The sequence below is a fragment of the Phycodurus eques genome, chromosome 11 (assembly GCF_024500275.1).
Source record: "Phycodurus eques isolate BA_2022a chromosome 11, UOR_Pequ_1.1, whole genome shotgun sequence".
Taxonomy (NCBI): domain Eukaryota; kingdom Metazoa; phylum Chordata; class Actinopteri; order Syngnathiformes; family Syngnathidae; genus Phycodurus; species Phycodurus eques.
The window spans coordinates 20,133,356-20,277,534 of record NC_084535.1 but is presented as its reverse complement, the minus strand read 5'-3'; the positions used below and the strand labels follow the sequence as shown (position 1 = coordinate 20,277,534).

General features: G+C 40.3%; 2 protein-coding genes across 7 annotated transcripts; both read right to left on the bottom strand.

Moving 5' to 3' along the window:
- Nucleotides 1-30,523: 30,523 nt before the first annotated feature.
- Nucleotides 30,524-52,301, bottom strand: LOC133409912 (rab11 family-interacting protein 2). Of its 3 annotated transcripts, none has more exons than XM_061690504.1 (7): nt 52,130-52,301; nt 50,074-50,616; nt 43,012-43,069; nt 42,672-42,918; nt 41,734-42,079; nt 40,966-41,038; nt 30,524-37,699 (listed from the first exon to the last, which is right to left on the bottom strand). In XM_061690504.1, the coding sequence occupies exons 2-7, from the start codon at nt 50,424-50,426 to the stop codon at nt 37,469-37,471; spliced, it is 1,308 nt and encodes a 435-aa protein (XP_061546488.1). In that variant the 5' UTR covers nt 50,427-50,616; nt 52,130-52,301; the 3' UTR covers nt 30,524-37,468. The 3 variants fall into 3 exon arrangements, with proteins under 3 accessions (XP_061546488.1, XP_061546487.1, XP_061546486.1); XM_061690503.1 differs by having other exon boundaries at nt 42,672-43,069; nt 50,074-50,451; nt 50,589-50,616; XM_061690502.1 differs by having other exon boundaries at nt 42,672-43,069.
- A 20,449-nt stretch (nt 52,302-72,750) lies between these two features.
- On the bottom strand, nt 72,751-143,426 carry fam204a (family with sequence similarity 204 member A). Of its 4 annotated transcripts, none has more exons than XM_061690884.1 (7): nt 143,135-143,426; nt 142,783-142,873; nt 140,788-140,812; nt 140,555-140,657; nt 139,084-139,173; nt 103,111-103,145; nt 72,751-72,768 (listed from the first exon to the last, which is right to left on the bottom strand). In XM_061690884.1, the coding sequence occupies exons 1-6, from the start codon at nt 143,324-143,326 to the stop codon at nt 103,116-103,118; spliced, it is 531 nt and encodes a 176-aa protein (XP_061546868.1). In that variant the 5' UTR covers nt 143,327-143,426; the 3' UTR covers nt 72,751-72,768; nt 103,111-103,115. The 4 variants fall into 4 exon arrangements, with proteins under 4 accessions (XP_061546868.1, XP_061546867.1, XP_061546865.1 ...); XM_061690883.1 differs by lacking the exon at nt 72,751-72,768 and adding an exon at nt 97,582-98,830; XM_061690881.1 differs by lacking the exons at nt 72,751-72,768; nt 103,111-103,145 and adding exons at nt 119,248-120,797; nt 120,933-121,103.
- Between the last annotated feature and the right edge of the window lie 753 nt (nt 143,427-144,179).

Genomic DNA, 144,179 nt, shown 5'->3' with positions numbered 1-144,179 from the left:
TAAATGAAACGCATATTGGCTGTCTAATTAGAATGATGGTTAACTAAAATATGAAAAGCATTTATTACGTCATTTAAAAAAAAAAAAGAAAACTTGTAATTTTTCACCTAAAAAAAAAAATAAAAAATAAAAAAATCAACATCAGACCATTGTTAAAGGCTCATCCCTCAAAGTCCCCAAAACTAAACAAACAATCCCTTAACATAAACTCTACTACACTTCCCAGCATGCCTCAGGGGGATAAGGTTTGGACCGCTTCTGTTCACAGTGCACAGTGACAGAGAGTGACACAAAAGAGGAAAGCCAGGGGGTGTGCAGGAGTGGTGGAGAGAGAGACGGACAAAAGAGAAGACATGGGCTTTGCACGGAGGACACGATAAAGCCAGTAGCATTATCGTCAGTGTGAAAGACGGGGGCCATACTTCAAACGGGATTTTCTCTCCATGACAGGATACTCCGCTGACGCAGAGCAAATAGCTCTCTGTAGCAGTATATAGCTTGAGGGCTCCTGGGCTTCTTTGGAAATGCAACAAACTACAATGCAATGATAGGATCTTGTGCAGACTGCTTGGCACCGACATTACGGATGAATAAATACAATGACATTGAAGAGACATAAAATCCATCAAATTACTTCTTTCAACACTTTACTATTTTTTTTAAGCATTAAAACAGAGTTAATGCATAACTATCAGCATTCACACTGATGTTTTTCTGCAACACAATTATACTTTAAGTGTAATGACATCAATATTTTCGGTGGATTTAATTCAATCAAAGAACCAAACTGGTGATTTGCTTGGAAAGCTTATTTGATTGTTTCCGAAGTATTGGAATTTTCCCTGAGAAGGTCAAAGGTAAGATTAGAGAGGAGCAAGTAGGGGAAAACAATGATGTCATGGCATTGCCGGAAGATCACAATACTTACTGAGGATCCAATCAGACTGCTTTGATATCATCCATTTTACTGCTAACCAGAGGGGATTTCAGGCTTAAACCTTTAGGGGTTACTCAGCTGCTTAAAGAAAATTAAAAATGGAATATGCTTCTTGCTAAAGTATGGTATTCAAACCTTTTCATCTCTGCAAACCTCTATTAAATTAGGAAAATGACAATGTAGCAAATTGCATAGGCCAACTTGGATATCCGTTTTACATTATTTTTCCTTCACTTCTGATTTCACAAATAGCTATCATATTTATTGATAAAAATAATAATCAAATAACTATTACTAAAAGTAAAACTGGTGACTGAGGCATCACTTTAGCTACAATAGTGAAGGTATTAGGCTTTACAAATATGACTCTTGCAAGTAACCCACAGGGTTCAATCAATTAGTCTGATTGTTATTACTTCTGTTGTTATTACGAATCTCAGCAGTTGGTCTGTTATGGTAACCCAAGATGCAGCCGAAAGTACTAATCCTTGCCCCTTCCCTAACCCTAACCTTTACTCTCTTAATCAACATCGTATTCTGAGCCAGTGGACAAAATATTACCATGTTATCTCTCGCAGCGGACAGTGAGAATTAGTCTTTACAGAAGTCATTTGTGTGTCTGCATACGTTGCTGTATGTGCAAAAGAGTGTGCATGAATGCATGGACAGTGAGGCAAAAATGTTGGTGTGTTTGTTTTATTACGCAGACTTCTTTGTTTGTTTTTCATCTGTTGTCTGACTTGAAAGGACTTCAAATAAATGATAGGAAGAAAAGCTTCCATTGCAGAGGAGTTACAGTGAGTGTAGTTCTGTCATTATAAATTCTGGTGTTACTGACAAACTATAGATTAGGTTCAGTCTTAGTTCTTGTAAAATGCAGCCTAATTTTGACGTAATAAAAAAACAATAGCCCATCCAGACAAGTTCATATTCTAGACTGACAGAAGTTGTTTTTTTCCCTTTTCTGATGTTCAATATTTAACCCATCTGCCCTTAATTCCTAGAGTGTCTACTGAGAAGTTTCCCCCAAAAGCAAATACAAACTGGACAGCAAGATAAAAGAAAAGCACGAAAACATAAAGGCAAGCAAACATCAGAGTGAGACAAAGATATTTCCTATGCAAAGCTTGCACACAATGTCATGTGTGATAGCACCGAATCCCGTCCAAGTCACACGCAGGGGGGGTTGGTAGAGGAGACAGAAACGAGGTCGGCTGCTTCCATCTTCCAATGATTCCCCCCCTCTCAGCTTTGATTCCGCTGATCCAGTATCTTGCCATATAGCAAGGGACACAAAGCAGATTTTAGCTTTGGGATAATCTCATTAAGAAACTCTAAACACCCCTTGTGGAGTGGTGGTCGTGGTGTGTGTGTGTGTGTGTGTGTGTGTGTGTGTGTTGGTATAGGGGGAGCAACTCAGTCTGCACCATGCCAGAGCCAGGCTCAGGGAGGCAGGTGTAATGTTACATAATTAGCCTCTAAACAGTAAAAAGGAGATTATTCCAAATGGCCTACTAGCCAGTGCATGCAGTGGACCTGGTCCCAGAAGACTCAACAGTCTGGTGAGGTGAGAAAACACCCTGGATACTGGTGATGTGGAGAAGGGAAAACAGGTTATCTGCGGCAAATGTGTAGTTTTCATCAAGATGACTTTGATGGCAAGAGGTTAAGAGAGAAGATTGATAACAAAAAATATTGCAAATTCCAATACTGAAATACAGCTTCCCCAAATGTGTCTACGTTCCTTTCCTTTTTAGTCAGAAACATGTAACATTTTAAGGCCAGGGTTTGTGCTCCCGCTGATATGTCTTGTCAACCACCAGCAGGGGCTCGACTGTTGCACAGAAAAAGTGAACACAAGAATTTATGGAGTTGGCCTGATCCATGGAGCCCACACCTCGTCACTCATAACCTCAGTCAAGGATTACCATTTCAGATTGTTGCCATATGTAGCACGGCGCACTACTCCGGGATCTGACAGTGATCAACTGCTAGCTATCACCAGAACGATCCAACAGGCTTTACTGTTAGGAGTTCAAACAATGAACAGATTCAAATGAGTGATTTCACATAGACGTACAGTAATTTGCCATCTTATCCACCCAAAAGTGCTTGGTGATGATCTCAAAGTGTGCGAGGTCAGAGGAGGTCAGGACAACACTGAAGCATCACCTCGCTCTTGCATAAAGTTGTATAACAAATGAGCGTGGGCTCTTTGAACCGGCTGACCACACAAGCTTGGAAGAGTCACTCGCAGCCCAACATGTGGCAGCAATAAGATGGCCCTGCCCTTCGAAAGACGTGGGAGACACCGCATTCCAGCGGAGCTCATTAAAGCTGAAAAACAAATCCAACAAACACTACCCTCAGGCTCAAACAAGCAACATGAAATATGCATAACAGGTCATGACAACTGATGCCTGCCACAACTGATGTTCAAATTCATTGATTCATTATTTCTCAACAATTAGATTGTATCATCCATCCATCCATCCATCCATTTTCTGAGCCGCTTCTCCTCGCTAGGGTCACGGGCGTGCTGGAGCCTATCCCAGCTATCATCGGGCAGGAGGCGGGGTAGACCCTGAACTGGTTGCCAGCCAATCGCAGGGCACATACAAACAAACAAGCATTCGCACTCACATTCACACCTACGGGCAATTTAGAGTTGTCAATTAACCTACCATGCATGTTTTTGGGATGTCGGTGGAAACTGGAGTGCCCGGAGAAAACCCACGCAGGCACGGGGAGAACATGCAAACTCCACACAGGCGGGGCCGGGGATTGAACCCCGGTCCTCAGAACTGTGAGGCATATTCTCTAACCAGTCCTCCACCGTGCCGCCTAGATTGTATCAATTGGAAAAATTACAAGACGGCCAATAACACATTGTTTTTAACTGGGAAAAAACATGTTTTGTCTATTAGATTACATGACAATGGCATTTTGTTACCTGATGATTCAAAAGACATTTGAAAACTGGTCTTAGAATTCAAATGTTTTGAATAATGGCACTGTTAGTAGTCTTGTCAGAACAAGCACATGCACATGTGTTAACACTGTAGGCATGAGTGAGTATGTCACAACCAAAACAACTCATGCAAATTATGCATATGTACAGACACAAATTAATTACATACTGTGGCATATGACAAATTCTAAAGAGACATATACACAGTGTGAACAAGCGTGTAGTGTCTTTGTAAAAAGGGATATCCCCAACTACAATATTTTCAGAACTCCAAGTGGAAATAAATTTCACATTTACAGTACTTATAGTCATTTAAAACGACTAAAAAAAAGTGTATGTATATTTTAAGTGCCATTGGAGTTGGCGTGTTTATAATACTATTAATTCCACCAGTCTGCCCAGTTACGTGTCGTGTGTTTAACATCCAGTAACTGTTTGAACTCTCCCTCATAGTATATTCACAGAACCAAACGCTTCACTTGTTTACTTACTGTTTAAAAAAAGTTGACATGTAAATCTGCTTGTGTACATAAAACCACAACACCAGACAGGGCCTCTACGAGGACTCCGAACGACTGCATTCACTTAAGATTGATAAGAACTCAAAGTCAATGCCCGATGGTGAGGCAGTTTTCTTGCTGTAGCAGACATCTGGCGTGATTATTTTGAGCTTTTGAGCTAATCCCCTCTAAATGTAAACTGGGAAAAATGTGCCAAATGGCTTTAGAGAATGAAATTTGGACTTGCGAAAGATTTAAATGAGTTTTATAGAAATGTTTGAGGCATTATTGGAAAACACAGTGAGACAATTGTAATTACTTTTCAGCCTGTCACATTTATAATCATTATCCCACATTTTAGACATGCCAATTTTTGACTCCTGTGAACCAATACAGCGACGGAGACACCACAACATACAGTACAGTGTTTCTTCCCATTTCCCATGTTTTGATGTGCTTTCATCTATGTTTACGGGCATTCGATGTTTGATATGCAGCTTTGTGACTGGAAATGCTTGAGTCGTGTGCATGCCATTCAGAGGTGGCCCACTAAGAGCTAATCTACTTGTCAGGGTTGACTGCCAAGCACATCAGCCCACACACTTCACAATATGACTTTATTCATACAGTAGATCTGGGACATTAACTGTCTCTGCCCACCAGAACACAACACTTACGCCCACCACTCGCACTGAAAGAAACCTGCATTATGAGCCTATGTGAGCAACAACAAACTGATGATTTACACCTCACACAACCTCCATCACCTCAACATGATAACTTCCACTCCTTTTCACACAACTGCACGTTGACTCCACTAGTTTGGCTTTATGTGAAAAATCTGAGCCCTTGTGTGGCTTTTCTTATTTCTTTTCAATAAGCCTACTGCCAACACTGCATTTGAACAAAGCACTTACACACGTCATTGAGTCTGGAGGTTGTATCATTAAAACTAAGGAGGCCTTGGGGTTTTGAAGTAAAGGAGAAATATCGTAAGGATGTAAAAAAAAATCTGAGTGTGAGCATTAAAAGAAGGTAATTAAATGAGTCAAAACACAAATTAGGTTTTTGATGAATCTGTTGAAAAATGCAGAAGCACTGTGGATGACCTGGAATCATCTTAAAGACTTAACTTCCTAATCTGGAAACAAGAGATTCATTTGATCAGATTTATCGGCTATTGTTCCACAAGCAAAGCCTTATTAAGTTTGAATAATAGTGCCTCATGGCCATTTCATAAATCTCCAATAGGGCAGTGACCACAGTTGCTGGCACTTCATAAATCAATATCAACAAAATTGAAACTCCACAAAACACATAATAGAGCAAATATGTCAAATATTGTTTCTTTAATTACAGAACTGGAGCACAGGTCAAAGAGCCGAGGCACTCACAAAAGCATCAAGTGTAACCTCTTGAACAATTATTTAGAGAGTTATGACTGCTTGATAAAGAAGAAAAGGCGACATCTGCAACTGATTAGTCTCACAAAAGTATAATGAATGGGAGGAGGGATGTCAAGTTTGCACACAAATTTATAGTTGGCTATTTCAAACTCAACTATTATGTTAAAGATTCATGTGTTGTGACAATACTTCAGAATCTAAACTGAGAAGCAAATTTTTTTGTCAAAATAAAGACTGAAGAGGAGAAAAACCTAGTCGTTCAAGTAAAACAATAAATAAGAGTGTACAATTAAGCCTTGAGAAGCATCACGGTATCGAAACTTGCTGCTATAGTCAAAGCTCTATCGGTATTCTAACAAAAATGTCCTGACACAGTTTACTGTTTGACAACATTGATAATACAAAATTGATTACAAACAAGTCACCGAAATTGAAAATAAACACCCGTACTCACCCCTCATTATTCTCGGGGACTTTAACAAAGCTAAACTCAACCACGAACTCCCTAAATACAGCACATCGACTGTCCTACCAGGGAAAATAACATTTTAGACCACTGCTATACTACGCTAAAAAACGCATACCGTGCTATACCTCGTGCCGCCCTGGGCTCGTCTGATCATTGCTTAATTCACTTCCTACCGACGTACAGGCAAGAAAATGCACGAAGCCTACAGTGGAAACAGTGAAAAAGTAGACCAATGAAGCAAAGATGGAACTTCAGAGCTGTTTAGACTGCATAGACTGGAGTGTCTTTGAAAATTCAGCTGGCAGCCTGGATGAATATACGGACACTGTCACATTCTATATCAGTTTCTGTGAAGAGGTTTGTGTACCAACAAAGTCATTTCGCACTTTCAATAACAACAAGCCGTGGTTCACTGCTAAACTTAAGCAGCTTCGCCAAGCTAAGGAGAACGCATATCAGAGCGGGGACAGGGCCCTGTATAACCGAGCTAGAAACCAGCTGACTAAAGAAATTAACATTGCAAAGAGGAACTATGCAGCAAAGTTGAAAAAACAGTTTAGCGCTAACGACTCTAAATCAGTCTGGCATGCATTACAATCGCTGACTAATTATAAGCAACGATCCCCCCAAGCTGAGAACAATAGCACACTAGCCAACGACTTGAATACCTTCTACTGCAGATTTGAAAAGGACACTTTCACACCCCACACCCACCCAGCCGCACCACCGACTTCTGCGTTAACCATCCGCGAACAGGATGTGAGACGCATCTTCAAACAACAAAAGATAAACAAAGCGGGAGGCCCAGACCATGAAGATCATCCTAGAACACCTCGACAGTGCAGGGACCTAGGCGAGGATCCTGTTCGTGGACTTCAGCTCAGCGTTCAACACCATCATCCCTAAACTCCTTTCATCAAAGCTTCTCCAGCTCAGCGTCTCACCTGCCATCTGCCAGTGGATTCAAAGCTTTCTGACGGACAGGACAAAGCAGGTGAGGCTGGGGGAGGCCACCTCATCCACATGCAGCATCAGCACTGGGGCGCCCCAAGGTTGTGTCCTCTCTCCGCTGCTCTTCTCTCTCTACACGAACGACTGCACCTCAGCACAACCGACTGTCAAACTCCTGAAGTTTGCAGATGACACCACTGTCATCGGCCTCATCAAGCACGGTGACGAGTCTGCATATCGACAGGAAGCGGAGCGGCTGGAGAAGTGGTGCGGCCGACACAATCTGGAGCTGAACACGCTCAAGACTGTAGAGATGATTGTGGACTTCAGGAGGCATCCTTCGCCAGAGCTGCCCCTCACGTTGTCCAGCTGTCTTGTGTCAACCGTCGAGACCTTCAATTTCCTGGGAATTAGTCTCTCAGGACTTGAAGTGGGCGACCAACATCAACTCCGTCCTCAAAAAGGCCCAGCAGAGGATGTACTTCCTGAGGCTTCTGAGAAAGCATGGCCTGCCACAGGACCTGCTGAGGCAGTTCTACACAGCGGTCATCGAATCAGTCCTGTGTTCTCCCATCACAGTCTCGTTTGGTGCTGGTACAAAAAAGGACAAACTCCGACTGCAACGGACAATCAAAACTGCTGAAAGGATTGTCGGTACCCCCCTACCCACCCTTGAGGACTTGCACGCTGCCAGAACTAAGACAAGAGCGTGCAAAATCCTCTCGGACCCTCCACATCCCGGTCACCAGCTCTTCCAGCTCCTTCCCTCAGGTAGGCGCTACCGATCAATGCAAACTAGAACTAGCAGACATCCCAACAGCTTCTTCCCTCTTGCAATCAAGTTCTTAAACACCTAACCTACAATTGCATTACAACATGCTGGCAATTTTTTGACTTGAGTTCATTGTCACATTTCTGTGGGGCCAATTATATATTACTCGTGCACTCACTGTAGTTGTCTCGCCACGCTGCACTATTTGCATATCTGTTGTTGACCAATACTGGCCGCTCATGCCAGAGTAGCATCTGCTCCATTTGCACACTGATTGAGGAGTATCTGCAACATTTGCACAATCAACATTGTCCAAGATTATCACGCTACTCGCTACTTTAAACAGCATACACTCCTTGAAGTCTCGGCGCCCTTTGCACATTGCACCGGACTCTTGCAATATTAGTCATTCAAACTTCTCTCAGTGCTAGAGGACTCTGCATCTTTTTGCACAATTATCAAAACAAAAACAAAAAACAGAAAAAATGTACCGGCATTACCAGATAACTAGCAACCCTTTACTGCTCAATGACTGTTTTTTTTTTTTTTTGTCAATGTCTTTATCTTTATGTCTCAAAAGTGTTCTCTGTCAATTGACTGCCTGTTGTCGTACTACAGCGGGTCCAACGACCAGAGACAAATTCCTTGTGTGTTTTTTTTTTGGACATACTTGGCAAATAAAGATGATTCTGGTTCTGATGCACTGCTGGGATGAACTCACCTGTGTGTTAATGGTTGTGTCTTCTTCTGCAAATATTTTACAGTAAAAACCAACACAAATATATTTTCCTCATAATAAATCTTTGTAATTCACTTTAATATGCACTTTATCTCTATACCTTACTGGTATTACTTCTGTCAAACATCTTAATTTCATGTGATGATGATGGCAATAATAGGTTGCCCATAAAGGCAAAAAGCAAACTACTAATTTCAAGGCATGAGCCAAGAATCAAACCCTCAACTGAGAGGCAGATGTGCCAACCACATGAGAAACTGTTCCGCCCCTGTATTGATCGATCACTTTCTGTGTATACAGGTACAGTGGGTACGGAAAGTATTCAGACCCCCTTAAATTTTTCACTCTTTGTTATATTGCAGCCATATGCTAAAATCATTTAAGTTCTTTTTTCCCCCTCAATGTACACACAGCACCCCATGTTGATAGAAAAAAATTCAGTTATTATTTTTTAATAAATCCGCAAAACTTTCAACAATTCCGTTTTTTTCTGTCAATATGGGGTGCTGTGTGTACATTAATGAGGGGGGGAAATTAACATAAATGATTTTAGCAAATTGCTGCAATTCACACAGAGTGAAACATTTACGGGGTCTGAATACTTTCCGTACCCACTATATATATGTATTGTACATAATGAAAAATATCATTTTCATTTTTAATAGTTTTACATGGTATTTATAATTTACAAAAACAAAAAGCCACCATTGTAAAACGTTACACAAGCATCTTAAAAAAAAATTACATTTAAAAAAAGCATTACATTATTTGGTTCATTATGAATTAGGTGACTATTATACATGACTACTGTACAACTGGAATAACATGCACTTCTTGTTTCCACATCTTCTTGTTTCCACATACTAATATTATGATGATTATTAGTATTACTTTAACTGCCAAATATTAGGAGCAGCTATGTTTGCTGTAGTACAGTTGAACACCACTGCAAACTACAACCAAAATAAAACATTGTTAAATGAATCACATTAATTTTTAGATTTCTAAAATTAATTCAAAACCTTTAAAAGTCACAGCCATTATTGTCTTTGAAAAAGGCAGAAGTTTTTTTGTGTATCCTGTATTGGACCTCATTAGATTGTGCAAGTGGTCAGTGAATGTTTGTGTTGTTTAATGTAAACATAACGTGTTTAGAGTGCAAGTAAGATGGTAAATGTTTTTAAGATTAAAGTGCAGGGGGTTCACAAATTCCCATGCACTTGACTGTGTGTAAAGCCTCCAGAGGAGCAATGGAGGGGCCGGCCTGTGTGTTGGATAGGAGACACGGTTGAAGGGGCATGCCTGTGTGCAAAATTTGAGAGCTCCACCTGAAACACTAAGTGTTTACTAAATTGATGGCGATGAAAATAAGAATCCTGGACACAAAAAAACACTTGTTTGAAGATTAATGTTGTTGAATGAGTCCTTGTGAGGACACATTGTCCCTTGGTCCTCACTTGAGACTAATGCTCACAGGACCCTGAACCAACATGGGACTGAACAGCACCAGTGGCCAAACGAAATTCTCCTTTACTCCATGTGAAATGGCCTGATACACATTTTCGATATACACTTAGTTTAAGAATAATATCACTTGCTAGTGCAATACAGTCTGTGTATTTGTGTCACATTTAGGCTCTAATATTCTCTGGGAGAATGAATATATTTGTTGACTAACAGCATGGATAAAACCCTTAAATATTCAACATATTTTAATCTGGTTTAATATTTCCACCCGTTTTATGCAAATTGCACTCTATTAGCATAATCCCATTTGAGAATACATCCTTTTAAAGTGAAAGATTATAACCTATTTTTTAAACACATAAATCAAACATATTGAAATGGTAATGTTTTAAAGTGCGTGTGCTATACAAAAAAGAAGTGCATTTACATACTTTTTTGCCATTAGTGACACAACATAACACGAAGATACAAGTCGAAGCTAAGACCCTTATGAAGGAAGACATCTTAAATGTCTTGGCAAATGTGAAGCATCCAGTTAAAGAATGTAGTAAAGTAGTATTTTTACAATAATTTTTTTGTGGTGTTTTGATGAACACATGACCCATACACATCTTAACTGCTTCTGTCGGTATCATGTTGTCAGTTAGCGATGCTAAGAGGAGAAGGTAAGACATTACATCCCAGCATTAAAGTGGAAACAGGGCCTGTAAAAGCTTCATTGAGATATTGAAGGGGATAAACATGTGAGAAAGGGCCATTATGCTGCTGCAGTGGTTAGGTGGGGGCTTCTATCTCTCTGTGTCCCTCTTTATGTCTTTCTTGAACTTGTAAGGAGTTCAGCAAGTTTGAACCTGCAGTCCAGACAGGCCTCTGGAATGTGACTGCGGCCACTCAAGCCTGTCTGACCTGCCACCGTACCGGCTCCATTTCACTGTGCTAACCTACCTACTCACTTACAATGGGACTTCAACTTTATCTCCCCTTGTAACACAACATTAACTGCCAAAGAGCTGGAAATGTATTATCAGCCCGCCCCAAAGCTTGGATTGCTTCCCTCATAAATAAGATCATTATACCAGTAGTAATCCCATTAAATAGATCATTTTGCAAATATCTAAATCCAATTAATAAAGCGTTTTCTGAGGGTGTGCAGCAAACACTGCCTTGTAGAAAGCTGACATTCTGTGACTCCACTTCTTTGTTACTCACTTCCTTTGTGGCAACGATGATATTAGGAAATCCAAGCTGTTCCTGAATCACTCTTCCAATTACTTTTTGGTGTTTCTGTTAAAACATAAAGGCTGAGTCACGATGAAAAGAGGCCATTTTAAAAAAATATAATTTATCTAAGGGTATCTTTACATGACACCAACCAAGTAAAAATAGTTTTTGTTTCACACATAAATGACAACAAGCCAAGTTGACAAATATTTGCAAAAACAATTGAATAAGAGTATTGGTGACGATCTCAAAAGTCTATGAGGTCAGAGTAATAAAGATATGGTACTCTAATATAAAATATAAGGACAGTAGTTAATAGTTGGCAATGTGACCTCGTAAAGAAACACTATGAGCCTGCATACCAATGTCATGTCCTTTAAGATCTTATTCAAAAGCATCTATTGAATACCCTTCTTTGGCGTTATGTACACTATGGCTTTAGAATTTAATGTACGTAAGTAATGAAACGCCGTTTTAAGTAAATGTACAGCATTAGATGTACTAATGCAACACTAGTGTTTTGGGACACTTGTTTTGTTTGGTTGTGATGTTCTAACACGCCCACACTGAAGACTTAACACATACTGGATATGCATGGACTCTGTTTTCAGACTACTGCATTTAGATGGAAACGATAACTGTCGCTTCAAAAACGTACACTTTGAAACTTGTTTTGAAATGTTTGCTTTTTCATGCTCCAGAACACTGTTGTCTTGTAAACATTGGACAAAATGACCATTTTCAGTTGAACTGCAAAATGTCCTTGTGGAATGCCCTTATGACGTTCTGTTATAAAATTCCCTGACTGGGTTCATCCACATAAGTATTGAAATGATTGTCAGATGGTTTGACAAATTAATCATTTATGGAGTTAATCCGAATGAATTTCCTAAATCATTACCATAACTCTTGCAGTGAAAGTGTCCTCTATGTGCCCTCCAACTTTAAAACGTGTGATAGCATTGACCATCTCACATTCTGTGGATTATTACTGTAATATTCAGAAAACCAAAACTTTTTAAGAAAAGCCTTGCACAAACAGCTCAACCATATGTAAATAAAAGACTTATTTAAACTTAAAATAATTCCTCTTATGTGCTAATGCGAAAAACAATAAAGGACAAGTTCGCAAGCTTTGTCCTAGTGGTTGTTACCTTGTTGGAAAGTACATGTGAAGGAAGTTTTCCAATCTGTTGATGCTTTTTAACAGCCAGCTGAAGCTGTTAAGGAAAACACTGTTGTGGTTAAATGCATTAAAAGAGAGCGCCTGCGGGTGATAACACTTGTCTACAGTCATCTCCAAATGAATGATCTACGGCCATTTAAATGGATGTTTATGGTACAAACTGAGAAAAGCCACAACGCTAACCATCCTCTTTGAATGTGATGCTTCACTCAGGCTCAGTCAATAACTACTGGATGATTTAGATGAAGTTTAATCCAGTTAAAATGACGGCATGCAGTAATACGGTAATGGGAACTATTAAACAAACACCCCTGAAGTTGAAAAATTAAAAATGTGACGAGTTCTTGGGGGAAAAAAAACAAAAATAAGACAAAGAAAAGAACATACAGGATTCCAGCGTCACCATGTGATGTCTCTTGTTATCAAAGTTGTTGTTTTTACATATTAAATATTATATTACATAGTAAAGTATTTTCTTTTTCTTCTTTTTTTAATCTTTTACACAATAATATTAACAAGTGAAATTTGTAATGTCAATTTCGGATGCTAATCGCATTCAAATTTCGCCTTACTCATTTTAATTCAATGACTTATAACACTTGTTAGTTAGAAGCATTTATTATGGCCATAAAACCCTGGAAGTAATCATTTCTGTTTGCATTATTACCTATAGAAATTGGGAATTTGGAACATTTCAAAATCTGAAATAACCTGTGGTCAATCCAGTGTCCGGGATCAGATTGTTTTGACCTTAGAGGTTCCACTTTACAGGTAATGCAGCTTGTACATGCACAGTTAAATGTATCAATTGAGTACCGGTAATTAATATTTACTTCAGGAGGAGAGACACGGATAAAATCTCCCCCTCTGTCAGTCTGTTTTGTCTGCATATTCTGTCTTTTTCTAATGAAGAGGAAGAAAGTGAGAATAGAGGAAAGAAAGATGTCAAGATTGAGGTTGGCCGCCCCCCTTGCAGGGTCAAACTCAAGGGGTTAATACCTGGTGTCTGACACTGCACATAAACTCTGCTGAGCTCATCACACTAATTAAACAGACACACATCCTCTCGGAGCTCCGATGGCCAATCGCTGCCAGCTAAAAAAGCACTCCATTCATGAAGGCTGGCAGGGTGTGCGTGCGGGGTGAGTTCGAGAAATGCTACCTGCGGTTCTTCAGTTTGATTAATACGAAGAACAATGGTGCTCTTGTGGTCCACTGAGCTCACTCCACTTGGTTCTGGTTGACCGCTTGAGGAGAGGGGACTGCATGTTTCAAACGCTACCCTTCGACAAACCACCACTGTGTTGAATGACTTGTCTATGACTGCTGCTTCCTCAGAAGGCTGATCTGGCTAAGCTAGTCTGGTTAAAAACACCCCAGACCACTTTTCAGGACAGATATTGGCAAAAAACAATACAAACATAGTGTTGTAAATGCTCTGAGCAGGAAATTGTTGTAATAATGAGAAATGTTTTTAGTAAAGGGACCAACACTAAATTCTTGTACTCGCTAAGAAGTACAGTTTGTTTCAGTTTTGTACATTAGACAATTTTCAGTTTCCAGAGTCAAAAGATGTGACGAAAACTACCCCAAAAAAACCTGACCCATACCCCCTTTTTGCCACCCTCCCAATGACGCTGTATGTACACGACCTAAAGCAACGGTGAGTAAGGCTAGACACATTACATCTCATTGATTGGTAGAAGACAAAGTGTGTCTTTTCACAATCAATCTATATTAGTCTTCAGCTACATGCCAAGAAAGTAGAACATATAATATTAGCGAATTGTTTTTTGTTTTCTGTGTCAGGTTCCTTTTTTGAATTACAGTAATTTATTGTATTTCACTGCAATGAAGTCACACTATTTTCATAGCTAAGCTGTAAGGAGACAAGCTATTCAGGGACTACTTAAGGTCAGCTGAACTGAACTACACCAACTGGTGGAAATGTGGTTAACGCCAGACAAATAATAGTCATGAGAAAACCCACCCCACACTCTTTTGTACTGCAATTGTGTCAGAGACAGTGGCTACTTTTATTAGGGATAGCAACAGTGCACCACCAAATCCCACATGGTTGCAGTTTTTCTTTTCCCCCATACATATGTATTTAATATTTAATACAAAGCAGTGGTTTGAATGTGAAATTAAAGTTTATAAATTGTAATAAACAAATGTAACATGACCAGGAAAGAGCAATCATGAAAATCTAGGAAATCTGTGAACATTTCATTTCGATTGTGAAGTTTTATTATAAATCACAAATATTTTGAGAGAAAGAGAGAGAGAGAGAGAGAGACAGACAGACAGACAGACAGACAGACAGACAGATGAAGAAGGCAGAGAGAATGCTGTAGTTTTGCTGGTATGTAACAGTGCCCCATCAATTTTTCCACTATTTAGAGAACTTCTTAGTCTAAATTCTATGACGTCATTAAAAATATTTTAATGTTTCGTCCATCTTCCCCAGGATTTCACACAGTTGCATGTTTGGGGAAGTTTTCATGTTTTAAGTTCTTTTGCAGTGGATTTTTAAAATGTATTTCTGTTGTTCATACATTTCATTTAATCGTGCAGACTATCGGTCTTTCCTACCCTTGAGTAGACAACTCACAGAAATCCACAAATTACCTCCAAGGGTTGAAGACATCAAGCCTGTGAGAGTGACAGCATAATATTATGTGTGTCAAAACTTAGGAGACATAATTAATTGCAGCACTCGCTGAACTCAGACATTTTTAGCTTTATCAACACTTGGCCAATATTCAATGCTTCAGGTTTATCAAAACACGGAGACAAATTGCGCCACCTGCACAAGTCACAGAAGGTTGACAACTCATCTCACTTGCAAATTATATGCATTCTAGCTTTCTATGAAGGCTTGCTAGCCAAGTCAAAACGTGATGGCTCTTCACGCAGCAATGTGATACTCTCAAAACAGTGGATACCGTCAAGAATATTGGAGGCAGGAAAAAGTGCATGTTGATGATATCCCATATGGCCAAGAGCAGCACGTCAAACACTACGAGCTGTTAGGAGAAGTGCCGCAGTTATCTGCGCTGAACATACATTTGAAAAACAAATCAAGCTGGCTCAAACCCCACCCGGGTAGATTATATAAAGCTTGATTTATATAATGTAAAGACAAGTATTTCCTTATAGATTTTATTATTTTTTTTTTTTAGTCAGTAGATTAGTAAAATATGTCTCTCTTTTCGAAAATTGTAGAGGAAATTATGATAAGGCCTATTACTTCTCCTAATGAAACACACTGCTTGTACTTAGTAACAAAAAGTTGTTGCATTTCAGGATTCATATCAGTTACTACTAATAATAACAACAATAACAAGACGACTACTAATAGGAAGATAGGTAAAAGGCAGACTAACCCCTGGTCAATAAAAAAACACAAATAAGCAGGAACCTCACACTCACATTCATACAATCAGTGAGTGGGAATTGAATCCATGCTACTTATCATTATTATGTATAATTAATAATTAATTAATTATTATTCGTTTGATTACATTAATAATAACAATTACCATCATCATCATCATTCTCATCGTAATCGTGATGGTAACCATAATCACATCCACAATCACAATAATAATAATAATAATAGGCGGCATGGTGGACGACTGGTTAGCACATCTGCCTCACAGTTCTGAGGACTGGGGTTCAAATCCTGGCCCTGCCTTTGTGGAGTGTGCATGTTCTCTCCGTGCCTGCGTGGGTGTTCTCCGGTCACTCCGGTTTCATCTCACATCCCAAAAAATGCGTGGTAGGTTGATTGAAGACTGAATTGCCCTTTGGTGTGAATGTGTGCGCGAATGGTTGTTTGTTTGTATATACCCGGCGATGGGCTGGCGACCAGTTCAGGGTGTACCCCGCCTCTCGCCCGAAGATAGCTGGGATAGGTTCCAGCACGCCCGTGACCCTTGTGAGGATAAAGTGGTACAGAAAATGGATGGATGGATGATAATAATAATATGTCCTACATTTTTATCAACAAAATCTGTCTGGAAACAATGTTTTATTTCCAATTAAATTTAAATGTGTAAATGTAACTACATAACAAGGCCATTACGTTTAATGAATTGGGGGGGGGGTTGTTGGCCCCCAGGAGCGTCACCCTCCTAAAATATTTCGTCGAGAGTGGTGTTTATGTGGTGGGGTGGGGGGGGGGGACATCCATGGGGATGGATGGGGGGTGGGGTTACTTATCAAAAGACCAATTTTAGGGGGGCTAAGACATAAATTTTGGACGAAGCACAAACAACCAAAACATTTTTAGGGGGACTTCAGGTCTTGCAACAGCATTGCTACACACAACAGCAAGATGACTAAAATAATACAGAGCTATTGAGGAAATGCAGTTTAAAAATGAAATCATACTAAGTGCATAGCAGTTATAAAGAGAAGAAGCCTGGCGCATAATAATATCCAGGAAGTTTAATAGCACAGGAACCATAACAGTTCCAAAAACGGTACAATGTGCTCATAGAAAAAGGTCAAAGAAAGTACAGTTTGTGCAATCCCACAAGTGTTTTCACTTATTCTGAGTGATTAGACCTCTGCTCGGACTGAAGATGGGACGTGAGGCATTACGTGAGATCACAGGGCAGGAACCAATAAGAATGATAAATGCATCATGAGACCCACATAAGCAGGTGCTGCAAAGGTGAGCCGCGAGGAAGCAACACACACTAATCATCCAAAATAAGTGAACTCCCGTCACGGTAGTGCAAAGCTTACATATTTGAACCATATATAGAAGTTATCGGTATTAAACATACTGTATAGCTCCATATATTAGAAGAATGGGAGTTAGTGCAGAGATACAAACAAAAGGGTACATACGAAGATACATAAATACTAGTTTAAGGTTAAGGGTGGTATTACAACTGTGTAAAACAGCAGCAAAAGTTTAACGGTACTAAAATAAAAAATAACAAATGCAGTTGCCACCAAACCTGCGTTGTTTGTATAATAAGAAGTTCAGGGGTGGCATGAACAAAAGTTCATGCGAAATTTCGGACTAGATTTATAAGCACAAAAACCTTTGGATTTCAAGCTTTTTGGTTACAAATGATTAATTTAAGTCTTCAAAATAGCATGGTGTTATTAAAAAACAACATTTTATTCTTTCTTGTTAGTGGATTTCTTTCAGTTCTGGTTAGAGACACCAAATGTTGCATGAAGGTCAGGTTGATTTGAACTAGAATGCACAAATATACACCATATATTCCCATCTAATGTACTATATATATATGCGTCACTTTCATATAATCTGATCAATAATGGTAAAGATATACCCCAATAAATTTCATTTTGAAAATCAATTAATAGTAGTGATATATTTGATTTTTTGGCAGTTGTTATCATTCAAGAGATTGTAAAGGAAAAATTTTTTTCGAACGTGATATTTTTTATGCCAAAATGTCTTAACCGTTTTGTGTCCCAAATGAATTTTCTTGGTTTGGTGTCCACCAACGGGTTCAGGGAATTGCCGCCACGACAGGCACCAACCACCTTACGGCCACAGCTCTGGTCGGCCGCCTCAGCAATGGAGGCGCGGAACATGGTCCACTCGGACTCGATGTCCCCCGTCTTTCCCGGAACATGAGCAAAGTTCTGTCAGAGGTGGGAGACGAAACTCCTTCTGACAGGGGATTCTGCCAGATGCTCCAAGCAGACCCTTACAATATGTTTGGGCCTGTCAGGTCAGACCGGTATGTTCACCCCCCATCGGAGCCAACTCACCACAAGGTGGTGATCAGTTGACAGCTCCACCCCTCTCTTCACCCGAGTGTCCAAGACATGCGGCCACAAGTCAGATGACGCGACCAGAAAGTCGATCATCAAACTGCGACCTGGGGTGTCCTGGTGCCAAGGGCACGTGTGGACACCCTTATGCTTGAACATGGTGTTCGTTATGGACAATCCGTGATTGTGGATGGATTGAGGTGAAACCGTGGTTTGTCTCGTCCCTCACGTAGGACCTGTTTGCCATGGGTGACCCTACCAGGGGCGTGAAGCCCCAGACAACTTAGCTCCTTGGATCATTGGGACACACAAACCCCTCCACCACGATAGGTTATTTTGCTAATTTTTGCTTAATAACTAACAAATGACAAATAACAATTTGGACCACTTCAATTCAAACGTTTGTTTTTTACATCAAGCTGTAATCACACAAAACAGGCATGCATGACCTTTGCAGTGGTTTAAAAGAAGAAGAAAAAAAACTCTCGGCCCTTGTAAGTCTGCCAACATGTCTGTGTCTCACTCATGTCCACCTCTTGCTTCTCTTACACCATCATCAATCACTGATGAAAACATGGACAATGCACATTTTAAAATCTAAAGTTGTCATTGGGGATTGCCATCTAACATTTGCAAACTAATATAGCTAGTTGTTGCAGTGCTGCATTGTCATTTTTTAAATGGTGCAAGAGGGCAAGAAATACTGTCGATGATAAATACCTGACAAAACAACATAGACTATCCCAATTCAAGTCAGTAACAGTTCTAATTTCTTTTAGACGACCAATCTGTCATGTGTTTTTGGCAGTGACTGTAATTGTAAACTGTCTATTGCCCTCATGCATGATGCACCAGAGAATGCAGCTGTGGAAAGGAGCACCATGAAACCCGCCACTCAAAGACACTGGCACACTTTGCTTGATCACAGCCCAAACATGTGAAACTCTCCACCCAAGCCTGGGTTTGTTTAGCTGCTGGCACCTAAAGGCTTCAGTTCTATGTATGCCAGCTGAGCTAAAGTGCGCCTGTAGGTACACATTGCAACATCACAACCTGCACCCATGCCCTCACCTTGTCTACCTTGGCACTTTCCGAGCTTGATGGAAACAAAAAAAATCTCACATTCCAAATGGCAAGTGAAGAGCCAGACAACATATTCATACATCTTAATTAGTAATAATGATGGCCAGTTGGTGCCAGCTGTCTGATGCCAGTGGTTGTGATGACAAGACAATCTTTCTGTTTACCTGCTACTGACATGAACATTTTTGAATAAAATAGACAAAGGGATCTTGTGGTTAGCTGTATTTCAAATACAGCTAAACCTCGAAATATAATCTTTTCCTGAGACACTTGACCCCGATTTGCTTGAATTTCACCCTTACAATAAAGTAAATATCAATCATTTCATCCAGACAGCAAACTTTAGCCATCATAAAACGTTTATCAACTGCGCAGAAATTGCTCAAGCTTAGTATAAAACTAAGTTTAGCTTATCCTCCCTAGGGTTTCGGGCGTGCTGGGGCCTATCCCAGCTATCTTTGGGCGAGAGGCAGGGTACATACACCCTGAACTGGTCGCCAGCCAATTACAGGGCACATATAAACAAACAACCATTCAAACTCACATTCACACTGACGGACAATTTAGAGTCTTCACTTGATCTACCACGCATGTTTTTGGGATGTGGGAGGAAACCGGAGTACCCAGAGAAAACCCACACAGGCGTGGGCAGAACATGCAAACTCCACACAGGCAAGGCCGGATTTGAACCCGGGTCCTCAGAACTGTGAGGCAGATGTGCTAACCGGTCGTCCACCCTGCCGCCAAGTTTAGTTTTTGTTCTTATAAAACATAAAAACAATAAAATGTGCTCTTAATCGAAGTAGTGGTCACAGTGTGGTGCGAGGATGACTGCTTATGATTGGAAGCTGAGTCATTAGTATTTCATCTTTGCCATCACTCATAGTCTTGTGTGGTGCTATTTGGAATTCCTTTTGAGTCATTAAAAGCAAAAGTAAAGTAAAAAACTCGGTAAACCTTAATTTTCTGGAAAAGTTGATTGACTCACAAAAAGATCCAGCAGGTGAGTCGTTTGACTTTTGACGGTTCTACTGGATTGGATATGAGAGCGAGCGGTCATTATCACATAGGAATCTTACAGTACTTACTGTAATATCTGAATTCACAGAGATTTATGCTAAACCTGCAATAAATGCAGATGACTGAGCTGGTGGTTCTTGTTGCTCTTACAGTTTTAATGTCTTAGATTAAAAGAGTCAAACTCATTTTCCTTGCGGGCCACTACGTACTTATGGTTACCGTCAGAGGGCCCTTATGACTGGAGAAACCAGATAAATGTAGAATTATCATTATATTACATGTCACATACTAGGGCACGCCCCCTTAAAGGTACACAACACACAAATGTAATCGACATGCAAACACCAAATGCATGAAAATGGTGACGAAAAAAACTTTGGGGGGGCATTTTGGGGGGCATCCCCGAGTCTTCACAGAGAGTTTTTTTTTTTAAATTATTTTAACATAAATTAAGCAATCTGGAAGACTTTGTAGAGTACAATAAGGCAAAATAAATTTTCTTCATCCATCCATCCATTTTCTGAGCCGCTTCTCCTCACTAGGGTCGCGGGCGTGCTGGAGCCTATCCCAGCTGTCATCGGGCAGGAGGCGGGGTACACCCTGAATTGGTTGCCAGCCAATCGCAGGGCACATACAAACAAACAACCATTTGCACTCGCAGTCACACCTACGGGAAATTTAGAGTCTCCAATTAATGCATGTTTTTGGGATGTGGGAGGAAACCGGAGTGCCCGGAGAAAACCCACGCAGGCACGGGGAGAACATCCAAACTCCACACAGGCGGGGCCGGGGATTGAACCCGGGTCCTCAGAATTGTGAGGCTGACGCTCTAACCAGTCGGCCACCGTGCCGCAATAAATTTTCTTCACGCAGAAAAAGATTTATTTACACCGCTGAAGTACATGTTGATGTACAAATTTAGGATTCAAATAAAATTTGCTTAATTTCTTTGCTTTTTTTTTTTGGCCTCCAACTTGAGCCAGGCCCATATCCACCTGCACCTGATGCCAGCTTGAAGCTGTGCCACATAAATAGCATCCTCCTCTTTAAGTGCTCTCATTCTGGAAAATAACTGACTACAGTCATTGTCTGTTTCACTTCATTTTTCACTATTACCAACTTCAAACGCTAATCCCAAATGCATCCTCCAGGAAAATATTAAATACAATATTTTGCTGTTTTTATTGGCCAATTCTGAATTTGAAGTTAGTTCATTCTGTGTTGAGACATAATCCCTAACATCGCTCCGTCGCGTAATACATTTAACATCCGTAAACTAATTAGATAAATGTAGCTGCGTTTCCTAATTAATACAAGATGTACTAGCGGATCAACTCTTGTCCCCGATGTTACGTGTGCTTCGCTGTTCCACTGGAACCACAACCAGGGCCACGACCCACAGCATATCACAGTCCCTTTGCTGTGACACTCATATTTAACTCGGGTGCTGTCCATTTCTTCTGATCATCCTTGAGATGGTTCTACACCTTCATTGGAGTCCAGCTGTGTTTTTAAGGGGGTCTGAATACTTCCTGTACCCACTGTGTGTATATGTATATGTATATATACACACACACACACACACTTGGATGGCACATTGAATTTTAAATCATAAATCATGGAAAATACTGGCAGACAAAAACTATTCAATTTATGCTAAAGGATTTATTTGGTTGAAAAAAAAAAGATCTCAAACCTGTGAAAAGTGATGACAAATAGCTAGACTTTCTGCCAAAATGAAAAAAAAAACAAATTTATTTTGCAAAAAAAAAAAAGCAAGCATGCCAAATTGTTCAACCATGCTTTAGGAAGTTACATGCAATCATGTGACATGCCAGATCTGTCACCGGGTCTTGAGTTTGACACCTATGTCATAGATCATTTAAAAAGGCTTGCCACAACATGGTGCAGGAGCTCTGCGTGATTCAAGGGCATGTACTGTATGTTTATATGCAAACATGTTAAGATCTGTCCGGAGCTGTTTGAGCTCATCACAACGAAACATACTTTATGGAGGTAATGAAAACAAGTCCCATGGATTTTTTCTTTTTCTTTCCGTGAAATAGGCTACAGACGACTTCGTGACGTCTGGATTTATGGCCTGGTAATTCCCCCTCTGTAGTAATTTGGCTGGTACATCTGCAAGCTTAGCAGCATTCCAGAAGAGCTCCTCTGTGCTGTTAAGTCAGGAGATGATTGATTGATTGATTATATTACTCTAGTTTTAGCATGGCTTTAGCAAGCTATTGCAGCAAGGTTTTAATGGGATCTATCCACTGCAAAGTAAACTGCACTTCACGTAAGCAGCTCGCAACCTGTCTGATGCTGATAGCCTGCTGATGACCAGAATGTTCAAACTTGGCAGAAAGAAAATCTATTTTATATACTGTACATTGTTACACTGGTGAAAATGAAACACCTTCGCTCAAACAAAAAAAGATTGTTACAGACTGTATAGTTCTATAGCAGTTAACTGTTAGATAGACTTAGGTTTCTGGAGTAAGTCTTTCTCACTGCTTTCAACTTACATTGAGTCCGACAGAGGTGCAGAAAGGATTTGCGTGTGTTAAGTTTTTCAGTTATGAACTGAATATGCACATGCTGCTCATAGCCTCCAGTGATGATGAGGTCAGTCTGGGATTTTGGTTATACTCAGACCGATAGCCTACTCCATAAAACAGTAAAAAATAAATAAAATAAAAAGTAAAAATGATACAAAAAACAATATATCACTTAATTTAGTACATAATGAATTATTCAAATTTCCTATTTAAAAATAAATTTTATTAATTCCTATTTATCTTAATGCTCAAATTTCTTTGCTCAAATGGTGGTTGTGGACTTTTCCCTTGACCTTCGGTTGTTCACTACTTTTCTAGATGTATTGTGGGATACAATGTGGGCACTTTAAAGGGCAGGGATTACCAATCTTTGAGAAACTAAGAACTACTTCTTGGACATGAATTAAGGCAAAGGTACATACACACTTCTGAATTGACAAATTAGCTCAAATTACCATTAATTATGTTATTATTGATTATGATATAAAACCTTGTGAAGACACCAATCATGTTACTAATTCCGCGCCAAAATTAGCAACAATGATTTAACACGGTCACACAGATGAATATCAATATGCAACACTTGCTTTCTAGAAATCTCTGCAAGCGTTTAAATTTATATTTTTCCCGCGGGCACCATGTTAGTCACAGACATGCAAACACCAAAGGCATGAAAAGGTGAGAAACAAAACCAAAAAGCCAAAACAGTTTTGGGGAGTTGTCTGGGGGCATCCCAGAGTCTTCACAGAGAGTTTTTTATTTTTATTTTAACATAAATTAAGCAATCTGGAAGATTGTAAAGAGTACAATAAGAAAAAAAAAATATAAAAATCTTCATGCAGAAAAACTTATTTACTCTGCTCAAGTACATGTTTGATGTAGAAATTTAAGATTAAAATGAAATTTTCATCATTTCTTTGCTTTTTTGTTCTGGACTCCGACTTGAGCGAGGCCCATCTCTACCTGCACCTGATACCTGCTTCACGCTGTGCCACATGAATAGCATCCTCCTCTTTAGGCACTCTCATTCTGGAAAAGAAGTGACTAAAATCATTGCCTGTTTCACTTCATTTTTCACTATTACCAACTTCAAAGGATAATCCCAAATGAATCTTCCAGGAAAATATTAAGTATAATATAATACAGTTTTTATTGGCCATTTCTGAATTTGAAGTTAGTTAATTCTGTGTTGTGAGATAATCCTTACTTACTCCGTTGCTTAATACATTTAACATTAACAACAGTAAACTAATTAGATAATTGTAGCTGCGTTTCCTAAAATGTACTAGCGGATCAACTCTTGTTGCCGATGTTACGTGTGCTCGGCGGTTCCACTTGGGACCCCAACCAGTGCCCGGACCCGCAGCACCTCAATGCGTAAATACAAAAGACCAACGCAACAAATGCCACACTGGCTGATCTGACGAGCAGAAATGTTGCTTAAACGTAAGAGTAGGAATCGAGGATGTCCGCCCCAGAGGTGGGTAGAGTAACCAAACATTGTCCTCAAGTAAGAGTACTGTTACTTGACAATAATGTGACTCAAGTAAATAGTAGTCTTCCAAAATATTAAGAGTAAAAAAAACACAGTGAAATTATTACTCAAGTACTGAGTAAATAGTGAGTTATTTCTCTCTTTCTTTTTTACCACAGCATGAACATCAATTAAAAAAAAAAATTACAAAATGAAATGTGAATGTACAAATTCTGATGTTGCTGTGTGTATGCAGTCAAAACTACAAAAAAAAAAAAACATCTGCAATTTTTGGGTTTTCTCAAGTTATAAGTGAGCTGAAATTTCCACGTTTGGGCAGATAGTGGCAGACAAATATTACAATACATGAAAGCTGTTGTTTTTGTTCGTCTAAATGTAAACGAGTAGCGCGCCATTGTCTTCATGGTAACGACGACCTTCCCAACATGGCCGCCACGTACGCACGACGATCAGCGGGGCAGGCTTATCTAGTGTGAATACCTATGACCGGGAAGCCCGATGGAAGACGTTGTCTGAGGTCATGTGACTGTCTTGTGCCGTTTGATTAGTGAACGAGACTTAAACGTCGCCAGCGCTTATATTGGATGACGCAAACAGTGCCCAAAGCGGAAGTCGAAGTCGGAGGCTCGCGCACAAAATAGTTGATAAATAAGCAATAATTGATAAATAAAAGTAGCGAGCGACATTTAGATCATAGTAAGGGGGTAAAAGTACCGTGACTTACTAACAGCAGAAGCGTTTTTTTTCTGGTCGTCAACTCCTGTGACTTCGAGCGCACAGGCGGAACCTCAGGCCGCATATTAGTCCGCCGCGGAGTAATATTCACAATGACATCTGTGTGTTGATGGTGGATGTGTGCAAGGCTCTAGCTTCCAGCGTTTAAAGAGTACGAACCGCCTATGACGTCGGCGACGGCGAGCCCGCCCCCCAAGGAAAAACTCATCGGATTTATACGATTTATGTAAATGGTCTATTTTGAGTTCAAAACGGCGAATTTCGCCTAAGGGCGACTGATATACATGTATGTAGTCATCCCTGGTATTCGGGATGACTATACTGACTCCAGATTAAAACAGCATTAAAAATTGGCAAACTATTTATATCGGGCACGACACACTACATAGGAAGTGATTCAGAACAAAACTGGTGAATTTTGGAATTTTGTTAGGTTTAAGCTACTGTAAAAATAAAAAACGTGTGAAATGTACAAAATACTGTAAAATCATCACTTACTAGAAAAATAGTGAAACAGTGTTGACTGTAATATTTTGTAAATTAACCATCCATCCATCCATCCATTTTCTGAGCCGCTTCTCCTCACTAAGGTCGCGGGCGTACTGGAGCCTATCCCAGCTGTCATCGGGCAGGGTACACCCTGAACTGGTTGCCAGCCAATCGCAGGGCACATAGAAACAAACAACCATTCGCACTCACAGTCATGCCTACGGGCAATTTAGAGTCTCCAATTTATGCATGTTTTTGGGATGTGGGAGGAAACCGGAGTACCCGGAGAAAACCCACGCAGGCACGGGGAGAACATGCAAACTCCACACAGGCGGGACCGGGGATTGAACCCGGCTCCTCAGAACTATGAGGCTGACGCTCTAACCAGTCGTCCACCGTGCCGCCTGTAAATTAACCATTCACATGTAAATTTTACAGTACAATACGTTAAAATAATCATATTTCTTTGTAAAATTTACAGATAACTGTAGTATAGACCTGGGCCCGACCGATATGTATTTTATTTGGCTGATGCCCATTCCAACATTTGGCAGAAAAAAATGCAGATGACTGATTAATCGGTCGATTAATTAAAAAAATATATAATTGGGAAAAGGTTTTTGGGTCCCCTATACCTGTACATCCTGATAACATTTTTCTCTAAATTTACAGGAAATTAATGGTAATTTTCTATTATCTGTTTTCCATTTGTTCATAAAATACATATTTTGTATAGAGCACACAATAAAATGCTTTTAAAAAAATAATATAACAATGAAATAAAACTCAAATATTCAGTTGCCACAAAAAAAATCCTGTGTAGCAACGCATTGTTTTTGTGATGAAAAAAAAAAAAAAAAAAAAAAAGAGAGAGAGAACAAGATAAATAATTTTCAAATTTTGTCCACCATGTAACCTGCAACCTGTAAAACACGATTTAGACCTTGGTTAAATTGGAACAACAACAAAATCTTCCAAATGCATGTGGGAAACTGTGTTATGGTCTGATGAAAGCATGGTTGAACTTTCTGGCCATGATTCCAAAAAGTATGTTTGGCTGAAACATAACACTGCCACACCAAAAGAACACCATATCAACAGTATAGCATGGTGCCGCTGGCAGCATCATGCTATGGTTTGGGGCCCTTGTTCTTCAGCTGGAATTTGGGCTTTAGTCAATGTGGAGGAAATTCTGAACAGTTCCAAATAGCAGTCAATGCTAGCAGAATCCTTCAAGCTTCTGCTAAAAATGTCAGGAAAATCTTGTATTTTTAAAACTTTATTTGGGGTTAATCGGGGGCAATTTCCATGGTGGCAGGTGTTTACCGACTCTCATTTACCATGAGTTTGAATGTGATTGGTGAATTCTGAACACAGCCACATCCCAGTTATGAGCGAGTGCACACTTGTACAACCACAGTATTTCAGTTATTTTCACTTCTCAAAAGATGTTTCCCCCCCCCCAATTGAGTAATAGGTAACATTAATAGTAGAAAAGGTGTTGAAATTATTTTAATATAATTTTTTTATATCACAAGAAGTTGGCATTTCAAAGGAGTCTGTAAAATTATATTCACTGTATATACTGTATGAGTTCCACATTTTAAATTGAAAAACCGGAGTAAATTTTGTTTACTACGGCACTGCAATTCATTGAAATGGACCTTTATACATAATTGATTTTCTTACCAGAAAGATGCACTGCTAATTTTATCACTGTGCTGAAAAATAATTACAAATCATACAAAAACTTTGACATTTACATTCTGGACCCTTATAATACAATTATTACCACAAAATGATTTTAGATTTTTTTTTTATGATCATCACTTGATCATAACCCTTAGCATCATATTACCCTCACTGAATGGCTGTGAGGAATCAAATGTTACTGCAAACTACAAGCACAATAATGAACATATAATTAAATAATTTTATGTTAGGCCCAATGACAACTGAGCATTATTATACAGGTATTTCTGAGTTTGTGAGACAGCTTTTGTGTTGGCTCTTATGTTGTCACCAGTCTATGGAGGTTTTGTGATCTAAATGAGTTGGGGCCTGTGTTTGGTGTTGAAACATTGTGTCTTTCCCCTAGTTGTCATCTGTCTTTGTTCACCTGATACCAGACACGTGGCAGCTATCAAAGAAACAATGCCTTCAACACAATAACAACATTAGGATCGGCAGCACGTTTGACATCTGATTTAACTCACGCACCAGCTGAGCTTTTTAGATGAGCCAACTATGCAACAAGAGTCCTACGTTGGACAACAGGGTGGAGTCTACACTCGGGGGAGTTGAAGGGGGTTAACCTTGACATCTGGCCCTCAGTCTATCCACCAAGTTCAGAGCAGCTGCCCATATAGGTCTCTCTTTCTCTTGAAACGCCTCATCCATCTGCTGAATTTCTCCACAAACAAGTTTCTCCATGACTGCTTGAGGCCATCCCATCCACAGACGCGTGCCGGGTGACACTGATCCTCCACTATGACGCCCATCCATATTTAAAAGGCGTGCAGGTGACCTGTGTGTGGCCCTCTGTGGCACATTCCGGCTCTCCTGCAGCCGCAGAACCTTACATTACACATTTGTGGACTATTTCCTCAAATTACAGCAATATGATATAATGCAAATGGACCTAACAGGCTTTAATTTAGGTGGCACTCCGGTGACACGTGTCAGCGCCGCACAAGCTGCCATGTTTGTAATCTGATCTGGTGTTGTATGTGTAAAGATGACAATGAGCACGCCAATTAGTTTATGAATACAACAAGTGACACCTCCATAAAGCCCAATTACAAACTTACTTGTGTCTTCCATGGCAGATGATAAGTTAACACACAGGATGAAAATTTAATCATGACTCGTGTTGGTAGTGAATTAGCTCTATGAGCACAGCTGCAACTACAGTTCGTTGATAATCCTTATTCTAAATCATCCAAACGGATTGTGGGAGTTTGCATTTGGCCTGGTTTCACAGGTAACCATTTTGTTACCGTTGCAGCTGGCAGATTAAAGAGGAACCAGGAATGGTTTGAATGGTGTGAGGGCTGGTTTAACCTGTAATGGGGAACAATGTTGTTTTTTTTTTTTTTTTTTTGCAACTAAACCTTTCACAGTCTTGATATACAAATGAGTGTGCCTTTTGAGCGATCTAGCAACTTACAATACCAGGCCTTAGCCACACAGTGATGGGAATTTCTCAATAAATTGAAGAGCTGCTTTAGGCAGGGAGAAAGAAAGTAAAACTCAACATACCGTATTTTCACGACCATAAGGCGCACCGTATTAAAAGGCGCAGTCTCAGTTACGGGGTCTATTTCTGTATTTAACACATACATAAGGCGCACCGTATTATTGGGCATGGTAAAACATACGCTATCTTAAAACATACATGCATGCTAAAACAATGTTTTTAAAAAGGCAGCGGGAGCAAAACTGAGTTCGGTTGTACTTTATTGAAGTATTTAATGTACTCACGTTATTTTTTGATCAATCCTTATCCACAAATCCATCAAAGTCCTCATCTTCTGTATCGAAATGAACAGCTGGGCAAGTTCTCCATCAAACACGCCAGGTTCCCTCTCGTCATTGTCGGAGTCAGTCTCGTTGCCGTGCGGCTCCTCAGAAATGATGCCGGCTTTCACGAAAGCTCGAACAACAGTGCAAGCAGACACGTTAGCCCAAGCATCCACAATCCATTCACAAATTGTGGCGTAACTCACCCGGCGCTGCCTCCTAGTCTTAGTAAAGCTGTGTTCACCATCTTTCAACCATCGCTCCCACGCAGCTCGCAACTTCACTTTGAACGCCCTGTTTACACCGATGTCCAGCGGTTGGAGTTCCTTCGTCAAGCCTCCCGGAATGATGGCAAGCTCTGAGTTATTGCACTCAGTCGAATGGTGACTGCAGAGACGCTTCTCCCAGCTCTTCTTTGCTCATTAATCCATTGCTCCAGTTGGTCTTCCAACTCGGGCTACCTCGCCTTCTTTCCGCGTTTTGTTTTTCTTTTTTTTCCCGTGGAAACTCAGCTTCGTCTTCTTGACTTTGCGAAGCTCGTTTTTCTGGTTCCTCCACTTGCAAACCATGGATTCGTTGATCTTGAATTCTCTCGCGGCTGCTCGATTCCCATATTCCTCCGCATAACTAATAGCTTTCAGTTTAAACTGTGCTTCGTAAGCGTGTCGCTTCGTATGTGACCTAAGGGGGTCCTTAGCCAAACCGATGCATATACCGGCACTATATACCTACTGGGGGCATATCTTTAGCCTCCTCTGTCACACGCACCCTTCCCCCTTTACGTCCGCATGCTGTCCTCAGTCACGTCCGACTTCCTCTATATAAGCAGCGCGTCGTCAGGAAATGCTCCCAGTCAGTCAAGCGGAGCGCTCATTAAAGTCACACAACAACATTTACAGATTTTGGAACTCGGTGCACACATAAGGCGTGCCGCAATATAAAGGTGCCCCATCCATTTTGGAGAAAATGTAATACGTTTAAGTACGCATTATGGTCGTGAAAATACGGCAATTAAAAGTTGATAATGGTTTAATTGCCAGTGGGAGGATAATGACTCTCCATAAAAATGAAAGGAGAGGTATGTAATATTTTTTTTACAAATATTACTAAGGTCTAAAATACTGTGCAGAATTGCACAATACACATTTCAAGTTTGGATTTAATGAATTGATTTTGTTTTTTATATTAAAAAAAATAACGAGTAGTGAGTCAGCATTATTTAGAGTGACTTTATTGAAAAGGACAATACAATTTTGTCTGTGCCTTTCAAACATCCAGAGTACCTTTGGAATTCAATTGCAGCGATAGTAATAGCGTTGCTTAAATTGGATTTTTTTTGCAATTGTTTAATCATAAAGAATGAGTAAGCATTCATTTGAAGTTCTTTTATAATTGGCACTTCACATAGAGTCACCATTTCTGAATTACTGTTGCCTAAACCTTATCACAATTGTGTTCCTAGATCACCCTGCTCCAGAAAAAGTCAATACAACCATGTTTCCAAACATGCTGGTTTAAAAACCTCAAGCTGGCCACTGAAGGCAAATATTAATGTAATATATGTCAGTTTTCCTCCAACCTTTCAGGAAGGTACACTTTACACACTGTCCAAGCAGGAGGGTTGTGTTCGAGCATATGAATCTACAGAAATATAACCCAAAAAAAATTTCAATTCAGAAGGTAAGTAAAAGAACATACAATGATTTAATAGTCTGTCAATTATACCTGAATGCATGTGAATGAATATTTCGGAAGACCAGGGACACATTCAGAAGCTAAACCTTTGAACCTCAGTGGCATGCTGGTCAACTTCCACTCATCGCAGTGTATAACTGTTGTTTCGTCAAACAAAGTCATACATTTCTTTTAAAACTGTGTAGAACTGTTAAAGCAGCACAAGAAGACTTCATGAAAATAATTCTCACCACTAGTTGTGCATCATGTTTCATCAGAACCTTTGCAATGTTTTATGGTGTGGGCTACAATCACCCACAACAATTTTACACATTAGTCAGACATGTTATGGCCATTTGTCTAATTGCTGTGGAGAATACTTGTGTGTTTTATAGTAAACATTACCTCCGAGCATATTTAGTGTTTTGCACATTCAACAAGCGGCATTGACAGGATGAAAAAAAAAACATGCAAAGAGACTGCTTAGAAGTATAATAATGATAGTCACCCCCTTTTCAGTGTTGTGCTAGAAAATGATTTTGAAAATGCTCTTCATTTTAGATTTGTGTATTGCAGTTTGACATCTACCAAAGAACCAAATTATATTAAAACATAAAGCAAATGTAGCAATCAGGCTAAAAGGCAAAAAATGACAAGCAAAATGAATTCATTCCAACACAATCACTTTCTTTCATGTGAACTAAATCCCCTTCAGGGTCCAAATGTGTTCAATGTTGAATGTATCTCATCCTTAGCATTCATATATCATCATTATGAGTAGAGCAGATAGATGCTGCGTGCCTTCACTCTGCAGGCACCTGGTGGGAATAAGCATAAATTACATGCTGTTGTCTCTAAGGCTGATAGGAATCTATTGATTTAGTTGGCTTGTCGGATCATCAACTATAAAATGTCAGAGTTGTAAAACTATTGAAATTCCAGAGAATTAATTTCATATCACAATTTGCCACTTTCAAGTTTAGCTTGAATGAAAAATAGGTGGGGAATTTTCTGCAATATGTTTTGCACTTGCAAATCCATAATAGATGCATTTTAAAAATTTTTAAAGCACAACAAAATGAGCAATAAGCCGACCAGAAAAGGGATGTGATAACAATGATTGAATGCAATTGAAATATTACAACTCCCAGGTAAGGTCCATTTTAATTTACTAACTATGCATATGCACTTCAGCAGTAGATAATTGTGTAACGAGAGCTCACACTAGAGCATACAAGAAGGCAATCAGTGAGTGGATTTTCCAGAATGGAAAACATATTCTTAACTACATTTTTCATAGTCTTCATCGTAAAATGAATTATCAGCTAAATCACAAAACTTCCTGCAAAGACACCTCAATTGTGTAAAAAAAAATAATAATTTACACGAAGCTCAATATTATTTGTTTGTCCAGTAATTGAGATGTGGAAGCCAAAATAAATGTATCTGAATGCAATAATTTTCTTTGGAACTACAAAATAATTGAAAGGCCAGTTAGGTTCAAGGACACTGTTGAGCTTTACATATAACACCATGTTGTATTCCGACTAAAATACATTCACTAACAAAAAAAAAATATATATATATATATTGGCTTTCTGTACAAAACCACACACAGTACATTCATGTAAAATAACTACTTTAAAGGCAGCAAAAAGTAATGTTGCTTGCCACAACAAATATTTTTGAAAAAACACTCCATCTCACCTGTGAATTTGGTATCATAAAGCGCAAAGGTGGAACACATATACCAGGAATGATACAATCAACAGGAGAAGGCGATTACAGTCACCAGATGTAACTTTGGGTGTAAGACTGCCATATTGCCAATAGAACACGTTTTAACACTGTACAGGACGCAGCTGCTTTTTCTCTCCAAGGAATAAAGAAATGTAAATTTAAAATGTGTGCATGAACCGTTTTCTTTTTTTTACCATTAAGCACAAATTACAGTGGAGGAAATATAGTGCTACCAGAAAGTATTCACACCCCTTCACTTTTTCCACATTTTACTGTTACAGACTTAATCTAAAGCTGATTTTAGTATAGTTTTCTTTTTTTTTTTTTTTTTTTTTTTTAAATCTACTTAAAATATCCCATAATGACAAAGTAAAAACATTTTCAGACAGTTGTGCAAATGTATTGAAAATGTAAACATTTAAACATAATAGGTACATAGGTATTCCCACCCTTGGCTTTATATTTTGTTGAAGCACCTTTGGCAGCAATCAAAGCCTCAAGTCTTCTTGGGTATGCCTCTATGAGATTGCCACACCTGTTTTGGGCCATTTCCTCTCATTCTTCTCTGCAGATCCTCTCAAGATCGGTCAGGTTGGATGGGCAGCGTCGGTGGACAGCCATTTTTAGAGGTCTTTCCAGAGATGTTTGATTGGATTCAAGTCCGGGCTCTGGCTGGGCAACTCAAGGACATTCACAGGCTGCTCCTGAAGCCACTCCTTTGTTATCTTGGTTGTGTGCTTTGGGTGATTGTCGTGTTGGAAGGTGAATCGACGCCCGAGTCTGAGTTCGAGAGCACTCTGGAGCAAGTTCTCTTGAAGAATCTCTCTATATTTGGCAGCTGTCATCTTACCCTCTATGCAGATTAGTCGCCCAGTTCCTGGAGCAGAAAAACAGCCCCACAGCATGCATGATGCTGCCACCACCATGCTTCACAGAGGGATGGTGTTAGCCAGGTGATGAGCAATGCCCCTTCTTCTCCAGATATGACACTTGCAATTCAGGCCAAAATGTTCTATTTTGGTTTCTTCAGACCAGAGAAAAAGGCACCTTAATATCCTTAAGGTGCCTTTTGGCAAACTACAAGCGGGCTGCCAAGTGACTTGTAGAGAGAAGTGGCTTTCGTCTGGCCACTCTACCATAAAGGCCTGATTGGTGCAGTGTGCTAGCAAAGGTCGACCTTCTGGATGGTTCTATCGCCGCAAGGCGCCGCCTTAGTGACCATAGGGTTCTTGTTCACCTCTCTGACCAAGGCCCTTCTTAACTGGTTACTCAGCTTGGGAAGGGTCATGGCTGTTCCAAACTTCGTCCAATCCCAAATAATCGACACAACAGTGCTTTTCGGGGACCTTCAATGCTGCTGAAATTCTTTTGTATCTTGCCCCAGATTTGTGCCTTGACACAATCCGGTCTCGGAGGTCTGCAGACAATTCCTTAGACTTCATTGCTTGATTTCTGCTCTGATATGCACTGCCAACTATGCAACCTATATAGACAGGTGTGTGCCATTCCAAATTATGTTCAATTAACTGCATTTACCACAGGTGGACTCCATTCAAGTTGTAGAAGCATCTCAAGGATGATGAGTGGAAATCAGATGCACCTGAGCTTAAATTTGAATGTCATAGCAAAAGGTGTGAATACTTATGTACCTATTATGTTTGAATGTTTACATCCATCCATTTACTGTACCGCTTATCCTCACTAGGGTCGCGGGCGTGCTAGAGCTTATCCCAGCTATCTTCGGGCGAGAGGCGGGGTACACCTTGAACTGGTCGCCAGCCAATCACAGTGAATGTTTACATTTTTTATAAATTTACAGAAATGTCTGAAAATATGTTTTTACTTTGTCATTATAGGATATTTTATGTCGATTTGTTTTTTTTAAAGAAAACTATACTCAAACCAGCTTTAGAATAAGTCTGTAACACAGCAAAATGTGGAAAACGTGAAGGGGTGTGACTACTTTCTGGTGGCACTGTAATTATTTGATCCCTCACTGATTTCATAAGTTTACCCACTGACAAAGACATGAACTGTATATAATTTTAATGTGTATTTTAACAGGGAGAGACAGAATATCAAAAAGAAAATCATATAAAACAAGACTCAAATTATTTTGCAATTCATTGAGGGGGGAAAACTATTTGACACCCTATCAAAACATTACTTGGTACTTGGTGGAGAACCCCTTGTTGGCAAGTACAGAGGTCAGATGTTTCTTGTAGTTGATAACCAGGTTTGCACACATCTCGGGAGGACCACTCCTCTTTGCGGATCCTCTCCAAATCCTTAATGTTCCAAGGCTGTGCCTTGGGAACACAACTCTTCAGCTCCCTCAACAGATTTTCTACGGGATTTAGGTCTGGAGACTGGCTAGGCCACTCCATGACCTTAATGTGCTTATTATTTAGTCACACTTTCATTTCCTTGGCTGTGTGCTTTGGGTCATTGTCGTGCTGGAAGCCCCGTCCACAACCCATTTTAAGTTTTCTGGCTGAGAGAAGGAGGTTGTCACCCAGTTTTCCATGGGACAAGGCTCCATCCATATTTCCCTCAATGCGGTGAAGTTGACCTGTCCTCTTTGCAGACAAACACCCCTAAAGCATAATGTTTCCACCTCCATGCTTGACAGTGGGGATGGTGTTCCTTGGGGTCATAGTCTGAATTCCTCTACCTCCAAACATGGAGAGTCAAACTGATTCCAAATAGATCGATTTTGGTCTCATCTGACAACATCACCTTCTTCCAATCATTCTCTGAATCATTCAGGTGTTCGTAGTCAAACTTCAGACAGGCTTGTACCTGTGCCTTCTTGAACAGAGGTACCTTACAGGCGCTGCAGGATTTTGGCCCATTACGGAGTAGTGTGTTACCAATGTTTTTCTTGGTGACTGTGGTCCCAGGTGTCCTGAGATCATTAACAAGCTCCTCCCGTGTAGTTCTGGGCTGATGCCGAACCTCTTTCATGATCGCTGATACCCCACGAGGTTAAGTCTTGCGAGGAGCCCTAGACTGAGGGACATTGACAGTCATTTTACGTTTATTAATTTTTTTTTATTTTTGCACCAGTAGTTGTTTCCTTCTCACCCAGCCTATTGCCAATTGTCTTGTAGCCTATTCCAGCCTTGTGCAGGTCAACAATCTTGTCCCTGATATTCCTGAGAAAGTTCTTAGGTCTTGCCCATGATGGAGAGGTCCGTGTCTGATTGATTGATTATTCTGTGGACAGGTGTCTTTATAAAGGTCACAAGTTGAGACGGGTATCTTTCATGCAGCTAACAGGTTTAGACTAGGAGTACTTTCTAAAAGTAAGAGGACTAGTCTGTGGGAGACAGAATTCTTTATTGTTGGAGCGGGATCAAATTCTTCACTCAATGAAATGCAAATACATTTTAATCTTTTATTAAATGTGATTTTCTGGATTTTCTTTTAGATATTTCACTGTTAACATTAACCTGCCATTAAAATTATAGACTGCTCATGTCTTTGGGATCAAATAAACATTTCCTCCACTGTAAATGTGGTTTATATTGTTGATGTTCATATTAGAAACAGCAGTGCGATTAAACAGCTTTCTTGCAGCTAACAAAATCAGAGTGTGATGACAACAGTGTCAGTTTACAATTTTTGTCTAATAATTTTGTGTTTACCAACTTTGCACGGAAGACACTGTTTGCGTTTGGACTCTACAGAGGATACAAAAACAAAGTGCTGCGATGTACTGTGGTACAGTGCATACAAAAATTATTTTAACAGATTAGGTTTCTACATTACTTCATCAATCCATAATACAAACCTTTTTATACCAGTGTTAGTACCACAAAAATCATGGGGAGGGTATTGGGATACAGTAGTAGCAGGATGACATCAAGTACCATACAAATACCTTAGTATTCAAAAATAACAGAGCTGTGACAGCGTCAATCAATACATACACCCCAGTACTTCGTATTGAAAGAGATGAAGGCCGGTAAATAGGTAACAAATCAAAATACTCCCCATTAACATTAAAAGTTGAGATAAACTGAAATATTCCATTAAATTCCAGCATAACATAAAGCAAGATCATTAAATTAGGATTATTGCACTTCTAAGTAAAAATAGAATTTCCGACTTATAACGTTCACCAATACCCTTAAATGATAGTCTTCACAATTAAACCAAAAGTAAGCACAATCTAGGGACTTAGATGAAAAATGGTGACTTTGCTGATTTAAAACACTAACAAGCAAGAGGAGAGACAATTTTAGGAAGCAGCTCTGGAATGAACAGCCTGACTAAATGTGGCAGGCTTAAGAATGTGTTAATTGTAAACGTGTGTTAGAAATTGCTTAATCACCATCACGTTCTAATAAACAGCATACGATTGCTTCTACAGCTTATACTAAACTCAAATTTGGCTTCTTTTTAACCTGAAGAGCTGGTAAGCACAAGATAGAAGCTGAGTCCAACAGACCACTGTTAACTCACAAGTGCAAACATTGAAACTGAATCAGAGCAGTGTTAAATAAGTGGATTTGATTAAAATGCACTGATAAGTTTGTTTAAGTACCTAAATAGCACAGTATCGGTCATTTTTAACAGTTTATGAATGGAAATATGTAATTGGGCAAAGGATGATAAGTGTTTAATGTCTATTAAAACTACAATTATAATGTATAATCATGAATTTTCCTCACACATCATTTATCGCACAATAGTGATGTGCAAACTAACTCCAGACTCTTCTCTATTGTAGTCTATTGTCTGTGCCTCTACTGTCTACTTTTTATTGAGTTTACCTGCCTTTTTCTTAGGCTCATAGGGTGTGCGGAGTATGCTTGGTGTTTCCTCCATGACTCGTACCAGCAGGTTATCTATGTAGTCCTCCAGCTCCCTGATGTGGGCGTCTTTCTTTTTCACCACTTCTTTCTGCTTGACGAGTTCCTGCACCACTTCCTCAAAGGACAAGTTTCTATAGGCTGCCATACTCCCCTGTAACACTTCCTGGACCTGGAAAACAGACAACAATAAAAGCTTGTAGTTCAACCCGGTCAGTTCTAATACCGTGAGCCTACTCTTTAAGTTCAAGGCAAATTCGATAAGTGTCATGTTTATCTTTTGCTGAGTGTTTCTAAAAATAGCGCTGTTACAGAGATTTAAAAGTGACACGTCAACTAATAAATAGTAGTGGTCCTGACCAACAAACCTTTAACATAGGACTGGGCAATTAATCAAAATTTCATTGTGATTTCGATTTTGGCTCGTCACGATCATAAAAACGTTATAATCAAAGAAAAACGATTAATGTGCTGCGGCGCAGGTTGTATATGCAAGTTCCGGCGTTATAAAGGCACCCTGAACGCACCGTGTGATCCTTGTAGCGAGAGTGTGACACATTTCTTCTGGCCCACCACATCGTTTTATGTGGCCCGCGAAAGCAAATCAAAATTGCGCATTGTGTTCTGGTGTAATACCATTGAGATATTTGCAAGCATTTTTTTTGTTACCAAGCCCACTTTCTTTCATTTATATGGGTTCACAGTCGTAGCGGCCCTCCGAGGCAAGTCATAACTACGATGAGGCCCGTGACAAAAATGGGTTTGACACCCCTGGTGTACAAGTTGTGTCAGAAAGGTTCCAGGACAGATGTTAAAGAGGTATATTCAAAACCCAAACTATACACATCGAGTTTTCCCTTTCAGTGTTGGCCAGATCAACCAGCAAGTCTACAAAGACAACCTGCGACGTCATTTGTTCTGTTTGCTGAAAGAGGCGAGAGTCCACCATGACAACACGCCTGCTCACTATGCCCTGAGCACTCTTCCTTGCCGAGAAGAACATCACAGTTCTGGAGTGAACTCCCAGCTCACCCAACCTGGCCTCGTATGATTGATTTTCTCTTTCCCAAGCTCAAGGGGGTCACCAAGGGGACCATTTTTCAATATGTGAACAACATCAAGAGGGCTGTGACGACGGCACTGCAAAGCGTCCCGATAGAATCTTTCCAGGATTGCATGAAGGTGTGGCAGAGATGACTTGGAAAGTGCGTTAGACTCCAGAGGGATTACGTCGAACGAGAAAACTAGTTTTGATTTTAAATATACCTATTGTGACACCACTCCTAGAAATTCATTATCTTCCCTCACCAAAACATAATTAATGGATATTAAAAGGATGTTGTAACTGACATTCTCTTGCCTCACACTTCTCAGCAGACGTAAAGACAATCCTTGCCACCCCACCCTCACCCGTTTGAGAACAATCTATTTAGGCACAGCACCATGGTCCTGTTTGGGAAGATCTCTTATGAGAACAAGAGCTGTAATCGTTTTTAATGAGGGAGCACTTTATCACTGTAATGCAGGGCACCCTCCCCCAAATCGATAGTGCAGCAAAGGGTGGACTCTGTTTAAAATACCAGAGTTATCATCCTGCACTCCCATGCCTCTATCATACGACCACTGCAGAGTAAAGACAATGCAGAATGGCTCGGAGTTGGACAGTTTGCCAGGTGTCTTATCACTTCATGAGCACAAAGGCTACTGAGGAGGAGGGGGACAGACCAAAATGAAAATTCTCAAAGATTTTGACTACTGAAGATTAAAAATGCATCTAATTAAAAGATACCACCCTTGGGCCAATTGAGACAGAATAGGAGAACTGACCGCCGTAAGGGAATAGCGGTTGGGTTCACATTAGGGCTGCACAATTAATCTAATTTTGATTGCGATCGTGATTATGGCTGCCACGATTAAATGAGCCTGATCGTCTGCAATTTTTTTTTACATTCAAAATGCGGGCACTGTTGCATATGAAAAGTGCTTCATTTGCAGCAGTGCCCACAACCTAGCCAATCAGCCACCAGGGGGGCGAACGCATGGTTAAGGGTTCATTAAGCTTCGGCACTGCGCTCCTGTGCCAACTTCAGAATAAAAGCCTAAAATGACACTGATGTCCGATGTAGAAATTTATTAAGCTTTTATTTTGAAGTTGGACCTATCCACGAGTACTATTTACAATCGTTGTAGTCAGTGCTTGCAGCCTAATGTTATTGCCTTCTATGCATTAACTGTATTTGCTTCCATTAAGTTGCAATTCGTGATTGCACTTTGTAACAGCATATTTATTAAGTTAGGCCTTGCTAAAGTTGAATTTTTTGGGGTACATTTATTTTTTTTATTTATTATCTACCATGTATTCTTATTTATAGAATCATTTTGAACTGAAAACTGTTACTTATTGTTGGTTTAAAAGTCGTGCAATAAAAATACAGATTTTTTTCCCTAACATGAAGAATAATCGTGATCAATAATTGTGATTACAATATGATCCAAAAAAAATATTTTGGCCATAATTGTGCAGCCCTGGTTCACATACAATGTACTGAGTCTCCATGCTTGTTCTCTCACATTGAAATGATGCTCAGTAGCTTTGTGGTAAAGGTCTGAATTTGACCAGGAACTTACAAAGTAATGATGACCATTTCTCTACGATCCACAGTTAAGGAGAAGATAAGGTGTATATTTGCCGTTCTCCAGTTGTGTCATTACTGTTTCTAATGAGCTTAGCTTTGAGAATTTAAAAGCTTCATCCTTTGAGATGTGTGTGTTATCCCCCCCACCCGTGCATGTGGTTAATTAGGGCCTTGAAGAGGAGGAAATGGGAGATGCCATTTCTGCAAGCTAGTTCAGCATGTGCAGGGGCACATGTGTGGATAATGACAGACCTCAACACTCGCACAGAAAGGTGACGAAAGTCATTATCAGCATCACGTCTCTCATTTAGGCATCCCTTGAGCTATTGTTCTGCTGTACAGTAGATACCAATTTTGCTGTGTAACGGATCACACATTTTAAAGATTCTGAAAACAGAGACATTAAATAAGATAATTAAGTGGACGTATTCGTTGAATATTAACAAACCTAAATAATTTATATTTATGTGCTTTTTCGCAACGGGAATGTTCATATACAAACCAAAGAATTTCACTAATCTAATGAATATTTCACAGTAAAGTACTTCACATTCAGAGGAGACAAGATGATGAGTGTGCAGCTGCTAATTAGTTGAATAGCATATCTGAATTTTTAGAGGCCACAGGGATCAATGTCACCAGCTGCTGCGTCAAATGAGACTTGAGACTTGTTCTCCATTACAAAGTGTCAAAATTTTACAAGTCCATTCTGGCACTTTCAGTTTATGTAAAAGTGACAACATGCAACAAAATTGTATGAAGAATCATGGTTTGACAGGCTAAGTTCTGCTCAGTGTCTCACATTTTTCATGGCATAGACGTCCCTGCTCCCTTGGCCCAGGGTGATGTCTTCATTTCCAGGTGGCTTTTTGTCACTGTAAAGCAATCAAACAGAAGGACAGGTCAGTAAATCATGCATACAATTGTCAGGCGGCTCTGAGGCACATTGACTTCCTGTGGAAATAATCAGGTTTAAATACTTGAGAAAAGAAAAAGGCCGCTGTGCTTAATGAACTACAGCTGTGCTGTTTGAAATACATGTAATTATGTACATTAAACCTGCCACAATGTATTAGTGCACCACATTATGACTGACCAATGAGATACCTGATGACAAAGACTGCATTTAAGATGATGGGCCTTTAAAGATAAGTGGTTAATTGGGCGGTCTATCACTTTAGAGGATCTCATTATGTTTGCTCAGAGGGCTCTGCTATCTAGCCAATGCTCTCTAAAGAGCCTCTAATGACACCTATTCTGATAAAGCACCATGTAGCCTCAGTGTTCCCAACTCTCTGTGGAAGCCAAGAAAAGACATAACAGATTCAAAGGAAACAAAAACACTTGACAACAAAATGAGACACATAAGAGAGTCCATGAGAGAAACTTTCTAAGGCTAATGAAAATACTGAAAACATCCTGTAGATTGGATGCGTTCAATCTGGGTTCCGTCTCATGGTCATGGGAAAGCAAGATCTCCATTTAGAGCTTGAACAAGGATTCATGAAAAACATGATAATGATAATGCGTAGTTGTGCTAGTACATCAAACATTATCAAGCTTTATGTACCTTACTTTGTAGTTGGAGCCGAAAGGGTTAGTGTGTACTTGTGAGTCGCCACTAAAAGGGTTGGGGGAGCGCAGGTCTCCAGAACTGCCCGAACGACCCCCATTGGTGGTCTTGCGTCCATCCTTCTTTCCAGTCATGCGTTCCAGTAGGCTGATCTTTTCTTTTTTCTCCTTGGGCTTGTCCCACAGCTGCCCTTGCTCCCCCTCAAATGGGTTGCGGTTGCGTGGGAGCGTGGCATACTTCTGTGGCAGGGTGTCACTGATATCAGTAAAAGGGTCACCGTGTGCCTCGTTGTCTTGGAGGCCTGGTACCTCACTCTGGGAACGCCTGTGAGGACCAGCTGTACCTGGACCCAAGAAGCAAAGTCATAGCAGGATGCATCAATGTTTATTGAATTTATGAGATTATCTAGGAGTCTTTGCTTGACTGCACTAAAGGGATGGTTCAATCAAGATTCTTCATGGCCAGTAAAAAGGATTATAAAATACTCTATTATTGATTTAGATACTGCTTAACCAACTCATTACTTTGTTAAATGGACATTATTGTAATGCACAGGTTGTAGACAATACTACTGTGTTGTAACTATCGTAGACTGGGCATTAAGTTACGCGACTGCATTTGAGTGTGCCCTCCGTCAATCCGAAACCGTTTTGATCTAAACATTTGGGAAATTATGTGTAAATATTTTTATATCAATGTATATATAACGTGTACATTCCTGTGGCTCTGCGATGTCTACTGACGTATACATATGACCACATCAACACATGGTAAAAAAAGAAAAATAATAATAATAAAGGCATTAAAAATAAGGTAGGTTATTAAACTACACTAAAGTTTATTTCCCCGTTATCCACGAAGGCTGTGAATCTGAATTCAATGTATAGTTCTTTTAAATTGCAAAACTTAAATAATGTCACAAAACATTAACTCACCACTTTCTTCTATGGAATTCATGGAGTCCGGTTTGGTTCGAAAGTGGGTCCCAATGAGATCTGACATGGAGTGGGCTGCAGAGAGTTTCTGGGCCCCAGAAAGTAGCGATCGCTTAGCCTTGGTTTCGGGCTGTGTTTGCGGTTCTGGGGCAGTTGGATGGTGGTTAGGACCAGAGTCACACGCTGCAGAGCGAGGTAGGATGGCTGAAGACGTGTCACTGTCGTGTTTGCGACCCTTCATTTTCACCTTAAGTTTAGAGAAAGGCGAGCGGGGCTTCTCTTTCATGGAGAGGTCAAACATACTGGCTGTCATATTGTTCCGCATAAACTGGATACTGACTTGTATGCGTCCTCTCTCCTTCTTCTTTTTTGATGGTTTGGACTGCAAGGTATACCAGCTAAAATGAAAATGGAGAAATCTTAAGATATTCAATGGGGCCATTTTTTTTGTTTTTTTTGTTTTTTAAAAAGGAACAGGATTTATCTCTGATGATTATCCATTTAAACAGAACTTAAGAATATGATACAAGGTTAATTTGAGCATACTAATCCAAAATCTTGACATCAATTCAGAGGCTCAAATCCTTTTGATTTTCAGAGAATATAATTTGTCATTCAAGAGAAACAAAAAATTTTTTTGTAAAACAGAATATAAGAAAGAGGATGTGCTTGAATAGGAGTATTTGAGGCTTCCTTTTGGGCTCCTATTCATTTAACCTCCCTGCGTTTTCAACTGGAAGTAATGGGATTTGTGCATTCAAAATAAAGTGGCATTTGCACAAATCTGGCCTTTGTTCAGAACTGCAAAGACGAGCAATGGGGACATTGAATCGCAGGGTGACCGACCATTTCATGCATGCTAATCAGTCATATCCTCTGTGTTATGAGGACTGTACAAAAGACAATTCAGGAAGCCACTATTTATAAACAGAGTACAAAAATTCCATCAGCTTTTGCCATCAATCAACAATACAACAGCACTTAAAGACAAAAGCACAAAACGTATCAAAAAATAAAAAATTAACAATAAATAGTTAAACTGTTTTTTATGCATTATTTTGTCTTTAATGAGATGGTAGAATCTATCACTGCAAACAATGTTGGTCCGGGCGTGAAAGAACTGCAGCTGTTGAGTGCTATTCTAAACCATCAAGCTCGTGGCCCGGTAGCCGAGTCATGAAGGGTCCATTTCCCAGGCTGCACGCCATGCTCGGTCAGATCAGCAGCCACAGCATGCCACTGCTATGGGGCCGGCACTGCAGCTTAAGTGTGTCTCAAGGCCAAGATAAACCTCCCTGTGCTTGGAACCACAATCCTCCGGCTTGGCCCCTGGACCGCTGGGAAACTCCTCACAATCAACACACACAGGTGTGCGATAATTATGGGCTGTGTGCTCAGATATCGAGACAGTCTTTCCTCCCCAGTATGTCAGTTCAAAAACATCACAAATGGGCTGCAGTAAATGCAGCACACAGACGGTGAAATGTGGTCATAGTATCTAGGGTCCTGGTGTCATTGTCAGACTTGCCTGCAGTGTGGGAATGGGCTGAAGAGCAACACGGGCCATATCCATTACTAACGCTCAGCTCAAAAGGTCCACGGCCTTGAAGTGAATCAGCTCAAGCACAAAGAAGAAAAATATGTCCCACTTTCACACTGATTATAACATATTGCAATTCTCCAAACTGATGAGCAGAGTATTTCCATGTTGGTGAGCTAATTAACACCAGATTCAATTTGGATGATCTGTTCCTGTTTCCTTAATGCAGGGTTAAGCAACAGCATGTGTGTATTAAGGGTCAAATCAACCTAATCTTTTAGTTTACTCTGCAATTATTACACAGTCTTACTTGAGGATTTTGGTGTAACGCATTTTTTAGTTTACACCCAGCCTTTTATTAGTCAGTCTTTAATCAAACAGTGCCAATGCAAAAGTAAGCTAAAGAAACAAAATCAACAACGCAAGGCAAACTGCATTACTTCCAAAACATCAAGCAATTTTATTTATATACGTCTAACATGGCGGCATGGTCGATGGGTTTTTAGCAGATCTGTCTCATAGTTCTAAAGTTGGGGGTTCGAATTTGGCCTTCTTGTGCGGCATTTGCATGTTCTCCCTGTGCTTGCGTGGGTCTTTTCCAGGCTTCCTCCCACATTCCTGAATCATGCATGTTAGGTTTATTGAAGACTCTAAATTTCCCTTCAGTGTGAAAGTGAGCATGATGCTTGCTTGTCAAAATGTGCCCTGCGATTGGCATGCGACCAATTCAGGGTGTTCAGGGTGCCCAAAGTCAGGTGGGATAGGCTCCAGTTCACCCATGACCTTAGTGAAGATGATCTGTATAGAAAATGGATGGATGGATGGATGGATGGATGGATGGATGGATGGATGGATGGCTGGCTGTCTCACACAACCTGCTAAGCCAGCTCCACTAGTTTTAAATAGGCCAAATAATGCTACCCATGTTAGTAATAAGGCTAAAAATAATCTTTAAGCAATAAAAGTCGAGACATTGCTAAGCCTTACACCAGGGGTAGCCAAAATATAGCCCGCAAGCCACATAAAGCCTGTTTCATTCTTTAATCCGGACCACAGAGCATGTATATTATCGAGTATTTTCATTCATTTTTCATTAAATAATGGGTTAATGAGTTTAATGTGAATAATCAAATAAAAAATAGTGAATGAACAATTTTACATATATTGTGTAAAAAATAATTTAATTAAATAATTGGTTGATTAATTCTAATTAACTATGAATAACAAAAATGAGAATGAATTATTACTTTAATAATTGAAATAAACCTCTTTACATGCATTTTATGGATGTAAAAGATCAGATTTTTAAAAACTTTCTTAGTTTTTAAAAGTTACAAAGCGCCAAAATAATGCTGAGGCACAAAGATAATGATATAAGGAACAGCAATAGCTTAGTTTTATATTACACAATGTAATTATGTGTTTGGTGGAGAGAAAAAGAAGGTTGGCTTCCCATTTAATAATTATCTCCTACTCCTCCTTTTAAAATATGTATAATCGCAATAACGATGCTCAAAACAATAAATCATGCAGCCCTAGTGGATAGCGTACAACACTTGAAGCTGGCGTCTCAGGACGGGGAGGATGTCTGCAGTTTGGAAATATTTTTATTAGGAAAGTGACAACAGTTCAACAGCAACTTGTAATTTCTGTAAACTCTTAGAAGAGGAGGCAAGAGCTCTGGTTTTACTTCTACACAATACAACTTGTGCCAGAAAAAAACAGAGTATGTACAATAGTATTTGTTTTTTTTGACAAGGCAGAGCATTACTGGACTGCGAACAACTTATTTTCTGCATTCCTCTTCGTCTTCAGTAGTTTGTAATAATTGCTCCCCGTGCACTAACAAATCTCCTCCTGATTACAAGCATGTGTACCACCGTGATTTTAATTTATGAAACGACAAATTACATCCTGCCAATAGCTAATTTAGACAATGCAACCTCTGCAAATGTGCTCCACTTCCTACATGTTACTATGATGAGCCATGTTTCGGTTTAGTACTGTCCAAGAAAAAGTCATCCCTTTAATTTAAAGTTTAAGGTGGTGCAAAAACATTGCATCTTTCTTTTATCTTTTTTATCAGTGTACTAGCCTGAACACTGCACATACAAGTAGTATAAAGACAAGCTGAATCTACTGTACAGTGCCGTGAAAAAGTATTGTCCCATCTCAAATTCTTATATTTTTGCATAACTTCCCCACTTGAATGTTTAAGATGATCAAACAAATATAAACATCAGACAAATATAACCCAAGTGAACTTAAAATTCTGTTTTAAAATGATTTAATTTAAGGGGATTATATATATAGAGAGAGAGAGATTGAGAGAGAGAGAGAGAGAGAGAGAGAGAGAGAGTGAGTCCTGGGTGAAAAAGTAATTAACCCCCTTGTTAAATCATGAATTAATTGTGGCTAATCACAAGTTTTGGTTAATTTTCACTGATCACAGCCAAGCCCGTTTACCTCCAGACCTGTTCAATCGAGAAATCACTTAAACAGAGTCTGTCCCGACAAAATCAAGTCAGACAAACGTTCTAAAAAAGCTGCGACAATATGACACGGTCCAAAGAATTTCCAGAAAAGTCGAGAAATAAAGTAATTGACATCTGTCAGTCTAGAAAGGGTTACAAAAACCAAAGCTTTAGGATTCCAGCGAACCATAGGGAGTGCCATTATCCTCACATGGAGAGAACATGGAACAGTGGTGAACCTTCCCAGCAGTGGCCGGCCTACAAAGATTACCCCAAGAAAACAGCAATGACTCATCCACGAGGCCACAAAGGAACTCGGAACATCTTCAAAAGAACTACAGGCCTCCCTTGCCTCAGTTAACGTCAGTGTTCATGACACAATAAGGAAGAGACTGGGCAAAAATGGCATCCATGGCATAGTTCCAAGGCGAAAACCACTGCTGACCAAAAAGAACATAAATGCTTCTTATGTTTGCAAAAAAAACATCTGGATGATTCCAACACCTTCGGGAGAATATTGTATGGACAGAGCAGATGAAAGTTAATGTTTTTGTAAGGTGTGTGTCTTGTTACATCTGGCGTAAATGTAGCGCAGCATTTCAGAAAAAGCACATCATACCAACAGTCAAACACGGTGGTGGTAGTGTGATGGTCTTGGGGTGCTTTTCTCCTTCAGGACCTGGACAACTTGCTGTGATTGATTGAACCATGAATTCTACTCTCTAACAGAAAAACTTGGGAGAATGTTCGGCCATCAATTTGTGACCTCAAGCTGAAGCGCACTTGGGTTCTGCAGCAGGATAACAATCCAAAACACACCACCACCAACTTCTGAATGGCTTAAAAAATCTAAATGAAGGTTTTGGAGCGGCTGAGTCAAAGTCCAGACCTGAATCCGAGTGAAATGCAGTGGGATGACCTTTAAAACGCAGTTCATGCTCGAAAACCCTCCATTTTTGCTGAATTCAAACAATTCTGCACGGAAGAGTGGCCCAAAATATCTTCACACAGATGTGAAAGACTCATTGCCAGTTATAGAAAACGCTTGATTTCAGCTTTTGCTGCTGAGGATGGCCCAACCAGTTATTAGGTTAAGGAGGGCATTACTTTTTCACACAGGGTCAGGTAACATTGAATCGTTTTTTTCCTTAATAAATTAAATCATTTAAAAACAGTATTTTAAGTTCACTTGGGTTATATTTGTCTGTTTTTTTTACATTTGTTTGATTATCTTAAACATTAAAGTGGATAAATTGTGCAAAAATATAAGAATTTGAAAAGGGCCTACACCTGTTCATGGCACTGTATACTCATTTTATTCTGCGCTGATGGTCTAGATTATCCGTATTGCAGGCATAATGTGCAATGCTTTAATATGTTTCGGCAGTCATTTAGTTGTCACCTTGGTGGTTAAGGTATTTTTATATGAGTGCACTGGAGGGAGGGGATTCACAGAGTAAAATACTCCACCGTTCGCGGTGCACGTTTGCCACCTTGCCAATTACTAATAGAAAGAGGATGTGGCGAAGTGAATATTGCCCATGTTCGCTACGCTGTCGAATCAAAATTGTCTGCATCAAAACTCAAAAGCGCTTCCTGATAAAAGGTAAAGTGAGAGTACTCATTCTGCCGCGTGTGAAGTTGTGCACGGCGTTAACGGTTTAGTTTTTTCCCCCACTTCGTAAAATGCTTCAAATCGCCGTCCAGCCGCTGCTGGCTAAGCAGTCAGGCTCATGGGCTTTTCCAGCGGCTGGGAGCGGTGCCTCGGGGAAGGCCAGACCTGATGCCACTTGCCGCTGAATTGAAGCAGGCATATTTATTACTGCGACGGGCGTTTGAAGTGTTGATGGCCGATGTGTCCTACAATTCACAGTAGTTCTCACAGCTAGCTAGCTGCCTTCTTCATCAATGCATGAGCCAGTAATCCCACTTTGGTTGTCATGCCAAGCGGCGGTGGCCCTGTCTCGAAGCATGGCCGTACGTAGCTGGTCATTTGGGGACCCAAGGGTAACAGTTGTCACGGCTCAACCCCTGCCCTTCCTTATGTAATTTAGACCACTTTGCCCTGCTTTTCAGATGTTATAATTATCTGACATCTTAAATTAGCCTACTAATATTTACCACCAGAGATTTAGATTATCTTCAACTAAAAAGTTAGAATTTAAGAAAATTCTACATATAGTCCTTAAGATCCTTCTTGAGGATTATCAAATAAGTGAATCAACTAGCGACACGGTGGATGACTGGTTAGCACATTTGCCTCACAGTTCTGAGGACCGGGGTTCAAATCCTGGCCCGGCCTGTGTGGAGTTTGCATGTTCTCCCCGTGCCTGCGTCGGTTTTCTCCGGGAACTCCGGTTTCCTCCCACATCCCAAAAACATGCACGGTAGGTTAATTGAAGACTCTAAATTGCCCGTAGGTATGAATGTGAGTGCCAATGGTTGTTTGTTTATATGTGCCCTGCGATTGGCTGGCGACCAGTTCGGGGTGTACCCCACCTCGCGCCCGGAGATAGCTGGGATAGGCTCCAGCACACCCGCGACCCTAGTGAGGATAAGCGGAACGAAAGCTGAATGAATAAATGAATTTAACACTACACTGTAATTGATAAGAACATTTAGTATAGTTTACCATTTCAACTGCTTTTATACTCACATTTCGGTGATCAAACGCGTCACTGTCACTTCCCACTTTATACTCGGCTGACACGCATGGCAGTGCTACTTCTACTGGCAAGAGCATAATTTTTTACAAGGTGTGAAGTTAAATCAATAAGTCAATATTCTACTGTGATGGAAGGTTTTTGTTTTCACAATTCAATTGTAAAATAAAGATTTGTTCGTCATATCATTTCTGCCTGGCCTACAGGAAAGTTATTTGTTAGCCATATCCAATGTTGTGTTGCTCATACTACAGAATAATTTGTTTCTTGTGTTTAGTAAATAATACTGAAGATAAACTTCCTCAGAAAAATCGCATGCTAAGTCACAATCACAATATTTGTTTTATTTATTAAAAAAAAAAAAAAAAAAAAAAAAATCACAATTAAGAGCATTTTCCCAAATCGTTCAGCCCTACTCCTGATTGATGACTCTGTAGTTTTAATTGTGCCCACATTTTAAAGCTTATCAGCTTCCCAGTGACGAGGACTGGCTAAGTGTGGCTAAAGGTTTAGCCACATAAACATGTGATGTTGTGGCTAACTACACACGTGTGGTTATGAGATTTTTATACTGTTTGAAGAGGTTTCATCAGAATCAGAATAATCTTTATTTGCCAAGTATGTCCAAAATGTCTTCAGTGTCAACCCTGACACTCATACATACAAACAAATAACATATTTACTGTAGCATAATATGTTACACATCTAGTACGACTAATACTCACTCAGTTTTCTGTCGCTGCTTGTTGTCAAACACTTCGTTAAGGTTGATGGATCTCTGACCGAGGAATTTGTCCAGCCCGACCAAGGAACGATGCATAACAATGAAGCACAACTCATAGACTTCTGGGTTGCCATCCAAAAGTAACCCAGGTAGTTCAAAGGAAGCTTCTTCTCTCCAGATAGGGTTAAGTGTCTTCTCTGACACTGATGTTGAGTACTTTTCCTTGCCCAGCTGAATGATTGTGTATGCATCATTGGTGGCATTTTTGCCCTTGGGCTGTAAATTAGCAGCTTGAAGAACTGTGGCTTGGACATGAGTTGGAAACCACTTTTGAGACTGTTCACCCAGTGACATTGTTTGTACTGGTTTCAATGGTACTCTATAGTGTTATAGAAATAAGCGTGTAATGTGAAAAAACATATTTAACAATGATTTGTTATTCATGTTATTGCTGCCTGCCTAAAGGTAAATCAAATACCATAAAGTGGGTAAAACGAATATAAGAAAGCCACAAACCCAGATATCCAAGCCACTGTTGAGTCATCTGGACGGGACGCGGCGGGCGACGGGGGAGGGGGGGTGGACGGGAGAGGGGGGAAGAAAACAAAAATAAAAATCAATATTAACACAGAAAAGAAACAGAAATACAAATGCTTCATAATAGTATCACTAGAACTGAACTAAGAGGAATATGACACACGTGTATGTACTTTACACGCGTATAATATACATACACAAATAAATACATACAATATAAACAGTATACAAGGTGTCAAAAGGTTCCAGGACTGGTGTCACAAAAGATATATCGTTAGCATAATAACATAATTGCCCAAGTCATTTTTGAACATTTTCAGAAAACAAGAACAAAAAACAAATTAAACAAACAAGAAGAGTCTGATGCCTCAGTTCAACCTTTGCAGATTACCATGACCTGGACTGAGAACCTACACATACAGAAAAAACATGTTTTTTTCTTGATGCATATTGATATTTTTTATTATTATGGTGAGAGTAAGTTAAAAAAAATAGACTTGGACAATTATGCTATTGGGCCAACGATATTTCAAACCCAAACTACAAATGATGACTTTTCCACCTTGCTAAACATTCAACTAGCATGTCCACAAAGAGATCCTGTGCCATTTGCTTCATTCACTCTGCGACAAGAGGTGAGAATTGTGTCAGGACAACTTTTGGTGTGACAACACGCCTGCTCACAATGCCCTCAGCATCTGACAGTTACTGACTGAAAAAAACAATGTAGAGAACAAAAACAAAGAGCAATCTCCCTACTCATCCAACCTGGCTCTATACATTTCCCCCCCCCCCCCCCTCTTTCCCAAGCTCAAGGCTGGTCATCAAGCGACCCATTCGGTAGATTTGGACAACATCAAGATGGCTGTGACGAAGGTGCTGTGGAGGATCCCAGAAGAATACTTCCAGGAGTGAATGACAGTGTGGCAGAGAAGGCTGGGAAAGTGTTTGAGACTTACAGGGGGATTACTTCAAAAGGAAAAACTTCGAGTTTGGATTTGAAATACAACTTTTCTGACACACCTCATAGATACACATACATATGTACTTATAGATGCATGCGTGTGCGTATTACATCATTAAGTCGTAATACACATTATTTTACCACAACATAAATGGATGACGACATCCAGAGATACAACATGCTGTCAGTTCTGCCAGTATATAGTGATGCAGCAGGTTGATGGGGATAGTATTGTTAAATCTAGTTAAGATGGTGGTTAATACAAAGGTTTCAGTTGCACAAAACTATTCAACAAATTATGTTATAGGTGTACATAAAATAAATCTGTTTTACTTTCTTTATCATACTATTTAAAGACTTATCACAATGAACAATATGTTTACCTTTATCTTTTACAATGAGAAAGGCAGTTGATGTATTAACGCTATCAAATAACACTAGGGAACCACGTTCTCCAACGGATTTTGCGATGTATGTTTTAATCAAACAGGCGACATAACATTATCGGTTAGCCGCCGGGCGAGCAGCTACACAGAGCTTTATAAATTATTCTTACCTCGAAGTCATTTACAGCGACCTTTCAGCCCAACATATTCTGTCTCCATTAATACACAAATGATGGGTTTTTTATGGCATATGACGGCGAGCTAATATTAGTTAGAGCTGCAGTTGTTGCTCATCTTTTCTGACAAATGCTGCCGGAGCTTCACTTCCTTGTCTGACGTCACTTCCCCGTCGCACCGGCAGAAATTGAGGAAGTGCAGCATAGTAAACCAGCCGGCTGCTATCCAGCCCACGCCCACGACAAGCACATTCGTCACGAATGCAAAAACAATAAGTATAACAAATATGAAGTAAAGAGTAACCTATTATTTACTTTCTTGCAGGTTGAGCTATGAGTTAGATATTAGAGTCAGATTTGCAAATGTATGAGCCAAACAGAGTGGCGTCTGTGCCATTAAATTAGCAGCCAGGCATTACAAAAATGAAAGGAGGAAATATATATATACATATATATAATAGAGAGAAAGAGATAGAGAGGACATGGTTCAAATCCCCACCCCGCCTGTGTGGAGTTTGCATGTTCTCCCCCTGCCTGCGTGGGTTTTCTCCGGGTATTCTGGTTTCCTCCCACATCCCAAAAACATGCATGGTAGGTTAATTGAAGATTCTAAATTTCCTGTAGGTGTGAATGTGAGTGCGAATGGTTGTTTGTCTATATGTGCCCTGCGATTGGCTGGCGACCAATTCAGGGTGTACCCCGTCTCCTGCCCCCAGTTAGCCAAGATAGGCTCCAGCACGCCTGTAGTGAGGATAAGCGGTACAGAAAATGGCGATATATATATATATATATATGGGCCAGTTTTAGCCAAATATGGACAAAGCGGTTACAAAACTTGGTCAAACAGAAGTAGCTGTCAGAGGGGCCTTTTCTAGACACTTGTATGACAACACCAAGGTCTTTTTTTAAAATGAAATTGACACTTTCATACTGAGTCCATGTTAGAGAGAGACTCTAAGAACCTTTAAATTCAAAATCGATTTTAAAATTGAAATTTTGATTATTTATTTCATAGTTTGAACTTTTGTTTAGATCAAATTTTAGATGTTTAAAAGTACCTTTACTTCTAGAAAGGTGCATCCTCTCAGAACAAAAATCTCATGAACTTAAAAGTCAGAGGACAAAGATTTTAAAAATGTTCTTGATATCTCTAGAACCCCTTTACAAACCACATCTGCCATTTCAAAGTGATTATATAGCAGTTATACAGCAGTTAAATAAATAAATATGATGCAGAATGCACCTTCTGCTTTTTGCATCCCGCGCCTTCCGGTCTTTGTCTCTTTCCGGCGCTGTGACGTCACACAAGCCAAACATTCTGTTCATTCGCCGTTGTGTGCTATTGTTCCATGCTGTTGTTCCCGTCCTTGTATATTTGTCGTGTCGTGTTGCGGTACTGCATTCAGAGGTCTGGAGTGGCAGAGAAGTATGTTAAAATAGTACAGGACATGTATGAGGGCAGCAGAACAGTGGTGAGGTGTGCTGTAAGTGTGACAGAGGATTTTAAGGTGAAGGTGGGACTGCATCAGGGATCAGCTCTGTGCTCCTTCTTGTTGGCAGTGGTGAAGGATAGGCTGACAGATGAGGTTAGACTGGAATCGCTGTGGACCATGATTTATTAATCAATGCAATTTCATAAAACACATGAAATACACATGGTTAAAAAAGCCAGAATTAGCCAGAAGGCTAGTTTTCATCTGTAGTCCCCTGGCCATGATGTAAAAAAGCAGTAAAATACATCTACAAGACAATATAATATAAAACAGGATACATAAAGACTTACTATTAAGAAAGAATAAAACCACAAATCATTTGATCATAACAAAAAAAAAAACAAAAAAAAAACATCATAACATACTTGTCTTTTAGTGTTGGCAGCTATAGGTGTTAACTAACCACATTTTCAGTTTTTTTGTGAAGGCCTTGTATGTTGTAAGCAGTTTAACCTCCTCAGGTACTGAGTTCCACTCACCAGCGCTCCTCACTGACCAGGCTGACTTACTGAAAGTGCTCCTGCGCAGAGGAATGAGACAGTCACCTCTGACAGAGCCTCGAGTGACACGCTCAGAGCTGTTTCTTTGGCTGATGAACTCAGCCAGAGGAGCTGGAGCCAAATCATGCAGTACTTTATAAATCAAATTTAAATCTGCAAATATGTGAAGACCGTCCCAGTTTAAAAGACTGTATTTTTTTTAAATTGCACAGTGATGATAGTGCCTTGGTTTTTTATCCATCACTTTAATTGCTTGTTTGTACAAAACTTCCAATGTTTTTTTTGCATTCTGACCAGCCTGGGACCAACTGGTTATGCAATAGTTAAAGTAACTAAGAATCATTGAATATAAGTAAATTTTTGTGGCTTCAGTTGACATTTCATTTCGAATTGCACGAAAATTTGCGAGGTTTAATTTGATATTTTTACACAATTTGTCAATATGGGCTTTAAAGGAAAGCTGTGAATCTATTATTAACCCAAGATATTTGTATTGGCTGACAATTTGCATTTTTTCTCCATTAACAAGTACGTCAGGGTCAGGTGATACTCTTTTTGTTTTAGTGAAATACATGCCTACAGTTTTAGAAACGTTTAGGTGTAGACAGCACTCCTGCAACCAAGTTGTGACACAGGACATTGTATTAGTGAGTTTAGCAGCAACAGTATCTTTGGAGCGACCATGAACAAAGAAAACCGTGTCGTCTGCATACATTACGCACTCTGCTTCAGAACAAACAGTGGGCAAATCGTTGATATAAAGACTAAATAAAAGGGGGCCTAATATTGATCCCTGAGGGACTCCAGAGGTTAGCCTAAGAGACTCTGATCTGTAGTTGTTAACTGATACAGATTGTGTTCGGTCATGCAGATATGATTCAATCCAGCTCACAGCTTTGTGAGAGAAGTTAAATTTTGATGTTCACAGATCAAATTGTGATCTGCAGTGAGAGCAGGGAGCAGGTGGAAGAACAGTTAGAAAGGTGGAGGCATGCACTTGAAAGGAGAGGAATGAAGATTAGCTGAAGTAAGACAGAAAATTCTGTATGTGCATGAATGAGAGAGTTGGAAGGTGAAGAGTGAGGCTACAGGGAGAAGAGATAGCGAGGGTGGAGGAGCATAAATACTTGGGGTCAACAGTCTAGAGCAGTGGTTCTTAACCTTGTTGGAGGGACGGAACCCTGCAAGTTTCATACGGAGTGCACGGAACCCTTCCTAATTTGAAAAATAAAACAAATTCAAAACGTATATATTTTATTGTCTGTGTCTGTGTAGATTCTCAGTCATCCAGGTCATGCACAAAATGAACCACGCATCAGTTGCACACAAAATCACTGTATTAAAAGAACAAAACCAACAAAACATGAATTTGACAGAAAAAACAAAACAAAAATTAAATTCAATGAAAATTTACTGTAAGTGAATGTGAATTTTGCTGTTGCGATTCCCCTTGGTAAGTGCCACTCTCATATCAGAGGAATGGACTTTGTTGTTAAAATTCACAACAAAGTCTGTGTATTTCTACAATCCTCGAAAAGGGTTCATTGGTCAGAGTAATTTTTTTGGGCTGCTTTTTATTATTGGATGTGCTGTCTGATGGCACAGCAAAGCTACTCAAGTCAACTGTATCGTTGAAATGTTGTTCAACCCATGTTAAGAACCACTTGTCTAGAGCAATGGTGAGTGTGGTAAGGAAGTGAAGAAACGAGTCCAAGCAGGTTGCAATGGGTGGAGGAAAGTGTCAGGTGTGTTGTGTGACAGAAGAGTCTCTGCTAGTATGAAGGGCAAAGTTTATAAGACAGTGGTGAGGCTTTTCATGATGTACAGATTAGAGACAGTGGCACTGAAGAGACAAAATGAAGAAGAGCTGGAGGTGGCAGAAATGAAGATGTTGAGGTTCACTCTAGGAGTAACCTGGTTGGATAGGGTTAGAAATGAGCTCATCAGAGGGACGGTCATGGTTAGGTGTTTTGGAGACAAAGTTAGAGAGAGCAGACGTCGATGGTTTGGACACATTCAGAGGAGAGATAGTGAGTATATTGTTAGAAGGGTCATGAGGATGGAGCTGCCAGGCAAGAGAGCTAGAGGAAGACCAAAAAGAAGTGTTATGTAATGAGGGAAGACATAAGTGCAGTTGGTGTTAGTGAGGAGGATGCAGGAGAGAGGCTTACATGGGAAAGGATGACACGCTGTGGCGATCCCTAACGGGACAAGCCGAAAGGAAAAGAAGAAGTGTGACTATGGAAAACCAGAATACATATAAGTGTCTAAAAACATTGTATTGGATACGTGAAGAGCGACAATAGTCTCCTCTGTTGTAGCAAGGGAGCTGGCTCCTTGCTGCCTCACTTCCCGTTTCACCCATGTATTTGAACAGGAAATATGCAAATTCAGCAATTTTAACAATTTAACAGTGGCATGGAGGTGCGCCAACCAGGAGGGAGCATTACCAACAACGGCAACAGATTTGGAGAAGCAAGATATTCCCCATCCATGGCCTCATGTAAGAGAATTGTTTAATGTTGTTGGCTTTCAGAGTGTACTGGTGGACACCAGTTTAAGCAGAGACACGTGGAATGTTGGATGGATTTTGAGGGATTGGGGGAGTTTTAACTGAAACGAGGTGGCATTAAAGAGTTTGGTGATAGGGAATGGACAAATGTAGCGAGGAGTGAGCTTACGGGATTCTGTTTGGAGTGGAAGGTCATGGGAAGAGAGCCAAACAATCTGACCCACCTGTATTCCGGAGTAGGAGATCAATGAAGATCCGGCAGCCGCTTATTTTTCTCCATTGACCAAGTTAAAGCAGCCCTGACGTCCTTCCACACAGACTGGACCCGTTAAAGATGCTCCCTCACCGCGGGAACCGCCACTGTACGATCCTGATTTTTGAACAATGGAGGTTGGAAACCATAACATGCTATAAAGCGAGTCATACTTGTGGTGGAACTGGTGAGGGAGCAGGCTAGGACACACTCACGGGTGTCCTTGGCTAGACTGGGCCACCAGAAGTGTTGCTGGATAAAATCGATGGTGCGGGTGATGCCGGGATGACACGTGAGCTTGGAGTTGTGGGCCCCCTGAAGGACGTCAAAGCATGCGGCAACCTTGCTGTAGTCACGGATGAAACGTCGATAGAATTGGCGAAACCAAGAAAGCGTTGAAGCCCCTTGCGGATGGAGGGAATGGGCCAGTTGATGACTGCTTGGATCTGTGCTGGGTCGGGTTGTAACTGTCCTTTTGCGATGATGGTCTTCCTCTAGCTCTCTTGCCTAGCAGCTCCATCCTCATCATCCTTCTACCAATATATTGGTGAGGCTGATCCCTGATGCAGTCCCACCTCCACCTTAAATTCATCTGTCACACCTACAGCACACCTCACCGCTGTTCTGCTGCCCTCGTTCATGTCCTGTATTATTTTAAAATACTTCTCTGCCACTCCAGACTTCCGCATGCAGTACCACAGTTCCTCTCTGGGTACTCTGTCTTGGGCTTTCTCTGTCACGTACGTGGTTAAGGCGAGGGCGAGTAACGCAAGGTGAGAACATGGTGGACCCAATTGCAGGGAAGCAGGGAGGCAAGGCAGGAGTGCGGGAGTCTCAAAATAATATTTAATCTTAGAAAAGGGAAAACTGAACAAAGTCCCACAACAGATACCACTCAAATCAAAGTAACAAAGAAACACTCGAATATCTAAAACTGGAAACAAACTATGACCTGTGAGTAAGACGTGGAATAGAAAGGGAGAATGACACCTGACAATAACATACCATAATGATAAAGACAACCGACGACTATGACATGGCAGAGACATGTGACAACGACAATGAACCGACAAGAACTGAAAGAAACCAGGGAACTAAATACAAACAGATAGACGAGACAACGAGGAACACCTGGACAAGACATGAGTGGCTGGAGAGAGCTGATTGGTTGACACAAAGCAGACGAGAACAGGTGGACACAACAACTTAATGAGCACACAACAAACATGGAACACAGGAAAACATGGAACAAAACTAAACACAACCCAAACCAAAACACAGACCATGACATTCTCTAGATCTACAAAGACACAATGTAGCTCCTTCTGACCTTCTCTGTACTTTTCCATCAACATCCTCAAGGGAAATAATGCATCTGTGGTACTCTTTCTAGGCATGAAACCATACTGTTGCTTGCAAATACTCACTTCTGTCCTGAGTCTAGCCTACACTACTCTTTCCCATAACTTTATTGTGTGGCTCATCAACTTTAGTCCTCTATAGTTCCCACAGCTCTGCACATCACCCTTGTTCTTGTTCGGATGAGATGGTATGTGTTGCTTAAATCAAATTTTGTGAAAATCTGTGCGTCGCAGAGGAGTTCAAATAATTGAAGTTTTTTGCGGTGGTACAGTTTGGTGGGTGACAGTGGAGATGAGTGGCAGAGGGGGAGAGGGAGAGACAAGGCACACGGTGTCACCCAAGCTCCAAAAGAGGAACTGCAGGGCATAGATCATGATAAAACTATTTTGCCTGCAGAGAATATTTGGGTTGTTGTTGTGCCTAGGTACCGATACCAGTGTTGCTACTGGTGACGATACTGTGCGTCTGTACTCAGACTCATAATAATGACCAGATACTAGAACACCGATACCACTTCTCCAGCCTGACATATACTTTTTGGGTAGGAGCCATGTCAGCTGTGTGTTTGTTGATACAAACAGATGACAGGGCTTTTTCAACTGCAACATATTCTGCTCTGCAAAATGGAAGATGAACTCTACTCAACGGCGCCGTGGAGGAGGCCCGGGTGGACACGCCGCAATGTGTTGCCAACACAGCCCGGCCCTCCTCCACCCTACGGGCCACAGAAACTACTTGGTTGATCCTGCTAGTAGTATACTGTATCTATCGAATCTCAAAGATTAAGTCATGCAAGTCTAAGTACACATGGACCTGTACAGTGAATCAATGGTTCCTTTGATCGCTCCTCCATTACTTGGATAACTGTGGCAATTCCAGAGCTAATACATAAAAGTCTTCATAAAAACCTGAGTACAGTCCAAAGTAAAGTGAAGTAACTGAGGTGTAATAACATATTATTTCAGTTATCCGACCAGTTTTATTTTAGAACTAAAATGCCTTGTGTTACAGGCCACATTTAAGTAAAATGTGTAGAATAATTGTTGGAAAAACATGCAGATGAATGTTAAAATTATCAAACACTGTCAGAGAGGCGTAACCAGAAAACGTGTTACTGGTCAATGCAACCGGATACACCCGTTACCATGGCGACGACAACAACAATGTATTGTGCTAATGTAGTGTGTGGGGAAAGAAACACAATGAGGAAAAACGTGTAGTGGTCGTCACCGGTGCTCGGGAGAGGACGTTCATTCAAGGATTGCTTTAGGTATATTGACGTGTTTTTAATACAATATGGCTCACAAGCAGGCAACAAAACGTTATGTAGCCTTGCAAGCTAGTGCTACCACCAACGGTTGTACGTAAACATACCGGCATTCTGTCGAATCATGCTCTAAAACATTGGTTCGTACGCGTGTATAAATGTTGACAACTGCGACCAAGTGTGTTGAAAACAGCAAACACGGGAGGCGATGCCGCCGGTCACAATATGCAATCCTATTGGTCAACGTCAAGGTGCGCTGTCGGAGAGTTGTTGTTCATATGTCACACTACACGGAAGATATCCAAGAAATCAAACATGCTAAACTTTTCATTTTGACGTCATCGGGTTATTGTGAGGCCAAATCATTGGTTGTGGATTATGTCACAGTAAAAGAAGTTTTGTCGTTCCCGACAAAATATGTCAGGCCTATCTATCTGGGAAACTATCGGGGCTAAAATCCTGTAGTCTGATCTAGGCATGAATTTATGCCCACTGGGACCATGTCTAACTTCTGGCACAAGTGATCGTAGATGTTCCGCTTTTAAATGCGCTGGGGTACGCCAGTCCACGAAATGACCAAAACCGGCTCTAGCCTGCCTCCTCGCAGTCACCAGATTTGCGCTAGTCACCAAAAGAGATCCCAATGGACGAATCAAGCATCGGTACTTGGTATTGGTGAGTACTCAAATCTATGTACTTAAGGGCTTTAAAAAGTGGTATCAGTGCATCCCTAGTTGTGGCAAGTTATCAAAACGGGTACTGTTTATAATTGACAAGAAGCATTTAGTTTTACTTTTGTACTTAAGCACATTTAATAATCTGTACATTTTAACTTTTATTTGAGTACAGGTGTTGAATTTATAGTTCTAGTTTTACCAGAATATTTTTTAGGAAAGGAGTAAATAATTTTGCCAAGTCTGTCATACCAATGAGTTCTGCGCATGAGTGCGTGACATGCTGTGTGTACTTTACTCGAGAGCAAAATCATACAAACATCGTAAGTGCTCATGTCTCCTGAGTGGGACATGGAGGCACAGATAAGAGGTTCTCTTGAATGAGCACAGATGTGATTGTCAGCCCAGTTGACAAGTGCATCTTACCCAAACACACCAGACTGTTGGTGTTATCATGGTGCTGCCATTGTACACCCAACCAGGCTGAGGCTCTGGCTAGGCCATCTATCAAATACTGGACTATAGATGGTTATTAAGAGAATTTCTCTTCATAGGTTTTCTCTTAAAGGGTTTCTGAAATATAGGCAGAACCAAATTGAAATTAGCTTAATATTGAAAGTATAAGTCAGTAATGGTGTAATGCACGTGTCAAACGCAAGGCCCAAGGCCAGATTCGGCCCACCACATCATTTTATTTGGCCCACTGAAGCAAGTAAAGTGTGTCTCATTCATGGTTCTTTCAAAATGGATCAGTTATTTACATTTTGTCAGAAAGTATGTATTGAAATTGCAATTTTTCATACATTTTAACAGATATTATCTTTTTCACCAAATCCTTTCACATTAAATGAATGGTAGGGGTACAGTATAGATACTTAAATATTTTCCTGCCACAATTTTTTATGACTTTTGATTTCAATTTCAATTTGCTGTTAACACATTTATATAATAGTAATCAAATGTAGGGACTATTGTGTATATCTAATAATATGACGTATACTGTAACATAACATATAATAGCCCTCCTGAGAAAACCCATAACTACAAAGTGAATTTGACACTCTGGTGGTGGTACTGTACACTTGCTTGACTTTGGCACAGGGTGCGAGGGTTCACTTACCACTCAGACTACTCAGTTACCATGTGAATGCCTATCTGCCTTTTTGTATATGTGCACTCTGACTGACTGGCGACCAGTCCAGGATGTAGCCCACCTTTTCGCCCGAAATTAGCTGGCATAGGCTCTAGCTCCCCACAACCCTGAACAGGATAATTGGTACAGAGGGATGGTACAGAGGGATTACCAAACCAAGTTTTTCTTGTATTTGGGATGTCATATTGGCTCTCTGGCGCCTCAGTGATAATGCGAAATATGAATTCAAATCGTCCACGCATTCCTGAGTTCCAGATGTTTTTCTGCTGAGAAGCCTGAAATCAGGACATTTGAATTTCTCTAGCTTATCTACGTCACTAGCGAAGATCTCCGCCTTCGCTTTCCGCTCCCAAGCCAGAGCTGTCCACATAACAAACAGGTATGCTCTTACAAGTGGGTCTTCTTCACGGATCAACCAATCAGAGGGAAGGGGGTGGTCTTAGACAAATAAGGACAAAGTGAATACAAAACTGGGTCAAACAGAAGTAGCTGTCAGAGGGGACTTTTCTGGACACTCGTATGACAAAACCAAGGGTTTTAAGGAAATTGACACTTTTATACTTAGTTCATGTTAGAGAGTCACTCTAAGGAGGTCTAATTGGCCAAAATATGGGATCTTTAAAAGTTTCAATGAGTTTTCAATTTTACCAAATATGAAATCAATTTACAGGAATGAGGACCCGCATTAGGGTCAAGTGTTTATCCCAGCTGACATTGGAGAAAGGTGGGGTACACTCTGGATTGGTCGCCATCTAATCGCAGTAGAATAAAGTACAAAATGATTTTAATCGTGCATCCATATTCTATATACCACATGCCATTGCGGGTTCCTCTGGAACAGGTGCAGCTGGGGGAACATGAAAACTCTCCATTGAAAGGCTTTGAAGCGTCTTACATTGCGTCATTACAGAAGAGTGCAGGGCTTAGCCAGTCATTCATTGAGTGTTAATAATGGTGGGAATCACAGAGTAACTCGTGATAACATATTACTGAGATATTTTTTCAATGCTAATAGAATAATATCACAATAACGCTATTATGAAATAATTGATCTGTTTGAAACAAAATGACCAATAATACAATATAATGAAAATAAGATTTGCCCGATTAATGTGTTTCACAAATGACAGCTATTAGCTAGATTCATCTTCAAATGCTCCTGTTTGACTCCCAAGTGTAATATATACGGTTTCATAAGCGTCCACGTCATTTTTTTAGGAACATTTTATTAGCTGTTGTGTTTGGGGGTGCTGTTTTGAATAATATGAAATAATGTCCAGATGCATGCTTATGTTCCACACAGGTCATGGCACTCCCATGATTTGAGAATACGTCAAACACTTTCATATACTGTATTGCACTCAACAGGGACAAAATACCAGTGCGCCACACGTTTGTGATACAAAACATGAAATACACTGCATTCCAACATCTCCTGAATCCTTTTATTACCATCCACTGCTAGAGAATAGATTGCTGCGTTTAAAAATAAAACATCAGTCGATAAATTAAAAAGCAGTATAATATGAACTCACTGAAAAGGTCATAAACTAACATATAAGTGAACAAGCTTGCAAAGTTTGGGTACATATGCTTAACTATATTAGATGTGCCCCCAAAAGGCTGCCATCCTCGATTGTACATGCGGTTGTGTTTTAAACCAGTTTATTTAACATTGTAGAGCATATGTTGTATTGTATTTTTGAAGTACTTCAAATAATATCTAGCCAACATATTGTCCATCTGCTAGGGGGAGCTATATAATTTATGCTCTGAATGTGGAGGTGATGTACAAATTCTGCAAGACTGACTGATTTAAAAGGCCTTTTGCTTTTAGTTCAACGATCAGTTTAGATGCTGAATAAATTTAAATGAAAAAGGAGAGAGGCACACAAATCACTCTCGCTTTTGCTTTCAGGAATGTTTTTGTGGAAATTCATTGATATATGGATGCAGATGTCCGACTCCAGGGTGAAGAGCAGAGCTAACACAGGCCACTAAATTGGAGCCTGGTGACTCCCTAAAAGTCTTCAATTCCACCTTTTAACCTCAAGAAGGGTATGCAGGGGAGAAAGTCCGAGTTTAACCATAGTTTGATACATCAAAATGCAGAAATGTCTTTTATTCCAGTTCTTCATAAACAATGTATCAAAGATTTACCCATCATTGCCATATTTAAGTGTGTTTTTTTGTTTTTAGTAAAGACGGACAACACAGGTCCGTCAAACCAAAGATTAAACTGGATGGCTTTTTAATGAGCAGCAGCCAAATAGTCTTTAAGTTCTTTTATACTGACAGACGATTTGGGGAGTATTGCAGCTGACCCTAGAAATTAATGTTTGCTTTTTGTTAATGACATTGGCTGTTACACCCCAGACAAGTAACTCAAGCATGAAGTTAATGGGCTGAAAATCCTAAACTTGAAGTCTTTGTTTATGTCACTCAACAGGAAATTGTTCCCTATCTACTGCCGAAAGTGCAACCTCACTCATATGGCACAGTTTTTTGCCCTGTTAAAATGGTCTGTATTTATAAATATGATGTGTCAAAAGACAAGTACTGTTCATTTTCATGGAATATATGTTTTCTCAAAAGCCTTGTATGCTAGAACAGTCAATGTTTCATTGACAACTTTATTTTCAGTTTAAATGTCGCTATTCATATTCATTCATATTGAATGAAAACAATATACAGTACAGTAAATATATAGTATAGTGACAAGATGTTATAAAATAACATTTTACCCATCCCATATTACGACAGATTAAAATATAGTATAATACTGTTTATATTGTATATATAATTTTGCTCTCCTTTTGGGGGAGGATGGTGAACTAATGGTTGCCACATCTGGCTCAAAGATGTGAGGTTCAGGGTTAGAATCCCCTTTCCAGTCTTCCTGTGTGGAGTTCGTATGTTTTCCCCGTGCTTGTGTGGGCTTTCTCTGGGCACTCTGGCTTCCTCCCACATTCCAAAGACATGCATGGTAAATTGTCCTTAGATGTGAATGTGAAAGTAAGTTTGAATGGTTGTTTGTCTCTACTGTATGTACAGTATGTGCCCTACGATCGGTTGGAAATCAGCTCACCTGCAACCCTAATCAGGACAATGGTATCCTTATGTCATGGTCGCCAAAATATGCGTTTCTCCCCTACAGGATCGTAGCAGCACTTACAAGGAAATAACAAGGCAAATCATAGGTGCCGTGCAATTACACATTGTTGTGGGTAACCTTTTATTAGGTTGCACTAACCTGAACACCCAGCAAAGTATCAAGACAACCTCAAGGGGTACCGAATAATATAATAAAATCTGCCAAGCAGTCAATGATAGATACTGTAGAAGCACATTTTTTTTCCTGCTGTTGTAGAGGTGAAGCATTGAACTGATCAGAAAAAGAAATTACATGTTTGCATTGGTGAACAAACAACAGTAATGCTTCTTGCTGCAGATTTAGTGCGATTCATGCACAGCTGAGACGTCAGCAGCACATTCACATTCACATGTTTAGTGGGGCAAGGAAACAGGTGCCCGTCCTGCCAGCTATCCACATGTGTATGCCCTGAGGTCAGTCCATACACAGTGATATCATTTATCTGAACAGCTTGGGGGGCACTCTAATGACAAGACCACGTTTGTGAAGATATAGAAACTGACAACCCCGAATAAAATTGAAAAATATACCTTTAGATTTATCTTTACTATCATTTTTTAAGCATCCAGCTATATTTTCTTACTGAAATGCTTTCACAACTTTAGCAATGAATATAAATCATGATTCAAATGCCTTTCTTATTATAAGCATTGGTATGTTAAATGCCCTGGCAAGCATTGGTGTGTTAAATGCCCCGGCAAGCATATAGCTAATAATGTAAACGGGTTAGTTATTGCATGCAATAAGAGCTTTCATCATGTATATGAATTTGCAGAGACACACACCTTCATGCTACAGAAAAATAGAGGGTGCTGTATCATTACATTTACAAGCCTTTGGTGCTCAAAGCAGAATGTAATCATCTTATTACCAATTTCTGCAAGGCTAAATATCCCACACAGCTACTCATTCTGTTCACTTTTATAGCAATTTTCCTGTATTAAATATGAAATTAACATTTTACCGCCATTCATAAATGCATTTAACTCAGTACCAAACATCAAATAAGTATAATCTTAAATTATGCCTTTCAGAGCACTGGATGGATACAGTGACAAAGAAAACAGGAATATTTTTTTTTTTTGTACACTGTTTTTAGAGGTTCTTTACATGCAAAATAACATAATAGTATATGAATAAAATACTGTCCATCATGATCAAAATATAGATAAATACATTGGGCATAGCACTTAGTAGTAAATTGTACTTAGAGTATATTCTGTCATGCACCATGCCAGAAAATGTGGTCTTTTGTACAGTGTACATACAGTATAGTGTTTTTAATTCTATTTATTGGTTTATATGTTGCCAGATTGTAACAAGGGTTATATTATCTCAAGACCCATTTCATGCAATAATTGTCCAGAAGTGAATTCTTCATGAAGAGATAGCCAACAATATACCCATGTTGGTATCAAGAACGCCACCACCAATAAGAATGAGATTAATAGCGTTAATAGAAATTCAAAGGCAGAAACACAGCAAATAAAATCATTGTGAACTGTACTGTACAAGGAGGAGAGAGTGCATCATGAGAAATCCCCCAGCGAGGCCTATACATCAGCATAACTAAGGAATGATTCAGGACAAGCCTGAGCCAGCCATAAATATAGCTTTTAACTATAACCATACGCTTTATGAAAATGGACGTTTGATGAGTTCTCTTACACGTAGAATATGTTTGTAAACTGGAAGATTGTTCAACTGTAGAAGATTGTAGAAAACTGTAGGTTATCTAAGTGATCTAATTAAAATACACTGGTACACAAGATGCATCCACATATCTGTTTTATCAGATGTCTTCATGAATAAAGTAGGGTGGAAAATGCATAAAAGTGGACGTTTACTGACCATATTTTAGTTACATTTCCTGCAGTCAGCCCAGTGAGCCCAGAATCGTAGATCATTTTACACTTGAGACTATGTGAGTCCCAGGATGCATTATTAGGATTCCCACATAGTTTCCAGGCAAGACATGCCCTACTCCAATATTACTGGCTCCAGGACACGAGCTGCTGCATTATGATTGGCTGCTTTATCCCGGCAGAACTAGCACTACTGTTTCCAGACTGGAACAAGTGTGTGTGACAAGTGTGGCGGGGTTAATATGTCTCCCACTAAACCAAACCCACCCTAATTCTAACCTTAACCCATCTTAAAACACTTAAAGCCCCAACGCTTGCCCTAAACCTAACCATAACAAACTTCTTTGTTTTTGTTCCGTGCAATTGTGATAAATGTGCTACGGTCATCTCGTTACATTTACGTAGCCTGCCTTTCCCGTGACGCAGGAGCCAATCATGTTGCAGTGGGATGTGTCATGCCTGTAAATGATGTGGGAATCCTAATAAGGCTCCCGGGATGCATAGTGTATGTCATAGAAACAATGAGTCCCAGCCCTGGAACAATGAGTCCCTGCAATTTATCATCGCGGAATACACATAGAGTAATCCTCCGCTACATCACGATTCTTGTCTCTCTCTTTCTCCCTTGCTACATTTCTCCTCGTCTCTGTCTGGGCTGCGTCCAGTCAGTGATTACCGCCTGAGATGCAGATTTGATTGGCTGAAGAGAGTGGCTGAACTGTGTGATTGGTACGATCCATCACTACCATAAAGCCTTGAATGTTGCGCCACTTAAAATAAAAGTGCCCCGTTGGTCTTGAATCTTTGGGGCTGAGATATTTTTTCCAGCCTGGGGGGTGGGTTGTTGTTTTGATGACAGTTGTTACTCTATTATTTGTACTTTTTGTATAATATTTTTGTGTTATCTATTGATCTTGTGCTCTCTCAATATATTACGCGTTTAAATGTGTTTTTTTGTTTAGTTTTATGTGTATTTATAGGCCTTACAAAAACATGAAGTGCCGTAAATGCAACAAAAACATGCCTCGGGTGTTTTCAAAAAGGGTATTTTTAATTTCACTTACTGGAATTTAAGCCCCCGATGGAGGGGTAGTTACTGCATACGGATAGTCAGTTCACGAATGGAAAACTGTTTTATAATCATATACAGTAAATAACTACTTTAACCAGCTCATGAAAAAAATGACCTATTTATTTATACTTTTACACAAAAGGACTTTCAGTAAGGACTTTATTGAGCTCCGGAAATTGGAGAATCTTCTCAAATTCACACTTTTTAGTTGATAATCAGCATTAATATTAAACATTTGGGTTGGTAAATACTATTTACTGGACAAGGGAGAATATAAAAAACGTTCTGTACAGTAATTTAAGCTGTCAGATAATTGTAACAGATTTGAAAAGCAGGAAACATTTTGGGCCTAAATGACATACAGTACCCACCCTTTGTTTGTCAAAACCAAAATGAAGTACAATACTTGAGTTCATGTGGATGCGAAAGGCCTGGTTGGACCACGCCACTGTGCTTAGCCAGCGACGGCCAGCCCACATAAGCCGACTGTGACAGTGCAGTGGATCACTTGCTTGTGCTTTGATTAAGAAGGCAGCTATAGCGAGCTAGCCCTCTAGCTGCGCTACACTTCAAACGTTCCTTGCGGTTATATGCTTCATTTTGGCACAGAGCGCCGACCTGGCTGGTCACCGTGGGCTGCCCAAGGACAGACAGACTCCCCTAGCCTGGAGGCTTCTCTTTACCGATCAATTGTGAGGCTCGTGGCTGTTCTGCTCATCGCATGTGAAAGCCGGTGAGCCTGTCTGCCTAGCCCGCAGCGAGTGGCGCCGCCTACCCCCTGGGGGAAAAAACTCAAGTGAAGTAACTCCCCCTCAGTAGCGGTGAGAGGAAAATATAAGATAACTATACAATTACAAACCGTATGGTCAACGCTTTTACAGCGCACCTACAGCTCTATCTGCCGCGCTCGCTTGTATGTCACAAGAGAGGAAAAAATAATAATTCGTCGGATTTACGGCAATACGCTGGAGTACTTTAAGCCTATGGTCCCCCAACCTTTTTGCACCACGGACCGGTAAAAGTAGGCATTTTTTTGATTCGGCTTAAAAACGAATGTTAAATGCATGAAAAATACAACTCACCATAACGCACGACGGATAAAAGAAGCTTTCTTTTTCTTTGAGATCGTCGGCTCTTCTTCCGGCGCCTCAGGTGGCCTTTTTTCTTTTGAAAAGAAGCTCTCCGAAGACGTTTGTTTTTTTACTCATTTTTGCTAGTTTGCAGACTTATTTTTAGTAACATATCCCGTGACCGACGTGCAGTCTAGTGTTGTTTAGTTTGTGAACGTTTCATTCAAAAGAACACATCTTTTCAGTGAATGTAATGAACTGAATCCGTTTATGAAATGATTCGTTCTTTGAGCTGGCACCGCCATGACTGAGTCAGCTGGGAGAGGAAACGGAACTGCTGCAGCGTTCTGTGCAGTATTGACGTGTCAGTTGCGACGCGCAGCTGTTGCTGGTCATTTTTCAAGCGACCCGACCTCGGATAAGCGGTAGAAAATGGATGGATGGATGGAAAACACATTTGACATGCGAAAACGCAATACACCGGAAATTATATAAATTGGTCATTCCGTCTATGCGGCCATTGTAACAAATGCCTCACCGACCTGGACCGGTCTGCGGACCGGGGTTTGGGGACCAGTGCTTTAAGCCATGAATAAATAGTTGACTTTCCCTAAAGTGTCCCACTTGTGTGCATCTATGGAGCCAACGCCGTTCTGCCAGCGGCTCACTGCTTTTCTGAGCGGTGCGTCGGGTGTTACCACAACAATGACAATTTATCGAGTCCAGAAAAAAAAGCCTGTTATATTTATAGAACGATAAATTCCCCCCCCAGTTAATGTTTCGCTGAATCAACACACACACATATGTGGGTAAGCAGTGCTGTGCATCTGTGGACGCAGATTCACCATGGTTTATGTGTCCCTGCTCATTTATGTGCGTCTCAGACGCGGGACGCAAATCAAATGAGATCCCTGATACTGTGTGTATACATCCATCCATCCATTCATCCATTTTCTTTACCGCTTATCCTCACTAGGGTCGCGAGTTGCTGGAGCCTATCCCAGCTATCTTCGGGCGGGAGGCGGGGTACACCCTGAACTGGTCCGCAGCCAATCGCAGGACACATACAGACAAACAACATTTCGCACTCACATTCACACCTACGGGCAATTTAGAGTCTTCAATTAACCTATCATGCATGTTTTGGGATGTGGGAGGAAACCGGAGTACCCGGGGAAAACCCACCCAGGCATGGGGAGAACATGCAAACTATACACAGGCGAGGTTGGATTTGAACCAGGGTCCTCAGAACTATGACGCGGATGTGCTAACCAGTCGGCCACCTTGCCACCATAATAATACTTTGAAATATGATTATCAAACTGTTGGTTGCTCTATTATGACTTGAAAAAGCCCTACATCATCTTGTGACATGGTCGGGAACAATAATGGTTACACTTATGGGGGACATATTTTGCCAAACCAACTGTTTCTCGTATTTGCGCTGTATTATTGGCTCTATGGCTCTCTCTATGGCTCTCTATTATTGGCTCTCATTAAACGTGAAATATGACTTAAGAAAAAAAGTTCCAGACGTTTTTCTGCTGAGAGGCCTGAAATCAGGTTACTTGAATTTCTCAACTTTATCTATCAACTTTATCTACGTCACTGGCGAAGAGCTCCGCCTCCCTCTCTGCACCGCTGTCAACATAACAAACACGTGTGCTCTCACAAGTGGGTCTTCTACACGGAGGCAACCAATCACAGGAAAGGGGTCCGAGTCAAATACGGACAAAGGAGATACAAAACTGGGTCAAACAGAAGTTGCTGTCAGAGGCGTCTTCTGGACACTCGTATGACAAAACCAAGGTGTTTTTTTTTAAATGAAATTGAAAATGATAATAAGTCCTTGTTATAGAGTCACTCTATGGAGGTCTAAATAGCCAGAATATGGGACCTTTAAATAATACTTGTTGCAAAGTATAAGGGTACATACAGTACAGTACTTCCTCACTCTGTTGACTCTTTTGTAGAGGGTCTTATAAAGAATTATCACTCTTACCTTAAATGTCTCAGGATCAACTTTAGGTATCTCCAGTCATTTTCCCCCAGAGTGGTTCCTTAGTCAGGTCAGATACTTTGTTGGTCTTTCAACATCCATCTTGCTCTTCTTACCACGCCAAAGCGCATGTCACTGACACGCTGTCATCTCCATACACAATAACTTCATATGAGTTAACGTGTCTGCCAGATGTTTTGATTTTAGCAACAGCGTTAAATGCAGTTTCAGTACAATTTCTAAAGATTTATAGATGATTTACAATTCAAAGAGAGGTTATTTAATCTTCAAACAGATATACTGTACACTTTTGGAAATATATTGCACACTGATGTTATGACACAAGACAGTGACAAAAGGTTTGCATAGGTGCTACACAAATTAATGTCCATCCATCCATTATCTGAGTCGCTTATCCTCACAAGGGTCGCGGGAGCGCTCGAGCCTATCCCAGCTATCATCGGGCAGGAGGCGGGGTACACCCTGAACCGGTTGCCAGCCAATCGCAGGGCACATATAAACAAACAACCATTCGCACTCACATTCACACCTACGGGCAATTTAGAGTCGTCAATCAAACTATCATGCATGTCTTTGGGATGTGGGAGGAAACCGGAGTGCCCGGAGAAAACCCACGCAGGCACGGGGAGAACATGCAAACTCCACACAGACGGGGCCGGGGATTGAACCCCAGACCTCAGAACTGTGAGGCAGACGCTCTAACCAGTCACACACTGTGCCGCTGTTATTTAATTTTGATAATCAAGTTTATTAGTTTCATGGACAGTTTACATGTATGTATACATTCATCGATATAAGTATCATTTTGGTGTTGACATACTGGTGACTCGGGCCCATTTTTGCCCTGTCAATGTGACAACAAAGGTCAAGGCCAATGATGGAGAGATGCTATAATATTATTTCATTCTTGTGTTATATCAACCACAAAAGGTTAGCTAGATGACATTAAGCAGAGCTGCCATGTCTGATTGGCAATTTGAGGCCCATGACCTTTTGTGATACACAGTTGGTGCTTTCTGATGATATTGAACAACTCCTTTTAGAATATCTTCTTACATTTTGTTTTCTAATCATTTAAATTTCTTTCTTCTAATTCACAAATGTTTATGGCGTGACACTGGCAAAAAAAAGTTACAATGGTAGAGAAAAAATGGTTCATGTGAATTTGAGTCAGGAGGGCCAACTAAGTAACAAGAAGTGGGGAAGGGAAAATGCAACACACAGGTGAACTGGAAAAACAAAAGGGAAGATCTGAAGGCGGCAAGGTGAAGATTTTGAAGTAAATGAAATAAAGAAACAACTTTGGACCAGCTTGGAAGCTGCTTCATTCCCCTCCAAAAGTATTGGAACAGTCAGACCAGTTCCTTGACTTTTCTTTTCTACAGATTGAGGATATTTGGGTTTCAAAAGATAAATATGAGCCAGGAGATCAACATTTTAGCTATCACTTCTCAGTATTTTCAACTGGATCTTATACAAAACTTTGTAGAAGATATCTTCTCTTTGAACTGACCCATTTTCATATGAACTAAAGTATTGGAACATGCGACTGAAAGTTGTGTTTTGTGTGTCCTGTTAACAATGAATATTCAAACAATAAATTGTGCTGAAAGTCTAGGCTTAGTTCGAGATTTGGGTTTTGCCTGATTATATTAGTTGGAGATGTGACCAACATGAAAACCAGAGAGCAGTCTATAGTTGACTGGAGTGTGAAGCTGAGAGAATAGGGAAACACATAAGTATACTAAGTATAAAAGGTATCAGATGTTGAACGAGTAGACCAAAGAAAACAACATTTAGCAACAGAAACATTGCCAGAGCTCTCAAGAAAGACAGTAATGCAACTGTTAGTGACATCCTCAACAAATTCTAGAGGGCTGAATTGAAGTTATTACAAGTTGCTGTTCGCAGAAGAATTTGTGAACAAAAGTACTGAGGCCACACCAGAAGATGCAGACAACTCATTAGCGACAAGAGTCGGAAGGCCAGGTTGGAATCTGACGTTTTGTTCCTCCAAAAATTGTGAGGCAAGGTTTTGGGGACGGATGAGACAAAGATGAATCTTTACCAAAGTAATGGGAAGGTTAAAGTTTGGAGAACGAAATGTGCTCATGATCCTTAACATACAGCTTTATTTGTAAAACACAATGGAGATAATGTCATGGCCTGGGCTTCCACGCCTTCTGATGAGATAGCTCTTTCATCTTCATTGATGAGGTCTCACACTGCGGCGAAAGCCTGTAAAAAAAGCATCACAAAAGAAGAATGCAAAGGTTGCAAAATGTTTTTAGTCTTCCTTCCTTCCATTTTCTGTACCGCTTATCCTCACGAGGGTCGCGGGCGTGCTGGAGCCTATCCCAGCTACTGCAGAAATTAAGGAACTGCCGTCACAGTCCCGATACTTCTGCTGGGATGCTTCATTTTAAAATGCATAAATACATTGACTGGATGTAGACGTTATCCTGACTGACGTCCATCCCCATGAAGTAACTTATTTTGAAACCCTGTACGACAACACAGGCACACACGCATATATGCACCCATGCACACACGTATGCACACACGCACACATACACAGCTTCTGAACACTCACACATAATAAAAGCATTCATTTCATGATCAAAAAGTGTTTTAATAGTAAAGCGTAAGTTGAATATGCCCCATAACCTTATATCGTGTTTCACCTCCAAGTTTTCATTGATTATACCTAAAATCCAGACACCACCCACATTGTTGGTGGCATTCCTCACACTTCAACTCCACAAATTAGAATTTAGTAGTGTTAGTCCTTATATATTTTTTTGTCAACATTTTCAATTATGTTAATTTTGAAAACCTTTTTCTGATGCATGCCAAAACTCATATTCAAATGTGGCTTTTGCCACAAATGTACTGTTTTCCACTACAAAATGCCAATTTGGTGCTCATCATATGCCCTGCTGTACCTAAGAGCTGTTTAAAATACATCAATGCAAAGACGGATTAAATATTTCTGTATTTTGCGAATCATTTATGAAATGCATAATTATCTCAGCTGCTTGTTGATAGGATTAGAATTCATTGTTGTTTCTTGCTCTCTTCGTATACACACCCATACGGTGTGTGTGTGTGTGTGTGTGTGTATATATATATATATACATATACCCTTGTAAATTTGCAAAGTCTGCAATAGAAAATATTCTGGATAATGGGCACACATATGGTTGGCAGAGCTGCACCCTGTCTCATATTTCATGCAATGTGAATGACTAATCCATGAAATGTGTGGGTTGGATGATTAACACAGACACCAGCACTGAAAATATGTTTGCTTTGAAACTGTGAATGCTTTATGAACATGAAACTATGAATAATTGGCAGAAAAAGGGAGCCCATATAAATGTAGAACTTAGAAATCACAGTTAATGAGTAATTGCGTTAAGTGAAAATAAAGTGTACTTTTGTTAGTGGCATAATTGGCTTTTTAATGTGCTGATGGTGATGACGAAGCCCCTCGCTACTGTGCTGCTTTTGGAGTGAGCCCTCTAGCTCCCCTCTTAATAAATGCAGCCTGCATGCCCCAGAAAGGCAATCCACCACCAACAAATGATAAAGCAAAACTAGTATAGTACTTATCTTTCTATTTATATGACTTGTATATTACTATTTATATGACCTGTGAACTTGAATATTGTTTGGCAACAGTAAGTGAGGAATTTTGCACATACAGTATGTATCCAAATTTTCTGTCAACTTGAGCACATTTACATATGCACCTGTTATTTTGATTATCTTTCTAACACTTACCAAACAATGAATACACATACAGTGAGAACACAGAAATTATTGTGACTATCAAAAACATTTCTTAAGTACCAGGATGCACTGTAATTCTTTCAAAGATAAATAAACATATTTTACAATAATTTAAAATGTGATTAAGTCTTGAAAGAAACACCAAGAATAAGTGTCAATTGAATTCAATTGAAGAATAAGTGTCATTGATCAATTGAGAATCCCATTTAACCACAACCCACAATGAAGCGTAAACATACCATTTAGCATGCTTCTGATAATGTGATACAAACCAACCTGTTAAATAGTGCTGGACATTTGCAATCAGCCAGTGAAAATGTGTTTGACTTAAATTAAATAATTTGGAAGAGTACAATTAAACATTTGAGGGAGTGGAACATTTGGTTTTCAGGCAGAGAAGGAAGAGGACAAAATCCGGGGACAAAATATGTGGCGGTGGGGAGACAGGGATGGATTAATTATTTGATGTAAAGACCACAAACAGAACGCTTGCTGTTGCCGAAAAATCAAATCTGTCAGCAATTAGAAAGAGGCTAAGCAGCACTTGTCAGTGGACAATGGAGCGACAGAAGAGGCGGTTAGCAATTATTAGAGCTGATAGAGTACCTTTATCTAAACAGTAGGTTAGTTGCCCAATCTCCGTCTTTGTCACTTGTTGCACATGTGAAAGGGGCACCACTTAATCCAAATAGTGTTCCTTGTGGTATTATACGAGCTCCAATAAGTGGAGAGTGCTGCTTTTCAGACAATGGCCCAATAATCCAGGGGTTGATCTCATGCTCTTGCTATGCTTGCCTCACTTGAGGCACTGATCAGGATCCCTTACGTTTGAAGCTATTTAGCGTTCAGGAAAAGGAGGGGTTGTCTCAAACATGTAGTCACTATCAAGGCCTTGTGCTCCTTGAAGGGCCGAAAGACTGCACAGAGTTGTAGGGATTTGAGATGAGTGCGTCTTATTTTCCTTCAAAGACCACTGCAAAAACAGTAGGTGGCAGGGACTCAGAGCGATACGTCTCATCTTGTGAAGTTATGAAGAACTTCCTTTGTTTATGAAGGTCTGTAATGTAAAATCATTGCATATTTTGAAAGCAAATTGTTAATTTCGCGGGGTCGCTCAGAATGTAAACATCTGGACGTTTCAAGAGTGACAATGTTGGAAAATCAACCCAAGCCTAGGTCAAGCTATGTCACAAATAGGTTTGTGATGTTTGTAATTGTATTTCATCAATGTTAGACATGTTTTGGCAAATAGTAGCATTCTGTACATGTGTACTACGTGTCTTTAATTTGTATTTGTAACTATATTTGCGAGTTAGATGGTGAGCTCTGTTGATTGATGAGGTGCAACACTCACAAACCAAAATGTTCACCTTTGCTACAAAGTGAACGCTTTTCATGATGTAAACTGCATTAGTCGCTGCCGCAGGTGCAGAGCACAGAAGCGTCACAACAGTTTTACATCAGGCACCAAATATAATTTGTTTGACAAAGCCAGTGCAAGGCTCGACACGGGAAGTGACTATAAATTGCCAGATAAGTCAAGTTGATTTATATTCAAGAAAAATTAACAGACAAACTTGAAGACCAAACTGCAAATTGAATTTGCAGATGACGTGAATTTGTTTAATTAATGACGTGTGTATTTGTAATGTTTCTGCGAAAGCTAAAAGCAGAGTGACACACGCACAGAATCGTATAATGCGCGCGATAACTCGTTTGCTGACACAGACGGATTTTTCAAACATACTCAATAATTGTTAAAGAAATTAGTTCAGGCTCTCTGTTGTAGCAGTTCAATTACATTTTAAATTGAAAATCTTATTAATATTGTTTCAACTAACTTTTAGGAGAGAAATAATACATTTGAAGTATCAGATTAAGTCAGTCAAGATAAAACTACAGTGCTAATACTGAATATATTTCTCATTTGCTTATATGGGGGTCTTGAACAGCTGAGTGTTGCTCGTAGCGGGTTTAGGGTGAATAAAATGTGTTACTCTGCACTGCAGACACACACATACACAGGAACGCACGCGCGTACACACACACACACCCCCACAGACACAAATCCCTCCACAGTTCTTGGCACCTATCTCTTAAATCACGAAGACGACATTTGAAGGTGATGACAATATAGAGAATAAAGACTGCAGAGGCGTCCTTAGTATTTATGTTTGAAATCCAGATGTAAGAATTATGAAATGCAGTAAATCACTGGAGAGCGATTGGTACGCCTTGCGTTGTCACTGACACATGTGAATCACTCAAAGCAGATTTGCAAAGATTACATTGTTGCATAAATTAAAAAAAAATCTATATACTGTACGTGTATGTTTTTAAGAGCTATTATTTCATGTGGTTTGCAGGGAGCAAGTATGCAAAATTCAGACACTTCTCATTAATATATTCTTGTTTAAGTTAATTATTTGTCATGTTCCCTTTCAACATGTGCTCTCTCTTAATTGCATTACCCTCTTGCAGCTGATCATGTGAGGACCACATATGTATTTATTCTGAACCTAAACCTCCCTGCCCAGTAATATCTGTTTATCACTGGTCACGGCTTGGGGGAGGGGGGAGGGGGGGGGGGGGGGGGGGGGGGGGGAATCCATTCATGTGAATTTTTGATTCTCTCTTTTTTGTGGAAGAAAAATAAATGTAATTCCCTTTCCACCTTGATTTTGAAAAAAATATATAATGTCTAATTGGACACTTTGTTGAGGAGAATTGGTGGTCATGGAGAACACATGAGGAACATTGTTTCTTTCCGTCAGAATGCTTTCACAGCTTAAACATATTTAATAAGAATTATTTTGATTGACAGGAGAGCTTTCTCCCACAATGTCTTCTTTTTGCTCTCACATTCCTCATCAGCAGCTGTGCACCGTTTTGAATAAGATGAAGGCTGAATCTTTCTCCACTACACACACACACACGCACACTTACTGGAAACAAGGTGAACTTTTATGTAAGTCTGAATGTGCTACTCATGACATATTTCAGAAGTGTTATTTTGTGTCACTGAGAGATTTGCAAATGAGGCGGGTGTACAAGCAATCACGGCAGTTGTTTTTCAATGGTGTCTTAGGTCAGATCTTTTGAAATGAATGTAACATTTTGCTAGTCCGCTTATGGGTTTTAACTGCAGGAAGTATTTCATATGTTTAACGCTAACCATTACAAGTGGCGTAAAAAGAAAAAGGCTTCAATATATCAATGCGATGGCAAACGTGCAAATATGGCAACAAACAAAAACAAAAAACAAGCAAATAAAAAAATGGAAAACAGGAAATTCCAGCCACAATCCTACAATGAAAATGATGTTCACTGGACTTGCTGGAGATACAATATGTTCTTCAGGTTTCCCAGCCCTCAGTGAGTCAGAGGCGCAGTGGAGGTCTGTGCAGGTGGCATGGTTGCAGAGCCCGCCGGGGGTTTTCAGCTCCCACTACCATCCCCCTGCCCCCCACCTCACTCATCTCCACAGGTGCTTATTAGCACATATGAGCTGCCACATGTTCCCGGCTCAGCCACCGCCCGAGGGTGCAAAATGAGTCTTGGCCCGTAATCTTCACAACCTGACCAGGCCCTCGCTCCCACTAACAGGGGCACATGGCAGAGCATTTATGTGCTTGAGCAGAAGGTATTACCCTTGTGACTCCTTTTCTTCTCGTTGAACTGTTGGACCTTTTCGAGTAGCCTCTGTTTTGTTTCCGTGCTAGTAGTTTAAGGTCAAAATGGCAAGCGATATGGATGCACATGACACTGTAAGGGAGGATAACCACACGCAAAGGCAAAGCAATTACAGTTGTTATAGATTATCTGCTAACGGATATCAAACAACTTTGTGGAAATGTTTTACACCTGGTCAGCAAGCATGACAGAAACTCCTTGTCATTTTAACAGCCCCCCAACTCTGAGTCATATGAATGGTTCCGCTGTCTGTATGGATGGGGGTCTGCGTAGGCAGGGGGTGTTCTGCTAGATGGGATCTGTCCATGTTTGAAGTGAGCATATGGTTGGTGCATTTGCATTTAATGCTATTCAGATTACTTGTTTTAACTCGTGCTAAACACCTTATTCGGTTGGGGCTAATTTGATGAGGTCATGGTGTGACCCCATGACCCCCCCCCCCCCCCCCTCTCTCCGTGTTCTCTAAGTGAAACCAGCTGAGTCACAGAGCGATGGAAGGCGAAGGAAGGGCGTCATGGCTGGATTGGACCAATAATGGCTGAGGTTCAAGTAGCCATCAGACTCTGAACAGCAAGCTGGTGTGAAGGCTTTAGCCTGACAGCAGCTCATCTGTTCACAAACACATCTTCAAAGTAAGAAAGTACATTCAATTCCTCAACCTCATCATTGCGCCATCGAATTTGAAGGTGTTTGTTGCAAAGGACTGCATTGGTGTTTGTGACTGTGTGTTTGTGTGTGTAAGAGAGAGAGAGAGACGGAGCGAGAGAGAGAGACAGAGAAAGAGAGAGAATGAAACCTTCAAGACAGCTGATTAATGTAGTTACTTTTTGTATGTTTCGTAACCATAAGCATGTTTATCTCTACACTACTATGACTGGTAGGTTCTAGTTGTGAAGCAATTACAACACAGCCTAAAATATATATACTCTAAAAAATGCAACCCAAGTCCTAAGTAGCTGCCCCGTACCTCGGAAATGTCTTTTCCTCTCAGACATATTTTTATTTTGTGCATGTGAATGAACAGGGAACTGTGCAATGTCAAATGCAACATAGCTGAAGACAGAACCAGTTTGTATCATTGTGACCATGCCATGACCAAAACTGTTCACCCCGTGATCCAAAGTCGGCCGACGGGTCCGTGTTTAGAGATAATGTAAATAATTTGTTTATGGTTATTTCAATTGTATGTCCAGTAGTTCACAGAGTTACAATTATGTCCCCAAAACTGAAACAATTTCTCAGAGGACATTTTATGCAGTCAACGCACATTACAGCTAAACAGTATGCATCATCAACTCTTAGTTAAAAATACATAGATGTGCTTGTGTGTGAGCGAGCGAACTTTGCACTTTGACTTGACTGAATTATTTTGAGTCTTTCTATGGATTTCTATTATGCAACGCAATGGCTGTCCTTACATGTCACTACACATCTAGGTTGGATGCGAGTGAATGGGCAATCATGCCATGCCCAGTCCCTCCTCTTCCAAGCGTACCGGTGCTCAGGAAGTCTTCTCTGCTTGAGTCTGGATTGGAGCACTTGTGCTCGTCAAATTCAATGGAATTTAGGTGTGCAATGAGCCCAATATGCATCATTGCTATTCAGTGTCGGGGAGTAACGAATTACATCTAACAATGTTACGTAATTGAATTATCCATTATATTACTAGGAGAACATGTGTGATTAAATTACAATTTCTTTTGGAAATTTTCAGTCTTCAGTTCAGTCTTGTGGAGTCTTCTCATATTGTCTTTGTGTTGTCTTAAGAACTGCTGAAAGGTTTTAACACTATAAAGGTTTTAAAAGGTGAAAATAGTTAACAGCTGAGAGCCTTCATTCAAAATTGAGAATAGTAATCAAATGTAATTACAGCAGTTATATTGCTTTGAGAAAGTAATTGAAATAGTTACACTACTGTTGCATTTTCAACCGGGTAACTTGTAATTGTATATACAGTATATATTTTCTATATATTAAATATATTCTATAATATTACATATATATTATATTATATTATATAAATATATACATATACAGTATATGATTTTTTTTGTTTTGAAAAACTATGCAGAATTCAAGTCATATAGCTTCAAGAGGAAAAATGAAAGCCCTCTACTGATTCCTCTCTGTTAAATTGTTGCCCTTGCTCCGGCCTTGCATACAACACACACACACACACACACACACACACAATACACACGTAAACACACGCACACACATAGAGAAGCAGAGACACAAACTTCCTCCTCTCAACATGAAAGGCAGTCCAAAGGAATATAAAAGCCCTCTTATGGAACGTTAGTGAGGCCCGTTGACGAGCGGATCCGTAGCAGCAAACCAGCTCCTTTCTATTGCTGCAGACTTGAGTGTTGTCCAGCCTCCAGAGAGGACTCCCGTATGGTCTGAGAGGCTACATTTTCCTAACCTCCAAGGCCACCGCCGCGTAGGCGCCTCAAGAGAGCCTCTTTCGAGTCAAAGGGGGAAAGCCATTGAACTGGAGAATGGCCCCTGGCTTTTGATCAGTTCACAAGTTACAGTTTTGCTGAGGCCCCTTTTTTATGCAAATAGAAAACTCTTCAAACACCGTGTGGAAATGCGTCTCTTTCGGATTTGTCTTAATAGGTAGTGCTTTTAACATGGGAGCCTAGGAATTGCATGAAAGCCCCTATAGAGTACTGAAACGCACGCTCGGTGCCCAGGTGTAGACAGTCCCCTTCTTTTTGAACCAGACCAGAGTTTTACATATTCACTGGAAACCGCATTGACTCCCGGTGAAGGGATTAGGATCAAGGTTATCAGGGACCATTTCCAAAGCACCAAATATTTACTAACATTCCCACAGCACTTTGTATCACTAGCGTTATACATTGTTTAAACGGAGAAGCTTGTTTTCAAGTCGGTATCACACACATGCATACACACACACACGCACGCACACGCACACACACACACATATATATATAATTTATTTATTTCAGCCAATTTCAATTTGAGAGGTAATTCAGAGCGCAGAGTTGCATAAATATAATGCAAACCTTGTTTGCCAAGAGGATTCTAATTCGAAGGTGTTGGAATGTCAGGTTGTATTTCAGGTGTGTTTCATGTGTTTGTCTGGGCACCAAAAAACTGCTCGACATGCTCGTTTTAAAGTTGACGTTGCTGCAATATTGGGAAGAAGGTCGAGGTTGAATCAAACTCTCATCAAGGTCATGTTCCAATGGAAAGAGCCAACAATGCTCGTGCAAATCCGTCCCCCTCCACCGCGCTGTGACCTCACCCAATGGCTTGTAGGACTCTGGTGGGAACGAACGAGAGGCCAAGCTTGTCCTGTTACTCAGGCTGGCATTAGGCGGCCCAGAGCTCTTGGATTATCTTCCAATTAGCACCAATTGCGCTGGACGGCATTAATTTAATGTTCTCTATACATTTTTAATACCATTTAATTTTGCCCCTCTTCTCTTCCCTCTTTCGCTTTAGCCTAATCAAGATTGTCAGCACTCTTTTCCCTTTTCTCATTTAAAATAAAAGAGTTGGGGTTTAATTTGGCTTAAAGCACCGTAGAATATGCTTGCCCACACTGCGTTTGTTCGAGTGAGAGAGAAAATGGGGGTAAAGAGAAAAGGGAGAAAATCATTTTATGGGAGATAGTGTGAAGGACTTCAATGAACAGGCCGCAAGCTTGTGTGTGTTACATTAGCGGCAAAGTCAGTTTTAAAGGAATAACGTGTTTTCTCATGATTGTGCCCCTTGCAGTGGAAGAGTTTGGTGGGTTTGGATTAGAAGACTCCATTACATTACCCTAATAACTGGATAAAGCCGCCTCATCCAGTGCAACTGATCCTCAAGTATTAGCGCCCGTGGCTCATTACAGTTTTTCAGCAGCTGATCTCCAGACAGTTGATTTCTGGGTGCAGAAGACTGATAAAAACACACAGCTGCAGGAATAGCTGCCCGAGCTTGCAATGCAACTTTCATCTCGGAGAAAATGTATGATTCATGCAACGTGAGTGTTAGTCCGCTTCCTGTGAGTCAAACTGGCGTGCCGTGAACGAAGTCACTAAACTTCCCACTAATTTAAAAATGCAAAATGATAATATTTAGTCTGCTATGAGGGAATTTCCACATAAGTGAATTTTATCACCAACACTTTGGTTTTCTACTTACAGATAATTGACTATGTTCTAGCCATAAATCATTATAAACTATGCTAAACTCACACAGTATAATTGCGGTCTTTATCTGAAAATGTTTGGACATGTCACAATTTGCGTCAAGATGTTCACACTTATATTGTGACCTATTTTTTGTGTCTTATTTATTCTGGAAGCCACACACACAGGCACACGGGAAAGTTAACTGTTTATTTGCCATAACCAAAGCAGTACACGTTATCAATATGCAGGCAATAGTTGACTTCAGCGAACTAATTTTCAGCGTCATTTGATTGACAGGTAAAGGTCTCACATCACAGTCCAGCAGCTTGAGGGCGGGCCTTATTTTACATTTTATATATCATTTATTTAGCCAGGTGAAAGCTTATTGAGATATAAAATCTTCTTTTTCAAAAGCCAAGAGGCAGCAGAAAGTATACAGCACATAACACAAAAACATTCATACTATCAATAAAAATAAAGACTAAAAAATAACAGTACTATCAAAATGTATGACATCTGATTTAAAAACAGCGACAATGGTCAAACGCGTTCGAGTACATACATTGCTTTTTTTTATTCATTCAAATTTGGCAGGGTTTAAGAAATTTTTGGGGGTCTCTTTAGTCAGTTAATGACTCTATTCCTGTGTACCAAATGTTTAATACTGGTTTTAGTGCCATTTTTGTGAGCTGAGCCTGGCTCATTTTTATTCATATTTTTTAATTGATCTAAGAGATTTCATTTATTGCCCTACATTACAATGTCAGTGTTCAATATTCTTTACAATTAAAAGTTAAATGTTCTTAAAAAAGGATGCACTTGAATGATTACGCTCTAATATCATTATATCAGTGGCAGAAAAATATTTGGGGAAAATATCATCCCAAAAAATGTCCTATCGTGGCGGGCCACAACACATATAATATATTGAGAGAGAGCATTCGTAATGGATAAAACAAAATTATTGTACAAACAGTATAGAAAATAAAGCAACAACTGTAATAAAAAGCTGCACGATAGCGGGACTGCGAAGCAAGTACTGGATATAGCGGAGTATTACTGTAGCTGTACTCTGCGATGGGAAGTTACAGGGACTCATTGTTCCCGGGCTGGGACTCATTGTGTCCAGCATCCTGCATGTGCATCCTGGGACTCAGAAAGTCTCAAGTGTAAAATGATATAAAATATATACACAGTATACATATATATATCTATTGAGTCATTGGTAGCATTGCCAAACACATTTTGAATGATGAGCTATCACTTATGCACAGTACTGCACACACAGAAAAATTAAGACTACTGTGGGGAGTGTGTGAAAACAAAATGTGGCGTGTGGCTAGTCGACAGACGAAGCCAGAAAGCTATGAGTTTTTCTTCTATTTTTATTAAAATGCAAAATTTTTGCGATTTTAGATCAAAGTGAATTGATGGAGAATGACCTTCATTACAACGTTCGAACATATAAGAAAGTGCCGGCATGAGAATGTGGCAGAGGAACGAGCAGATTTCGTATAAAGCCCAGCTTTCTTTGATGTTAACTGTCCAGACCAATTAGGCCCGAGGACACGAGTGAATCCTGTCGCTTTCATGGATGGATTCAGGTTGACTCTCACTGCTGCAACCGCACACCAACTCCCGGAAATTCAATTAAACCACATTTTAAGAGGGACTTTTAAAATATGAAACTATTTTCATTAGCAGAACTTTTAAAGTAGCATCAGCAGATGTCGATGTGTACGGGGAATCAAATTATTGAGGCGAAAAAAGTGATCAATTATGCAATATCCTGCAGTGTCTGCTCACATCCTGCAACCGTGTCCATAGTTACAGTGTGCGTGCGTGTGTGTGTGAATGTGTCTGTGTGTGTGCGCGTGTCCCTTCATAGTGTTTATGTTCTTTTTCATTGTGGCTGTAGTTCACACTACTGTAGGACCACAGCATTTTGTGTCACTACTGGCACACTTTAACTTTATTACTATACTAAACGGTGAAGCTGTTTACCTGCCAATATTACTAGCTGTGTTCTAAAGATTACTTCGGAAATGTAGTGTAATAAAATACAAGTTATCACAAGTTACCGGTTGAAAATTTAATAGTAGTGTAACTATTTCAATTACTTTGTCAGTATTTTGCCAAATATTATACAAATAATTATATTTGATTACATTTTGATTACTTGATCTTGAATGAAGGCATCAACAAAACCAATGGATATTTCCTCCCCAAAAAAAAACTGGATTAAAACCATGGATCATTATTTTGGAATTAACCACATCCTGTATTGGTTCGTCATAAACATAATCAGCTGATAACAAAACATGATGAAATGCAAATAGATAATAAAAAATGTGTTGCATTACATTTGCATAGCAAGTAGAAAACCACCATACCATACCATGTTGACCTAATGACAAATATGCACAATTTAGATAATATCACTTCATATGACAACCCAGAAATGTGAATGTTCCATAAAAAAGTCCAAAATTATAAAGATGAAAGTGTTCAAAAGTCAATGTTCCTTTATGTGTTCAAAAGTGTCAACTATGAGGCTAACCTTTTCATAATCTCAGACAAACTAGAGATTGCATGACAGGATATTTGGAAATATATGATACGTTTTAGACTGTATGTAACTAAATGTAACTAAAATTGTAATCATGGAAATTTGAATTTCCAAAAGCAACTGTAATTTAATTACACATTTTCTCCTAGTAATATAATGGATTACAAATTACATACATCTCATTACATGTAATTAGTTACTTCCCAACACTTATTACTAGTATATACTCTATACTTTAAATTTTATTTCAACAACATTCGGATTGTTTCCTCAATTTTGAGATGGCCTTCTATTCTATTCAGCCCCAATTTCATTCCTCCCTGAGAGGTTATTTGCTGTGCATGGTTGCATAAATATCGTGCAAACTGTCTTTCCCAAGAGGGTTCTGATTCAAAAGTGTTGGAATGTCAGGTTGTTGGGTGGGGTGTATCTTTGTTCAGTGTGTTTGGGTGTAGATATAGGCTGCGGTAAGTTTTGGTTCCCTTCTCTAACTCCTTCAGAGGGGCATGCGGTGAGCATAATACCTATCAGCGTGATGCAGTTCTACACAATTGCAACATAACAACAAAACTTGTAGTGTAGTGTATAATATAAATGAACAATAACACATGAGATTGCAGAAGGCAGAGACCAAACAAAAATGGCCATCAACGCAATGTGTCCAGAAGTTGCTGTGTCGTGGGGGATCAGGTAAGGCCAAAGGTCACCAGTCATTAGCGATCCAGCTTCCCTTCAAAGTGTTAATACGAGGTCAGGTTGTGGACTTGAAATCCATTGCCACAGCTGCCACATTCACTGTCTCCATGCTTACTGTTTTCACTAGTGGAGTGAAAACAATCCTACTGCTGTTCCCCCCCCCCCCCCTCCCGTCTGCCGGGCTGACCTTGCCCTTGGGCCACACCATCGTGCACCAACCCCAGCTGTTGTCACTCTGCAGCGGCCTGCCTCCTCTTGCCAGGACCTTTTTTTTTATTATTATTTGCAGTGGCCCCTTCCTGCAGGTGTGCGAAGGTCCCAGCTCTCGCTGTTTGATTATGGTGCCGGCCAAACAGCAAAGCTTGCCTCCGCCCCGGTCCTGGGGGTTTGATTCAAGGCCTCCAAATGCCTTTTAGATCCCTAATCCTAAACACTTAAGCCCTTCCTGATGGGTTCAACTCCAGGTCCCAACAATTTTACCAATCCAAATTGTGAGAGCAACGAGGGGTCGGGTTCGTCCTGATCTGCCTTTTGCCCATTTCTCCTTTAATTCTGTGTATGGACCCTTTCCCACTGATTACAATCTATAGATGCACCAAAACATTTGTGGCACTTTCCATGTTTAGTAAATGCAACCTCACATTCAAGCAGTCCAAAAAGCAGCCTTTAATTTAACTTTTATTTGGGTTTGACAATAAAAGATAAATATGTGATAAGAAATCAAACATTTCAACTTTTATTTCCAATGTATTTACATTTGGATCTGGTACACAACTTAAAAGATAGCGCCATACCTTTGCATTCATCTTTCGTGATTCCAGACTTTCAACATAGCATCTTTCAGTTGTTGTTTTTGCATGCATGCTCGATGGGGTTTAAGTCTAGAGATTGGCTTGGCTATTCTACAACCTCCTATTTATTGCTTTCCTCTAATAAACTCCTTTCCTATTTTGGCAGTGTGTTTTCAGCCATCATCTCACTTCATGATTAGTGAATACCCAATCAGTTTGGTCACATATTTGGTGACATATTGTGATTATTTTTTTTTCTCTCTCCACAATTCCCAGGGTCATAGCACCTGGTTCTGGGCGAGAATACAACATCTTCAGGTCCTTTCAAATTCAGCTTTTTTAAGCGGGTAGTTCTACCTCGTGCAAATGAGCCAATGCTCACTCTGCCCCCCTCGACTGCTATTGAGTTTGGCTTTTATTACGATGACAACTGGGGTGGAGCAAAGAAAAAGGTGGCGCTAAGCTAAGTATTGCTGCCAAGTCATGAGCCAAAACCGTAGACTTCCTCGCTCATTTTGCTGCTCTCATTATCTGTTACATCAATGCAGATTGGTGAGCCCATCCCAGAAAAAGCCATGCAACCCCAAGTCATGACATTACCTCCACTGTGTTACACAGCTGAGCTTGTAAATTGGGGATTGTGAAAAGATCCCTTCTTTCTCGAAGTTTCAGCCCTTCGATGACTTTAGTAAATGTTCATATTTGTCTCATCAATCCATAAAACGTTCTTTCCGAATTAGTGAGGCTCATCTGGGGTTGTGATACTTATACGCCTGCCCTCAGGCAGATATTGAGGCTGGCACTAACAGCAATTTTAGGGTCTTTCTTCACAACTCGCAAAATGTTCTGTGGTCAACTGCTGTCATTTTACTTGGGCATAGAACCTGTCGCCTTGTCCACTTGTGGTTTCTTTTTTCTTTAGGATGATCCCGATGGTTTTTCTGGTTATGGCCAATATTTGTGCAATGGTTCTGACTGATTTTCCATTTTCAGTCCATCTTCACAACAGTGGCGGTTCTAGGGCAGCGCAGTGTCCACCTAACACTGGACTTGCCCCCCTTGGCCTCCGCCTATGAATGATCTCTTGTCTCATATTCATTTTCTGATATCAAACTCTAATGTTTTCAGTCTCAAGCGAACGCAAAGAAATGTTTTGATTATTCCAATACATTTGGAGGGGAGTGTGCTTACTGATGGGGTCTTTGACACATTTGGGGGATTTCTTAAATGCATGAATGAAAATACAAATGGGCATTTTTATATTTTCACCAACATGGTGCAATGGCATTTTAGTATATGAACGGAATCTCTATACAGTACAGTATGTGGTGCATTGAACTGAAAAGGACTCCTGTGACTAAAATGAAACATTTCCAAGATCATAGTACATATATTGTTACTATTATATTATAGGGTGATCAATTTTCACAGATTGTGTACATAATGTGCTACATAGCTACAAAATATGACCAATATGAAAATTAAAACAGGAGACTTCCAGCATTTGAACAAGTGTATAGATGAGATCTTTTTCATTTTCCCCTTGCTGTTAGAGTAAACATGGCTATCTGGGCCTCCACCTGCTTCAGGGGGCTTGAGAAATGAACTTTTCCTGAAAAGTCTGTGACCTTTGACCATGGCGAAGCAGGAAGGGGGTGCCAGCAGGCAAATGCCCTTCTGTGTGGCCAACTGCCATTTAACCCCATAATTGTTACAAGGCAGCTCCTGGCCGTCCAAAACTTGGTTTCCGGAAATCGCTCTTAAGCAATCAAATAAACGCTCATGTGGGGAATTTGCCACGCCCGAGGGCAACAGATTGAGCCTTTCAAACGGTAATTACAAATTCGCTGGTTGGACGTGACACCTTTGAAAACATTAAACATTAAGGTCTATGAATATTTATGGTTTGTTGAGGTGTATACATCATTACTTTATAATATTTGTCACTACAACAAATTGCAAGCAACTACTTACAGTGGTCACAGCAATCCACCTGCATATTCTAATTGGCTTGACTACAACAGCCGTACCAAAAATAAAAAACTGTCTTTACAAAGATTGCTGTAATAGCCTTAAGTAGAGCACAGACCTCCTCCAAGGTCAAACAATTGTACATGTTTCTACCTTTTTTTTTTTTGACAGAAAATCTTAAAGTGTAAGATCATACTATGCTACTCCAGCCACGTAGGTACTGTAGGTGCACCTCCATTTGATGGCTATGCTTGGTTGGCCCCAGTGCACTTGGATTGGCACTAAGAAAGGTATTACATTATCAGAAATATGTTAATTAATGGCGGCAAGGTGGACGAGTGTTTTGCACATCCACCTCACAGTTTCGAGGTTGAGCGTTTGAATCCGGGCTACGGAGTTACAGTGTGGAGTTTGCATGTTCTCCCCATAGTCACTATTTTTAAATGTCAGTTTCCCTTCGAACAATAAACAAAATCACTTTAAAACTTCGCAAAACCTTTTGTACAACTAGCAAAGGTTTATTTACACAGATTCGTTTTGCAATTGATCCTGCACTCTGTATCAAATATAAAATGCATTTTGGGAACAGGTAAAATAGTGTCCTCTGCCGTTAACGCAGTCTGCTGCCTCCGATGGTGTCCGTCAAAGCAAAATATGAACAGCTATTGTTTCCCATTAAATTGCGCAAGTGGTCATTGTGTTGTGGCCAGTAAGTAAAAGGGGAGTTGGCATCATTCTCTTCTTTTTGCCAAAGTTTCACTGGAGTAGGTCTAATTTTTGATTAGTGTTGAACCACAGCAGGCCTTGGGCGGTGTTGTAGATACAATATCCACTTTAACTTTATCATGTTGCTCTCCAGCACATCAGGCTTTCTGTGTGCTTGGCTGCACTTGGTCATTTTTTTCCATCCGCGCACATTTGCTTTTTGCAGGGCGCCCACCTCCAGACGTGGGCTTAGAGTGTTTCCTCAGCAGCCTCTCTGATAGTAGAGCACTCGTTGATTGCTTCCCAGGATCAGAGCGGCGAGCAGCGCGAGCAGGCAGCTCAGCAAACCACACATGCTGCGAGATCAAAGGTCATTCGTGGAAGCCTGGGATTAAGAGGGAGGTAAAATTATATTTTATATCCTCTCGCATTGTTTTTGATCACCCTATCTGACCCACCTCAAGATGCACCCCCACGACACCTCAGCGATGCCTGGAAGGTGTTACTTTTCAAGAGGGGGCTCCAGGGTGAGGTTGGCTAATGTCGCGAAACAACAGACAGATTTGATGGAACCTTGAGCAGCGACTTTGGAGGGAGCTCTAAAGAGACTCCAAGGTCAGTCCATGTGGGAACTGTTGCCGTCTCCTGGGTCGGACGGAAATAGTGTCCCAAATCAAAGACGGCTCATGAGTGATACATTCTCTGTGGTCACGTCTATTTATTTCCGCTAAGGGAAAGTATCACATACACTAAAGGTCTGTAACGGAGGGGAGAGTGATGATGCCTGTTGTATGTCATCAGCAGCTGCCAATTACTCGTCATCAGTAAAGTTATGACCATCTCAACCGGTTCTTATTTTATACCTCAATACCATCGTGCGACATTTTCATTTTCCTATACATTGTTTTTGCTATTTTCTGTGTGCTGAGTGCTGTTTCTTTTGCATGTTGCACAGTGTTACCTTAATAGAGACCAAGTTGCATGATAATAATGTCAAAATTTGGCCAAATGAATAAAACGAATACACAATGAAAGTGTGTCACTGACTTAATGTTGCAAATTTCAAGGCTATTCTAATAAAATGTCATGGTGTTTTTACACTAAAATGAAAACAGCAAACATTCAAAAAAATTGTTAGTGTCTTCTTCTTATTATTTGACAACGATATCACCCTTTGGGTCCTATTGATTCTTTAGGGCATGTTTGTTAGTAAGTTGGTTAAAAACAATGGTTTAATGTGTTCATGTGGAAAAATTATGTTTAGCAAGTGTTTGTATTGGTCAGAATTAAGTGCTTATTCTGCTCAGCCAGCGCATAAAAATTGCAAAAACAACCATGAGACTGAATAATAAAATGATTTTGACTTGTATTCAGAAATGAACCGTAATAAAAACAGTCTGGAAAGTGATTTCACTTTCTGTGATGAAGCATTTTTAACCAATAGTTTTGATTAACAACTTTTATACAGTGATTACTTTTAATTTGAAAAAATAGTTCACATAGAATACTATATCTCATAACGCCTTATAAAAAACAAGTATGCTTTAAATAATATTATATTGTTGTTTCATGGTCATCAGTGCAAAGTTAGGGAACATAATGCATGTCATGTAATATATTTTATAAATATGCCTTCTTGTATTTAAGTGTTTTTGTACATTTTGCATTCCAAATATTGAGACTTTGGGGATATTAATAGGTGCAATAATGACTCACAAAATGAAAAGTGTATCACTTTTTGCAAAGAGTGATCTCTCAAAGTAGCTTGAATATAATATGAACAATGAATAATCTTTGTGTCTTTTTTCTGTAAAAAGATGCAGTCGGCACTAGTGGAAACAGTACGCCGTGAATTTTTGACTTGATGAGAACAACACCTATTCTGTAATTTGGCACTTTTGTATGATCAAAAGATGTATTGGCAGACATATAGCTTTTTTGTACATTTGTTCGGAGGCTCACATGCAGGAGCGCTTTAGCTGCTCCTCAAATGTAGACTGGATGACAGGACCTTGTGTGTGTCCAGGGAGACGCTGCCCTCCGTGTGATTCAAAATGTTCCGCCAGAGAGGGAGAGGACTATTAAGTGGTGTGCTATTTACACATCATAAGCAAGTCTATTATATTGACATCTAGACGACCCAGTCCACCACTGTTCCGTGCACGCTGCGGCCTAGCTCTCTCTGTTTGCTCTCAACACCGGCATGCTGATTGGGTGATTTTCTGATATGACATTCCAACGCGGCGGACTATGCGCAAGATCTTTTCATCTGAAATAGTCCGAAAGCATTCATTACCCGCAAAGAAATGAGACAAAAGGTTAAGAAAGCAGTATGACAGGGTGGAGCTCTGTGAAGTGGAGGTGGGCTTTACAATCCAATTGGGGATTAAGTTATCTCTTATATCTCTTACTTACAATAAATCCACACGTCTCCATCAGAAATGTCTTGTTTAAACTGTGGAGGAGCATGAAGCAAATGTTTGACTTTATTTAAAATTCATTGTTCAGTATTATATTGCTGACTGGGGTGAGGCCTGAGATTGCAAAGGTGAGTGGACAGGCTGTGTATTTTTTATTTTGATCCAGAAATTGTTTAATTTCCATCGAGTTGTTGTCCTCTGCACCAATCTGTCATTTACCTATGGCATCAAAATATTTGACATCCCATAATGGGATTGCATCCAAAGTAATTCCTGTAACTACTGTTGACATAGGTGCCCCAAGTAAAATAAATCTATTTTGGCCCTTGATGTAAATGAACTCTATGTGAACCATTCAAAGCATTTATGCAGGTAATGGATAATTTATTCAATTTATCCACCACATAGGTATTACTAAAAGCTCTAATACTTTCATTCCAGTGAGATTTCAGTAATATGAAAACAATCATCTTCTTTTGAAACAATTAAAAACGACCACATCTCCAAACTCACATCATCACGAGCTTTGCATGGCGAAAACAGTGGCTATAGCAATTAATATGTAAACCTCTACTATAGAAACATTTTATACTGTGTGCAGATTATGTAGACACAATTCCTAAGAAAAAGTTACTTCTATTCTTCCTGTTGCTATTGGCATGAGTAAACTTGAATGTCTCGGGGTCAGGGTTCAAAACAACGTAACACACATTGGCTGGATCCTCATCGCATTAAATCAGTTTCAAACAACCGTAAAACTCTTATTAAATCCATGCTTGGTTGTTTACAGTACCTGGATTGGGTTGAAATCCAAGAGCGGTTGCTAGAGTAATATATATATATATATATATATATATATATATCGGTATAAAATATCAGATTGTGCAAATGCTTCAACTAGGGGTTTAATGAAACAATTTTTCAAATTTAGCATTGTATGGCTTTTTAAAAAAATATTAATTAACAACTCTACTGTTAGTTAAAATGAGGCTTGCATAAAAAACAAAAAAGTGGAGGAAAAAAATACTTTGTGGCAATGAGACATTAAATTAGCTTGAGAAATATTTGAATTGGAAAAGACACAGATTGTACAGAAGATAGGGATCTGTGAAAAATTTGGCAGACAATTTCCTCTCCTCACCTCTCCCATGAAGCAGCGTGCAACTGAAGTATGGGTGGGGGGGGGGGGGGGGGGCGTCCCAGTGGGAGAGCCTCTTGGTGGTTATCATACCCCATCTAGTGGCTGCTTTGGGTTAAAGGCTGGGGGTCGGTAACCCAGGGAATTGTCTACAAACTATATAAAGACAGACAGACAGACAGACAGATAGACAGATAGATAGATAGATAGATAGATAGATAGATAGATAGATAGATAGATAGATAGATAGATAGATAGATAGATACTGTTGACACGTTTGAAGCAAATTACTGTGAAATTAAAAGAAAACAGCAACCTAATTGGGTTCAGTTTGATTATGTTTGAAGACGTCATTAAAGAGAAGCTACAATCGTGTGTGAAATTGCAGTAGCATTTGTATTGAATTTGATTGAGGGGGTAAAAAAGGTTTGTGGAGGTGTTGAGACTGCAGCAGCACATGGTTTTGTGTTACAGAGATACGAAGGCATAAGAATGTGTGAAAGCAATGCCCTCTGGATCCCCTCGTTTCACAAAACTATTATCCAATTGAAAAGTGATCTTCACTACACTCCCATTGTGTGCCTCACAAAGAATACATTTACCAAAATTGAACTCAGGTCTCTAAAGTGGGCCTTTGGCACACCAGTTTACAGATGGGACCATTTTATTCACTTCTGTAGGCAATTTACAAACATGCAAAATGGAGAGCCCTACACCACAACCTGTGAACCATAAGCAGGAGCTCCACCTGTCTTCTAAACTTGTTGGAGGGGGGGATTTTCCTGCCTACCGAGAGGGGAAAAAATATAAGTGAGACGACGTCAAACAATGTAATGTAACAAGTGAACTCGGTGCAGTGAGCATGTCATGCCAAAAGAGCAACATCTGCTAATGGATTTTGCCTCCTGCTGTCAGCAGTTCAACTCCATGGTCTCTACCTGCAATTGTCACCACCGATACCGTAACATGAGCTGCAAAGAATCTTGTGTATGCATTCTGAATTTTACATTGTACAAGGTCAAATATTTGATTCAAATGAAGATTTCCCTGTTGTTGCAAACATGTTTTAGTCTTTGTTCAGTGCCTTTTGGCTTGTAAAATGAGATCTGAAAATGTCAAAAATGAAAGTGTGGAAGGCTAGAATTCTGAGCAAGACAATTTGTAAATTGTACATTTCGTCAACTACATACTACCCATAAGGTGTGCCTCTGGGATCTATTTTAGGTCATGAATTGTTTATTAATAAACACACCAAGAGTGGCTAGCTAGAAATTTTAGCAATACATCATAAAACATACTAGATCAAGTTTATGATGTGACGAGTTACAGTAAGCGTCATCATCGAGCCACTTTGCTTCGGGTATTCTTATTTTGTTTTCCCAAAATTTCTAGCCTTAGAAGTATAACAAGAACATCTTTGCTAGGCTGTCAGGTTACTGCTACTACTACTAATCACTAGAAAATGCTGTCATTTTAATCATATGGTTTATAATCCTCAGCTGTTGCAACCTATTTACAGAGCGTCCCTGTTAATCAGGCCACAAGCACCATTTCAATTACTCATTGAATGGGTGATGCAATCCATGATGCCAAAGCTCTCACTTCAGTAGATTGTCGTAATGGGCCTGAAAGCACTTGTGCAAATAAACAAGCCATAAGAGTGGAAAAATAGGAATCCCATTGACTGCACATCAACCCAGCAGGGACCCACATTTCCAACTGGTGCCTTTTAGGCTAGTTTATTAATCCCACACATCGTCATTTTCGAAGGTCCCTGAAAAGGACTTATAAATTACTTCTAATAGGCTCCAAATCAAGCACCAATTAAAACTGCATTAACCTTAATGAAACTGAAAAATTGAGACCCCAATTTACTGGAGTTGTGTTTGCACAAGCGTGGCTTTCAATAATACATGACGCAATGGGCTATGTGGGATGAGCATGTCCTCTAATGTGAACCTCGTGTGTGTGTGTGTGTGTGTGTGTGTGTGTGTGTGTGTGCGCGCGCGTGTACGTGTGCGTGTGTGTGTGAGTACGCGTGCATGGTCATTACAGGCCTTGTTAAAGGTTAACTTAGCAACACTGGGGCGTCTTTAGTGCAGCCGATGAGACCGAGCCACATAGTGCCAATCAGTGTCACAGGTGTTCATAATAGTCTGTCTAATTGCTTCATTATTGGCATGAAAGCCTGAGCCCCCGTCCGGCACATCTGGATTTCGGGAAGCCCGGCACAGCGAAGAAGCCTCTCTTGCGTTTTAACATGTATCTGCATGTTGCTGTGATTTCCCAGGAGCGCTGCATTTATTTGTACGTTGATTCTAACTCAAACGCCTCTAATGGAAATTCCCAGGGTTGGAAATTGGGAGAGGTGGGTGGGGGTGGGGGGGACGGAGTTTGGAGAGGGGTGGGGGATTGGGGAGTTTGTGGCAATTTGCTGACTGAGAGCTCATTTGTTTTGCTCTGAATGAAAGTGGCGAATAAAATGGAAAATACCCAAAATTCAACAGCTGTTTGTTTTCACAAAGTACAGGCAGAGGTGGCAAAAGTACTCACACGCTACTTGCATAGAAGTAGTTTCTCGTAAAAGCAGAAGTACTGATTCAACTCCTTCGCTTAGGCCCAGTAAGCCAAAAAGACGGACTGTTCTTGTTCCGATATGGCCCCTTCCCTACCAAGGACTTTGAAAACAAGACTATTTTATTTCTTGTACAGTAAGATTATCCTGGAAGATTATCCTTTGGTTTGAGGTGTGGTAAGAGTGGATTTGTTCCAATGTTATGGTCCCAAACGGCTCGAGGCCGACAATCTTAAATATTAAACATGTTCAATGTTTACGATCAAAACTGGGGAAAGCCGACTGACTACTCCTCGAGGCATGACACGGTAAATTATGACATGAAACAGAATGTAGTCAATCGAAGAGACCTGACTAAGCAACAAGGGAACTGGCGTAAATAAAAACAAACATGTCCTACCCGATGTCGTTTTTTTTTTTTTTTTTTTGTATAATAGCTTTCGATCCCATCGGAAACTCTCAGCAAACATTGGCGCATACCAGGAAGTGTCTGCTATTCTTAATTGTGTTATTAGGAGTCTCACATCTTCTAGGCAGCACACACCCCGCTGCGATATGATTGGCTGGTGCAGAGCAGGCTATGCAGATGTAACGAAATGAACATTCCAAATATGTATCAGTTTTGAACAAAATCAAAAGAATCAAGTTTGTTATGGTTAGGGTTAGGTGGGTTAGTGAGATTCATAATAACGTAGCCACACTGAAGTCACAGTTATTTTCCCGTCTGGAAAGAGTAGGGCATGTCCTACCAGGAAGCAGCAGCCAATCATATTTTAGCGGCATGTGTCCTACAGCCAATCATATTGCAGCATGGCATGTCCTGCCTAGAACACAAATGGGATTCCTAATAATGCTTCCTCGCGTTTGTGAGACCACCTTTGAGCATGCAAGATTTCTGCTTTGGAGGACTTTTTTAGAGATCAGTGAAAGTGTCTTTATGTGTGTGATGGCGTGTGTTGAGATAATCCGACTACACGACACACATCCATCCATCCATCCGATTTTCTGAGCCGCTTCTCCTCACTAGGGTCGCGGGCGTGCTGGAGCCTATCCCAGCTGTCATCGGGCAGGAGGCGGGGTACACCCCGAACCGGTTGCCAGCCAATCGCAGGGCGCATACAAACAGAGTCTCCAATTTATGCATGTTTTTGGGATGTGGGAGGAAACCGGAGTGCCCGGAGAAAACCCACGCAGGCACGGGGAGAACATGCAAACTCCACACAGTCGGGGCCGGGGATTGAACCCGGGTCCTCAGAACTGTGTGGCTGACGCTCTAACCAGTCGGCCACCGTGCCGCCACACGACACACAATACGACCAAAACTGTCGAATGCACGATTGTTTTTCATCTTCATGTGTGGGGTCTGTCAGGAAACTAGAAACTTGTGTGTACTAGTCTTTAAATACAGTGCACCTTTATTTATGAGTTTAATTTGTCCTGTGACCAAGTTTGTAACTTAATTTACTTGGAAATCAAATAAATCTTTCCCAACAAAATTACGGTGGTCCAGTGAATTTTTGCAAATTCACCTCTTTGCATATTTGTTTTCAACTATTCGCTGTTTATTCCTCAAGCCATAGCCCTATCTCATATAGAGTCGTGCTTTGGTGACATCTTGTGGCATCTTGGTACCAATGAACTATGTTTAAGTATGCATCAATTAGTCAAATATTTCACTATTTGTGGCAGGGCTCGGTCCTATTTCGCCTGCAAATAACTGGGAATTACTTTCATTGAAATTCCAGTATTTTGTTGTTTTTAATTAAGAAAAATATCACTGTATTGGAGAAAAACATTGAAAAACACAATCATAAAAGAGAATGGTTGGAAAAATGGTTTTAAAACATGTAAATACTGTACATACTCGTATTTATGTGTTGGATGGGTACCTTTTAAAGGGCTCGGCCTAGTGATGGACATCAGGAGCTGGAGTCCGATTAGCTTGGCCATACAGAAACTCCTTGTGAGTGCTCGTAATTTGTTATTTGTTCCGTTTGATGAACAGCTGAAAGTTTATCGGTGACTATAGCTCTCCTTGCCCACATGCAAGGTCATTATAGTACCCATATTGCTCCATTTGTTTTTTCAATACGCTTGAGCGGCGGCGTCGCCGAAGCGCGCTCATACCTCAAATTGTGTCCGACATCACAAAGCAAAATAAATAAATAAATAAATAATATCGCGCCAGCAACAGCTTGCAAGTTGGGTCACTGGCAAGTCAAGGTACCACTGAAAAAAAAGTTAAGACTCTAAAATGTGCTTTAATACAAAAGTTGAAATGTTTACTGGTAATTACCGGTATGTACAGTAATAGCAATTTTGATAACTTGACTCAAAAAAAAACTTTCTGCACGCCAAATTATTTCCCACTTTTAATCTTGCATAATGGTCATAGAGAGAGAGAGAGAAAAAAAACATTGGACACGCTACCAAAACATGTTCCCATAGCTTTGTTAACATTGTGAACTGACTAACAGAAAATGCTAAATTAGCAAATGATAACAACTGCAAAAATGCACCTCACATGTTTCTTCAGATGAGGCGAATCATTTTTTTAATGCCAGAAGCTGGTGGATTTTAGACTAACACAAAACATAACGCATTCGGCACAAATCATTCTTGGAGCTTCTTAAAGATGATAGATGGAAAGAGAATATCTTAGGTCTCTGAATCTGTTAGGTAATTGTTATTAATGTTCCCACCTTCACGTTCCTCCATGTTGCTGATGTGCCTCAAAGTCGAGAGTAACAGTAAAAAGTAAAGTACAGATATGTAGAATGTGTACTTTTTTATTTCCCACCACCAAGTACATGTAGGCTTGCTCCTCTGTTAAGTGTGCTGTCACTTGTAAGGCTTAAACACCCTTGAGATTGCCCACAAGAGACGTGCTGTCTAAGTGAATCAAGCCTCTCCACAGTGAGAACAACCTGGGAGGGGATACGGTGATTATTTATGACGAAAGCAAAGTCACCAGAGATGACTCGTTTTAGTATGTCACACGACATGAATGAAATGACTTTAAAACAAATACTGACACGTCAGTCACTGTGTAATGGCCACAATATTTCCACGAGGCCCATAAAATTAGGCTGAGGTCACTGGTGTTAATAATAATTTCCAGGAAGTGGCGAAAGGTCTTCGCCCCGTCTATCAGATAAGCTTTCAGGAGACCCTGTGAAACGGTGCAATAGAGGACTGAGACTCGATCTCAAATCTCCAGCCGCCTCTTGGCCACCCACACAGGTTATGTATCCATGCTCACATCAAGCCTGGGCCTGTGCGCGTGCCAATTAATTCGGAGCCATATGGATTTCAACTGTGAATTTTGGCAGCTGTTCGTCCAACCCACTGCTCAATTTGGCCCACTAGGGAGTCGGTGTCACCGTTTGGGAATTTAAGAGATTCCTGTCCGATTTCGGTCGTCAGTCTTCATCAGGTGGATTGTTTGTTTCCCAAATGGGAAATCATGGCCCAGTAGGGCTGTTATTTATGTTTGAAAGTAATTGCAGTGGCTTGTGGTGCCTAACAGTCATTCATTGGCATCACAAGGTTGACCTGTAAAACCGACCACAATTTTGCTCAATGTAGATATTTTCAATCCAAATGTTGAAATTTCATTTCCTATGCAGACCTAAAACCATTCTATGCATTCGTGTATTCAATGGCATTTTTCGGGGGGTGGTATAGTTGTTTCCCACCCCTGTCAGACAAATGGGCTTGTCTTGATTTGATTCTCCCTGACAACAGGTGACTGGTTCATCAGTCCTCAGAGGTCTTGTAGACTTTTCATGTCCTGTAAACAACAGAAACAGAACTTGCAATTCTTTGTGTCCCTTAGATGTTCGCACCTCGCACAGATGATTCTTAATGATTGCCACACCCAGCTACACCGTAAACCCATTTAATGACATCATTACAAATGACATCACGATGACTACGTTTTGCATGTTATTTTCCCAGTAGTCAGTGGATGCCTCTAACGTTAAAGCGATGGCCAACAATCCCTATATATAATAAATAACAATTATAATCTGCCTGAAACTGACTGATGCTAGGTGTTTGAAATTCAAGTAATGAAATATTGTATGATTTGTGGTGCTTGTGTGCACTGGATTTGGCAGCAAGACAATAGCTATGGGATGTAATTTATTTTGTCAAAGCAATTAAATGCCTACTTGATCATTTCCCTGGTAAAATGTGGTAAACAATTTAAAAGAGCACTCCATGACTAAACCTCTCCCCAGGACTGGTTAAAAAAAAAAAAAAAAAAAAAAAAACATCAGGGGAAAAAAAAGAGCCAAGCACCCTTAATCTACATCACTAACATTTGGGAGTTTCAGAGGAAACAATTCCTAAACAAGCATTCTATTTATGCTCGCGTCCAATTATTAATTTTAATTTATGTAACCCCACTTACTCCCAAAGTTTAATTAATGATGCTTGTTATCAGCTGTGTTTAAGAGGTAATGGACAATGCTGAATTTAGAGTGTTTACAGCGTTTGCGAAAAATCCTTCTTTACTCCTTTGTACTGGGCTGCCAGCAAACAAGAGATTAACAGTGTTTGTCACTCTTCCTGCAGCTGTGTTATAATGCAAAGCAAGGAGGGGATGGGAGGGGTAGAAACGGCATTAAGCGCATAACTTTGAAATGGTGACTTGAAATAGCTACCATGGTCAGAAGAACTGGCATGCTCCTCCAACACCTAATCCACGCTATAATTCCTGATCTAATTAGAGGAAGGCTCAGCGTTGGGTCTGCCATAAAAGAATAAAGAACACAGACCACGTGGCTACATGAAGGGAATATGGAAGCTGCGACTCAGAAATAAACGGAAAACGAAAGCATGTACAGTGCAATAAGATGAAATAACAAAGATGTATATGCAGTGACAAATAACAACATAGCTCTTGACAAATAATAACATGGACTCCCATCAGTGTTGGGAAGATTAGTTTGGAACTGTAGTGTGTTACATTTACAAGCTACCCTGTTGAAAATGTGATAGTAGTGTAACTATTTCAATAACTTTATCAAAGTAATGTAAGTAATTACATTTTACAACCCCAATTCCAATGAAGTTAGGACATTGTGTTGAACATAAATAAATACAGAATACAATGATTTGCAAATCATGTTCAACCTGTATTTAATTGAATGCACTAGAAAGACAAGATATTTCATGTTCAAACTGATAAACCTTATTGTTTTCAGCAAATAATCATTAACTTTGAAGTTTATGGCTGCAACACGTTCCAAAAAAGCTGGGACAGGTGGCAAAAAAAAATCTGAGAAAGTTGAGGAATGCTCATCAAACACCTGCTTGGAACATCCCACAGGTGAACAGGGTAATTGTGAACAGGTGGGTGCCATAATAAAAGGAGCTTCCCTGAATTGCTCAGCCATTCACAAGCAAAGATGGGGCGAGGTTCACCTCTTTGTGAACAAGTGCGTGAGAAAATAGTCAAACAGTTTAAGGACAATGTTCCTCAACGTACAATTGCAAGGAATTTAGGGATGTCATCATCTACGGTCCATAATATCATCAAAAGGTTCAGAGAATCTAGAGAAATTACTGTATGTAAGCGGCAAGTCCAAAAACCAACATTGAACGCCCGTGACCTTCGATCCCTCAAGCGGCACTGCATCAAAAGCCGACATCAATGTGTAAAGGATATCACCACATGGGCTCAGGAACACTTCAGAAAACCAATGTCAGTAAATACAGTTTGGCGCTACATCCATAAGTACAACTTGAAACTCTACTATGCAAAGCAAAAGCCATTTATCAATAACACCCAGAAACGCCGCCGGCTTCTCTGGGCCCGAGGTCATCTGAGATGGACTGATGCAAAGTGGAAAAGTGTTCTGTGGTCCGACGAGTCCACATTTCAAATTATTTTTGGAAATTGTGGACGTCATGTCCTCTAGGCCAAAGAGGAAAAGAACCATCCGGACTGTTAGGGACGCAAAGTTCAAAAGCCAGCATCTGTGATGGTATGGGGCTGTGTTAGTGCCAATGGTAAGAGTAAATTACACATCTGTGAAGCCACCATTAATGTTGAAAGGTACAGGTTTTGGAGAAACATATGCTGCCATCCAAGCAACGTCTTTTCCATGGACGCCCCTGCTTATTCCAGCAAGACAATGCCAAACCACATTCTGCACGTGTTACAACAGCGTGGCCTCGTAGTAAAAGAGTGCGGGAACAAGACTGGCCTGCCTGCAGTCCAGACCTGTCTCCCATTGAAAATGTGTGGTGCATTATGAAGCGTAAAATACGACAACGAAGACCCTACCCGGACTGTTGAACAGCTGAAGCTGTACATCAAGCAAGAAAGGGAAATAATTCCACCTACAAAGCTTCAACAATTAGTTTCCTCGGTTCCCAAACGTTTATTGAATGTTGTTAAAGGAAAAGGTGATGTAGCACAGTGGTAAACATGACCCTGTCCCAGCTTTTTTGGAATGTCGTGCAGCCATAAAATTCAAAGTTAATGATTATTTGCTAAAAAGAATAAAGTTGATCAGTTTCAACATTAAATAGCTTGTCTTTGTAGTGTATTCAATTTAATATAGGTTAAACATGATTTGCAAATCATTGTATTCAGCTTTTATTTATGTTTAACACAACGTCCCAACTTCATTGGAATTGGGGTTGCATTACATTTTGATTACTTTCAACCGCCAGAATGGCACATGACCAGGGAGAGCCAATCACAAGCGTTGCCTTTCGAAGGAGCAAGTGAAAAAATCTGAGCCTTTGCAGCTATTTCTCAAATGTAACGAAAATTGTAATCAATTTCCAAAAAACAATTGTAATTTAATTATAGATTTTCTCAAGGTAATACACAGGGATTGATTACAGTCACATACATTTTGTAATTAAATCACATAATCTCGTTACATGTAATTAGTTGCTCCACAACACTGCCTGCGGTATAAGAAATATGTTTGTTAACCTCAGCCTTTAAGGTCAACTTAGTAAATACTGTAAAATTGTACGATAATGGCGTGTTTGGGTATGAGGTTGTATTTGTCTGTCTTTTCACATACAGACAATGTGTAAATATCTGTCCATTCATTTACAGATATAATGTAACATCAATCGGTTCACTCACATTTATACGACGTACACTTTGTACATGCTGAAAATATGTCCCTCCAGTCACATACAGACATGTATTTATTTGTCCATTTCCATGCAAACATAATATAAAATGAGTTTTCAGTTAGACTTTCCCACAAATTAATAACTGAGATCTGCTCTATGTTGTATTTTTGGCATCTTTCAGCCCGTAGACCAAAGCAGAGTTCACAGAGGCTGCATTAAACCATCCATTTTCTATGCAGCTTATCCTCTTCAGGGTTGCAGAGAGCTAAAGCCTATCCCAGCTGACTCCAGGCAAAAGGCAAACTTTACCCTGGACTGGTTGCCACACAATGTCACGGCACAAATAAAGACAGACAACCCTCCACGCTCATATTTACACCGTCACTGATGAGAGTTTAACCCGAGCTGTCGACATAATCTTATCACTATCAGTTAGTAACACTTGAATTGACACCTTAGATTTGCTCTTTCATTTGGCTAAAATGGAGTCATTATTATGGCAAACAAAAGATTATTAGTGCAGTGCTAAAGTGCTGGAAACATGTATACAACACCAAAAATAGTCAATCCTGAACTAAGTAAAGTGACATCATGCAGCATGAATTTAAATATTCACACATAACACTTTGCAAAATCAAGTGGCGACGTAACATAACTCCCTTGTTTTTTTTTAGATGAGAGTAAAAAACACACACAAAACCTGCCATGCCAGATCCAGTAGAGCCACAGACTATGCTAACCGAGCTAACCGAGGAGTCAGCTGAAAAATAGGCAGAGGATAGACACTGTCTCTTCGGCCTGGATAATCACACGATTGCATACTACACAATTGTGAAGAGCTCTAATGCAATCTGTAGTCTGAGTTACATTCATGGGGATGTCAGTAAACTCCCATGTGATGCATCTTTGTGGGTTAAGAAATGAAATACACTGATTTAGAAGTAAGATAGATGTGCTTACCAAGGTCAAGGAGGCTCCCCAGCGTAATTACAAGCCTACCAAACACAAAGGGCATTGTTATTGGACAAGTATAAAGCTGCACATTACCAGTACAACGCAGCTGTTTCTATCAGCCTGCACTAGCTGGGGAAGACAAAGGGCGGGCATCAATTTAGCCTACTTATCTAAAGTCTCTAATTACTTGGTTTATTTGATAAACAGAACAAGGCGAATCCTTAAATGATTCAGCAAGATCCAAAGGGGATTAATTCCGTACTCCTTGGAAAAACAAGTCACTGGTAGAATCCTGATTTTCACTCTTTAATCAGGCATTAATTAGGAGCAATAGGGGGACCAGTTAGACTTGGCATTTGGTGTGATTGCTGGAGAAATAAAGGGCATGTATTAGTCTCTCCAGAGGAAGAAGTGAGCACACCAGGCTAAAACAAAGATGACACAATCAATCAGAATAGGAGCAAGTGTGAGCTGGGAAAATGGGGATATGAGATTTTTAAGTCTGCTGCATACAAAGCATCTTTTCTCTGGGCCAGACTTGCTCTGCATGCTTGCTCAGAAAGTCTGGCTCATATACTTACCTCAGAACACTCCCCTGCCTCCCTAGTAAGGTCTATTCAGGGGTTCCTGGAGAGTAAGGTTCTTTGGGAAGTAAAATCTCAGATTCAGGAGGAGTGGTGTGGTTTCTGTCCTGGCTATGAAATAGTGGACCAGCTCTACAACCTTAGTAGGATCCTGGAGGGTGCATGGGAGCTCACCGAACCAATCTACATGTACTTTGTGGACTTGGAGAAGGTTTTGACCATGTCCTTTGGGGATGCCTGTGGGGTGTGCTCCGGGAGTATGTTGTACACAAAGGTGGAAAGCAACGAAGTACTTAGTAGTATTTTGTTATAGTACTTAAGTAGATTTTTCAGGGATCTGTATTTTACTTGAGTATTTATTTTTCTGGGGAATGCAGCCCTATGGGGGGCACAAGCCAGTGCAAACTGTAGGCCGGTCTCAAGCCCGGATAAATGCAGAGGGTGCGTCAGGAAAGGCATCCGATTTAAAACTTTGCCAAACAAATATGAGCATTCATCCGAAGAATTCCATACCGGTTCAGTCGTGGCCCGGGTTAACAACGTCCGCCACCGTCGCTGTTAACTTACAGGGCGGCGATGGAAATTCAGCCACTTCGGGTCGAAGACGAAGGAGAGGTGTACAGAGGGTTCTCAAGTAGAAAGAGAAGAGGAAAGCACAAAGCCTATAACTGAATGTGGGGACTTTGAATGTTGGGACTATGCCAGGAAAAGCTTGTGAGTTGGTTGACATGATGATTAGGGGAAAGGTTGATATATTGTGTGTCCAGGAGACCAGGTGGAAAGGCAGTAAGGCTAGACGTTTAGGGGCAGGGTTTAAATTATTTTTACCATGGTGTAGATGGGAAGAGAAATGGAATAGGGGTTATTTTAAAGGAATAGTTCGCTAAGAATGTCTTGGAGGTGAAAAGAGTATCAGATCAAGTGATGAGGCTGAAACTTGAGACTGAGTGTGTTATGTATAAGGTGATTAGTGGCTATGCCCCACAGGTAGAGTGTGACCAAGAGGTGAAAGAGAAATTCTGAAAGGAACTAGACAAAGTAGTTCTGAGCATCCCAGACAGAGAGAGAGTCGTGATTGGTGCAGGTTGTAATGGACATGTTGGTGAAGGAAACAGGGGTGATGAAGAAGTGATGGCTAGGTTTGGCATCCAAGAAAGGAACCTGGAGTGACAGATGGTAGTAGACCTTGCAAAAAAAGATGGAAATGGCTGTAGTGAACACTTTCTTCCAGAAGAGGCAGGAACACAGGGTGACCTACAAGAGCGGAGGTAGAAGCATGCAGGTGGATTACATCTTGTGCAGATGATGTAATCTGAAGGAGGTTACTGACTGTAATGTAGTGGTAGGGGAGAGTGTGGTTAGACAGCATAGGATGGTGGTGTTTAAGATGACTCTCATGGTGGGGAGGAAGATTAAGAAGACCAAGGAAGAGCAGAAAACCATGTAGTGGAAGCTGAAAAAGAAAGAGTGTTGTGCGGCTTTTCAAGAAGAGGTGAGACAGGAATAGTTTCCAGATGACTGAACCACTACGGCCAAGGAGATCAGAGAGACAGACAGGTACTCTCCTGTCTGGTGTATCTTCCGGTAGGAAAGGGGAGAAGGAGACTTGGTGGTGGAACCTCAACGCACAGGAACTCATGCAAGGAAAGAGGTTAACTAAGAAGGAGTGGGATACTGAGAGGACCGAGTTGAGGAGAAAGGAATACATGGAGATGCGATGTAGGGCAAAGGCCAAACAAGAGGCATATGATGACATGTACTGCGGCTGAAACAAGTATTGAACACGTCACCATTTTCTCATTAAATATATTTCCAAAGGTGGTATTGATCTGAACATTTCACCAGATGTTGGGAATACACCCCAAGTAATCCATATATACAAAGAAAGTAGAGCAAATGAACTCAAACATTAAGTTGTGTGTAATAATGTCAAATGGCACAGGGAAAAAGTATTGAACACACCAACTGGTATTTATTTAATACTTTGTACAAAAGCCTTTGTTTGCAAGAACAGCTTCAAGACGCCTCCTGTATGGAGAAACTAGTACAATGCATTACTCTGGTGTGATTTTGGCCCATTCCTCCACAAAAGCTGTCTTCAAATTTTGAAGGTTCTGTGGGTTTCTTTTATGGGCATTGAGTTTCAGTTCTTTCCACATATTTTCTGTTGGATTCAAGTCAGGTGACAGTCTGGGCCATTCTAGCAGCTTTTTTTTTTTTTTTTTTTTAAACCAATTGAGAGTTTCCTTAGCAGTATGTTTTGGATCATTATCCTGCTGAAATGTCCACCCTCGTTTTATTTTCATCATTCTTGTTGATGGCAGCAGATTTTTTCTTGATACATTTTCCCATTCATCCTTCCTTCAATAATGTGAAGTTTAGCAGTACCATTTGCTGAAAAGCAGCTCCACACCATCATGTTCCCACCTCCGAACTTAACTGTTGGTGTGGTGTTTTTAGTGTGATGTGCAGTGCCATTTTTTCCTCCAAACGCGATGTGCATCATGGCATCCAAACAGTTCAATTTTGCTCTCACCTGACCAGACTATATTCTCCCGGTATTTAACTGGCTTGTCCAAATGTTGTTCAACAAACTTTCAATTAGATTTGACATGCTTTTTTTTTCAGCAATAGGGTCTCACGTGGTGAGCGTGCATACAGGTCATGGCAGCAGAGTACATTACTCACTGTTTTCCTTGTGACAACAGTACCTGCTAAATCCAGTTCTTTTTGAAGGTCTCCACAGGTGGTCCTTGGCTCTTTGACAACTTTTCTGATTATTATTTGCACTCCTCTGTCAGAAATCTTGCGAGGAGCACCTGATCGAGGCAAATTTATGGTGGTATGATTGGCTTTCCATCCATCCATCCATTTTCTTCCGCTTATCCGAGGTCGGATCGCAGGGGCAGTAGCTTTAGCCGGGAAGCCCTGACTTCCCTCTGCCCAGTCACTTCCTCCAGCTCTTCCGAGGGGATCCCGAGGTGTTCCCAGGCAAGCTCAGAGACGTAGTCCCTCCAGCGTGTCCTGGGTCGTGCCCGGGGTCCCCTCCCGGTGGAACGTGCCCAGAACACCTGACCAGGGAGGCTTCCAGGAGGCATCCTTAACTGATGCCCGAGCCACCTCATCTGGCTCCTCTCAATGCGGACGAGCAGCGGCTCTACTTTGAGACCCTCCCGGATGACCGAGTTTCTCACGCTATCTCTAAGGGAGAGCCCGGACACCCTGCGGAGGAAACTCATTTCGGCCGCTTGTATCCGGAATCTTGTTCTTTCGGTCACGACTCACAGCTTGTGACCATAGGTGAGGGTAGGAATATAGATCGACCGGTAAATTGACAGCTTTGCCTTTCGGCTTAGCTCCTTCTTCACCAAAACAGACCGATATAAAGTCTGCATCACTGCAGACGCTGTACCGAGCCGCCTGTCGATCTCCCGTTCCATTCTTCCTTCACTCGTGAACAAGACCCCAAAATATTTGAACTTTGAAATTTGATTGGCTTTCCACTTACGTATTATGGCCCCAACCGTGCTCACTGGAACGTTCAGAAGCTTAGATATATGACTGTAACCAATGCCATCGTTATGTTTTGCAACAATTAGTTTGTGATGGTTTTGAGACAGCTCTCTGCTCTTACCCATCATGAGATATGTCTTGACTCACACCTTGGCAATGAGACCTTTTTGTAGGCCATCAGTTAGGACTGAACCAGATGATATTCATTTTCACTGACAAGGCCTGGTTGCTGTTTGATTATTGATAGATTTTAGGTGTTGTCTGGGCTTTCCATGCCTTTTTGCACCTTTTTCTTCGAGTGTTCAAAACCTTTTCCCCGTGTCATTTCACATCTTTACACAGAACTTACTTTCTGAGTTTATTTGTTCTCCTTTCTTTGTATGTATGGGTTACTTGGGTTGTTCCCAACATCTGGTGAAATTTTCAGGTCAATAGCACCTTTGGAAGTACATTTAGTGAGAAATATTGTGACATGTTAACTAATTATTTCAGCCGCTGTATGCCAGGTTGGACACTAAAGAAGGAGAAAAGGGTCTATACAGGTTGGCCCGATAGAGGGATAGAGATGGCAAGTCTGCGCAGCAGGTTACAATTATTTAAGGATAGAGATGGAAATGTGTTGACTGGTGCCAGTTGGCTGCTGGATAGACGGAAAGAATACTTTGAGGAGTTGATGAATGAGGAAAATGAGAGAGAAAGAAGAGTAGGAGAGGAAGTGGCAACGATTCGTAAGGGAGAAGGAGAAGAGATCTAGGAGAGGTGGCTGTGGAGTTTTCTACCAGCTTGTTCAACAGAATTCTCGCCGGTGAGAAAATCCCTGTGGAATGGAGGAAAAGTGTGCTGGTGCCCATTTTTTAAAAAAAGGGTGATGTGCAGAGCTGTGGGAACTATAGAAAAATAAAGTTGATGAGCCACACAATGAAGTTATGGGAACGAGTAGTGGAGGCTAGACTCAGGACAGAAGTGAGTATTTGCAAGCAACAGTTTGGTTTCATCCCTAGAAAGACTACCATAGATGCATTATTTGCCTTGAGGGTGTTGATGGAAAAGTACAGAGAAGGTCAGAAGGAGCAACATTGTGTCTTTGTAGATGTAGAGAAAGCCTATGACAGAGTACCCAGAGAGGAACTGTGGTACTGCATGCGGAGGTCTGGAGTGACAGAGAAGTATGTTGGAATAATACAGGACATGGAGGAGTAGCAGAACAGTGGTGAGTGTGGCTAAAGGCAGCAGATATAGCGAGGGTGGAGGACGTTTAATACTTGGGGTCAACAATCCATAGCAATGGAGAGTGTGGTAAGGAAGTGAAGAAATGGATCCCAGCAAGTTGGAAAGGGTGGATGAAGGTGTCAGGTGTGTTACGTGACAGAGGAGTCTGCTAGGATGAAGGGCAAAGTTTGTAAGATAGTGGTGAGGCCAGCCATGATGTACAGATTTGAGACTGGCACTGAAGAGACAACAGGAATCAGAGCTGGAGGTGGCGGAAATGAAGATGTTGTGGTTCTCTCTAGAAGTGACCCGGTTGATAGGATTAGAAATAAGATCATCAGAGGGACAGGCAAGGTTCGATGTTTTGGAGGCAAAGTCAGAGAGAGCAGACTTCGATGGTTTGGACACATCCAGAGGGGAGATAGTGAGAAGGTAGAAGGGTGATGAGGATGGAGCTTCTAGGCAAGAGAGCCAGAGGAAGACCAAAGAGAAGGTTGATGGATGTAGTGAGGGAAGACATGAGGGCAGTTGGTGTTCGAGAGGAAGTAAGCGAAACCAGCGCATTATCATAGACATCGTAGACATGCTACGCTAGTGGGGGAAAAGTGTTGGCAAATTCGATCTTTGTGGACGAACGGCATGGTCGGAAACCAAAATAACAAGGATACCTGTACATTGTTCTGCATACGGTTGTACAACTAAGACATTCCTTCAGCTTCCAGACGCTTTCAATGTCTCGCTAAGAGCTCAGAAAATCCAGCATCCCCAGACCGTTCATCTGTCAATCAAATACACATCGGCTACTTCCTTTTGTCATGGTTCGTAAGCGGAATTTCCAACAACGGAGATAGCACACGCTTTCATTGGCTACGGAGAAGCCGCCTCTAAGATGGCCTAATGACCATAAGCTGTGCCGCCAGGACAATTTTCCCTCCATTGAAATTCAGTGGGACAACGCGCTTCTGTGGCCGCCTAAGGGTGCGCCATATGTGACCACACAGTCGATGTACGATGTGTCTCCATGGATAAATTTTTCCCCTCCTTCTCCCTCCTCGCTCCAGCGATGTGCAGTTGGGCAACTGTGAGGCTGATGCCAATAACGCTGTTTTACTGGACCTCCGGCAGCTTCTCGAACCATTTTCGGATTGGCAATGGGTCGCGGGGCGGCGGATGTCATCCGGTTCGGCTCTCATCCGGCCTCTGCCTCTCAACTCAATTCATGATTGCAAACAGCAAGACACATAGCCCAAATAACACAAAACTCATTACCCTTCAGGAAAAAATGCATTTTTTCAAGTTGTGGACATCGTTTCATGGCCAATTACAAGCTATACTGGTAGAACTGGGTGAAGTTATTTACGAAGAGGGAAGTGCAATTCCACCAAGTGGCCACTGCATGGAATAAGGCGGCTTAGTGTTTATATAGCGGGGAAGTCGCGTTCTTGTGTTGTCACAAGGATACTTTTTAGCCCCGCCCACAAAATCAGGAAAATAGGTGAAAAGGAGTTTTAAACCATATTTCAACAATCAGTCTTTGCACAATTTCAGCACTTATCTTCAAACATACACTATGTTGCCAAAAGTATTTGCTCACCTGCCTTGACTCACATGTGAACATAAGTGACATCCCATTCCTAATCCCTAGGGTTCAATGTGATGTTGGTTGACCCTTTGCAGATATACCAGCTTCAACTCTTCTGGGAAGGCTGACTATACTTGCCAACTTGGCCTACCTGGGTAAACTCACTCTTTTCACTTTTCATCCAAATGTAAAGTTGCAATAGGAGAATCCCTTTGAACGTTCTGGCCTGTTTTTATGCCATTGTCTCCATGAATGGAGCTCTGACGTAACATTGTTTGTTTCCACAAACAAGTTGAGACCTCCATTTCTTGAAGTCACCATCAGCTCCTCTCAATCCTCAGAATTCTCAATGATGAACAAATCGACTAATCAGGTATTTGGCTATCCCATGTCCTGTAATCATTGACAAATTGAACTGTCAAAGGAGCTAGCAGTGGTGGCACGGTGACACGACTGGTTAGCACATCTGCCTCACAGTTCTGAGGACCCGGGTTCAAATCCGACCTCGCCTGTGTGGAGTTCTCCCATGTTCTCCCTGTGCCTACATGGGTTTTCTTCGGGTACTCCGGTTTCCTCCCATATCCCCCCAAAAAAGCATGCATGGTAGGTTAATTGAAGACTCTAAATTGCCCGTAGGTGTGAATGTGAGTGTGAATGATTGTTTGTTTATGTGCCCTGCGATTGGCTGGCGACCAGTTCAGGGTGTACGACGCCTCTTGCCCAGAGTCAGCTGAGATAGGCGCCAGCGTGTCCGCGACCCTAGTGAGGATAAGCGGTACGGAAAAGGAATGAATGAATGAGGCAGATTACCGTTTGTACCATACTGCTATTTTTTTTTAGTTATTATTATTTCTGAAAACACAATGTTTTAAAATTAAACATCCCATCAACAAGTATAACCGCAAATCGGCAATGATATCCTTACTCACAATTTGTCAGTGCACACTCTGCCCCCAGCGGTCCCAATACGATGAATAAAGTGGCCCATGAAATGTGTTTTGCAACCATTAAGCGCTCAGTCTGTCGTCTTATTTTGCGAGCTTGAATAAAGAGGTAGGGTCTCAAGCAATCCGAGCTTTGTTTGTTTTAGGTAATTGCTACTTGTCCTTGCATCCTGCTGGCCCACATGATGCATGAAAATTACCATTCCCCTACTTCAATCAAAGCTGGAAGACGAAAAGGGAGGACAGTGGGACCAGAGGAGAACAGATGGGTTAAGATGGAGAGGAGTGAGAGAGGAACTCTGAGGCACAGAGCTCCCTCCCTGCATGACAAGAAAGAGCACTGTCTCTGATTAATTAGGCGAAGTTGGTAATCAGTTTAATAAGGCTGAAGTTGATGGTGAGAGGTCCCCTTTGGCTGAAACATGCCAAGCTTAGCACTGTGTTCAGGGCCTCACTTTCCTCAGCCTAGTAAACACGCTGTCTCTATTTACATACATAGTTTCTTTTTTGGTGTGTGTGTGTGTGTGTGTGTGTGTGTGTGTGGAGGGGGTCGGGAGGGGGTAGTCTTTCTCCTTCCGAACTCCATGAATGCCCAACATCGGCACTTAAGTCAGCCCCAAGAATGGAACAGGGAATTGCAGACAAATTCATGAATTTTTCAACATATGAGAGCTAATTAAATTGAGGCCTTTTTGAAATGAATATAGTGCGAGGTACTCACTAGACCTACACACACAAAGAGGCTATAATTCTGTGATTGAATTCCAGCGTGATAGCGTTCAGCTTTTTACATAGTGAGCTATGCAGATGGTCGGAGTCCTTTTCATTCTTTTCTTTCTTAATGGCAAATCTCATTATGGTAGTTGTCAATGTATAAAGAACAAGATGTCGATGAAGGGCTAAAAAGCTGCACAGTACCTGTCAGCTTGTGAACATGATACTTTGTGTTGGGTCAACCCTAATGAGGACAACCGGTACAGAAAATAGATGGGTGGATGGTTGGTTTGTGTTTTGGATTAGTTAGTTACATTACATAGCAGAATGACATCACAGATTTCCATAAAACTTTGTGGATATGTGGAACAGGTGCATAGCAAGAACCCATTAAATATTGGTGCAGAATAACATTTTGATCGAGGAATGTATTTGCTCTCGTCACTGTTTGCTTTCAGTGTTACTGTCTGAGTGCCCTTTCAGTTCATCTTGTTCAGTTATAGACTACTATGAATTACTTTACCGGCAGCATAACAATTAAACTACACTGGCTTGTGAATGTTATTTTGCCAGTCAGAAGCAGGACAGAAACATTTAAGGTTAGATGTGGACAACAGGTATGGTACAAAATTCTGACTAACAATGATGACGACACCCGAAGAAAATAATTTGGTACCGAAGACACCATGAGCAGAACACAAAAAAAGATCATTTGTCTCACAAATAGTCGTGTAAAACTAGTTTTTTTAACCATATGTTAAATATTTAACATAGCACATTACCTAATATACATTGTGTTAATTAAGGAACTAACAAAACTAGTAGCTCTTGTGTTGTTGTTTTTTGTTTTTTTTAATAGGAAAAGGAACCATGTTTGGTAACTAACGGGTCAAAATGATTATGACTACAAACTGTGAGAAAATTACTAAAGAAACGAAATCTAAATGTGCGCCCTGGAAAGGGTTCTATATTCAGTTATTTTAAGCAAAATAGAAATGAACAGTTGTGAACGCATAGTTGGAAAACAGTAACAATTGTGCTCTTAAGTGTCTGTGTCACGTGGTATGTCTTGAAATACACGTTGTCGATCATTTTACTTGATAAAGAGGTTTTTACAAATGTGCACACAACTTTGGACAGTAAAGTTGGAATCAAATTTGAATTATATTGCACTTCAAACCGTTTACAGTTAACACAAGACAACAATTTAAAAAAACTAGGGTTACCAGAATGCCTGCCTAAGTAAATGGGGTTTTAGCTACTTTTGCACTTAAAAAAAAAAAAAAAAAAAAAACATTTTATAGGTATATCTACAGCAGAGGAAGCCTAAGCGCATTCCACAATCTGTGAGCAATGGACTGCAATCACCTTTAGTTTTTAAATCTTGGGTTAAGGACAGTAAGTAAAAGGCGATCAGCAGATGCGAGTGGTGTAAAAAGACAATTGAATGACACCAGATCCCCCCCGAGTGTGGAGGAACTTGACCATTGAGGGCTCTCCAAGTGACTTTGCAAGGACAACAGAACAGTAGTGATGTGGCTCAAGCAATGAGATCTAGACGAAAGCCTAGTGGCGTTGTTCTGAACTACTGTCGGTGCAACAATTCCTACCGCTGTTTTCGCCCCATTCAACTGAAGCGAGTTTTGAGCAATCATGTTGTGCACTTATCTCGTCTGTACTCCGGGTAGCGTAGAGTGAATTCTGAGACAGCACTAAAACCTTCAAAATCCTGTCTTGGTCTTGAGACCGGTCTTGAGTGTTAGAACACTACTGCCAGGCTTGAAAGAAAAATAAATCATATCTGCATTCAAGTGGTATTAGCGACCTTAAAATCGGCTGATGACATCTCTGAGAGGACGGATGTTGAGCGCAAAAAGCATAAGTCCAAAGACTGTCAAGGTCATGACAGTATTCTTATTACAATAGAAATTAAAACTATTTCAAGGTCAAATTATTAGACAGCTTGTGCACTGTCATTTTAACATTATGTTTTGTTCCGACTGTACAACTTAAACACAGTTATGACCTAGATGACTGATGAGTGGTGTTGAAAAGTCATGTCTGAGCAGTTTCTGTCTAAAGTAAACTCTGAGGACTGAGTCTGAGATAAGAGAGCGCCACATAACCCGTCGACTTTAATGACGGCCCACTGTCACAAGGCGAAGACAGTGAAGTGGTGGTGACAGAACACAGTCATAATTTAAGCAGTGCTAAGTGGTCTATTGTCATTCAAATGATGAATTATACTTGGCAGAGGTTTTAGCATCACATTTACAAAGCACTGCCATTGTTTGTGTCGACACAACGTTCTAAATCTGAAAGAAGGGAATTACTTGGAAGAGTTTGGAGTTCCTTGGGGTTTGGGCACAAATTAGTTCCTCGCTCAACTGGCCTGAGAGTCAGAAGAGCTTCGACCAAGGCAGCACAAGAGCTTACAAAGGACCACAGTGCCACTGTTGTCATGTCTGTTAAGATTAGCGGTATCAAAACAGAAATAACGAGTTTCTTCCGCCTTTTAATTAAGGTTCCACCGTATAATTGCCTGCTAAACAGTAGGCAAGTGTTCTTCATTTTGGCACTCAGCAACACATTACCACATGAGCCAGTCTTTCCAGGGATAAATCAAGGAAATGTTACACCGGTGAATGGTCTCGTTCTCAATTATACACAAATACATCACCTGAAGCCACATTTGCAAAAAAATGCAGATAAACTAATAACGATAGTGGATGTATACTCAATAGAAAAAAACATTCTCTTGATTATTTGTATTTTATATTCAAAGAAAGTAGTAAATCCAAATGCTGCTGTTTTCTGACTTCTGACTTCACACATCTTGACACTCTCCTCCAGCGTTGCCAATTTGACTTTTTTTAAGCTACTAGTGACACATTTTGCGACTGATGAGCCTGATAATACCGGTACTTCTCTGGTGAAGTGTATATTTACTGTGTCAAGCCGAGATACATCACTCCCATAACTGAAAAATATGCTTTTTAGAGTTGTCCCGAGCTGATTACATAATTGGAAAGTGGAGAATCACATAATTTTAAGATGATCGTATTGGGGGAAAAAAAGGTCATTCTTTTATTTTCTTAATCTAATCTAATCTTAATCTAAAGGTCACAAAATAATACAGAGGTACTTAGATACTGTCAGATGGAACAGAAATAGCTTAATTTTATATTACACAATAGTTGTACTTGAAGTCAAATTCATGAACTAGTTAATTTTTTTGTGCAAACGTGAACTGAATTTAGTTCAATTCTGCCTGGTATATGTGATTGAGAAGGTGCCTATTCTGGCGTCAAAGAACTGTTTTTGAATTAAAGGAAATTATTCATCTACGAGCCTTCATATGTCGGCGGATAAACGCTGTATTTGGCAACCGATTCAGTGCGGCCACGGCTGCCATTGATGGCAGTCACGTCGCAGCTGCGTGAGAATGCAAGTTGCGTTCAGGGACACTGGATAAATGGGAATGAAAGTGTTCTTCAGTGGTTCTTTTGTAATACAGTACATAATTGTAAAAATTTTATCACGAGGAAAGTTATTATATGTATCAGAATCCTTTATTTTAAAACTGTACGATCACACTGTCATGGTAACTGGTTTGTTTTGTAATATTAGAATAGATCAAATCTAATATTTTGTTAATATAGTCTGAGAGCTGCAAGGAATGCCAAGTTATCAATGTCCTTCCATCGTCGTTCCTGTCATACTGTGTTGCGTGTTTTTGTTTGCACATTAACGACAAAATTAAAAAAGGCCACTCGAGCAACAAGTTTATCTTCATATTTTTTAGATTGTAGGGTGAAAGCTGCAGCTGCCTACAAGTGTGGACGGAATGGGTGGCAACAACGGGGAAATGAAATGCCAGTATTTTAAGGGAAATAGCCCGTCGGCAACAAATTGAGAAAAAAAAAAAAAAAAAAAACTATGAACTAGTTCCTTTTTGGAACAGTGAACTAAACTTTGAAGTAGTTCGTGTAGAAAATGAACTTTCCCAACACTGCACAGTAGAACGTTTTGAGTTCTTGTGGTGGAGTGAAAAAAATAAATCCAAATCTAAACGAGTGCTGGGGTTCCACAAAAATGCATATGTCATGAACCAGAAAAAGGAGAACTAGGACATTACCTAGCATTACGGGTTGAGTCGATAGACAAAAGACAAGAGGAGCTCTATCAAACGAGTGCATCTACTAAGAGGTGTGCGCATCAAGCGGCACCCTTTACAATGACATCACTTATAGTAAGAGAATTACTGGACATTAGCCAAACGACTGTTACAACATCATCGGTGTTCATTGTTTAAAGTGGAGTTAAGCACTTAGTTTAATCTTTACAATGTTGCACCGTGTGAAACCGATTAATTAATGGACCATTTAAGGTGATCTTGATTTTCTTGCTGCACTAAATGGAATTTCTGATATTTTGCTTGATTTAAGACGGTAAATCTAAATATCATTTGTTTGCGTCATTACCTTGTGCACCACTGATATGCTATCAAAAGATTTGGTTTGTTTATTTCGTCTGAACCACAGCTGCACTAGATTTGTAGCCATATAAAAAAAAAAAAGCATCACGCTGCAAATAAGTGTTTTTCGTCGTTTCTGCAGCACTGTGTGAACAGGGATTGTTTTGAGAGCTTTTTTTGTTTTCAGAGTTTGTCAACGATACGTGAAACATTTAGACAAATTTAGTTCAATTGGGAAATGGAACAAAAGACAAATTTCAGGAAAAAGTACTGATCCAAATCAGGATTGTTCTGCCTTTGCTGTGGTATGTTCTATTAGTTATAAACATCCATTTACTGGACTGCTTAGCCTCTACACTTTAATTGCACTTTTACTCCTGAATATTAATTTAGCACTTTTGCAATAGTACAGCAGTGCATACAGCAAAGTGTGAGAGAAGGTTTATTGTTAATTGCCGTTTGATAATTATTTGTAAGAGAAGCCAAAGATGACAAAAACAACAGCACATATTTCCGAGCTAAGAAACCATGACAAAGCGCATCGACACATTGTGGAGGGAACTTAAATATCTAATTGGAACACACTGTAATGCTGCCATGGCCCCATATCTGTCTATCTAAAATGTTGTGGAACGGGATGCTAATTTGGGGTCAAGATGTGTGTAGTGTATGCACAACCATGAGATATCAGGAGAGGTTGGGCCAAAGGGCTATTCTGCTTTCTGGCACTTCTTAAGATGTGATTACCTCTGTTGGAACTGTTAAACGGTTTTATAAAGAAAAATGAAATATTAATTAACTTATTTCATAATTCATTCAGATAAATGGCAATATGTGGTTTGGCCAGAGAAGATGAATGCATAATGGTAATAGTGCATGCTCAGCATATTTGGTCACTGAAGTGTTTTTATTCCATGAGAACAAAGGAAAGAATTAATTAAAAGTTCATTTTAATTTCTTCTATTCCTTAAATTATACTAAATGATAAAACAGATGCTTTACAAGCAATTTCTAACCGAGGCAATTAAGAGGATGTATAAGTAACCCAGAGAGTAAACTATAGTTTTTTTTAATAGCTCAAGTAAATGTTTAGCTTGGCCTCGATCCCACAGTTGGAGGGAAATTAATTCTACTTTGGACTGTACTTCCCAACTTCAATTCAATGGCTTCAGTTTGCCACGTGCCAGGCAGATTGCACAATGGAATACCGCATTGCTGCTTTTATATAGCAGTTAAGCCATCACACACTGCAAATATTGCTGTAGTTACCACTGAGGTGTAAGTGTTTACCATAGGACCAGGCATATTGTTTAATACAAAACACTCTCAAACTAATTTCCTCACAGCACAGACGTTCCTTTTGGCTTTCACATGATCCAATCCTTTCTGTAATTATCAATTGTGTCACCCATAATTACTGGATGACGGCTGGACTGCGTGAATGACATGTCTTTTGTGTTATAATTCAGTGCATCTTGACAAACATGACCCATTAAACAACCCGGTGGCCTTTTTCTCGAGCGGTGATTACACTAATTAAACCTGCAAAACATTTGAGTGCTGTAGACGTGCCAGAATTAAACAGGTCATTAAATCAACTGAGGAATATGTCAACAACCACCCAGCTTTGTCACTCCTCCAATATGGCATCACCAGGAGAAGGAATCAAATGTGTTATGGGATGTATAATTTACCTGAAGAGCTAACCACACCTTGGCCACAGTTTGGGCAAACAAGAAATAAATTCTTTTTTTTTTTTTTTTTTTTTTTACTGGTTTTATACTGTCAGTCACGATGATGGATTGTATTTTTGTATTTTTTTTATGGGTTTCATGAAGTTGTATTTCCTTCAGGGATGAAAGCCACCAAATTTTGAGTTCAACTGCATTTTCATTTCCTGAATGGGTAGCTTTCTGCTGGAAATGACACAAAAAGACTGTCAGATGATATTACAAACGAATTTGCTATTTTTAATTTATACGATCAGGGATAGGCATAATTATAAAAATGGAAAAATCTAATCAAATATAGCCTCTTTCATGCGTCAATTGCGGCTAGAGGATACCAACTTTTCCAAATAAAATGCACTTTAATCTCATTCCTGATAAAACAAGTATAATGCTGCATAGACTGTACGCATTTAATTTCTTCAAAGTTTCCCAATGTACAAACACTTTCCGCTTCCGTGTGTGCACTCCACTTAGTGTGAGCTGTTTGGAGAAGCAACTATATCTTTGAGATCTTCCCTTTGAGTTAATCCTATTCTACCTGCTGATAGCAGCAAGCGATAGCGCTGATGTCCTATTATCACCAACATATGTTCCCCTTTCATACCGGAGAAGCCTCCCAACCATTTAATGGGATTGTTGTTGTTTTCTTTTCCTCCTCTCCCTTTACACCGCTCTGCACAACAAACACTTTTCCTCGAAGACGTTCTACGTCTTCCCAAGGAATTTGTCTGTGTTTCCCAACAAATAAGCCTAGGTCAGGGGCTAAGATTGGCCTCCAGTTACAGACTATTGAAAAGAGCTCCTCCACATGACAAGGGCGGGAAAGTGGATTTTCCAGCTTAAAAGCAGAATCATCTCTGCTCAAGGCATTATCTTGTGTTCAAAGAGATTAATAACGGGAGATGCTATGGATAGGGTGGCACGCCGTCCTTGAATCAGCGCTCGTCATATTCACTGACAACGAATTGCTTTGAATACAACTGTATCTAGCTCGCTTTAATTTAAAACATGTCATTTATAAACGCACATAAACAACTAACTTTTGTTGCTTGATTCTTTCCTTCAATGTGATGAGAGGGGGAGGCCCTAAAATATGATTTGATCTCGAGAAACATCCCTCCATCCATCCATCCATCCATCCATCCTCAACACCGCTTATCCTGGTTAGGGTCGCGGGGCGCTGGAGCCTATCCCAGCTGACTTCGGGCGAAAGGCGGACTACAGCGTGAACTGGTCGTCAGTCAGTCGCAGGGCACATATAGACACGGACCACCATTCGCACTCACATTCACACCGTCGCTGAGTGGGAACTGAACCCACGCTGCCTGCACCAAAGTCAGGCGACTTGTCAAGTAACAATAGTTTAATACATTTATTAACCGTTTTAAATTGAATTGTGATATTTTGGTTCATCATTCACTCCCCCGCTATGTCTGGGATTTTTAAGTGATTTTTTGTTTGTTTGTTTTTATTGTTTTTTTTTGGGGAGGGGTAACATTTCACAGGAAAACACTGAGGTCTACTGAGATGCAGCAAAATGAACAGCGAGATGGAGACGACGCCCCTTCAGTAATGCAGAAAGCCAAAGTCATTCAAAACTTTTGAAGGCTCAAAAATGCAACTTTCTTTGGTCCTGTTAGCGGAACATCTCAGTTTCCTCACTTCTCACTCAAGATGTTTTTCATTGCAGTCATCAAAGTGAAGAAATCCCATGTTGTACTTTGATGTGCCGAACAGAGTTTTGACTCGCATCTCATTACAGCGATAATAGTTTAATTAGCACATATTCTGAGCAATTTACAGCATCACACGCACACACAAAATTGATGAGATTCACTTCAGCGTTTCAATCGTTTGAGCATAATTCTGTTCTTGAAACCTGATGTACAGTATAATCATTAATGGCCACAAACTTTAACTACTGATGTTTTGTTCGTTTCTCGCATACTGATTCAGCCAACGCAGCTCTTCACATTGCACCAAAGGACACAATAGCCAAATATGTTCAATACCAATAACATAGGTGAATTAATTAAAATTTTCGCTACCTTAAAGCAAGCAATTATTTGCCACAGTCGGAAAAATAACTACATAAGCACTATGAATATAAATAATCATCGTTCCAAAGCTGTTTAGAATTAACAGTGGCAAGAATCGGAATGATCATTTATAAGCCGCTTCATATGCAAAAGCAGGAAAAAAGATCAAAGTCACAGTTTTAGACTAGTTAACATACTGAAGAGCGCTCATCGCACAAAGCGCGCCGAGTGGAGGCTTCAAGAAACGCGTGCCTGTTGTTCATACGCAGAAACAATAGTATGTCTCCCAACATGGGAGACGGCCAACAGCAAAGCCTCCGTTTCATCATGTCTCTCGTGCACCCCGCTCACTCAGCCACTCTCTCAACTTCCAGTTTATGTTAGCTAACAACAATTTACATCAGGCAAATTTCATTTTCTCCACACAAATCCTATCGCACATTATCCTGTACATTGCATTAGGGGCCTAATCTTTCCTTTCTCTTCCCCAGGAGAAGAAAGGAGCGCCTTCATGATTAACCCACTTTACAGCAATAAATAAACGCATCATCCAGTAATGTACAGCAGATTTAATTTGAAGGCCAGAACGCTCGAATCACTGAAATGTAATGGAAAACTAACACAATGCAGACTCCAATGGACGCACAGGGAATTAATTTGAATGTGCCAATTTTTTTTTCGCTTTTAGATGGATTTTCTATTCCGCCCTCAGCCAACACAACACTCTTGCGGGTGTTAATTTTTTTTAAATGTGCAAAAATATAAAACTAAACCAAATCGGTTTGTCATAAGAAACAGAGTTTTAGTCAATTAACATTAAAAAATAAATCTTCCTCCCTTCCATCTTGGTCACATGTAGCCCATGTTGCTTTTGGTCTCCCAGCGTTTTTTTGCCTCGAACCTGGAAAAACGGAGACAAAAAAAAAACAAAAACATTGCATTACAGAACCCTTGACACATTCAGTCAAACTGTCAGCTTTCATCTGAGAATGACTAATGACTCAAACTCTACAGACTTCAGCAGCTCCATCTTAACTGTGCTTGACACCATGGAAGATAGGATGGCAGACACAAACATGAGGACAGAGACGTCGTACCCCCAAGCTATTTGCTTCTTCCTTTTCTTTGCTGCCCTCAAAGCGTCCTCTTCCTGTTTGCGCTGCACAAAGTCACGGCAATCAGTGGCTTCGGCGATTTTCACAGCCAGCTATTTAGAGACAGAGGAGAGGCTCGTTGGAGAATGGAAATCAGTCTGAGGCATAAAATAAAAGCTGTCTGACTGATGCATCAGGGCGCTTTCTTGTCACGGTCTCTGCTGCCTCCTCCACACCGAAGCAGAGCTCAGCATTCGCACAGCATGCAGTAACAGAATGATGTTTTGGAATGCTGAGAAGAAATCCGAAGTGTTCCTCACATAATCACATGCCGATCGACATGTGAGAAAAATTAAAAAGTCATAAGTCATTAAGCTATTTACAGGGCAATTATTTGAAACAGCCACATCATATTATAACAGTTTAAAATTACATAATCGCACCAGAACAGATGGACTAAATATGCTTAGTGTAATCCACAATAACAACTATGCCTAAAAGAGAAAAGTAAGGAAAAATCGGAATATACGAACAGACGGTAGCACAGCAACGCATGTGTCTCACGAGTCTGGTTTCTGGGTTTGAATGTCGTCTTGAGCGTTTCTGTGAGGAGTCTGCACGTAGAGAGGGGTGTTAAAAACAACAGACTTGAGAATGTGGTTGCGCAAGTTCACACAGCTTCTTATAACTGGGAATCTGACTGTGTTCAGAATTGACCAATCACATTCATGATAAATGAGAGTAAGCACATGCCTGCCACCATTTAAAGTGTCTCTGTTTAACACCAAATAAAGTTCAGTTGTTCTAGTAGGCTTGACATTTTTGTAGTCACATTTTATAGCACAAGCCATGATCCACAGAGAGCATCCACAGCATCAGAGGGATCCCATTGTTCGAAGATCAGTCAGGAGGTACAAAAGAATTTCCTATAGTCCATAGTCCAGAACATTGTGAAGGCAGTCATTATCAAGTGGAAAAAATATGCCACAACAGTGACATTACCAAAGACTGGACGTCCCACCAAAATGGATGAAAGGAAAAGAAGAAAACTGGTACAGGAAGCTGCCAAGAAGCTGACAGCTGCACTGAAGGAGTTTCAGAAATTCCTGGAAAGTCCTGGCTGTTTAGCTCATATGAGAACAATCTCCCCATTTGTCTAGGCTATGGAGTAGCGTGGCAAGACGGAAGCCTTATCTTACAAAAACCCTTAATATATTCCAAAAATGTGGGAAAATGTGTTATGGTCCTATAAAACCAAGTTCGAACGTTTTGGCCATAATTCCAAAAGGTAAACACTGCTCGTCATCAAAACAACAGTGAAACATGATGGTGGCAGTGTCATGCTTCGCAGGGCTGTTTTTCTTTAGCTGGAACTTGGGCCTTAGTCAAGGTGGAGGGAAATATAAACAGTTCCAAAGACCAGTCAGTGTGAGGACAAAACCTTCCGGCTTATGCTTAAAACTAAATAATATGTCCAGGAAAGGCTACTAGAAGAGCTCAACTTTATTTGAGGTTAACGAGAGGAACTTTAAGATAAAGGGTGAGAGTTGTGTGCTGACACCCATTGAACGCGTTTGAATGTGATTGGTTAATTCTGAACACAGTCATATCCCCAGTTTCTGTATAAGAGGGTGTGCAAACTTTTGAACCCACATTATCTCACTTCTTTATTTTGACTTCCCCCCTCGCTAAAAAAAAAAAAAAAAAAAATGCCTCTGTTGTCAAAAACACAATCTTTAATAAATTGACGTCTCGATGAGTAACGCTGGACCCCCTACATCCCCCTCAAGGTTTTTCTCATGTCGAGTTGGTGAAGGTGAGGCAGGTGACCTCTGCAAAATATTTGCAGCTTGGATACATATAACTCGACTGAAAAGTTTCCAAAATGTTGAAAATTCCTTTGGAAATATTCAGTGCAATTGACTGCAATTACCTACCACCGGTTTTCTTTTTAACAAGACAACGCATTCATGAGTCAGAAAGACACATATATGGTTTATAGTCTCTATTTGTTGTAAAAAAACAAAAAAAAACAATTAACATTAAAACATGATGAAAAACGCCAAATGCACTTCTCAATCATCAAAAGCATTTCTGTTTTGGAATACTGGAGGCAGTCCCTGCGGTCCTCGGTCCTCCAGAGAAGGACCGTGACAGCAGGAGGCAAACGTTCAAATCCCAGGGAAGACACCTGTGTATTGTGAAGTAGAATAATCCCAATAACCCCAGTCACACAGAAGCACAGGAAACAAAGGGAAAATCCTGCCTCCTCTGTCACTCGTGAGATAGGTATATTATTCAAGCAGAGGCAAACTTCGATAAACAACTTGGAACAATTTCACCAAATGTTGGGGTAATTCGCTGTAATATTCACAGCACAATCAAAGGGGAAGAAAGTATTGAGGTAATGAAGAAATGTGCCACCACTGCGCCACTTCGAAGAAGAAAAAAAACTGGGAGGGAAAAAAAAAAGTTTCAATTATAATTAAGTGGGATAAACTTTATTAGAAAGACTGAAACTAAAATATCTCCTAATGCATGCTGGGATTAAGCAGGTCAGAGCGAGCAGGCAGGAAAAAATTAAACTAAAGGCTTTTTATCACTATATTTCAGGAACCAAGGGTGTAAAATGTTCTAATTTGGGATACATTAAAAGCCATAAAGGTCTTTCAAAAAGATTAATGGTACTTTGCTTGGATTTAAGATAAGGGCTCTGGCTGGCTGCAAGTGGCGGGCTGTGGCAGGGCCCTCAAGGCATTCATCTTTACAGCCACCACAAGATTTGTGAAAACGTCTGTATAACCTGGAGCGTACATATGATGACAGTCCTTTGCCATTTTCTAGCTTTTAAAACTCTCCAAATAATGTTTTCTCCTCTTGCTTGCAGAGCCTTACAACGGGCAACAAAGTCTGCATTTGCAGTAGATTTGCAAGCAGATGAGAGCACACCAGGGCTTTTCCCTGCTCTCTGTTGGACCGGTGCCGATGCTTCCGAGTAGTTGCGATGCGGCAGGAAGATTATACACACACGTTTATTAAATTACAGTATTGACAAATCCAACAGCACCTCTGTGGCTATGAGGCCTCATTGTTGGGGAACAATCAAACGATATAGCATGACACTAAATGGGTTCACATAGTTACCTTTTTTCCCCCACTTAGGGATTATGCACAATCACCTGCTCTCCCGCTGAGCCATTTGAAAGCTGCCCAAACATTGCAAAGCCAAAATTAAAAGAACACGCTCATAACCATTATTCCCATGTTTGTTAATTCAAACGTACAATGTACTTCATAAAAAAATATAAAATAAGAAGTAACAAAAGCTCATAATTTTGCCTTCTTTAATCAGTTTAGTTTTGTGATTATCTTAGCTGAGGCTCAACATTAATGTCAACCAAGTTACCTTGGAGACAGAACAGATCAAAGAGACAAAAAAAAAAACCTCAAATGTCTGATTAATCAAGCCTGCAAACAGCTTATTTCCTTCAGCCTGCATGCAAGTATGAAAATGAGATTCCGAGAGCAGTACATTGTGCAGATTTGTTCATTCTTATCTGAACAAAGCCAGCGGCAGCTTATTTCATGGATCACTGGCACTGTCAGCACTGTGGCGCCGAGCAGGTGACGGTTCCTCTTTCTGTGGTGAGAACAAAATTAGCAAAAAGTCGGCACAAATTAGCCTCTCATGTTTTTCTGTAATATGACATTATTTTTCATTAAAAAATTTTTTATCCACTTTTGAGGATTTCTTTTCCCTCCCCCACCTCATGTATCTTAGTGCCAAATCCTCTCACATCAGAAGCTAGTGCAAATAAGAATGGAAGTACAAAGCTGGGACAAAGGCACGAGACAAGAAACCTCCTGCAGTCTATGTTTATGTGGCCCTAAGAGGCAGTTTTTCCCACTGCCACACATATTAATATATGATAAGTGCCTGTCATAATCATCTTCCTGTTTTGGAGTTTCTCTCTCGTGTGTCCTGTGCACAGCCCTGTTAAAAATAAGGTTTATTCTGAGGATTAATAGTCTGACCTATGGTAGATTTGAATGCAAATAAAGAAAAAAAAACATCATTGTGCTCAGTTCTGCCACTGCAGCTTAAGGCCACGATGAGGGTTAAGTCAATAGTACTGATTCATTCAAGTTTGGGTCGTCATGGAGATTCAAATGGAGATCCAAACATGGGAACCCAATGCGTTGAGGGGGGAAAAAACAACAACTGCCTGCTGCATTGCATATTACACAACTGAAATAATACATTGTAGGGCTCTCAAAAGAGTCGCAATCAAACAGCTATAAAATACAATACCTCAATTAAAGATGAAAAACGCGTCTCCATGTGGAAAAAGTGTTAATGTTTCTTCTAACAATATCAAATAAATGATGGCTTTATGGACAAAATTGCCTCACAGCCATTCATAAATTTCCTATCCAGGAAGACTCTTCCAATTAAAATGTGTGAGAGGTGGATTAACAAGGGCTATATGGCTTTGCCTCACTAAATCACCTCCCCGAGCTGCTCTGGTGCATTTGACGTGTAAACGATTAATGACCAGCCTAATTCCCTTATCACACTACCTTAATGCCTAAATAATGTGGCCTTAGTCAACCTTGGCACGAAGGGCTATATAAGAAAGGAATGAATATCAGATTAGGCAGTGTGTGTGTTATTCCATCATAATTTCTTAAAATTGAGGCAGAAGGGGAAGAAAGCATGTTTTGTTGCAGCAACATTGGGGAGGTCAAAGGATCAAGAGATCAATGGACACCACCCATATCGCCTTCGAAAAGACAGAGACCCCATGTCATCCAAATGTGAGCCAACAGACTGAAATAAACTAAGCACACAACCAGTGTCAAATCCTACAGAAGACAACCCACGGTGTCAAATCCTACAGAGAACAACCCAAGTGAGAGTAAATTCATCTGAATCATAAAATGAGCATCTAGATCAGGGGTCACCAACATGCTGCCCTCGGTCACCAGGTAGCCCGCAAGGATCACGATTATCCAGCAGCATGTTTTAAAAATAGCTCATCAGTGAGAGGATATACTGATTTCCCAAGATTGTTATAGAAGTGGTCATTTGAAATTTAAACACTGACGGAGATTTATAGTAAAAAAAAAAAAAAAAAAAAAAAAAACTGTTGCACATGGATATTTACCTGCTTCCTACCTTGTTAAACCATTGTTGAAAATTATTGTGAGAAATCATTAAGACATCAGGGTCTTCATATTTATGAATATTATTCATTATTAATAATAACAAATTTAATGTAATTTGAGTACTGTCTATTACTAGTATATTCCTTATCATTAATGTATGATATGTATTGGTCAATCCTATGGAAATAAATTGGGAGGAATCTGGGTTTTGAACTGAAAAGATTAGGAAACCCTCTACAGTGTACATCTTCAGATCATGTATTAACTCATTCACTGCCAGCCTTCCCAGTTAACATGGATATTTGACTTCTAAAGCATTCAATGGCAGTGAATGTGTTAATAATATGAAACTCTACACTATTAAAATATTTCTTCTTAAACAGTCAATAAACCAATCGAATAGATCCAAGCAAGTTCTGCCAGCTTGGCCAATGTCATTGTAGGATATCCAATAACTGCAATATTCAAATCACAGTGAACAATATATACTATGGAAGAATGAATAATTGAAATACAGCATTATTGCCGTTACAATGCTACGTCCCAATGCACATCCCAGTGGGCAGCCTCAGAAGAACTTTTGTAATCTTGCCACCACTTTGAAAAACACAATTACATGGCAGGAAAAGGAAAAGAACTCCGGGGAGGACACATGCGAACAGCAATGTCTCAATTTTCTCTTCAAGTAATCTGATTTGAGATACAGATGACGTGTCATCATTAGGGAGCAGACACAAAAAAAAGTTCACTTGCTTGTGCACAATCCATTATCTTGCCTCTTCTGAGTGGGGTGGGCTTATTAGCAAGCTTTGAACTCACACTTAGAGTAATATGCCATCAACAGTTTTATAAGCTAATTAGAGAAAACAGTATAATTAATGAGTGACTAGCAATAAACGGCAATCATGAAAAAAAAGAAACCACGGGTACTAAGCTTTCACTACTAGCAATTAAGGCATAATTACAAACAAATTATATATGTGTTTTGCTGTGGGCTCCAATTTAAAAAATGCTTTAATTAAAATAGAAAACATGCTAATTAATTAAACAGCACACAAATCTACATTGAAAAGTATGCTTTGTCTATCAAGTAATTAATAAAATACAATAATCCAAATGAGATTCCAAGGCATTTGATAAAAGCTTTGTTCCCATTTTTGAAATCCAGTTTCAAATTAATGGGTGAAAATTTAATGTGAGTCATCCAGAGATACAATAAAAGTTCATTGACTGATAAATTGCTTATGATGAAGGGAAAGGGAACAAAGAAGAGAGTTTCACTAAACTCTCCACACGGTGGCCCGAGGGGCGTTGCGCAGGGACAGTCAGCCTCATTCTCTGATGGTGGTGAGGAGAAAGTCCAAATCTGATAAAGCCAACCTTCCATTAATGCTCTGCTCATTATTATTTTTTTGCATTACAACACAGGGAGGGCAGAGTAAAGGAGGAGGAGGAGGAAAAACAAAAAAGATTAATATCACAAAACATTTGTTTTAGCTAAACTGCCAGGTCGCCCCGCCAAAATGCCACGGAACCTTTGTTTCACAGCTATTCAGGCTGGCCTTCCAAAGGCTAGATTTCAAGGACAGTGTGGCTTTTTCTTTCAGAGACCTCGACTGACATTTGAGCTGTGCCATAATGAGATAATTAGTTCACAACCATCAGCATGTTAAAATGCTACGAAACAAAAAGCTGTACTCACTTGAATACTCAAAATAAATCATTTTTCAACTATAGAGAATGTCAGGTTAATAAACTAATAAGAATTAAAATATCATTAATTATTGTACGACAAAATATTTATATTGCTATTGCTCATGGTGCAACCGCTGTCCAAAGTCCATGTACAATTGCACAGTTTTTAAATGGCATGCGAATCTTGATATCTTTCTACACGTCCAATAAAAACATATTGTGTATTTAGCATTGGAATTGACACAGCAAAAGGATTACATTATAATTTCTCTAAACTAAATCAGATTCAAAATCAGGGAAATTCTGGTAAAAATAAAGTAAGTTAAAGTCACCATGTCACTGTGAACTTTGTTGATTTCAAGGTAAAATATGAAGGCAATGCTTTCATAGCAGCATTACTTTTCTATTGATTGTTTTTAAGTTGAGGGAAATATAATTCCTTTTGAGTTGCCATTTTGTTTAAGTACAAACTAATTAGTGTTAAATTGGACGCTTGCAATTAAACGAGTCATGAACTTGTTCTGGCACGGTGGCCGACTGGTTAGAGCGTCAGCCTCACAGTTCCGAGGACCCGGGTACAATCCCCGGCCCCGCCTGTGTGGAGTTTGCATGTTCTCCCCGTGCCTGCGTGGGTTTTCTCCGGGCACACCGGTTTCCTCCCACATCCCAAAAACATGCATTAATTGGAGACTCTAAATTGCCCGTAGGCATGACTGTGACTGCGAATGGTTGTCTGTGTGTATGTGCCCTGGCAACCAGTTCAGGGTGTACCCCGCCTCCTGCCCGATCAGAATCAGAATCAGAATCATGTATGTGCCCTGGCAACCAGTTCAGGGTGTACCCCGCCTCCTGCCCGATGACAGCTGGGATAGGCTCCAGCACGCCCGCGACCCTAGTGAGGAGAAGCGGCTCAGAAAATGGATGGATGGATGTACCTGTTCTGAAAACCATCCGCTTAAACATTTTAAAATATTGAATTCATGGATACCTCATACAATGATGACTCTGAATAAAGTTGTTTGTGTTGCTTTTATAAAACACTTCACAATGCTGTGAATATTTGTTTTTCTTGCTCCTGAAAAAAGGTTAATTGGACAAATCAGCTTTCCAATGGATTTTTTTAATGGTAATATTATGGAAGAAAGTGTATTTTTAACCTGTGGTTTTAACTATTTAATTGTTTGAAGTCTCAGCGCCCTTTGCACAATGGTCATTGCACCGGACTATTGCAATATTAGTCATTCGAACTGCTCTAAGTGCTTGAGGACTCTGCATCTTTCTGCACAATTGTTTTTTGTCAATGTCTTTATGTCTCCAAAGTGTTCTGTAAATTGACTGTCTGTTGTACTAGAGCGGCTCCAACTACCGGAGACAAATTCCTTGTGTGTTTTGGACATACTTGGCAAATAAAGATGATTCTGATTCTGATTATATAGTGTGTGCTTATACAACATATGCTTAAGTCGCAGGATGACTCTTTGTACAAGTTCTTTCCATGACATACAGTACATATCGTGATGTACCAAAGATGTTTGTTTTTGTTTCCCCACGACACTTAAAAACAAAATCACAATACTTGAGCATTAAAGGTTACACAGATCTATCATATTGCCATGCGGTTTATATACAGATGCATATACATCTACGTTATGGACTTGTGAGGCCATGTAACATAATTTTTCATTTTCATATTCCTTTGCTGCTGCAGTCATAGAATGGACCCAACACTCACCATTGTGGGAGACTGAATAGAGTTTCTGTTTTGAAGTGGTAATGCCTCTCTAATAGTTGAGATGACTGCTACGGGGAGACTCTACACTCTAACATGGTGTGACGGTCTTTTGTCATAAAATAAACCCACTTCTTCCACATAAAGGACAACCTCAATTTCAAAAGACCCCACTAGCACTGTTATTTAAATAAGAAAAAAGTGAGTAATTATTAATTTTAAGGATGAATGAAACACAATAACAAAAGAGTTGATTAGTGAAAGAATATTGCCGAGTTCAAAGTTAGGTTTTGTCTGACTTGATAGTTGTTATGTAGGGTACAGGACTAGGAAAATGCACAAACATCTCCCTTAAACTATCCATCCATCCATCCATTTTCTTTACCGCTCATTCTCACTAGGGTCGCGGGCTGCTGGAGCCTATCCCAGCTATCTTCGGGCGGGAGGCGGGGTACACCCTGAACCGAACGCCAGCCAATCGCAGGGCACATAGAAGCAAACAGCCATTGGCACTCACATTCACACCTACGGGCCATTTAGAGTCTTCAATTAACCTACCACGCATGTTTTTGGGACGTGGGAGCCCACCCAGGCACGGGGAGAACATGCAAACTCAACACAGGCAGGGCCAGATTTGAACCCCGGTCCTCAGAACTGTGAGGCAGACGTGTTAACCAGTCGTCCACCGTACCACCCTCCCTTAAACTAGTAAATATTATTTTAAAGTGTAAAGTTCATTTTCTTTGTTTTATAGACATTTTTGAAATGGTCATTAAGGTCAGAATCCCATTCTATCCAAGAGGTGCGTTCAACAAGGTTTAATCTTAGGGCTCTTGCTTTTTTTAAATCATCCAAAAGATGACAGTGAGTCTTTTCTGTAACCTGTCAGTTTTTTTTTTCCAGCTATTTAAAAATGTATTATTAAACTCAATATCATGCTACATGTTTATACCCAGATAAACATGCTTTTGTGGTACAGTGTCATTTTTGACTTGTTTCTTTTGTCGTTTCTCTCTGAATGTTTGGTGTTGTGTTGGTCAAATACTGCAGAAACAGAATCATCTTTATTTGCCAAGTATGTCAAAAACACACAAGGAATGTGTGTTTTGCATAATTTTGCATCATATAAATATTGTATAATAAGAACAGAGCAGTTTCCAAATCAAACAAATGTCTGTCATCTGGTACATAGCACTCCTCCTGCAGGGTTAACTTCACTTCTGACAGAGAGGCCCTGTAGCTTTGTAGGTCTAATTTGTTATCAACTTCCTGCACTGCCTCATTTAACTGAAATAGCTACAAAATCAATCTGTCAATTGCGAGTTTCTGGACGCTATCACATCTCCCGACAGAGCTTGGGGCTACACTACGTGTCAGTCACTCAATGTTATGCTAATTACAGAATTAATTAGCCCATATGAAACTTATAAGTAGTGCAAAAGCATGTGCATTTATCAAGATAAGAGAACCTGTCTACTTAATTGGAGGACTTAGACCTCCGAATACAGTACTGAGCTACGTGGACTCATTCAGAAGCTACATTTTTATTTTTTATTTTTTTATTACATTTGTGTCTTCTATGGGTTCTAAGAAGAGGTATTTAAGAAGCGGTATTACCGTGATGAGAAGAACCTACAGACATCTTTATGAGAGAAGAGCCCCGAACTGCACGGTTTAAGTATTAAAGGAATACATTAGGGAGCTTTGTCTAAGCCATGTAGACACTTATGATCGTTCGGTATCTAAGAGGGAATGCGATTTCTTGACTTCATCTTTGAATATCCAACTATTTTCACTTAAAAAAAAGTATGTGTCATCATGCACTAATTAACAACACATTTTTATACTTCTTTAAAAAAAATTAAGAATAAAATAACTCAATGTGATATTCCCAATTGATGTATTGTACTGTATTTAACCATTTGGACTGAATTTCTTAGCTACTTTTACCACAGTGCTGTGATGTTCAAATGAAAAAAGAAAGTACTAAGTAAAATTAAAGCCATTAAATGATGTGATGGAGCTCATAACAGTAAGAAATCCTAGATGCTGACAGCCAGCTTTCTGTCTCCTTCACATTTCTCTCAGAATAAATCATGTAATCAACATGTCGTAGCATTTTCTTTACAAAACAATGCCTAGAGGGACAAACAGGCCTCTTTAGTTTTTCACAGCTGTCAGAATGCTTTTGCATCTTTTGCTAGGAAAACCTGTTTATATTGTTTCTGAGAAAAGCCTGCGACAATCTTGTCTTGGTGTTACGAGCATAAACAAATTAAAGACCTAAGCTACTGCGTACCAAATGAGCCACTCAATTATAACCTTGAAATTGATTCTGGCCACACCGGGGACTATTGATCCTCCAAATATTTGTCACCGACCCCTGTCAGAAGCAGAGGTGTCTACTGTACTTAAACAGATATTTCTGGTATCTGTATTTTACTTGAGTATTTATTTTTCTGGCAACTTTTTATTTCTTAATTTTTATTACTTTTTAACACAAATATCTGTACTTTCTACTCCTTACATTTTAAAATTGAGCTCCATACTTTTAAAACCTTCTAAGATTAGCGAACATAAGGTGTAGAAGACGGGGTGGTAAAACAGCCAACTTGTTCCGCCGTTTATTTTTTAAAATAGACCTTAATTCCTATAAAACAGGTATCTTCAAATGCCGGGCATCATCATGCGGACGTTTTTTCTCTATAATACACCGCTGTAACAGATTAATGAAATTAAATGAAATAGTTTGTTTACCGGAAAAGATTTGCGGACTTGAAGAAGCAGGACGCTGTAGTGCCTGTACAAAAGGAAAGTTAACTCAGAAAAGAGAGTTTTTCAAGATAAATGGATGGACCAGTACTTTTCTATTCTTCCAGAAGCCCGCTAAAAACTGTTGTGTTTCATATGTTGTGAGACCGTGGCTTTATGAACATTAAGCAGCTCTTCCAAATCAAAGACGTATACCAAACATAGGCAATGAACCCGTTGGCGAGAACTCTGAATGTGTTACTTGAAATTTAGGCTTGACATGCCTGTGTTGCTTAACTTCAAATGATTGCGAGTCTTTAATTTCTTTTTTTTAGCTTTGCAGGCATAAAAAGAATACAATCTGTAGTACTGAAATGTAGTCCTGATGTGTTTATGCCTGTTTAGTGGATATTTACTTGTTATTGGTGTTCGTCATTTGTATTCAAATGTGAACTGTTATGGGTTTAGATGTGTTTTTAAACACATATCACAACACTGTATTTCAGTTTTCTCTGGGAATAAATTTATTTGTGTTCCCGTATTGTTCTCCTTCAGTAGGATTAAATAGTTTTTCATTTGTGGTACAGACGTGAGTTTTTTCATGGAAAGCAAAACGTATTTGCTGGGAACCTTTTAAATTCATAGGTAAGAATAATTTTGACTGTTTTTTCCCCCCAATGTTCTGTATTAATAGAACATGCTTTGATGTTGGCAAAAAGTAAACCTCATGAAAATCAGCTGAGAAATTCAGTTATGTTTTATTTTCAACATATACATATTGCCTTTGATGGCAACCCTGCCTCCACCACACCCAGTTATTTATCTTATAAGATTCTTGTTACCAGTATATTATTAAAGCACCTGCAAAGCTTTGGGTGAACCATGACATTTTATTTATTTTTATTTGTTTAAAGTTACCTTGTTTAAAAGTCTGGCGCGCTGGTATTAAATTAGGTCATAAAGTTTGAGCATTAACATAATATTTAAAACAATTACTTCTCTGGGCAGAATTTTTTTTAAGGAGTAGTTACTAAGTAGTTTAAGTTATTTAGGTTTGAAACAAATCTAGCATTTTTATTTTTAACGAATTATGTTGTATATAACTTTATTTCAGTAATATATATATAACAGCTCGTCTTTTCATTTAAACCTATCTGTTTTATTTTGGTTTTGTCTTTTGTCCCCCCAAGAGAAAGCAAGCAAAGCATCTAGAGAGATACAAAAATCACCCTATATGTATTTTAAAATTGGGCTGGAAAACATCAATTTACTTTTTACCTTTTTTACTTAAGTACATTTATAAGTGTGTACTTTTGTACTTTTAAGTAAGGGATTGGCTTCAGTACTTTTACTATGACCAGAGTAGTTTTTTGCACAGGTATCAGTACTTTTACTTAAGTACTGAATAACAGTACTTTTGACACCTCTGGTCAGAAGTAAGCAGGACTGCGATTAACATATGCATTGCTTAACGCTATCTGCACAACAGGCTGTGGCATTAAAGATACACCATACTCCTTTACAATTACATCTTATTCAGAATCCTTCAAACATTTTTTGGCTTCAAGCACCTCTGTTCATTGTGTTTGTAAAGATCTGTGCTGTCCTACATTTGAGTTCAAAAGTGAGTGCTGTAGGAATGACTACCTCATTTAGAGTTAAGTTCCCAGGACTCCTAATTGGTCAATTCATTCCTCTGGCGGAAATGAAATTATCACTGCTAAACAAGGAGGAGAGGATGCCAGACGGCTGTCAGGTCCCATCACCGTTCTGGCAAAACACAAAGCAAATGCCAGTGAGGCAAGAACCTCGGCTCAGGCTAAAGCCATCCACCAGCACTCTAAGAGGCTTTTTGAAAGTACAGTGCAGGTGCCAGTCACAACTGCTTTTCTTAAAGTCCTCAAATTTGCCCATTTGGCTCAAAGTTTGATGCAAATATGATGGACTATATCAATAATGCCCATAACACTTGATATACAATTAACTTAACTTTTCTTTTTTTTTTTTTTTTAAATCTCCAACAGGACCAGTATATTTGGGGCCCAAGTTATCCAAGAAGATGAGATTTTCTTGAAAACATTTCCTGATAACATTAAAACATATAATCTGGTATTTTATATATTCGTATCAAAACTGTAAAACATTTTTTTCATGTGAAATGAAAACGAATGATCCTCAAATGCCCCCCAAAAAAAAAAAATTAACAATAAATTTTGTCTCCCCGCTGTTTCATACACACCTGCTCCTGAGAGCATCTTCACCACCTGTGCCTCGTTCACCCTAATTACCCCTTGCATTTAACCTCGTGTCTCATTCTTTCTCGTCGCCAGTTCGTTGTACCTTGTTGTCGCGTTCCAGCATTCCTTGTTTCCACGTCACAGACTCACAGTAAGGCTAGACCCTGTTCCAATTATCGACCTTGCCTTTTTGCCTCACGTTTTTGGATACTGTTGCCTTTTTTGGATTGCCTACCTGTGTACCGACCTCTGTCCTATCCTCTGTTCCGTTCATGACAGTACTGATGTAAGAAAAACACTCTTATCCCATATTACTGAGGATGATGGGAACTTAGCCTTGAAGTGTGTGCAACAACATGATGATATTTTGTTTTTTTTTGTTTTTTTTTCCAAAGATGGCGCCTACCAGTGTGGTCGCCTCGGTAACGCGCTCTCTAGTATTGTCTTTGTTTTTGTGTTTTTCGTCCGTCTTTGGAGACCTTACACGACTCACTTACACAAGGGGAGACCTGCTAACCATCAAGGAGGCTACTGCGGACTTTCTGTCACCAACTTTCGAAAATCCGCTCAGTTTTTTCCCCGAGTTACTCACCGGAGCGGCGTCCGCGGTTTTCGGCGCATGGATGCGGAAGCGGCGCCACAGAGGAAAACGAGCCGGCATTCAGGTGAAACTCCGCAAGAGAGGACACAGATTGGCCTTCCCGTCGATCCACCTCGCGAATGTACGCTCCCTACCCAACAAAATGGACGAGCTTCATCTTCTGTTAAAGACCAGTAAAGACTTCGGACATTCCGCGGCCATGTGCTTCACGGAGACCTGGCTTTGCGACGCTGTACCCGATGGCGCCGTCATGCTTCCGGCTTCAACATTCATCGAGCGGACCGCAACATGGAATCATCGGGAAAAACGAAGGGCGGCGGGATATGCCTCCATATAAACGAAAAATGGTGTACGGACGTCACGGTGCTCAGCACACACTGCAGCCCGCATTTGGAGTCGCTGTTTTTGAACTGTAAACCATTTTACTCGCCACGTGAGTTTGCATCGTTTATACTGGCTGGAGTCTATATTACACCGCAAGCTAACACGAACGCCGCATTCCTAACGCTCGCCGAACAAGTCAACGAAATTGAAAAAAAACACCCTGACTCACCCCTCATTATTCTCGGGGACTTTAACAAAGCTAAACTCAACCACGAACTCCCTAAATACAAGCAGCACATCGACTGTCCTACCAGGGAAAATAATACTTTAGACCACTGCTACACTACGGTAAAAAACGCATACCGTGCTATACCTCGTGCAGCCCTGGGCTCGTCTGATCACTGCTTAATTCACTTAATACCGACGTACAAGCAAGAACTTAAATGTGCGAAGCCTACAGTGAAAACAGTCAAAAAGTGGACCAATGAAGCAAAGATGGAACTTCAAAGCTGTTTAGACTGCACAGACTGGAGTGTCTTTGAAAATTCAGCTGGCAGCCTGGATGAATATACGGACACTGTCACATCCTATATCAGTTTCTGTGAAGAGGTTTGTGTACCAACAAAATCATTTCGGACATTCAACAACAACAAGCCGTGGTTCACTGCTAAACTTAAGCAGCTTCGCCAAGCTAAGGAAGATGCATATCAGAGCGGGGACAGGGCCCTGTATAATCGAGCTAGAAACCAGCTTACTAAAGAAATTAACATTGCAAAGAGGATCTATGCAGCAAAGTTGGAAAAACAGTTTAGCGCGAACGACTCGAAATCAGTCTGGCGTGCATTCCAATCGCTGACTAATTACAAGCGACGATCCCCCCAAGCTGAGAACAATAGCACACTAGCCAACGACTTGAATACCTTCTATTGCAGATTTGAAAAGGACAGTTTCACTCCACACACCCACCCGGCCGCACCCGCGACCACAACCACACCTCTGACTTCTGCGTTAACCATCCATGAACAGGATGTGAGACGCATCTTCAAACAACAGAAGATTAACAAAGCAACAGGACCGGACCATGTGTCCCCATCCTGCCTCAAAGTCTGCACGGACCAGCTCGCTCCAGTCTTCACTCAGATCTTTAACAGATCTTTGGAAATGTGCGAAGTTCCATCCTGCTTCAAACGCTCCACCATCATTCCAGTCCCCAAGAAACCTGCAATCTCTAGTCTGAATGACTACAGGCCTGTCGCTTTGACATCTGTAGTCATGAAGTCCTTTGAACGTCTCGTGCTGGACCACCTCAAGAGTGTCACAGGTCCCCTGCTGGACCCCCTGCAGTTTGCCTACCAAGCGAACAGGTCTGCGGATGATGCAGTCAACATGGGACTGCACTTCATCCTAGAACACCTCGACAGTGCAGGGACCTACGCGAGGATCCTGTTCGTGGACTTCAGCTCAGCGTTCAACACCATCATCCCTGAACTCCTTTCAACCAAGCTTCTCCAGCTCAGCGTCTCACCTGCCATCTGCCAGTGGATTTACAGCTTTCTGAAGGGCAGGACAGAGCAGGTCAGGCTGGGGGAGGCCACCTCATCCACACGCAGCATCAGCACTGGGGCGCCCCAAGGTTGTGTCCTCTCTCCGCTGCTCTTCTCTCTCTACACGAACGACTGCACCTCAGCGAACCCGACTGTCAAGCTCCTGAAGTTTGCAGATGACACCACTGTCATCGGCCTCATCAAGGACGGTGACGAGTCTGCATATCGACAGGAAGCGGAGCTGTGGTGCGGGCGACACAACCTGGAGCTGAACACGCTCAAGACGGTAGAGATGATCGTGGACTTCAGGAGGCATCCTTCGGCACAGCTGCCCCTCACGTTGTCCAGCTGCCTTGTGTCAACCGTCGAGACCTTCAAGTACCTGGGAATTACAATCTCTCAGGACCTGAAGTGGGCGAACAACATCAACTCCGTCCTCAAAAAGGCCCAGCAGAGGATGTACTTCCTGCGGCTTCTGAGAAAGCACGGCCTGCCACCGGAGCTGCTGAGACAGTTCTACACAGCGGTCATCGAATCGGTCCTGTGTTCTTCCATCACAGTCTGGTTTGGTGCTGCTACAAAAAAGGACAAACTCCGACTGCAACGGACAATCAAAACTGCTGAAAGGATTGTCGGTACCCCCCTACCCACCATTGAGGACTTGCACGCTGCCAGAACTAAGACAAGGGCGTGCAAAATCCTCTCGGACCGTCTGCACCCCGGTCACCAGCTCTTCCAGCTCCTTCCCTCAGGTAGGCGCTACCGATCAACGCAAACTAGAACTAGTAGACATTCCAACAGCTTCTTCCCTCTTGCGATCAACTTCTTAAACACCTAACCTATAATTCCATTACAACAAGCTGGCAATTTTTTGACTTTAGTTCGTTGTCACATTTCTGTGGGGCCAATTATGTATTACTCATGCACTCACTGTAGTTGTCTCGCCATGCTGCACTATTTGCATATACTGGCCACTCATGCCAGAGTAGCATCTGCTCCATTTGCACACTGATTGAGGAGTATCTGTAACATTTGCACAACCGACATTGTCCCAGATGATCGCACTACTCGTCACTTTAAACCGCATACACTCCTTGAAGTCTCAGCGCCCTTTGCACAATGGTCATTGCACCGGACTATTGCAATATTAGTCGTTCGAACTGCTCTAAGTGCTAGAGGACTCTGCATCTTTTTGCACAATTGTTTTTTGTCAATGTCTTTATGTCCCCAAAGTGTTCTGTAAATTGACTGTTTGTTGTACTAGAGCGGCTCCAACTACCGGAGACAAATTCCTTGTGTGTTTTGGACATACTTGGCAAATAAAGATGATTCTGATGATGATATCAACAAGCATGGTTCATTAAACTAATTAATAAAAATTACTAGCGAGTGGCTATATGTGAGATTGTTACTGTAACCATGAAACAAATAAATTTGTGTGGCTTTGAAGAGAAAAAAAGGAAGGTCAAAAAAACACATCTGTCAGTGTTACATGTTTGCAACTATTGCAAAATGCAAAACTGTCTTCAATGCTGTCAGCAAACTACAGCAAGAAACAAAAAAAATCTCATTTTAAGACTCACTATACGGTGAAGGAATGTAAAGCAAAGTACTGTAGGTGCTGTCTTTCTTTTTAAGTACAATTACATATTCGGGTGCTACACTTTATGCTAAATTACTTTCAAACCACTTGATCCTTGATGCCTACCAAGGCGGTAAGTTACAAACTTCAGGCACTGCATTTAGGGACATGTACACTTCAAAGGTATGAAACTCATACCTGCGGAATTATTTAAGAGTTGGCTTGAAAGCAATGTACCCTTCATTAAAAAGCAGAGCCAAAAGTCCTTTAAAACTGCAGCACTTCAAAACTAAGGGGAGGGCTTTCCATTAACTCAATGGAAAAGGGCTGCAGGACTGAATTGTGGGTGTCTGGGTATGTTTATGTTCCTCAATGTCTTTGCGGCAGAAATGGCCACGGATCCATTAGCCTGATTTGTCACAGCACAAGCACCCCAAAGATCTCTTATCAGCACAATGTACCTCTCGAGTGGCGAGTCTGTCGCTCATCTCCTCCGCCTTTGCAGTGTCCCCTTCAGCTATGGCCTTCTCTATGCTCTTTTCTAGGCCGGACTGCACGAAGAGAAGAGGGGAGAGAGAAAAAAAATCAGCGTTTTTTTTTTTTTGGGGGGGGGGGAAATCAAAGAGTAACTTCAAAAGTCCCCAGGGCCATATTTTTAATATGATTGCCATTACTACAAATATGTAGATTTCCCCTCACAAATGAAAACCTTTCTGATTGGACACTATTGGGGGAATCTTAAAAATGCTACAGGAGATTACCAAACATAAATGTCACTTTAATTACAAATTTCCATTACGGGACGAAGCAGAGCTTTGTGATCGAAAGGCAGTTCTGCTGTGATGAGCCTATCTATGGAAGCAGACCGCCAGATTTGTTCAGCCCCAAAATATCATCATATTAAAATAAAATACAAGGGAAGGATGTTGCTACAACTGTCTCCTTTGATGAAACATTTGTTGACCTCAACTCAAAATATACCGCATGAGGAAAATAGTGTTGTTCCCCAAAAAACATCCAGAACATTCCACAACTCACTATCACGTTCCATAACTTGCTGTAATTCTAACTATTCGCTGACATCCGTCTTTTGCACCTCATAAGAAAAACTAAGACATTATTTTCGGCAATTCAATTATATATGACTACGATTGCCTGGCGACCAGTCCAGGGCGTACCCCACCTTTCGCCCAAAGTCAGCTGGGACCGACCCTAGTGAGGATAAGCAGTATAGTAGATGGATGGAAATCATATAGGAATCATGAAAATGCATTTGAGGGATTAAGAGTGCCTCATTATACAAATGAAAAAAGTTTTGGTTTCATTCAGCTTCTTTATCTTTTAATCATTGCACCCATCAGAATGAAACTAAATCAGTACAGTTTCAATTAAATTAAATATATCCCAAATAATTACTACAATCATTTCAAACTGAAATGAGAGCATCTTTTATTCTCTGGGTCAGTTATAGCGCTCATTAATCTCGCACACATTTTGCTTCATTTGCAGTTTCCATTGCATCTGAATATTAAGATGCACAACTTTGTGAGACATACTGGAGGAAAATGTTCAATATCCCATAACTACTTACGCAAACCCTTGTTCCTCTTGCTAAGCAAAATTTTGGGGTTTTATGAGGATTTGCACAGTGAAGGAGAACCCTACATCTGACTTTAATCTCAACCACACAAGAAAGGAGCGTGCTTCTAATCTTATCACTAAATGTAGCAGAACATAATCCTTAATATTCTACTCAGTGTCAGGTTGAGTTTCCGGGAGGATTTTTCTAATCCAGATGTCATATCATATAAAACAATGAAAGGACATAGTGGCAAGGAAACACAAAGGATGTGACAGTATTACCAACAGCAACGACAGACACCGCATTAAACCTCACTCGCAGATAAGATAGAAGGCAGAAGGTTTTATTACCTTGGGAGGGGGGCTGGAACATGCAGGGGGATGAAATCGATCATTTACACCAAAATATTGCTTAAGCCCATTCCAGTGCTTCTCCAACTCCTCCTGACGCACTCTGCTGACAGGAAATTATAGTTTCAGTAGTGTGGACTGACAGAATTTTCTGGCTCTTCAACATTATATTCAGTACTAGTTCTTTTGTTTTGCATTCTGCAAAGTGCAAAGATAATAGGACAATTTGGTACCTCGTCTCTGTTGGCTTTTCACCTTCTGTTGCAGTCAAGTGACATAAGAGACACTGTTAGCCATATTCAAACCAGTATCAGGCACACAATATCATCAACATATACACACATTGAGTTTTTAATTCTCTACACCAATTACTTAGTTGGACTTTTGATCGGCTGCATACACAATATTGGAAGATTAACAATCAAGCACAATGTGTTCAGAATGTTATTTCCACTATACAGAATTTTCTGTGTTGTTTTAAAGTAGTCGAGTATTATACTGTAGGTAAGGAGCTGTAAAACATAATGTTTAGTTAGGCTGCTGCTTGTCTACAGACTATAGTACTGCATTTCCTCAAATAGTGGCCTCCACTCTACTGGATGCCGTGCCAATAAATCAGTGTGTTTGTCTTTCACTTTAAATAAGCGCTTCTCCGCAAATAGACGCAGACACTTTTTAACTGGTAATTAGTAGACTTTACACTCATCTGATCGGCCTGATCGGTATTGGCCGATAATTAGCATTTTATGGTGATCGGCTGGCGGCACGGTGGCCGACTGGTTAGAGCGTCAGCCTCACAGTTCTGAGGACCCAGATTCAATCCCCAGCCACGACTGTGTGGAGTTTGCATGTTCTCCCCGTGCCTGCGTGGGTTTTCTCCGGGCACTCCGGTTTCCTCCCACATCCCAAAAACATGCATAAATTGGAGACTCTAAATTGCCCGTAGGTGTGACTGTGAGTGCAAATGGTTGTTTGTTTGTATGTGCCCTGCGATTGGCTGGCAACCAGTTCAGGGTGTACCCCGCCTCCTGCCCGATGTTAGCTGGGATAGGCTCCAGCACGCCCGCGACCCTAGTGAGGAGTAGCGGCTCAGAAAATGGATGGATGGATGGGTGATCGCCTTTAATGTCACAATTCTCCGATCCGATCAATGACTCCCCAAAAAACATTTACTCCGCGTTGCCATCGTGTACAGTATATTTGAATCAAAAAGCTGGTTTATTTTTAGCCTTGTCACGTGTCTTTTGACGTAGTACTATAAATATCTCACAGCCAATAAAGTGTTGTGGGACAGACAACACGTAATGCAAGACAAATGTGCTCTTTCACGATTGCACTGTCAGACTACTGCAATAAAATCTTGTATTCTGATACAAACGCATCCCGTCTTTTACGATCACTGGGCTTTAGCTTGTCAACGCGACCGGATACACGGGTTACCACGGCCGCGACAACAACAATTGATCGCGTTTTGTGTATTATAAGAACAAAATGGGGGGGAAATGTACTGGTAGTCACCGGTGCTCGGGAGAGGACTTTAATTTAAAGCTTGGTTGAGGTATGTTCACATACTTTTAATACGATACGGCTCGCAAGCAGGCAACAAAATGTAATGTAGCCTAGCAAGCTAGTGCTAGCACTAACTGTTGTACCGGCGTTCTGTCGAATCATGCTCTAAAGGTTCGGTGTGTGAGACGTAATCTAATTACAATAAAGTAATTGAATTACAATAAATTAGCACCCATTATTTCTGTCATGTTGTAATGTTGGTTTGACCTGACTGATTAGAATACATGACTTGAATAGAGAATACTTTTGAAGATTTTTTTTTTTTTAAACTCACTGATCGGCCCCAAAAATCCAGATCGTGTAAAGCCTAGTGTCCAATTGCCTCTGTGCACGCTCTGCAGTGGAGTTGTGTGCATCCATATTTATGTTCGGCAGAGTTACGAGTCTTCAGATGAGTTCCACCCAGTCTGGGTCTGTTCTTGGCATTTCATCTTTACTGTTTTGTTTGTTTTATAGCTTAACAGTAATATTATATATATATATATATATATATATATATATATATATATATATATATATATATTATAACGTGTTGCATAAGTACTTACTCCAAATCCACCCCCGGTCTCTGCTCCACTTACTAAGTTTAAAAAACAATAATAATAACGCCTGTGGCCACTATAAGGAAATACAGTGTTAACATGAATAACTATAAACACCTTTCTTGCATTGTCGGTTTTTTCTTCTTTTTTTCCTCGGGATTTTCGTCATCTTCGTCTCGTCTTTCTTCTTACGCAGCTCATTAAATTTCTTAAACACACAGCACAGTAAGTTCATAACAGTTATGCAACCATAGATCTGTTTGTTATAAATTTAATACATAATCGTGTTATATCATTGGAATAAACGCTGCAACGTGCATCCCGTTCCATGTTGCAAGCGTGGATTGAGCAAAAACGTTGGATGTGAGCAATGAAAGTCTTCCACAGCTGCATTATTACAAATCACAACAGCAACAAACCACAGATGAACTGTAAAATGACGTTAGACTGCATATTATATCGAACATACTTGCCACGTCTCCTGGGATATGCCAGGCAGGTTGCATGTCGGGGGTTCATTTGGAGCATCGATAACCGTCGGAGTCTTGAAGACGGGGTTTTCTTCGTATTCTTCCCCGAGTTCACGCCCACGCTCCTCTTCCTGGTCATCCGGACTGAGGTCGTCTTCTGTTAAACCCTTGGGCAGGAGACCGCTGTACATAGCGATAAACGTTCAGTTACGAACAACGTACGTTATAAAACGGGACGAATTTGTGATCAATTCTATATTTCTCCAGCAGCTGTGGAGAGAAGCTCAGGTTTCCGGGTAAACATGGTGACGTTGGCGCTAAAGACGTCCCAATTGGCTAAGACTTGGGTCAGGTTTAACAGAATATCCAATCACATTCTGACTCGCAATACTGAGCGCAAACTACAGAAGGTAGTAGCATTAATAATAATAATAATAATCATCATCATCATCTTCTTCTTCTTCTTCTTCGCCATCATAGTAATCAAAATCATTATAATAATAATCGCAATCATAATCATAATCACCTAGTTTTGCACCCACAAAAAAACAATGGTTATAGTTAGATAATGCATATAGATATTTCATAACACTGTCACATAACTATTTGAATTACATACTTTTTTAAGAATAAAACTGAAATTTAAAACGGCAGGAAAACTACAATTCCCACAATGCACTGTACAAGCGCTCATGCAAATCGAGATTGGAAGAATCAAATCAGGATTAAGAATTTTGTGCCTATTTTTATGTCACAAATCGGAGCCAAATTTACTTGTCCAGATATCAATGGAAATGTCTGACCCAAAACCTTGACTCTTTGGTCGAAAAGATTTTTCTTATTATATTAGACGAAAATGTGATTTTTCAACGGGCCATTTTCAGATTTTTCAATGGTGGCATCCGTTCCAACCATCTCATTTTCCAGGCTAAATCGAGAGCAAGTGCATCGTCTTCATAGAAAACAAGACTAATAATAGTTCATCACGTCCATATTGTTTTTAATCATGTCCAAATCCTTTGAACATGTGATTTTGGATGCCGA

Bases quoted from the DNA above. Each gene is read 5' to 3' on its own strand.
- LOC133409912 (XM_061690502.1), bottom strand. From the start codon at position 50,426: ATGTCACTGGGTGAACAGTCTCAAAAGTGGTTTCCAACTCATGTCCAA. The intron at 42,080-42,671 runs GTGAGTTAATGT...TCTTGGGTCCAG, and splicing joins GAATTCCATAGAAGAAAGTG to GTACAGCTGGTCCTCACAGG. The intron at 41,039-41,733 runs GTACATAAAGCT...ATTGCTTTACAG, and splicing joins GGCTCCAACTACAAAGTAAG to TGACAAAAAGCCACCTGGAA.
- fam204a (XM_061690881.1), bottom strand. From the start codon at position 143,326: ATGTACAGCGGTCTCCTGCCCAAGGGTTTAACAGAAGACGACCTCAGT. The intron at 140,813-142,782 runs GTGTTTATAGTT...TGACTGCAACAG, and splicing joins AAACCGACAATGCAAGAAAG to AAGGTGAAAAGCCAACAGAG. The intron at 139,174-140,554 runs GTAATAAAACCT...CTCTTCGTGCAG, and splicing joins GTTCCAGCCCCCCTCCCAAG to TCCGGCCTAGAAAAGAGCAT.